Source organism: Amphiprion ocellaris, chromosome 5, assembly GCF_022539595.1.
Source record: "Amphiprion ocellaris isolate individual 3 ecotype Okinawa chromosome 5, ASM2253959v1, whole genome shotgun sequence".
Classification (NCBI taxonomy): Eukaryota; Metazoa; Chordata; class Actinopteri; family Pomacentridae; genus Amphiprion; species Amphiprion ocellaris.
The window spans coordinates 27686351-27826775 of NC_072770.1; the positions used below are offsets into that span (position 1 = coordinate 27686351).

General features: G+C 40.0%; 13 protein-coding genes and 1 long non-coding RNA gene across 19 annotated transcripts in view; 7 read left to right on the forward strand and 7 right to left on the reverse strand.

The window, feature by feature from the left end:
* The window catches only part of LOC111574380 (SUZ domain-containing protein 1-like), a 4623-nt gene extending 4306 nt beyond the window's left edge, over positions 1-317 (forward strand). The window contains exon 4 of the mRNA XM_023278932.3: positions 1-317. This exon is cut by the window's left edge and continues 2154 nt beyond it. The gene's annotated coding sequence lies outside the window, so the exon portion shown is untranslated.
* Positions 318-3232: 2915 nt separating this feature from the next.
* Positions 3233-8098, forward strand: necap2 (NECAP endocytosis associated 2). The gene is made up of 8 exons (XM_023278906.3): positions 3233-3401; positions 5078-5178; positions 5497-5601; positions 5928-6009; positions 6453-6561; positions 6655-6799; positions 6888-6972; positions 7116-8098. Exons 1-8 carry the CDS (start codon positions 3292-3294, stop codon positions 7159-7161), a joined length of 783 nt encoding a protein of 260 aa, XP_023134674.1. The 5' UTR covers positions 3233-3291; the 3' UTR covers positions 7162-8098.
* A 1687-nt stretch (positions 8099-9785) lies between these two features.
* LOC111574359 (rootletin) lies at positions 9786-38913 on the forward strand. Of its 5 annotated transcripts, XM_023278909.3 has the most exons (38): positions 9790-9941; positions 12220-12405; positions 14789-14918; positions 14999-15141; positions 17076-17267; positions 17349-17432; positions 17510-17601; positions 18757-18922; positions 19027-19133; positions 19231-19458; positions 20789-20879; positions 20963-21049; positions 21123-21317; positions 22757-22956; positions 23060-23242; positions 23911-24055; positions 25242-25388; positions 26129-26359; positions 26568-26761; positions 26840-26967; positions 27070-27239; positions 27355-27534; positions 27838-27972; positions 28058-28201; positions 28422-28660; positions 28767-28926; positions 29024-29191; positions 29283-29706; positions 30799-30962; positions 31081-31201; positions 31839-32002; positions 32472-32687; positions 32898-33122; positions 33203-33352; positions 33489-33689; positions 34487-34618; positions 36232-36405; positions 38034-38913. In XM_023278909.3, the coding sequence occupies exons 2-38, from the start codon at positions 12355-12357 to the stop codon at positions 38118-38120; spliced, it is 6048 nt and encodes a 2015-aa protein (XP_023134677.2). In that variant the 5' UTR covers positions 9790-9941; positions 12220-12354; the 3' UTR covers positions 38121-38913. The 5 variants fall into 5 exon arrangements, with proteins under 5 accessions (XP_023134678.2, XP_023134677.2, XP_054866706.1 ...); XM_023278910.3 differs by lacking the exon at positions 12220-12405 and having other exon boundaries at positions 9786-9941; XM_035952209.2 differs by lacking the exons at positions 9790-9941; positions 12220-12405 and adding an exon at positions 12453-14466 and having other exon boundaries at positions 20969-21049.
* Positions 38914-39013: 100 nt separating this feature from the next.
* mfap2 (microfibril associated protein 2) lies at positions 39014-47274 on the reverse strand. Its single transcript, XM_023278927.3, has 9 exons — positions 47147-47274; positions 45310-45370; positions 42305-42352; positions 41904-41930; positions 41721-41810; positions 41554-41595; positions 41382-41469; positions 39880-39953; positions 39014-39802 (listed from the first exon to the last, which is right to left on the reverse strand). The coding sequence occupies exons 2-9, from the start codon at positions 45338-45340 to the stop codon at positions 39699-39701; spliced, it is 504 nt and encodes a 167-aa protein (XP_023134695.2). The 5' UTR covers positions 45341-45370; positions 47147-47274; the 3' UTR covers positions 39014-39698.
* Positions 47275-48043: 769 nt separating this feature from the next.
* Positions 48044-50757, forward strand: LOC129348953 (uncharacterized). Its single transcript, XR_008601728.1, has 3 exons — positions 48044-48574; positions 49193-49351; positions 50264-50757. It is a non-coding gene; the product is annotated as an uncharacterized LOC129348953 (long non-coding RNA).
* An 8203-nt stretch (positions 50758-58960) lies between these two features.
* Positions 58961-63992, reverse strand: sdhb (succinate dehydrogenase complex, subunit B, iron sulfur (Ip)). Its single transcript, XM_023278913.2, has 8 exons — positions 63841-63992; positions 62594-62727; positions 61802-61887; positions 61435-61571; positions 60931-61047; positions 60725-60826; positions 60504-60626; positions 58961-59508 (listed from the first exon to the last, which is right to left on the reverse strand). Exons 1-8 carry the CDS (start codon positions 63910-63912, stop codon positions 59428-59430), a joined length of 852 nt encoding a protein of 283 aa, XP_023134681.1. The 5' UTR covers positions 63913-63992; the 3' UTR covers positions 58961-59427.
* Positions 63993-64222: 230 nt separating this feature from the next.
* Positions 64223-66854, forward strand: mrpl20 (mitochondrial ribosomal protein L20). The gene is made up of 4 exons (XM_023278914.3): positions 64223-64446; positions 64676-64786; positions 65545-65622; positions 65711-66854. Exons 1-4 carry the CDS (start codon positions 64360-64362, stop codon positions 65882-65884), a joined length of 450 nt encoding a protein of 149 aa, XP_023134682.1. The 5' UTR covers positions 64223-64359; the 3' UTR covers positions 65885-66854.
* A 494-nt stretch (positions 66855-67348) lies between these two features.
* Positions 67349-74219, forward strand: atad3 (ATPase family AAA domain containing 3). Its single transcript, XM_023278898.3, has 16 exons — positions 67349-67652; positions 68141-68217; positions 69151-69252; positions 69349-69408; positions 69496-69565; positions 69657-69822; positions 70043-70112; positions 71462-71617; positions 71710-71766; positions 71853-71978; positions 72067-72191; positions 72337-72388; positions 72491-72561; positions 72693-72860; positions 73203-73311; positions 73427-74219. Exons 1-16 carry the CDS (start codon positions 67460-67462, stop codon positions 73898-73900), a joined length of 2076 nt encoding a protein of 691 aa, XP_023134666.1. The 5' UTR covers positions 67349-67459; the 3' UTR covers positions 73901-74219.
* A 1245-nt stretch (positions 74220-75464) lies between these two features.
* LOC111574378 (transmembrane protein 240-like) lies at positions 75465-79136 on the reverse strand. The gene is made up of 4 exons (XM_023278930.2): positions 79034-79136; positions 78597-78703; positions 77399-77589; positions 75465-75626 (listed from the first exon to the last, which is right to left on the reverse strand). Exons 2-4 carry the CDS (start codon positions 78680-78682, stop codon positions 75487-75489), a joined length of 417 nt encoding a protein of 138 aa, XP_023134698.1. The 5' UTR covers positions 78683-78703; positions 79034-79136; the 3' UTR covers positions 75465-75486.
* A 1572-nt stretch (positions 79137-80708) lies between these two features.
* On the reverse strand, positions 80709-85948 carry ssu72 (SSU72 homolog, RNA polymerase II CTD phosphatase). Its single transcript, XM_023278889.3, has 5 exons — positions 85685-85948; positions 84617-84760; positions 82534-82673; positions 82209-82327; positions 80709-81908 (listed from the first exon to the last, which is right to left on the reverse strand). The coding sequence occupies exons 1-5, from the start codon at positions 85762-85764 to the stop codon at positions 81807-81809; spliced, it is 585 nt and encodes a 194-aa protein (XP_023134657.1). The 5' UTR covers positions 85765-85948; the 3' UTR covers positions 80709-81806.
* Positions 85949-90584: 4636 nt separating this feature from the next.
* fndc10 (fibronectin type III domain containing 10) lies at positions 90585-92510 on the reverse strand. The gene has a single exon (XM_055010871.1). The coding sequence runs from the start codon at positions 92145-92147 to the stop codon at positions 91149-91151; it is 999 nt and encodes a 332-aa protein (XP_054866846.1). The 5' UTR covers positions 92148-92510; the 3' UTR covers positions 90585-91148.
* A 165-nt stretch (positions 92511-92675) lies between these two features.
* On the forward strand, positions 92676-97908 carry LOC111574347 (olfactory receptor class A-like protein 4). Its single transcript, XM_023278890.3, has 2 exons — positions 92676-96151; positions 96230-97908. Exons 1-2 carry the CDS (start codon positions 96065-96067, stop codon positions 97241-97243), a joined length of 1101 nt encoding a protein of 366 aa, XP_023134658.1. The 5' UTR covers positions 92676-96064; the 3' UTR covers positions 97244-97908.
* On the reverse strand, positions 97900-101453 carry LOC111574345 (olfactory receptor class A-like protein 4). The gene is made up of 4 exons (XM_035952215.2): positions 99970-101453; positions 99449-99712; positions 98381-98626; positions 97900-98181 (listed from the first exon to the last, which is right to left on the reverse strand). The coding sequence occupies exons 1-4, from the start codon at positions 100243-100245 to the stop codon at positions 97969-97971; spliced, it is 999 nt and encodes a 332-aa protein (XP_035808108.1). The 5' UTR covers positions 100246-101453; the 3' UTR covers positions 97900-97968.
* Positions 101454-101593: 140 nt separating this feature from the next.
* On the reverse strand, positions 101594-113357 carry LOC111574342 (von Willebrand factor A domain-containing protein 1). Of its 2 annotated transcripts, none has more exons than XM_023278886.3 (6): positions 112851-113357; positions 105205-105744; positions 104759-105037; positions 103972-104247; positions 103432-103725; positions 101594-103307 (listed from the first exon to the last, which is right to left on the reverse strand). In XM_023278886.3, exons 1-6 carry the CDS (start codon positions 112930-112932, stop codon positions 103288-103290), a joined length of 1491 nt encoding a protein of 496 aa, XP_023134654.1. In that variant the 5' UTR covers positions 112933-113357; the 3' UTR covers positions 101594-103287. The 2 variants fall into 2 exon arrangements, with proteins under 2 accessions (XP_023134654.1, XP_023134653.1); XM_023278885.3 differs by having other exon boundaries at positions 103432-103728; positions 112851-113352.
* Between the last annotated feature and the right edge of the window lie 27068 nt (positions 113358-140425).

The window sequence follows — 140425 nt, forward strand, 5'->3', positions numbered from 1 at the left end:
TGCTGTTAGGAGTGACATGCAAATTTGTCAACTAGATTTGGACCTGCACTGCTAAGAATACATGCCCATAATGCACCGTTCCCAGGGATCTGGTTCACTTATCGAAACACAATAGATTTGTAATCAGTTATGATTGATAACTGATAAAGCAAATGCCCATCTTGTACCTGTGTGATATACCCATGATGCTTTGTTGCAGTCTTTCACAGCCGCCTGTCTAGTTTGAGGCTCATTTTAATGTCACTGTTGTTTTGAGACTTGAAAAACACAACTGAAATTTGAATACCCTTTAATAAATGCACTTAAAGAAGATACAAGTTGGTTCATGTTTGTTTTTTTATATTGCAAAGTGTCTATGCTGAAGTATAGATTTAGAATATAGATATTTTTAAACAGTTTGTAATAGGGGAAGCTTTATCCAATCTGGCCCCAAACTCACACCTCTTATTTTTTCCACTGATTTAAATGAAAAGGCCAGACTGTCTAATTACTGGGCTAGTTTCAATATATATATATATATATATACACACACACACACACACACACACACACACACACACACACACACACACACACACACACACACACACACACACACACACACACACACACACACACACACACACACACACACACACACACACATATATACAGACTGTAAGTCAGATTTGGATCTGACAGATACTTAAGATTTAATGACAAATTTAGGTCTCTTTCCATTGAGTTAAACTGGAAAGGTAACACAATTAAAAATGAAAAGGCTATAACAAATATCTGATTTGATTTTAAAAATACAACACAGTAGAAATATATGCAGCCATTCCTGTATTCAGGCAGAGAGAAGCAAACATATTTATTAAACTGAATAAGACATACAAGCCTCACTGCAGTACACAGCAGCCTCTGGTAATGTGATTTTACAAAGAACAGTCCCATTTCACACAACACGTTTTTACATTCACACACTGTAAACACACAGGTATTAATAATAAAGGTTTGTAAGGGATGAGGGACTGATACATAGATGCAAGGCTGATTTCAAACCAGACATTTTGCCACAGTAAAAAGCAACTTGGAAGATAAAACTGAACCCAGGTAAATATATTAACACTGAAAGGTTTATTGGAAAAGAGCTATGAGATGAAACAGCTTTTGTTTTCTACCTGTGTTTTTCCATTTGCCATACATCAGAATGTAGTCAGTGACAAAAGTCTGCGGATTTCAGATGGCAGCTTGACACACACAAAGAAAGGACTGCAGCAAATATTTCCCCTGTGGACAAAAAACATCTGCCCTGTTCCGTATAAAGCAGCTGCACACCACACAAGTGAACACACACTGTTGATTTTACTTTTTCTGGATGATTAGACATTTTTCTCTGTGAGCACAGTCGCACTGTCTGACACCTCGCTGACTCACTGAAGTCCTTAAAGGCAAAACTCTGCATCCGTCTCGGTAACTTCTGCTTCTTCTTGGTAACGTTTATGTTGTGCATTTGTAGAGATTTTTTCATTTTCAGTCAACCACTTGCATAGGATTTACATGCATATTGGCTTTCCTGACTTATAGTAATTGTTAAAATGTATAAACACTGTAATGCCACAAACAGAAAGTGATCACCCGAATGCCTGATCAAACTGTGAATGAAACACTTTTCAAATTCACTTTTTTTATTGACCACTAATTCTGTCACACTATTGTGTCCCAGTCCTCCTTTTTATGTCATTTCGAGCTTTCATGAATTCACACACAAGCATTGCAGCTGTGACATCAGTTAAGTCGCTGAGAGTTCAGTGCTTTGACCTCAGAGTGTAAACTGAGCCACTGTTATGACTTACTGGGACACTTTAATGGAACTGAACCCCCATTACTGACATTCATTTCATTCATATTTGTCCTGCTGTGGCTGCTAAGTTGGTGAACAGCAGTCTGGTGAGCTCATGTAATTCCAGTTTCAATCCCTCTTATTACACCATAATTGTCTGTAGTTCTATAAGTAATCACTACACATGGACAGAATTTTGAATATTAAATCAGAAACACTACACAGTATTTCTTCTCCTGGGCTATTTTAAAAGGTGGTCCCTTGAATAATTGAAAAGCAAACTGTGCTTGTATTCGTCCACACACATCCGCTCATTAGAAACGTTCACTGTAAAATAAGAAAATGTATTTATAGCTTCCTTAGGATTCACATCAGTGAGAACTTCACCTGGGTTCACCACTTCACACAGATCATCAGGAAAGCTCAGCAGAGTTTGTACTTCCTGAGGAGGCTGAGGACGTTTAAAATAGCTCAGTTGATCCTCTGCAGCTTTTAGCAATTCACTGCTGAGACCATTCTCACTAGTAGCATCATGGTGTGGTACAAGAACTCCAAACAAGCAAATTATAAATGCATGCAGAGTGATCAGACCAGCCCAACACATCAGAGGTACGACCCTCCCATCTCTACAGAACATCTACCAACAGAGAATCTTTACAGGAGCCAACAACATTACCAGGGACTGCATCAACCTACAGCACCACCTCTTCACACTCCTGCTGTCTGGCTTTCCTTTCAAAGGAAAAGAAAGTCTCCAAAAAGTGTATTTTTGTTTCTCTGCATTTCTGACTCCTGCAGCATCTGAAATACAGAAACCCAATGATTAAAGGCCAAAACTGATGAGCATGTACTCTGTCTTACATCACTGACTAAGACGTAACGCAATCTTTGCACAACTGTATAATTTTACAATTGTTGATCTTTACACCATAGACATTACAATTACACAATGACACACGGACCAAGTGATTAGATTTTGGCAGTGATACGGCTTATAGTCTGGATCCACGAATTTGATAAAGATTTCTGTATCACTGTAACTATGACAACAAGTGAACACTGCCTGCTGACAATTACATGCTTGGGATCCTACCACAAATCGACTGCTGTGGATTTATTGGGACTTATCCATTGGAAATCATACAAAGACTGAGCAGCCTTGGCGTACTGCTCTCTGAGTGCTTTTCTTTTTGCTGCAAGTAGCAATAAATAAATTTAACCCTTGAATCAGTGTTATTTCTAAACTACTGACATGGTTTTCAGCTAGTTTCTGACACCCCAAGAATTTCAGTGGTTCTATCTGTCCGCCCAGTGAAACATGTCTGGAGGTTCCATGTTCGTTAGAATATCAGTCCGAGTGTGATGAACATCCCGACCGGCCGCGGCGCTGTTTGACGGATCCACCGGTTTAACTGCAGCCGAGCAGCCGAGCTGTCCATTGGAAGTCGGAAGTTGAGTTTTGGTCAATGAAACTTGACAAAATGGCAGAAGACAACAGTTATGAGTCGATGCTCTGTGTGAAGCCCGAGGTCCATGTCTACCGGATCCCGCCGCGGGCCTCGAACCGGGGTTATCGGTGAGATGGACTCAGAAAGTGGGAACTTTCTAACCGATTTCTAACCGACGAATCGCAGCAAGAGTTGGCCAGCAGGCTAATGCATCCATTATCGGACAGCAAGTTGTCAGTGCAGCCTGTTACTCTTCTCTGGTCTTCTGCAAAATGTACTCGATGTTTACTGTCCAGACAGCTAGCTGGCGCTTTTAATGCTTTAAATATATGGAAATAGGTGAGACACTTGCTAGCTATGTAGCTAACAAAGCTAGCTGTTTCGAAACTCCAAGTACTCACCGCTATACCTGCCCACGGAAATAGCACGCCAACATCCACACTTTTTTTCAGTGTCATCCCAGCAACGCACACCTGTAGTCGCTGAAAAACTTGACAAACGATAACATTGCTGATAACGCTTTAAATGTTCGTCCGATAATGGATGCAGGAGTTTAGGGGCTAATGCTAGCTAGCTCTAGACCTGTTTAGGAAGAGTCAGCAAAATTAGTTTTCCTCGATAGCTTAGCAACCTGTTGAAGAAATTTTGAAAAACGACTTAAATGTTTCTAAGGCTTTGAGCTTTATTTGAGTTTTCCTCTGTTGTATTGGACAAAAACGTGAAATCTATCTATCTATCTATCTATCTATCTATCTATCTATCTATCTATCTATCTATCTATCAATTCTAAAATGTTTTCGTTCAACATGATAAAATCGTGATTTTATTTTGTCTGCTATTGACTGGGTATGCTCTGGGTATGTGAAATTTCATATATGTGTAATACACATTTGATTTTGGTTCATACCCAGTCTGTGAAACTGTTTCAGCTCAGAGATTTACCATCTCTGTAACCTGCGGGTCAGTTTGACTCGTTTTAAAGTTTGAAAATGTGGAAAGAAATATATTTTCACAGTGAAACTTCTGATGTCCACATTTTGAATATTTTTGGTGGAAAAAAAAAGAAATGTTAAAAAAAAGTTTCTCTCAGAACATTCACAAAAAAATGAACCAAAATCCAGTGAAATTTGCTGGATTTTGGTTGATTTTTTATGACTGTTTAAGAAAATATCAGAAGTTTTACTGATATATATGTAATCACTTTAGATATTTTTAGGATTTTTTGGGGGAGATTTTTTACTCATTTTTAAAAAATATTTACAAGAGTTTTCTTGCCAAATTTGGGGGCTTTTTTCAAAACTTTTAAGGGAAACTTTTAAGGAGTTATTGGAATTTTCTTCCTGAAGGCTTTGCAAATTTTCAGAATTTTGGGGAATTTTTTTGCTGAATTTTTGGATTTTTTTCAGACAAGGAAACAATATTTTTTTGTGCCCTTAAATAAAGACAACAGGAGGGTTAAAGGATCTCCAGGTGCCTTGTTGTGATTGTATGTTAAACTCATCCTTCCAACTGTAAACCCCAGTAAAATACATCAAAATGAGCAATTAGATCAGATGAGCACAACCAATCAGAGCCAATTTGGCTTATAAGATTATTTTTCTTCAGTTGATAGCTGAACAAGAGAACTCACTGTTTCCATGTGTGTCTCATTTTGGTCTTCACTGAAAGCTTTTAATTTCACTTCCTTATGCCAGGAACAGCTACAGCCGAATGCTCAAAAAACAATGATCGAGTCAGCTGTCTGCATGAATGAGGACTGCACAAACCACTTTCATCTGTAGATGTGTGTTTCCTGTTTTTCTAGTGCTGCCGACTGGAAGCTGGATGAACCTGCATGGAGTGGTCGGATGAAAATTACTGCTAAAGGCAAGATGGCCTTCATCAAGTTAGAGGACAAAAACACAGGTAAAAAGTGATCATGATACAGAGCAGTTCCTTAGAAGTGGGTCATCAGTTCCTTTGAATTTTAGAGTGGGTTTTCCAATAGAAATGCAAGATATATTACAAAACAAAACCATACTGCAGTTAAGTATCTTCCAGTTACCATGCATTCACCTAATAGTTTTAAGAAAATCTAAAAAGCATCACACAGCTGCCACAGTGTGGTCAGAGTTCCTGTCTAAAATTTGCTTTATTCTTTTTAACCAACCTTCTTACTTAAGTACTTAAGAGTAACAGGAAATAACGCTTAATTCTTTGTTTGGTGTAAATTTGTTTTTGCAGGAGAGCTGTTTGCACAAGCTCCAGTCGAACAGTATCCTGGTTGTGTAGTTGAAGCAGTCACAGACTCCAGCAGGTATTTTGTGATCCGGATAGAAGACGGCAGTGGTAAGGCTCTTTAATTAGAAATGCTTCAGTTCAAATCTGGGTTCACCCTGTTTTGTAAAGACGACCACAAATGATGGAACTTTTTTTTAGTTGTAAATGCTTTACATTAAGGATGATTCCGTGATTATAAAAAATAAGTTTTGACCTTCATCCATTACTAAGTCAGAATAGAACTTTTTTTGGTTTCTTCATTTAACTTAGGCCTAATGTTTATATTGTAGAACTATATAATTGTGATATCCATTGATATGTTTTCCAGAGAGGTGAGGTTGAAGTTATTAAGTGCTTTAGCATGTTTCTTTCCTTGCGCTTGATTTTCTGTTAAGGACGTCATGCTTTTATTGGCCTGGGTTTTGCTGATCGTGGAGACTCATTTGACTTCAACGTCGCCTTACAAGACCATTTTAAGTAAGTCACCATCGTTTATGTATCTTTTTGTTATTTAATCTATAATTTATTGTGTAATTTTAGCTACACAAATACAGAAGATGATCTGTGCATTAACACCTCTCACATTAGCTGTGTATATTTGTACCCACACATGTTGGTACATTTAGCTTTCCATACTAAATGTGACATGGAGAAACACATTCAAATTTGGCTTTGTGGGTTAACAGTGATGCTTGACTGTTAACTGCCCTCCAATTTGATGTTTTTGTGCATACAAATATCACTAAAAATATTCTGAGCCTGGACAGACATGGATGTAAACTGCAAGTTCACTGGTTGTTGGATGCAAACAATCTCAAGGCGCTAATTGTAGTCTTATCTGTTTTTATTGCCGTGATGACGAAGTGCGACTCAATCCAGAAATACCCGAGTCATAATTATTTTACTTTCCAACTCTAAAGATGGGTCAAGCAAGAAGGCGAGCTTGCAAAACTGGAAGCTTCTCAGAGCACAGCGCCTAAACTGGACCTGAGCTTCAAAGAAGGACAAACCATTAAGATAAGCATCGGGGTGAGGATGAAAGAAGATATCAAAAATGATCACGTATTGGGTGAGCACTGGAAGATTTCAAGGAATGACTGATTAAATGACTTTCTGTCACAGAACATTAAGAAGAAGGATGCAGGTGGTGCTAAATCCCGGCCCATGGGTGGAGGTCTGCTCCCTCCTCCACCTGGAGCAAAGGCTGGAGGCGTCCTGCCGCCTCCTGGAGGACAGCAGATGGTCTCAGCTGTGCAGACTAACACAGGTAACCCTCATGTCTTTCAGCTGCGTGGACATTCTTATATAAATGGATATTGATGCTTTGACAGTGAATCGCTTTTCTCCACGTCCAGCCCCTCTTCTAGACTTCGGCTCTCCCGTCCCTGCAGCCCAGCCCAGCTCTGACCTGTGGGGAGAGTTCACATCTGCGGGTTCCAAGTAAGTTTTTCAGGGGATTTCACCTACAACCTTCTGTGCCATATCATCACATCCATCCACCTTCATGTTTTTTCCTGTTCCTTTAGTTTTTTTGGTTTGTATCTCCGTCATCACTGTCCTCTTTTACCCCCTCTCCTCCGCAGCTCCAGTAAAGATGCTGTCAAATCAGGATGGGTGCAGTTTAGTTGAGTCCTAAGAAAGTGTGCACACACTCAGGTTCCATACATTCCATGGACAGGAAGATTGTGGCAAAAAGAAACTAGGAGAGAGGAACTGTTGGCAGATTTGACCGGCTCATTCGCTGCACTTACTGTGTTCATACAAAGTATAGCCCACAGACCAACACACTCTGGAGGAACAAACATTAAAATGTACATATTTTTTTTTACAATCATACTCTTGTTTCACACTCTGCTATGCAGTAGGATTGATTTTAGCAGTCAGTCTGCTCTCTTTGAAACAATTGAGCATGTCGGTGGTTGAAGGGATGGGTTGTCTCCTCGTCACACTAACCAGGTAAAATGTTGCCCCATTGCATTAAATCAAATGTTCCTTTTTATTCTAGTTTCTAGTCCTTTCCCCGTCTAGAATCAGATTTTATTGTGTCCTTGTTTTGACAACATCCTGCATATATTCCTAGAATTATCTCATTACACCAGCACCGCTCATCTCCAGGTTTTCTTTCTTTGCATTTGGGAAATTAGTTGAAGTGTCCCTGTTTAGCTCTATACCAATATATATGTTTTGTTTTTCTGTTTGTAACTATTTTTTTATCTTTTTATTTCTTCTTTCAGTAGATCTTTCACAGTGTTATTGATATTTGATTAGTTTTTACAATAAATGAATGCACCCGTAATCAGTGTCAGAAGAAAGTCATGCTTACCATTTTGTCTTTCATTCAAAGTACCAACATGATTTGTTGGTACGTTCATGTTTGTCTCTGTGTGCAGCCTTCATATGTCTTTGCCTTTGGTGTTTTCACTTTTTAAATTGTGCCTTTTACCCAATTGAACTCTCCTTTCCTCCTGCTGATAATCTGAGTATTTGATTGAGTGCCTTTCTGAAAAAGACCTAAAATGTATAACATGTAAACCTTTTTGTGTAAATAAACTATATATTTCATTGGTCTGATTGTTTTCTTATGGAGACATAGATCTGCATGTCATAGTTATCATGAGCTTCACAGCTGCAATGTGTTTTCAGGGTTGATGTTTGTACAGTTCATGAGACAATGAGGAGGTAACATCTGTGCTCTCAGTGAAGATTATAATCGATAAAATATAAAGGATTATTACCAATGACCTGTGTACAGCAAGTGCATTTATTTAGATTTTTAAAAATTGACTTACTGTGAGAGATCTGGCCACATATTCACCACATTTGTCTTTTATGATGTTTGAGTAATAAGCTTTAATGGCTGAGATGGGAGAGACTGTTCACCACCAGCCAAAGCTTTGTGGGAAAGGAGCAAAGAGAAAGCCACTGTTATAAAAAGCTCTCATTAAATCTCAACTGGAGTTCATTAGAAAGCTTCCTGGGAGAGGCTATAATCATTATAAAACACAACATCCCCACTATGAAGAATGGGGTGAATACTAACTTTTAACTCCTTCAGAGGAGTCATAGGTGTCTTGGTGGCCTCTCTCACTAGTCTTTCTTGCACGGTTGCTCAGTTTTTTAGGACAGCTCCTCTAGGTAGATTTACTTATTTGCCATATTCCCTCTATTTCTTAATGAAGGGATATTCAGTCACATGGACTCTATCTTGTATCCGCCCCCTGCTTTGTATCAAGCTTTTCATGGAGGTGCTTGGAGTGTTCTTTGTCTTCATAGTGTAGTTCTAGTCAGGAGAACAGATTCACCAGTGACTGGACCTTCCAGATTCAGGTGTCTTTATACTACAGTCACTTGAGACACATTCACTGTACTCAGATCATTTATTTCACTAACTGTGTGGCTTGTACCAACTGGCCGCACCTGTGTTGAATTGGGTGATTTACTTTAAAGTAGCGGAGTATTTATGCAGTCACTTATTACTCCGCCAAGGAACGCAGCATAGTTACGTGACAATTGGTGTACGTTTGTCTGTGATTCGGTATCTGTACATAACATACACATGCTTAACACACGCCTGTGGTCAGTGCAAGGTCATTTTGTTTGTGGGTACATCTACAATAAATGGCCACATTCTGTCCTCATTCTGTTGCCGTGCATCATCTATAACTAATTTTTAAAAATGCTGCGGTTCTGACAATGCCATATGGGGGAATGAACAGCCTTGGCGGAGTCCTGCGCTGTCTGAGTACTTTTATTGTTTTATTTTTTGTATTTTTAATTACTTTACGTTACCTTGTTGAAATCTGTGTTCACTTTGACATGAAAGAATCTTTTTTTGGTGAATTCTTGTCAAAACCTGCAAATTAAATTGACCATGATTTAAAGTTGAAAAGCAGTAAAATGGCTGAACTACCACACTACATTTTCCTGCATGTGAAGCCATGTGCACAGAGATGTGGTTAAATAAAAGTTCCAAAAAATAAAATAAACCTCTTCCACTATTTTAAACTGTTCCCTGAGCTTCCTGCTTTCACTAAAATGAAATAAAGCTTTATTTTACTAAAAATTTGTCCTAAAAGTGTTGAAGACATTTTATCATCGCAGACTTTTTTTTTTAAGGTTATCATTAATTGGGGATTTAAAAAAAAAAAACGTCAGTGTTTATTGCTGTGTTTGACTAAAGTCGTGGGAAGAAATGAGCTACGATCACATGATGACAGGAGACCATCATGAACTGCTGGAAGTCCCTCCCCGGAAACAGCATGGAGCAGATTTAGGAACAAGGCAACAGGGAGACCAAACAGCTGATGGTTCGCCTCTGACTGCTGTGGATGGATTTATTTCTGCTTTTACAGTCCAGACAGGGGAATGGAGGGACGACAGACTAACAATCAGCACACCGATGAGCCGAGGTGAGATTAGCAATCCGACAGGAAGTGGAGGTTTTTACTGCGAAGCTGCAGCACACAACACATCATGTCCTTATATCCCGCCTTTCTACATTCAGACTGCTGTCTCCACTGCAGCTTGTCTCTCAGAGTGTAAAACTGCAAACTGAAGTCTTAGTTCAGCACCAGAGTGATGTTTGTGGATGCTGCACGGTTTAATCTCCAACCCTCCTCCTCCTCCTCCAACTCCTCCTCGTCAAACTCCTCAGACTTTTTGAAAACTCGGGCGTGTCTTTCTGGACGTCTGCTCAGTGTTTTAGCACAAAGAGGATGTTGGTGATGAATCAAACACACAGTTGACCGGGTTCCCTATCATGCAAATTAGGTTTAAAAGAAGTGATGAGGAGGAAGCAGCTTATGTTGTTCTGGCTGGAGATCAAACTGCTGCATCAGTGGGTGTAAAAGTTTGAATGTTCAGGCTGGAAGGAGAAGTGACCAGTGCTCTGGTTTGCCTGGTTAAAGATGAAACCAGTTTCTGAAACCAGTGCCAGTCTTCTACTAACAGACCAGCTGGGGGAGCCAGAGGTATGAAGGAAGTAGAACTGGACTTAACACCAGCTGGTGACCATTTATGGGATTTATGTGGCCAACTGACACAAGTTTGAACACAAAATCTCACAAGGGCTTTAACTGTTATCTTGCCCTGGTCACTGTATGAATGTACTGTGTTCAGTCACAACATTAACGTTAGTATTTCATTGTTTATCTCTGACATATAAGCTAAAGCTACTTATCTGGGTAAGTACCTTTGCCATAGTGTTTTTTTCAGGCTGAGCAATTAATTGAAATATCAAATTTGGAATATGAACAAGTGCAATATCCAAATGATAGGAGCCCTAATATTTAAAAATAAATACAAAACGTTACACAACAAACCCTTAAAAATGAAGCACTACTGAAATGCTACATTCACGCTTGTTTGCTACAGACTGCAGCAAAAACCTCATTACCATTTTTTGAAAAATATGTTTATTGATTTGAGTGGAATAGAAATAGAAAAATGACCATGCTGACTAAAATTGCTAGGATTGCGAAAATCACAATGTTGTTCTTAATAATTGCAATGTGACTACTATTTTAATCATTTTTGAATTCTATGTTGCAATTTTACACCCCTGTTTATTGTTTATTTGTTTATTTATTTCTGAACATCTTTCTTAAATTTTGCTTCAAATGACTGTTTTAGGGTTGAAGTCCTCACAATTATAGGAGCACAGATGTGTGCGTTAAGGCAGGGCGGGGGTTTGTATCGACACAATGATCCTCTTGTCTGTAACTATGACAGTAAGACAACACAACGTGGTTCATGCTGGTGTCACGTCTCCAGACTCTGTTGTTCTGTGATGGAGACACTGTAAAAACAAACAATCTGGGAAAAAAAACAACATGAAGATAATCTGGCAGCAGAAATCCATTAAAAAAACTGGGAGACACTGCAACATTCAAAAATGGTAGAAGCTGTAAAAATCATAGCAAGTATTTGAAAAATAATATTTTCAGTGGATTTATGCAGAGAACCCTTCTTTATACAACTTATATATTGCCTAAAACTATTCACTGTACTTATCAAATGGAGTGTACTATAATGCTATTCTTACCTTAGTATTTTTTATTTTTTAAAGAGAAAAAACAATAATTAAATTGACTTTAAGTTTTATTTTATAATAATTGAAATGTAAAATAAATGCAGTAAATATTTACAGCAAAAGAAATAGCAATCTTTGGAACAAATCATTTTACAAATGTAGTGTTGATGACAACAATCGCAGGTTTTACTTACAAAGTAAAACGTTATGCGTCGTGTTTCATTAATCTGTCCAGCATTATATACCAATGTATGGCTTCACCTTTATCTGAAGTAAATGTAAGTATGTTGTGCTGTTCATTCTTTACTTTCATGTAAAAAAAAATGTATTGCAGGACTTTAGCTTTGACTAAATTTTCTCTATGCGATATTAATAGTTTTATTTATTTATTCATGAAATACTTCTTCTATCACATTCAGTCAGAGGAAGAGTGAAAACATAGCAAGGCAGAGTTTGCCTGCTGCCGCCAAATTACTAAATACCTGCTGCTGCTCGGTGCTCTCAAAGTGAAACTGAATGTCTGAGTGACCGTTCAGATGATGCCGGGAACATTTCAGATTGAACTTATGAACGAGGCCACAGATAAACAGTCAGCTGATGTTTACTTGAAAACAATCAGCTCTCAAACTCTCTGCTGTGTGGTGTCACATTGCCAGGCCACCCCTGGATTTTGCAGAAGATAGAAATGCTGGACACTCAAATCTGTTTGACACAAGAACCTGGTAAATATGGAAAGGTGACGCTGAAACATCTACAGATAACTTCAGACCCCTCCAGATCAACATCGTACTATGGGAGCTGCTACAGAACATCTAACGCAGCACCGACATCTACTGCTTCAGGTCAGTAGAGTTTTTTTTTTTGGTTTAACGGCAGAAATCCTATACAAGGTCTCCATGCAGAGCGACAACACGTCCATGATGTGTAGAGAAGTGACAATGTGTTGGAGCTCAGGGAGATCCTGAAACTCCTGAAGGAGAACCAGAGTCTCCGTCGCTCTCAGTAAAGCTGAAAACCTCCCAAATGATGAAGCCAGAATGAAGGAAAACCGCGTTCTGCAGGGGAACCAAGAACTACAGAAAGAGAAGAACAGCATTCAGGAAGAAAGGAAAGAATTGTAGCAGAACAAGGAAGTGCTGGAGGAGCAATGTAAAGAACTGCAGAAGATGAGGAGGAAATCATAGAGGTCTATCTGAAAGAAGTTTTAAAAACTAAGAAGCTTCTCGAAGGAAAAGATAAAGAAGAGCAGGCAGAGAGGACGACACCTCAGCAGAAGAAATATGGAGAAAAATAGGAAAGTTCTGGAGGACAAGAAAAAAGAAGTGCAGAATGAGAAGCAACAGATTGGAAAATAGGACGGTTCCTGAAGATAAGATCAAGGAATTAGAAACAGTGATGATAAAAACCAAAGAGCACCACCTTAAAGTGAAGAAGGAGAGGGAAGACCTCGTAAAGGACAACAAAGAAATCTTTCTTGCTCATTTCCCGCACAAACACGTATTAGTCAGTCAGTAATAAAAACAACTTTTCACCTGATCTTGAAGAAACATGTCCGTTACGTTGTGCACCTGTGCTGGATATGATGGTTTTTAAAATATTCTATAAACTTCTATGTTTAAATACTTAAATTAATTACATAAGTGAGTGTGAACATCAAAAAGTCAGTTTGTGTTCTCTGGGCACAAAGCAACTACTATTAATAAACGCATAGTTGTAGTGAAAAATGAGCTGCTCTGTGAGATGATGAGGTGAGTTTTAGTAACATACAGACAGAACTTCAGTTTGCTCAAAAACTATAAAGAGAAAACAACAATGTGTATAAGTGACAACGATATTAACATTTTCTAAAGAATTCTCTGAAACTCTACCAAAATTGATGCACCAGAAATGAAGCACAACATTTTGTCCAACAGTCTGTGGAAACAGCATGCGATTCATTTAACTCGGTTTATAATATTACATTTATTCTGATTTAGTGGGTTTTTGCACACAAAAAAATGTGACCCTGCTGTGAAGAAAGAGAATATTTTGGACCAATTGAAATGCGTCACTTTAATTGGTGACACACAGTTGAATTTATCCAACTTAATTGTATAAGTAATATTAATACCACTACTTTAAACTTGAAGAATTTAAATCATTTAATTCCTCCCAAATAAACTGTTTGCACTGCTGCCACTTGATTAAGGTCAAAGTGAGTTTGAAATTTTTTTTTTCAACTTAAGTATTTGCTTTACCCAAACACGAAGCACGATTTCAACATCAGACTTACTGTTTTTCTCTTTCACTGAAATCAGAATACCAGTATAAATGTACAAGGCGTCATTTGAAGTCAGCGCCAACACCAAAGCACAACGATAAGAGAGAATAATTCAAAACTGTTGATTTCAACCACAGCTCGGATCAGTTTTCACAGTGAGGCCTTCACACTTGGAATTTTATTTTTCTAATGAATTTTTTCTTCGAGCGCGGGTTTTTCTTTGAGCTCGTCTGTGTAGTGCAGTCCCAGTGCGGTAACAGTGGTGGAGCTGGAGGTGGAGCTGGAGCTGGAGCTGGAGGTGGAGGTGGAGGATGCGCATCTTAAAACCTGCTAATCCTGCTGCTGCCCTCAATCTGCGCCTGCCTGCACCGGAGGAGGCGTCAGGACGGACTCTCTCTGCTCCACTGCGGACAAACTTTACAGCACCGCACCGCAGCTGAAATAACCAGCTCCGCGTCTCAAACTTTTCCTCTGTTTTTACGCACCCGCTGGAAAACAGAAGCGCCTCGTTCGGCTAGTGAAGACTAGCCGAACGATTTCTCGGAGTTAATCCTAATTCCCCGGAGGATCTGGAATATCTGCCGCTATGAGCGCAGCGGAGACCTCAGACACCGACTCCAACAAGCTGGAGTCCGTGATCCAGGTGAGGCACGCCGGGCCTTCCTCCATCTCTGGTCGTTAGTTTTATTTTGTGATGTGATAAATAAAGCTGCTGGTGTACAGTGTGCAATGCATGCGCTTTGCTGCGTTTGTGGACGCTTTTACGCAGCAGTGGTGGACTGTTTTTGTGGCACCGTTTGGGCTTGTGGCACTTCACAAACATTATCCCCGTTTTTCACTTTAATGTTCATTGTCTTATTCTCTGTTCACTGAGTTGAACTTCACATTGTCTAGGGTGTAGTCATACCTGTCATGGTTCCCTCTCTGAAAACTAAAAAGTAGAATATCTGTGTTTTGTTCCTCAGAGGTTGGAGGAGAGTGTTTTGTCAGAGGAGGAGAAGAGGTTGACGGTGAGGGGCCCTTCACCAGACGCCCCCCCTACATGTCTACCAGCCAGAGTACGAGAAATTGTCACAAAGAACCTCAACGATAGCAGTGAGTTTCCTGTCTTACAGTCAAGTTCATGTTTTTGTGCCCTTTTCTGTGCCTGATCGTGTTGGTTTTCTTGTGAGCAGCCGGAGCCATGTCCTCGGTCATGTCCATCCAGGAGGAGAACCGGGTGCTGCAGGGAGAACTGGCCCGTCTGGAGGACCTGCTGGCCCACAGCAGAGCCGACCGAGACGAGCTCGCCATCAAGTACGGGGCCATTAGTGAGAGGGTAAGACAAGATAACAATAACAACAACAGCGGACACTGATGGAGAGATGGGAGCTAGGGAACAAAAAATTGAGGGTTTGATATAATAAAGTTCCCATCCGGGTTTGATTGATCAGTGTCCATCACAGTGCACTTTTTATATGAATTAATTTGTATCCAGAACTCCCCAGGTGCTCTGGCTGTACAGACATTTCTACCTAAAGGGAATGTGGCCCTCTCCCTTTTTCCCATTTTGGTGTTTTCTTGGTCTTTCTTTGTCTGAGATTTGCTTGTCTCCCAGGTGATGGGGGCTGGAATGAACTGAAGTGGAATGTTGCCATGGCGTCTGTCACCCTGGGTGACTGTAAACAGGGGCTTCAGTGGAGGGGAGAGATGTAGCGCAGTGGGTGGCCACCACCACTCGCTTTTTTGAGTTGAATATTACTAAAGGAGTTCTGCAGGCCTGCATCCAAAAGCAAAAGGCAGCTCTGCTCAAGTTGTATTTTCCTTCAGTGGAATTAGTTTCTTTTTATTGAAGTCTTTAAAGGATGATAAACTAATACTGAACCATCCTGCAGGTTGTTGACATGTCTGCTCCTCATGCATGTGATGTCTCACATTCAACAGCCTTCATAAGCTACTATTCTTCTACCGACTGAACTGATATGTAGTTGATCTCCACAATGGGTTAGAGCCACTCTGCTCCGATATTAATGTTATTTAGATGCCAGTCCAGTTACAGATGTAAAAAAGAAAAAAAAATACACCAGTTTTTACATCTGTAGACGTAGCTAAAGAGTTTAAATTGGCATTTAAAAAGTTTACAATTATGTATAATAAAGGTTTGAGTGTAGCTAGAAAGATTAATCTGAAAGCATTATTATCTGAAATCTCATCACCTATGATCTGTATGACCTACAATCATTTATTAAACCAGGGTACACACTACAATAAGCATGATCAGTCCATGTACAGTAAAGGCATGAGTTTGTGTTACCCTGTTAAACAGAAATATATGTATTTTCCATTTGATAAACATAAATGTCATTATAGTTGAGCAAACGGAAACCCAATTTTTAATTTTTAATTTTTTTTTTTTAAAGTTTTCTTTTTTCATCCTTCATGTTTGGCTGTTGTTTGTGCTAAGTTTCCGAGGTGCTGGCTTAAAGCTCTTTGGGTTGTGCCAAACATTCCTCTAGGTTGTTTTTTATTTTTATTTTGAGATTAGATAGAGAAGATTTAACAGGGAACAGTGGAGACCGATTTGGGATGACATTTAATCCAATTCAGTTTTTGGCTTTAAGCTCTTTGGTCATCAAGATGCCCTCTGAGTTAGTTTTAAAATGTTCAATTAGGTTTTGGTGCTAAGTTCAGTCGCTAATTTTCAAAACTTTTTCAGTTTAGAATAAAAGTGACAAAGCACAGTAGATTCTGGTACAAGTTCTTATTGCCTTGCTGCATATTTCATGTCCATAGAGATACCAAAAACTCCTGACAGTGAAACTTTGAATTAGGTTTCAAAAAAGAGATCCTTTTAGTACTGAAAAGACAAAGACATTTGACGTTTTTCAAGCATCTTTCATCAAAACAATGCTTTTTATGATCATATCTAAATATAAAAGTCATACTCATAAGAAGCACTGTTTTTTTATGATATTATAACAGTCGTATTAAGTGGAGCACTCCCTGCCTGCATTCATGTCTCTGAAAGAACACTTCTCAGTATGTACACTAAGAACAACAAGAGTATGAATCAAAAGCTCCACATCTGCTCCTAAATGTTGGAAAAGCTGCTTTTTCCAAGGTTTTAATCTCAAACACTAAGTATGTTGGGTTTACATTACATGTTTACAGGTATTCAGCTGCAGTCACAGCATGGTCCGTGACCACCTGTGAAATATATTTGTGTGAAATTAAACGTGACCTCCTGCCTCTTCCCTTTAATTAAACCCACAGCTGGAGCAGGCGCTGCGTTTTGAAACAGGAGATGGAGACCTTGATTCACCAGAGTCCCGCAGCTTGGCTCAGCAGAACGTGGATCTACGCAGGCGGCTGGACGAGGAGCAAGCGGCCTACAAGCGTAAACTCACCGCTTACCAGGAGGGGCAGCAGAGGCAGGCGCAGCTCGTGCAGAAGTTACAGGCCAAAGTACGGCCGTTTTAATGTGTCTTTAGCTGAGCTGTGGTTGGTGAGGCGTGATAGTCGGTAACAGCCTTCCTGCTTCAACAGGTGCTTCAGTACAAAAAGAGGTGTGGAGATCTGGAGCAGATGCTGCAGGAGAAATCCTCTGATTTGGAGAAACACAGGCAGGATGTAGGTGGCGTTTATTTGCTTTTAATATTTAACCACACCAAGATTTTCCCATTTTAATACCTGATCTTCTCCTTCAGGGCCACAGCGAAGCATCAAATGGGCGTCATCAAGACGAGGCCAGCAGCAACCTGGAGGACGCTTTAATCCGTCTGGAGGAAGAACAACAGAGGTGATCATCATTATCATCATTATACCAGACCTGTAGCCTGAGGTTTTGCCTTTAAATAGGGCTCCACTGATTTAGCACGGCACACAATCACACCCTCAGTGGACAAAGATATGAATGCAACAGAATCAGAGATCTTATCTTTTATCATGCCATGCATTCTTCTTCCACAATGCATTATGGCCACCATGAGTTTAGTTAGAGATTTGGGGTTGTAGCAGCTTTTGTAGCCTCAGGCAGATATGATGAGTTGCCTACAGCAGTCTGATAAGCTTTATTTCATAGTTTTTTAACCCCACACAAGCAGATTTTTCCATTTTCAAATTTGTAATCTTCCGTCCCGTATGACGTAGATTCAAATCATCACGAGGCAGTTTCTCAGTTTCTATGCTGCTTCCTCTGGAGCCACAAAAAGCCTTTGAAGAACTTGTTTATCACATTTGTAGTCATTCTTAAAAACCCTGTCAGAGGGAAATCAAGTTTTTAATCTTGTTAATGTGTTCATATGGTATTTTTTACATGCTGGAAAAAGCATAATGAGCAGAATAGGCAGTGAACAACAAGCCTGATCATTTAGTAGTTCTACAGTGTTTGAGCAGAGTCACAGGTGAGCTGGGGTGCTCGAGCTGCAGCGACTGGGGAGGGATGAATAGAGAACGGTGAAGATTTCATAGATCTCTACATTCTAGAGGAGGGAAGGCAGGGATGGATTATTTTCATTGAAAAGGCTTCTAAACATATAGCTGATAGACAGAAATGAGTTTCTGAGGTTCAATCAAATCAACTTTTTAACTATTTATCTGCAATATTATTGTTACTGATATTTTGAGACAGAAAATGTAGTTTATTTTAAACAGATATTCAAGAGCCATGTCTGGGATTTCACCCGAGTATAATATGGCAAAAGAAAAATTAACCTCCACTTCAAAAAATCACAACTTATTACAGTCACTTTTTTTTTTACCTGTAGCTTTCAACTCACAAAATACTGTATTATGTTCATTAAGTATATATCATAATAATTGGTCTTACATTTGCGTTTGGTTTCATATTAAAAGTTAGAGTCTCCTGTTAAACAACCCAGTTCTGCACAATATTCAAGGCGTGGCTGAACCGTGTAATTTATTTTTCCCCTGTGTGTCCTTGTTGTGTCTCCAGGAGCAGCAGTTTGTCTGCGGTGAATGCGATGCTGAGAGAGCAGTTGGAGCAGGCGGGTTTGGCCAATGAGGCACTCAGCCAGGACATCCGCCGGCTCACTGCTGATTGGACAAAAGCCAGAGAGGAGCTGGAACAGAAGGAGTCTGACTGGAGGAGAGAAGAAGAGGTGGGAGAGGGATGCTTTCCAAACAGTAAAGCACCTTTATTTGAAGGAAATTGTAAATTGAAGATAGTTTAACTGTGTTTTTTTTTTCTGGATGTCCTGTTCAGTCTTTTCACAGCTACTTCAGCAGTGAGCACGGTCGCCTGCTGATGCTGTGGCGACAAGTGGTCGGGTTCAGGAGACATGTCTGTGAAATGAAGAGCGCCACTGAAAGGTAGACAATGTCTATTGCGTGTTGTTTACATTTTATAAAGTGTGATCATTCACGTTTCATCTCTCTGATCGTGTTTTCCCTTCTATTTCAATCTCAGGGACTTGTCAGATATGCGTAATGAGCTGGCCCGGATGTCCCACTCTGCTCAGGTGTCCTGCACTGGTCTGTCCACTACACTGTACAACCGGGAGGGAGGAGCAGCTCTGGCTCTGGAGCGAGAGAAAGCTCTGAGGGTTCAGCTGGAGCAGCAGCTCAGAGATCGAGTGTCAGAGATGATGAACCTTCAGACCAGAACAGATGCAGAGAGAAGTGAGCTCAACGTCAGGTCAGTGGCTGCTGAGCTCTCAAGCAGGTTTACTGCTGGATAAATTCTTATTAATAGAGTTGCAAAGTAGGAGGAGCTCATGGGACTCTGGTTCCTGAAGTACAAGTTCCATTTAAAACCCACTTTTATAGACTAGCCTTCCTGTGAAGTTCTTTTTATCACTATGTTCTACATGTCAAAGCACTTTGCCAATGTTCTTCTGAAAGGTGCTATACAAATAAAGTTATTATTATTTAGATTCTTCATTAACATCGATAGGCAGCGATAGCATGAAACTCTTCCTCATGATTCATTAATACACAAGATCAACATGTGTATTAGTTAAGATGTGATAGAGAGCTGAAGGTACAAGCCTGTGCACATAAACATATTGGACAAAGTAACGCTAACTCTACTATGGATTCCATTAAGAAGCTAAGTGCTATAAAGTGTAGTTCCTTGAATGACCACTTGAAGCTGGCACCAAAAGTGAATCAGTCCCCATAAACCTCCGTGTTAAAATATCCAGCTTTGCAGCAACAATGAACTTGTTTACAACCTGGTCCATAAACACTTTTGGTCCTATAGATAATTTCTCCATTCATGACCACTGTACAGGAGATGAATTTCATTTGAACTTATCTGCTTGAGCTGAATTAAGGCTTAAAGTTATGCATAAGTAGGCCAAGGCCAGGACACATTAGCATGGCCCACTTCAGTTCCAATCAAGCTCCACCTCTTTTACTCATTTTTGGATTAGCCAGGAGTCAGAAGGTGTCGGGCACCACGCTGAGCTTTAAAACCGCCCTGCAGGAAACTGTGGGTGACGTCATGGAGAGTTCATCTGTCTTTACCGTCAACGATTTGGTGCTAATATATGGAAGGTGAATAAAATTTAGCCCACTTTGTTGAGGAAACAATTTGCAACGTAAATGAATTCACTTGGAGATTCTCAGTATGAGTTTCAGATTAGTTTAGAAAGTGTGGTGCTTTTTTTTTCACCACTACAAATATGAAGTATTTAAAAATCCCCACAGCATTGAGTTGTACCTCTAATTGGCTTTTCTCCATAGCAACAGTTGCCAAGCTAATGGGCATTATGGTCATCATAACTGATAATAGCTGCATTAATTCAGCCCAGTCCATCACACTGTTTCTGTTCAAAAGTGGTGATCAGAATGCAACAGTGTGTGTCGTCATTCAGGAGAGTTTTTTGTTTAATTTTGAGGAAAAATAAAAGGCTGAGAATACCACAAAATACAAATGAGGTGATGAAATGACTTCTGATCGTGCTGGATCTCACACTTTACAATCTTAACAAACAACCATGTTTTTCAAATTCCTATTTCAGGTTGTCAGATTCGGTGCGAGAGGGGGAGAAGCTGAAAGGCCAAATGGAGGAGAGAGACAGAGAAATTGTCACGCTGACGAGGAGGCTTGAGGTGAGCGGCTCAACATGAAGGCTGTGACGGTTTCTTGTTGGTCAGTTTCATTGATCTTCTTTCTAAAGATGCTCTTCATTCAGGAGCAGAGCGGCAGTGATGAGACTGACATGCAGATGATGAGAGTTCACACTGAGACGCTGCTGGACACACTGCGGGACATCGCTCAGGTAAACATCACATGCTTACATCAGTGGACGCTTCATTAGGACGGTTGAGTTTTATTCTACTTTCCTTTTACAGACCGTTTTATCAGACGGCGAGTCGTCATCCGAAGCGGATCAGGACAACTCTGGTGTTCCGCTGCTGGCGTTGATCCGTGACTCCTCCCCTCGGCGGCCGTCCTCGCCCACTCGACCCTCCTCGCTGTTTCCTCCTCCAGAGGCAGCTCTGTCGGCTCTCCGCTCCGCCGTCACCAACAAGACGCTCCAGCTGCAGGTGACATGTCAATTTATAAACCGCACACAGACACACAAAGCTCATGGAGGTCGCTGTTCTCATGTTACTCCTTTCATAAACATTTTGGGGATTGATTTTGCTAAATTATATTTCTTTGGTTTCAAATGTACAGTTTGTGTTTAATTTTGAGGGGAGAAATAATGTATGTCACAATAATGTGCTTTTGGTTCATTCTGATTTAGTTGTATTTGGAAATTTTTGATGGAAACTCAAAATGGATGGGACTTTGTTTTATTTAATTATAGGTAATATTTTAACTGGAAGGAACAGAGAGCATCATTAACACTTTTTTTTTTTTTTTTTTTTTTACCAGTATGGGATTTTGGGATGCTTTAGGGTTGCAGAAACAATGAAACTAAATATCATTCATGACAGCTAAACCTTCACTTTTAAGGATTTTGATAGGATTTGAATCCTTTATCACAAACGAATGGAAGAGAAAAGCAAAAAAATGTCCTTACTTTAATTGGGTGCGTTGCCATCTTGTTTTTATTTAGTCAAAAAGCTCCTTTTTGCACAGTGTTCCAGCCAAGATAGACTGATTGGACAAGAATCTGTCACCGTATCTGAGTTAAAAAATGCTGCAGTGGGTCATGACTACAAATTTCATGCATTTGTCTCAAATATAAAATCCTGAAATCAACTCAAAATTCCTTTAACCCTCGTGTCGTCCTGCGGGTCAAAACTGACCCACCTTAAAGTTTGAAAATATGGAAAAAATATATATTTTCACAGCTAAACTTCTGATGTCCATATTTTCAACATTTTTGGGAAATCTTTGAACATTTTTTGGTGGAAAAAAAGAAATGTTAAAAATGTTTCTTCAGAGCACTCACAAAAAAATCAACCAAAATCCAGTGAATTTCGCTGGATTTTGGTTGATTTTTTTGTGAATGTTCTAAAAGAAAATATTAGAAGTTACACATATATGCATGTAATCACTTTAGATAATTTTAGGATTTTTTTGGAAGATTTTTACTTATTTTTTGAAAATATTTGCGAGACTTTTATTGCCAAATTTGGGGGATTTTTTTTTTTTTTTTAAATAAAACTTTTAAGGGAAACTTTTAAGGAATTATTGGAATTTTCTTCCTGAAGGTTTTGCAAATTTTCAGAAATTTGGGGAATTTTTGGGGGATTTTTTTCAGACATAGAAACAATATTTTTTTGGGTGCCCATAAGTAAAGACAACAGGAGGGTTAAACAAACCAGTGACTGTCTAGGTAAAATATAGTTATTTAAATTAGTTAAACTGACCAAGCCCAATCTAAAACGGCACATTAAGTTCAATAAAACGCCTAAGCTTCGGTGACACCCCACAGCTCAAACCTTGTGGTGTTGTTGTTGCTTCTATACACATTGATATCTAAAGCAGCAGGACCGTCATCATCCCTTCTTTTCTCTTGACATATCTGCAGGATGTTCGAGGTCGTCTGCTCTCTGCCCAGTCCTCAGTACAGCAGTTACGAAAGCAGCTTTCGGAGTCTGATTCGGCCAAAAGAGACACAGAGCAGCGAAATCAAGCCCTGCAGCGAGAGAGAGACGCTGCTCACAGGGAAAGAGAGACTTCACAGAGAGAAAAGGAGCGTCTGAAGCAGGAGAGAGACTCACTGGCCAGGTTCACACAGACGGACATCACCTTTTACAATCTGCTTATAATGTTTGCACCCTGCAGCGTGTTTAACTCTACAGTCTGATCTCCTGCACTGTGAATGTTACAGTGAGAAGGTGAACTTGGAGAAGACGGTTCAGGCAGCGCAGAGCAGCAGCCACATCCTGCAGATGGACTGTGAGAAGCTTCGGCTGACTGTGGCGTCGGTGCAGCGAGAGCGAGATCACGAGAGGGAGGAGAAGGAGGCGGCCAATCAGGAGAGAGACCGGGCCAAGGCAGAGACTCAGAGGATGTAAGCAGCCTAATTGATGGTGATTAAGTGAATGTGATGTAGACGCTAATCCGCAAAGTCTAGAGCAGTCAGCGCACAGTGAGCATGTTTACGGGAATCCATTCAAAAGATCTGTGTCGGCTTCTAGTGTAAAACGAGATCTCCCTCATTTACAGACTCCTCCTGACTCTCTTCTGCATCAACCAGTGATGAGCAAATCTGATGTTTTTATTACCAGCAAGTCTCCCCTGACTCACCAGGTTCAATATGTGAAATTTCTCAACTTATGATCAAGAAGTTTCCATCAGCAGCCACACTAGGAAAGCAACTTTTTACTATAAATCTCTTTATAATGCAGTGCTTTACCTTGATAAATGTGAAAACTGCTGCAGCAAAGTGGTCATCATACTCACCTAAAACCATTTACTCACGATGTCTGAATGCTACAGAGACACTTTTAAATCTTATATACTGCTCACACTAAGAAAATCACTAAGTTGTCTCTCAGTAGACACACTTCTTGTGTGTCTTCTGCTGTGTAACAGGTGTGTGAACATTCATCTCATCTGTGCTGCTTTAATAATCCTGTTTACATTTCTCTGCCAGCACATGATGATAGGTTTTACACAGTAGCAAACACACATGCAAACAGTCTGGCCTGATATACTACACGTGTCGCTTCGATACAGAACCAAGCAGTGGGATCAGAGCGAGAGTCGAGCCTCTGCTCAGCGAGGAGAGTTGTCTGCAGTGAGGGAGACTCACCAGCAGGGGGAGGTGGAGAGGCAGCTGCTGGAGCGAGAGAAGGTCCAACTGACTGAAGCTCTGGCTCGGGTGAGAAAAAAGAAACTTGTTCACGTTTAACCTTCTGAACCCAAAGCAGGTTCTGGGCATGTCTTTGCTCCTTGTCACATTTTCTCATTTCCACTGCGATATGAAGTCCTTCTCTATTGAAACAGCACAGCCATGGCTAGAAGTAGAGAGAACTCCAAACTTTTGCAGTGTAGCAAAGTTATAATGAAATAAATTATAAAAAAACTGGAGAGTAAAATCTAAAATTTCTTTGATCATTAATTTTCCAAAAACATTTAAAAACCCTGGAGTCAACACATAAAGCATGCGATCACATGGGTTACCGGTATAAGAAGAAATGGTGGCACTAAATATTGTAGATGTTTAATTATTTACATTTAGAAATCTCTACACACTAGGAATTTTCACATTACTCATCTACACATCAAATTCTGAAAGATCATTCACTATGCTGAATGTATCAAATCAAATCAAACTTTATTTATAGAACACTTTTCATACAATTAAAAATGCAACGCAAAGTGCTTTACATTAAAAACATTAAAAACAAGAAAACCCATCCCTCCCTCCCTCCATATATACATATATGCACACAACTGCAGAAGCACACACACATACACTCGTCCACACACACACACACACACACACACAGACACACACTCCCACCACTGACAGTAGGGAGACATGTATTGTTCAATGCTTTGCTGACCACATACAGTTTTTGAGTCATTCTGCATTTATTTTGTTGCCTAAGTATATTTAATGTTCCTCAGTCTCTTTAATGTGTTTCCACACTTGTCTTCTCTTCGGTCAGTTGAGTAGTCGCTAAGTGTTTGTCTGTTGTTTGCACCTGAGTCATTCACTGCTTCTTGATTGCTTTCGTTTTTTACAGTGTCTGGTGCAAATGGTTTATTTTTGATATTTTTTTCAAAAAGACACTCATAGAATAAAGTGATTTTAATAAAATATCATGATTTTAAACTTTTATTTGGTTAATTATTCAGACTGAAACACATCACAGATGATGAGTTCAAGGACCTTCGTAATCTTTAAAATCCTACAAATATTTCTATTTTTGGAGTTTCTGACTCCGATAATAGTAATTTGAAGATAACATGCCTTTCAAACAGATTTCCTGGTTTTGGGCAGATTTAATGTCCTATGTTCTTGTCTTCTCTGTGATCTTTGACCCAATCTTTCCCTGCAGGCTGAGAGCAGCAACACTGAACTGTCTCTGCTGCTCAACAAGCTTCAGTCTGAGGACGCAGCTCTCCGAGACTCTTTGGCAAAGATGAGCAGCATGAATGAGGGTTTGGCCCAGGACAAAACTGACCTCAACACCTACATCCTCCAGGTAAGAAAAGTCCAGGACCTCTTGAAGAATGCAGCCTGCTTGAAATGCTCTAGATGGTCCAACCTGTCTGACCACATTCTGTTGGCTTTAGGTAAGTGTTTCTACCCGTTCTGAGCAGCTGCACTCTAAAACATACCAATGCAGCTTCCTCTGTCTTTATTCCACTGCATCCCTCATCTGTGTCCAGAATTGTGTGTTTTTCATGTCATGGTGGTCTTGAATTGTACAAATAACAGTGTTTACTTTCAGGAATTGAAGGAGCTGTACACACAAAAAGTGGAATTCAATTGAGTTTTGTTTATATTGAGCCAAATTCACAACATAAGTCATCTCAGGCACGTCAAGACCTTATTATAGAGAAAACCAGCAAATGCAATGATTCGCTTTAACCAGAAGAAACCTTCAGCAGAACCAGGCACAGCAGTGCTATCGGTCCAATTATAACAGAAAGAAAGCTAAAGAAAACACTGCCTTGTACACCTCTACACACCTGGTCGATTTGTTACAAAGTATGAAAAACAGCCAGGTGTTGAAGTCCTGAGCAACATAGTTTCGAATCCAAATCCATTTCTCTGTGGTATGAAATTTTCATGGCAAAATAACAGCAATCAAAGTTAAAAAAATCAAGAAAAAATAACCAAGTTTTTGTGGACGTGGTTTAATGCAATGCAAACAAAAACTAATCCACAACTGTCGTTAAATTCAGATTGAACTGTTTTACTCTTTCATCTCCCTCTAAGCTTGAGGAGGAGAAGGCCCTGCTGCAGGGTCAGAAACGTGAGGCGGAGCAGGAGAAGCTGACCGTCAGAGACGAGCTGGTCCGGTTGGAGCAGGACCGGCTGGAGCTGGAGTCGACTCGCATCACGCTGCAACAATCACTGCAGGACGCTGAGCTGAGCCGGGTGGGGATGGAGGCAGAGCTGCACAGTCTCAGGACTGACAGACTTAAGCTGCAGGAGAAAGTAACCCAGGTATATAACAGATTATATTACATCAAAGTGTTATCATTTAAATAAAAAATGCTTTGAGACATGTAATATGCATTCTTGAGTATGTTTTATTGTCAGTGAGGCCACAGGCACACTGTTTATACCCTCAGAGTCCAACGCACAAGTGTTTTTTAGTATAAGGGTGAGTGAATATTATGGGATTGTCTTTCTGTCTGGCCTTTGTTGGCAGCTCTGTGGCGAGGTGACCTCTCTGGGTTCAGAGTTGAGTCTCGCCAGAGGAGAGGGCCAGAGGAACGAGGTGGCTTTAGAGGAGGCCGGCCGCAGTCGGGCTGAACTGGCCCGAGACAAAGCAGCTCTTGTGGTCCAGCTGACGGCATCTGAGAGAGAAAACGCCATGCTGTCAGAGGAACTGGCTGCTTTCAGGTGTGTGTGCTGTGATACTGTTACATACTCACAGGTTTTCACTTGAGTGTGTGTTTAACTAGCGTTTGTAACCTGCAGGTCAGAGCGGGAGTCCCTGGAAACCAGCCTGTTCGATGTGCAGCAGCAGCTTGTTCAGGTGGAGTCTCGCAGAGAGCAGCTGGAAACAGAGAACCAAAACCTTCGAGTCCGCAGTGAGACGGCTGCAGGTGAGAGAGGAGGAGGTGGAATGAAAAACAAACATGTTCAGTAATATGACAGAATGAGAACCTAATGGTGGAGTTTTGTGTTTTCCTGGATGGGCTTTCCAGCTGAGCTGCGGCGTGTTCGCTCAGATGGGGAGAATGCTTTGGCTCAGGCTGAGAGGGAGAAACAGGCTCTGACTCAGACTCTAAATGCTGCACAGCTGGAGGCCCAGCAGGCTTTACGCAAGACCATCTCTGAGCATCAGGAAGAGGTGGAGAGGCTGGTCTCAGAAAAGGTCAGACGGTTCACTGAGGTTACTTTACGTACATATGTTTTACTTTTCGTCTAAAGCTGTCGATGCAGACGGAACTTTAATCGGTGTTTGTGCGCCGGGCTGCTGTGTTTTACAGGAAGTAGTACGACACAGCTTGCTGATGGAGCATGAGGTTGCTGTGAGGAAGCTCAGGCAGGAGACGGAGGATCAGCTCCACAGAGCGAAGAGAGAACGAGAGGAGCTGCAGGATGAACTGAGGACTCTGCAGCATGACAGAGATCAGTGTCTGCTGCAGGCCGAGGCCGAGAAACAACAGGTCTGATCTGTGTTTGAGGCTTTAAAGAAACTGTTCAGTGTGTTGTTGTTGCTTCTGAATCATATACTGATATCATAATAAACAATGTTGTTACATCATATATTGGAATTATTATATTATCCCACAACCCTTATTTTATTACAGTATTGATGGGAATCCTCGTCATAAATTAGCAAAACATGCTCTTGTACAACTGTGAATTTCACACCTGCGTTTGTTAGAAAGATCAGCACCACAGGAACTATTCCACCAGACATTTGTTGACCGGAGCTTTTCTTTCTTTCGTTCTTTCCTTCCTTCTAGGCCCTCTCTCTGAAGGAGGCAGAGAAGACGGTTCTGTCTGACAGAGTGTCCAGTCTGCAGGCCGAGCTGTCAGCTGCTGTGCTGGAGGCCGACCGGATGACCAGAGAAGCTGCTCATTACAAAGAGCAGGAGCAGGTGATGAATGTGCATTTTGTTGCTGCTTTTAAAGCACTAAAGAATGAGGAAGATAAACTAAACTGACTCCCTCTTGTTTCTTCAGATCAGAGTTGGAGCTCTGACCAGCGAGCTGCTGGAGCTTCGCTCTCAGCTGGAGGATGCCGCCTCCGCTCACGAGCGAGAACTAAACAGTCTACGAGAGACTTGTACTGATCTTCGGTCACGCACTGATGTTGCTCTCAAAGAGGTACCAGAGATGACATGAAAGTTTGGAGAGCATCTACCTGCTCAATCCTCTAAAATTCTGAAGTTTTAATCTGCATCTCTGGATTGGATGTGCAGACAGACATGGAGCATGTATCAGGGAATACATTCTCCGGAGCAACATTACCATTGAGAATGAGAGAATAATAGCAGTGTTTTGATCAGTTGTGATGTTAATCTTATTATGGACTTTTGCCCTCCAGCTGGAGCAGTGCAGAGCTTCTCTCTCAGCTGCTGAGGAGAGTCGAGACCAGTTGAGGCGGGAGATGCTGGAGACTGAACGTCGTCTGACCCACACTCAGGACTCAGCAGAGAGCTATAGAAGAGAGGGAACAGAGCTCCGTCGCAGCTTCTGTGACGCCACCAAAGAGAGAGACACTCTGAGCCAATCCAACACTCAGCTGAGGGAAACTCTGCGAAGTGCAGAAACGGAGAGAATCAGGTGAATATAACGGGAAACTATCCACTGACAGAAGTACAGTTGGACAAATGCACGTGTTCACAGTAAAATGTTGTCATCGTAACTGAGTGTGTGTTGGGTTTGTCAGTGTGAAACGACAGTGTGAGGAGAAGGAGCAGAGGCTGGCAGTGCTGGAGGAGAATTTTTCTTCCACTCAGAAGGAGGTGACGGAGCTGCGCAGCTGCCTGAGAGAAGTCGAAAGGTCTCGACTTGAGGCTCGGCGAGAACTGCAGGAACTCCGCAGGCAGGTCGGACATGAAGACAGCTGTGCAACCTGTTAAACATCGTCTGTACAACTGGATTTTCTTGGTAGACTGACTGTGCTCTTTGTGCTTTTGGCTCCAGCTGAAGGTTCTGGATGGAGAGAAGGAGCAGAAAGGGAGGGAGGTGGCAGAGCTGCAGACTCGCCTCTCGCTGGAGGAGCAAAGAGAGGAAGAGAGAGCGAAGGAGGTTTTCATCCTCAAGCAGAAGCTAACCGAAGCGGAAACAACAAGAGACTCCCTCAAGAAAGAGGTGAGGATGGAGCAACATGACGAGGTTTACAGCTCATACTTGCTGTTCAGCGTGTCACAGTTTTCTTTCTTTTATTTTTATTTCACTGCAGCTTTCTATGACTCAAAAGCGTCTGCTGGACTCTGAGTCCGGCTGGCGCAGCTGTGAGAGGGAACTGACCGCTCAGCTGCAGGAGGCTCGTGGCTGCGAGAAGAAGCTCCTGGATGAAGCCAAGAACCTGTCGCTGCGCACTCAGGCAGCCCAGGACGTTGCTGCTCAGTCCAGCCTGCAGCTGAGCGAGGCGCAGGGCCGACTGACCGCCACCGAGGCCGAGCTGGTCCGGGCCGAGGCGGGGAGGAGGGACCTGGAGTTTCGTCTGAGCAGCCTCCAGTCGGCGCTGACCCGAACTCTGGGCATCGGAGCGGGAGGGAGAGGAATCAGGGGGAGGAGCCCAGGAGGAAGCTCTACATCAGCCGGCAGCATGTCGCGCCACCACAGCATCTCCCCGCTGCGCTCCTCGCTGTCACCTCCTAAAGGCAAGAATGAAACCTTCAGCTTCTCTTATATGATGAATGGTTGTTGGTTTGTTGTTGCAATGTTTAACCCAATTAGCTGTTCCTGGTGGTCATATTGAAAAAATGCAGCATTATCACACTTACAAAGCATATGCCAAATAATATAGGATAAATCTTATTAATAACGTGCAGCAAAAGGAAGTAGAGGAACAGACACTCAATATACATACATGAAAAATGAGTATTATACATTCTATATTAGATACTGTATATTTTATACTGTATATATTATACATTTATATACATTATATTACATATACTTTATATCTATAGAACGTTTCGTACAAATAAAATGTCGCACCAAAAAGAAAAATATAAAAATATCTCCACCTCCTCTTAGATGATTATATCGTATCTAAATGACTGATAAATGCTCATATATACAATATGACAAAAATGGGGGATTTTCATTACATTTATATAGGATAAATAACATAGGAAATTTGGAAGGAACAGCAGCAGAGTGACATTCAGTAAAGGTCTAGCTGGTTGAATCTGAGAGAAAAAATTAAAATATGCATCCTTAATACATCGTACAGCAGTATGCCAACAAACAAACCAACAAAGTATGGAACTTTACAGTTGTGTTCCCAAATTTTGACCTAAAACAATATATAAATGGGGACTACAAGAGTGTACTGACGCAAATAAAGTGAGCATTAGGAGTCAGGATTGAAGGAAACTGCAGAAAATACCAAGACTAGATTAAAAAATGGCACCTGTATGGAAAGAAATACATGGTGGCTAAAGTGTTAAATTATCTTCACATTGCAGTCACTGTTAAAAATACATTGAACATATATAATAATCAAGGAAAGGAAAGAAAGACTGAAAGAACAAAATCAATATCATAATTCCATCATAAAATTACATTTAAAAACACATCCAGTACAATAATCAACCAGAAATTTGCTCTTTAATTTGTCTTTTACCTGACACTATGGACTCTGTTGTGTCACTCCTCCTCCCTTCCTTTACATGTTCCTACATAGAGAATATACTGCAGATGACACGCTACAAGATGATGGCAACTTTTTGCATTTAATTTGACAGAGTTCCGAGGAAGCACCCCTGAAAACACTCTGGGTTCGGGAGGTGTTTCTCCTGAGAGAGGCGACACACCGCTGCCTCTCTTTCAGCCGGAGCTCGACCCCGAGACCCTGAGAAGTGGCCTGAGGGATTTCCTCCAGGAGCTGCGGGAAGCACAGAGAGAAAGGGTAAATCCAGCTGCACGTTCCAAAAAATGCAGCACTTACTGTAACAACGTTCATAATAACTTGAGGGTATGCTTTTTGTTTGCGTGGCTCAAGTGTTTGTGTATTGCTTGTTTCGAAGGACGATGTGCGATGCCAGCTGGGGGCCGTGCAGAGAGAGCTGGAGGAGCTGAAGGGGGAACGAGACTCTGCTCACAGTCGACTAACTCAGCTGCAAAGCACCTTACAGGAGTACCAAGAAGGTCAGACAGTTTGATATTCAGACAGGTTAGACAGGAATACATTCAGGCTTCAAGGTTTAACTAAGGTGTCTATGGTATTCACTGAATTTATCAGCAACTATTTTAAAAATCAATTAATGAGTTTGACTCATTTTTTGCAAGAAAATCATTCAATATCCCCTGATTCCAGCTTCTTAAATTTGAATATTTTCTGGTTTGTTTACTCCTCTATAACAGTAAACTGAATGTTTTTAGGTTGTGGATAAAAGAAGACATTTGAGGAAATCTTCTTGGGTTTCTTGGGAAATGGAGATCAGAATTTTTCAACATTTTCTGAAATTTTCTTCACCAAACAACTAACTGATTATTCTTTAGTTTCAGCCCTAGTTTCCACATCACGCTCGTGCAATTTTACTATTAGGCCCGAACTGCCTTCAAAACTAGTTGTGATGTGACACATCCTGCGTAATTAACATTTTACATGAGCTCAGAGAAACATTTTACTTCCTGCAAGATAATTCTAAAAAGCTGTCTGCTAGTGTGATGATCTGATCCTCCCTGCATCCATACAAACACATTTTTGAGTGTACGTAGGAGGATTTCAACACAAAGCATAAGTAGCTGCAGGCTGAGTTGTTTTAAATGTGTGTGATGGCAGGGAGGCGTGGACTGGACGAGCGTCTGATCACCACTCAGATGCTGCTGCAGCAGCAGGAGGAGGCGGTGAGGAGAGGAGACAGAGAGAGGAGATCTCTGTCCGACAGGGTGAAGGATTTAGAGCGAGCGCTGCAGGCGTCTGAGACGGATAAGAAACACACACAGGTACATGCATGTTTGTGTGCATGCAAATAAACTTCGTGTATTTGTGTTGTCTGTCCTCAGCAGCGACCACTGATCTGCCTCCAGCAACATATGGCAGCGCTCAACGGTGGAGCGATATTTAGAAGTGTAGACTGTCAGGGACATAATAACAACAGATGCCTCACACACAGTGTTGCACCTCTTGTGGTGTCGAGTCTCAGCTCCCCATATGTCTGGTTTTAATGCCAGCAGATTTCAAAATGATTCACCTTCTGGACCACAGGAGGAGCAGAGACACATGAGAACGGCGGATTGTTTGTGGGAAAAAGCAGCATATAAAACGCATCGTTTATATCTGCATGTGCAGCATCAGTGTTTTTGACTGTTAGTTTGTAATGTGTAAACTCCCATCTCTGTTACATAAACAGATTATTCAGCGTTCTGTATGTACACATTTAGCGTGACCTCTGTCCTCCCTTCCTCTCTGCAGGATCTGTTAAATAAGCAGCGCGCTGCTGAGATGCGTCTGGAGGCGGAGAGGAGGCGTCTGCGGGAGGCGCTGGAGGCAGCCGAAGCTCGAGCCACCAGGGTGGAGCTGGGGAGGCGCAGCCTGGAGGGGGAGCTGCAGAGACTCAAACTGAGCCTGGGAGACCGAGAGGCTGAGAGTCAGGCCTCCCTGGAGCGCCACGACTCTCTCATCAAACAGGTAATGACACCCAGTAATTTATTGATGACTGCTTTCCATAAGGCAAGTGTGGCAAAAAAAATTAAATAGAAACAAAATTTTGCAGCTGCCATCTTTGTCCCAAAACTATGTTTGATAACAGTAGAAACAGCTCCAAAACCCCTGACTCATCACATCCTGTGATTACAGAAATCAATACTTTCATATTAACTGCATCTCTTCAAACTGCAGGTGGCGGAAGGAGAAGCCCGTGTGTCTCTGCTGCAGAGGGAGGTGGAGAGGCTGAGTCAGGCTCTGCTCAAAGCTCAGGAAGGTGAATCTGTACTCAAAGAAAAGACCACTTCTCTGAATCAGACTCTCCAGGAGGCAGCGGCTGCTCACAGCGGCTCCCAGAGTCGTCTGGCTGCTCTGCAAAAGACACTAAGTGTAGCTGAACAGGACAAAAGGCTTCTGCAGGTAGAGTCAGAATGACAAAAAACTTACATAATGCGAATGAAAAGTGACTAATGATGAGATGATTGTTGTGTACCATTAAGGAACGAATGGATGAAGCTCGGGCATCATCAGCTGAGGCTAAAAGAAACATGGCCGCCCTCACGGAGCGGGCGCAGAACCTGCAGATTGAACTGAACCAGAGCGAACTGCGGCGAGAAGAACTGGAGGCCGAGCTCAACAACACTCAGGAGGTTAAAAAGACACAGAGCTGCAAAACACTAAACCATCTGTAGAGCTGCTGATCTGAAGCTGTGGCCTCAGTTAGACTCTGTAGAAGCCTGTAGACTGGTGGTGTCCTTGTGTTTATCTTCTATCCTCCTCTGTCAGGCTCTGCGTCAGCGTTCAGCCGCTCTGTTGGAGTCTCAGCGCAGCGTCCAGGCAGCTCAGACGGAGCGGGCAGCTGTGGAGGAGAGACTGCGAGGGCTGCAGAGAGCCGTCGCCATGCTGGAGACGGAGAAGAAGGATGCTGAGAGGCAGGCGGTGAGGCTGGAGAAGGACAAGAACGCACTGAGGAACACACTGGACAAGGTCAGCTCTGGATCCTACAGCAACAGATGTGGAACTTGCTCCACCCTGTCATTTATTTACAACTAGCTTTTTGTGAATTTAACAAATTCAACATCAGGTAGATCCAACTAGGGCACAGTAAGTGATGATTCATGACAGAGCATCAACTCGTGACACAAATTTACACTTTCAAGTGTTGTAGTCAAATGATGGATACAGGAAAATATCAAAAAGTCAGTTTTGTAGACAAGAATAGTTGGATTCTGTGGTCCTCATCTGAACTCACCCTTAGTTTACACTTTGTAGGTCAGTGTGAAGCAAGTAGTCCAAATCTGAGAAACAGAAACAGCCTGTAAACACAGTCATATTTCAAAGATGACCGCAACATGAACAACATCACTTTGAGTTAAACATAAATGATACCATTTATGGTCAGTTTGGAGTCATTTTTTGCCAGATGAGCTTCAAATAAGCAACTGTTGCTTGTTTAATAGCAGAACATTTGTCTGTGTTCAGGTACAATTTAAAACTAACTTAAATACTCTTATACTGTTAGTACTTTCGCTGATAAATTAAACACTCAAAAATAACACAATATAATGAATAAATGATCCACAATAAATAGTTCCTATATCTAGTCGAAAACTATTATGTTTCCCACATTGAAAGATGCTAAATATAACTGGCCCCTAGATGAACATGAACTGAAAGTTTTCTATCTGACTGAAAAATGCCATTTGATGTTAGTAAACACAGGTTTTAACGTATTTTGTCACAGATGTTGTGTTTTATAATTCTACAAATGAATCTTTGCCTAGGTTGAGCGTCAGAAGCTGAAGTCTGAAGAAGGCAGCATGCGTCTGTCTGCAGAGAAAGGTCGGCTGGATCGTTCTCTAAACACAGCAGAGCAGGAGCTGCAGGAGGCGCAGCAGCAGATTCTGATGCTGCAGGTGAGGAGCTGCATCTGATCGCAAGTAAACTCACATTCAAATCATACCAGCCTCCATTATATGGTAATAATAGAAGGAAACTCCACTTTGAAGTTGCACCAAACTGTTGCTGAATTCTGGCGACACTGAATTTATTTATTATTTTTTTACTCTGTTGTTTCTCACCTCCTCTGCTGGACGTTATGTAGAGTGAAAAACTTTTTACAATGAGAACAATCAACCTTCAACATCAGAAACTAATTCCAGAGTTTGGGCTTTATGTGTGTTTGTGGTGTAACATTCATTTCCATTTCACTTTTTATAAAACCTCAAAAAAAGAGGGATTTTGTTTGGACACAAAAGTGTTTTCATGAGAAAAACTTGACATTTTCTGTAATGAGTGTGGAAAATGAGGAGATAAGTTTTAATGTTGCTGCGCAGTTTTAGTGCGTTAAGAGAAATTTGAGTTGAGTCAAACTACAAAACAACCTGCATGTCTTGTTAGGCATCAAAAAATAGCTGTCAACACTTGTTTTTCTGTTATTCTTCATCTCTGCATTGCTTTTGTATCACATCATAGATAACATCAAAATGTAAGTTTCAAACCAAAACTGTTAGTGATAGTTTTTCTTTTTTAATTTACCACAAACATGCTATAAACAAGCAAATAAATAAAGCAGTGGGTTTCTGTGGAATTCTGTTACAGTCATTAAAGTTGTTTATTTCAGGCCAGTTCTACATCTCAGACCAACGTTCATTTCTCCTTATTTAGTGAAAACTTCTCCCAGGCTGCAGAAGAGTTCTCTGGAAAGCCAAAAAGATTTGGCAAAAAAAAGTTGCAGAACTGTTCTGTAATTGTAAAGATTGTGTTTGTAATTATCTCGAAGTTTATGCTTCATCCCTTTTCATTACTGAAATATGTCATTACACCTCAAGGTAAGCAGTGAAAACAGTAAAGCTGGAGCTGCTGGACTTGTGCTGAAAGTGAGTAGAAAAGAGAAAGAACACTTTGTGTCATTTATCCTGAAACATGTTGACCAATGAAAGACCCGTAAAATCATTGGTGTAAATTTCACTGGTAAAACATCTCGTTTAAGATGTTTTCTCATCTGTAAATACTTCAACTGGATGCCTGGTTATTAAGTTAAAAGTTTTTTAAACTTTGATATTTATTGGGTTCGCATATCTGTAATTATATTTATTTAAGTTTATTAGACAGTTGTATGCATGTTATTTGTTTGGCATCTTGTTCCATGTGGATGATCCATTTTATCCAATTTCTGCCAACAACAAGTTCTAACTTTTTGGCTGCCAGCAAAATAAAGCTTCTAACTAAAGCTACATTGCAGCACATTTGTTTGGAATAGCTTGATGTCTTTTATTGCTGTAATTCCATGATCCCAGAAAGGTTGTAGTTCACTGCAGCTTCTCCAAGCAGCAGTTTTGCCTCCAGTGTAGTTGCTGGGTGGTCCGTGTTAGAGTCCGTAGAACTGAGTCGACTCTCTCCATCTCTATCTCATGAGCTGCCCTTGCTTTTGGTGTCCCGCCAAGCTTTCTGTCCTTTTCCTCTCGTTTACTTTTCATCTCTTCTACCTGTATGTGTGTGTGTGTGTGTGTGTGTGTGTGTGTTTCAGACTCAGCTGGCTGACATGGAGCAGTCTCACGGTGTGTGTGAGAGTTTGGTGCGGCAGCGTGACGAAGCCCAGCGGGAGGCCGAGAGGCTGAGGAGCAGCTTCAGGGACGTTGAGCGAACGCTGGGAACCCGAGAGCGAGCTCACCGCCACCGAGTTAAAGGCCTGGAGGAGCAGGTGCGCACTTTGTGTTGTAGTTTTACCGTCACTGAGAATGTTAGGTTTGTTTCTCAAAAATGAAATGAAATCCACATTACTTGTAATACTTTTATCCACATTACTTGTAATACTTTTACGTATTTATTTCCTGTAGAAAGTCATTTGGGACACTTCTCTTTCTGCTTTTGGGTTACTCTCCAACACCACCTGAGATGCATTGTCACATAATTTTCAGTTCACAATATAACCATAAACTTTACAGATACTCGCACATCAGCACAAATTTGTATCCTAACGAGGAGGACCTACACAAAGTCGTTTTTTCCCCCATCTGTACTAAAGTATGACTGCAGTGACAAAAGCAGATTTGGTGAAAAACACCCAAAGAGCACTTTACAGAAAAATGTGGCATGTGCAAAACTCACTGCCTCAATAATAATCGTAACTGGTTGGTAATGTAATGTGATTAGTGAATGCAGGAACAGTAATGTGTTACATCACTGCATTACAGACACTTGTTTGTTATGTGTTGCCTCCACCACTGGTCTTCTGAATAGAGACGTTCTTTATCTGCTTTCAGTGAGCCTCACATTTAACAACATGTTTTTCATATGTTTATACATATTAGAATCAAAGAATAAATCTCACCTATTTTGCTTTTTGGAAACCAGAATCTGCACACCTCAGACTTTAATACAGTCCACAGACCCAGTTACTTAACTGCTTACAAAACTGAATGTAAAAAGACTCAGTCATCTCTTCTCCTGAACATTATTACTAACTGTACAGTTGTTTACCACTGCACAAATTCATTTAGATTTCGCCTCTTCTTCTTAAAGTATATTTTGTGAACTGTCAATATTCACTAATGTTTATCAATTCTTCCTTAATATATCTGATATTGGTTGATTTGATGTTATTGATAATTATTAAGAACGACATGTTGTTCAGCCTCATGTACATTAACAGAGCATGTCTCTGCACTTACCAGCCACATTATCAACAGTATCTATGAAATCTAAAGCAGTTCAGTACAACACCTCTGCCACAAATTACAGATGATAATTTCACTTTATGTTTATTATTGAGGTCGTAGTTGGAGGATGTATAATGAAGGGAAAGTGTTCCTAATATTTTGCATCTCTGTCATGTATGTTGTTGAGAAAGTCAAATAAAAACGAACACTTTTAAATGTGATGCCATCCACCACCCACGAAGACCTCAACAGTAAACACAAAGCAGAATCTTACATATTTGACAACATCAACAAAAACTAAAAACGGAGAAGCATTGTAAAACTGTGTTGGATTGCACTGAATTTCCCACATGCACCCAATAAATTGTCAGGTGAGTGTATAAAAACCACCACCTACCAACTGCAGCATCTTGCAAACGAAGAAATTGTGATAAGTGTAACAGTATCTGAGTCTATGTAGCTGGCAAAAAAACCCAAAAAGTGATCCTGTCACTTATAATTTATTTTAACCAATTCATGCTGTTTACACCCTGAAAATGAAGTCACCGTGTGTCCTATCTGTGTTATCAGCAGCAGGACTACACAGTCTGGATCAAAGCTTTAAATCGTGTGATCTGAATTACAGATTAGTCATCTAAACTGAAGCTTTGTCCCCCTGTCATTACTGCAGGTGTCCACCCTGAAGGATCAGCTGCAGCAGGAGATGAAGCGTCGGCAGCCTTCTCTTCCATCCTCCTTACTGCCGTCAGGAAACTGAGACGCAGCTTTAAAACCAGAATCACCAGCAGACTGTGTTGTAATCCAGGGAAACTGCGCTCAAAATGAATGTCTCATAGCAACTCTAACCCACAGAAATGTGTTCATACTCTAACTGTACTGCTTAAATGATTGTTTGTATTATTTTGTGACACTGAAACGATCACTGCTGTCATTTTGAAGGTGTTTTATTGATATTGCGAGCAGTAAAAAACGCTTAACTGCAGCACAAAGACGGGCAAGGAGACGAAGCGCCTGCTGATTCCTGGCAGCTGTTTGTACTTGATCTGTGCTCAGCATCTTCCCAAACATCCTGCTCCTATTCAAGAAGAAACCCAAATCACGGCAGGATTCTCCTCCAGACAGTCTGGATGTAGCGCAGGGAGGGAAGATCTGCCAGTTTTGCAGCTTGGCTTTGATTCCTTCACATTCATATTAACAACTGAGGACGGAGAAAAAGGGAAGGAAGGTTTTCACTGTGTGCGAGTGGAAACAAACAAACAGAGCACAATAATGGATCTGCACTATGTATTCTCTCAGACAGATTTTGATGATTGTGTGAGATGTAGATGCTATTTTATAAATGAAAAACGGCATTGACAGTTGAGTGTTGCAGTGTGAGGGCAAACCTACAGTGTTTTTTATTAGCGTTAGTTTTACCAGATGTATATACTTTTTACTTACTGTATAAACACTGACAAGCTGATGATTAATAACAGCAGTATCTCTTGTATGGACAGAACACATGGAAGCCACATGTTTGGAGGAGAATAAAGTGACTCTGTGCACCACAAGTCTTGTCTGCTCATGAAAACCTCTCAGCACACTTGAGCTGCCGCCGCAGATTTCGTTGCAACGATGAATCGTGTTTGACGCAATCACACACCGAACAGCTGTAGTATAAAAAAAAGTTTATTTTGTTCTCAGTCTTTATAGTGACAGTTTTACAAAGCAGTAGTACAGAGGCCATTTGTGAGATGCCTTTTCAAAGCACTAGTTGCCACTGCTCAGTTGCTTAGCACACATCCAGGTGGCAGTAGTGCGAAAACTGAGGTCACTTCACCACCTGTTTCTTCACATATCTCATGATCTTCCACAGTGAGACAGTTGATGGCTGCATCTTGATTCGTTTCGTCTGATGCCAGTGCACAATGACAGTGCATTGATGAGTCACGACAATGACACAAGTACAGTAACATGTCAACAAACACAAAAGCATGAGATTAATACGGTACAATATGCAAAAACAAACATAGTAAAAGGTTGTTCCGCAGTTTTATGTGCACCTCTAAACGTTTTTATAGCACCAGTGATTTATACAATCATCAATGTTCTTTGGAGTATATTTATCTGCACACACAGGATCTAGTGGGCAGACACACGTGTGAGAAAATGAGGATAAACAGAACAAAAGAATATGCAACTGCAGAAGTGCTTTTCGCACAAGAGCACTAAACAGCACAGAAGAGGCGAGGAGGCAAAGTGAGGGGCGACGGGGTGGAAGAAGGAGGAGGGTGAAGTGTAGAGGACGAGGAGGTGGAGGAGTGGCAGTAATCCGGGCAGGTTGTGTCCCTGATCATCAGCAGCCACCACAGCTCTTCCCACAGCTTCCTCCTAGTGACGCACACTGACCGCTCAGGACCGCCACGCCACACCGAGAGAACTGGTCACGGCACAGATCCGCTAAACAGGCACACAGAGGTCAGGTAAAATAAGAACACACCTGCATGCATAAACACATGAACACAAAGTGAACCCACCTCTGAGCAGCTCCTCGTGCGCGCACACAGTCCTCACGCAGACCTCCTTGTTGATGACGTACACCCGTCGCAAACTGAATGAAAACACATGTAGAGCTCACCAATGAGGCGGAAACAAAGAGATAGAGCCAGTGACGTCAAACGGATAGTGCACTTAAAAGCAGTCAGAACTCTACTTACTTAAGGATTACTCTGTTGCTATTTTGTGGTTTAACTATTGTAACTATTGTCTGTGCAGCCAAAACATGACGTAACTTATTCTTTTGAGTTGTTCCCCAAAACGTATTAAAAAGCCACATACGGGTTGAAACATCATTGCCAGATTTTAAACCCTTTTCCAGGTTGTTTGTTTTTTGTTTTTGAAACCAATTCCCAATAAAAATGTCATCAAAAAATGCACTGCCCTCTCAGTTAATCACCACTGACAACAATACTTAGAGTGGGTGCAAAATACAAATTAACTTCATTGCCTTTGCATTGCTAATTGCTACAAGACCAATTAAAGTGGAAAGATAAAACACTGCACACCCACACTCAATGGATTCGAGATCTTATGCAGTTTTTTACAATTACAGAAAGTTAAATTCACTCTAATGGGATCTGCTGATAAATGCTATAAAGGCTGGCAGTCATTCATCAAGAACTACAAACTGGATATAACATGTTGAGGAAGATTTAGTCTGAAGTTGTGTCGCTGAAATATGAAGAAAGCGTGGCAGTGATATGTCTGTTACATGTGGCCATGGTATGAGGTCTGCAGAAGTTTTTTTTTAAATTTAAATTAGAATTATTTTTTTATTTAATAATTTTCACTAGTTTTTGTTATAAATTGAAAATGGAAAAAATGTTGATGAAAGGTTCTATTTCAAACAAACATAAGTGAAACATTAATAAACAAAGGTGTTGTTATTTTTTACTGCAAATGTATATTAGTTTAAAATATTAGTTATTGGTGTCCTTGATTGCTGAAAACTGATATCACCCCTGAAAAAAACATATCAGTCTGTGTATAGTTTCTTAATTACCACTGTAGTATATTTTCAGATATTAACATCTCTCAGTTTTTATCCTTTAAGTTCAGCTTCTTAGTGCCTTTTCTGCCTTTTCTGAGACATTCACATCTGCAGAGATATAAAACTTCAGTCTCACTGTAGCAGAAAGAGGTGCTTTGGATTCACTTTGGTTCCAGTATAATGTTTACTCCAGTATTTTCTCTATCTCATTGATATTTTTCAAAAACTTCATGAGGAAAACACGTCATAAAACGCCATGGAGTTTTGCACTCTCTGCTTGCACGCTTACATTTTTATTTTATGAAGCAAGCTGTTTGGAAAGATTTGAAGGACAGTTGCTGCTTTCTAGTGCAGTAATAGTACAGATTTGGGGATGAATTGGAGCCACAGTGTTTGTTTGTCCTACTAACTTCAGAGGGTTTTTGACTGGTGTAAAGGCAGAGATAAAGACTGTGTTTTCTTCTCCTTTAGAAGTGGCTTCATACATACCTGTAGAAGCAAAGGCTGTTGAGGCACTGCTTGCATGGCTTGTGGACTGAGTAGAGTCTGGTGCAGGGATACTGCTCCTCTCTGCAATCTGTGAATTAATCAAACAACGTTATAATTCCTCCACTCTACATTAACATTGGACTATGCATCTTTTGTTCTTCTTCTTGTTTACCGAGAGGGCCAGGCTCTGTGGGCTCCGTCTCCAAATCAGACCCTAATATCCAAATGGAAAACAGATTTATCAACGAGACAAACTATTTGTAACTCAGTTTTATGTAATTATGACAACATCGTCAATAAATCTATGACTGTGGTGGGAGGAGGGTTCAGTAGTTGTACTTGATTTTTCCGGACGGACCACTGGCTCCAGCTGAACCTGCTGCTGGTAGGTTCCAGGAAGAGATTCAGTATTTTCAGTCTCTGGACTCTCTACTCAAGAGGAGAGGAACATTTTGTCACAGAGGGACTTTTAAACATGAGCATGATATTACAAGAACATTAAGAAACCTGTAAATTCTTTACCTGGGAAATAATCCAGCCCATAGTCTTCTGCAAATCCATAAAACAAGCAGGAGAGAGATCATGAGATCAACATTAAGTCAAAGCCTGCACAGACAGCAGCATATAAAATGAAACACCTGCACATCGGGAAGCAGTAAACAAGCAGCTTGTGAGGCTGTAATCCATGACTTCACATGCAAGATGCTTACAAATAATAACATGCAGATAGTCAAAGTGCTATTTACACTGTGATACAGTTGCCATGCGGGAGGTAAACAACAATCGAAGGAGGAGTGAGAACTCCTCGAGGCGAGGTGACACATCAGAGGACAACGAGGAATCAGGAACAGATGTTTAGAGCTCTGATATAAACTGATGCTGAACTGGAACAATGCAGGCCAATATTCTCTTAATGAACTCACCCAGAAAAGGAAACGGTTCCTGGTACTGGCCCTGGGCGAGCAGCAGAACTGTTGATGTTTATGACAAATAATCACAAAGATGGGGTGATGAGAGAAACGCAGAGGTAGAAAGTCAGTACAAATACTCCTAGTGTACTATATGTCATGTACTTGTGACGTTTATTAAGTGTTTCCAAAGGAATTCATCAAATTTCAACTTTTATCATTGCACTCACCTCCATTTTTAGGTAAAACCTTTATAAATTCACACACAGAGTGATGATACAGTTTAGCTCTCACAACTAAAAAAAATCATTAAATAATAATAATAAACTGTATTTATATAGAACCTTTCAAAACTGGAATAGCAAAGTGCTTTACAAAGAAAGAGCAACAATACAGAATTATAAAAGAGGCCATAAAATATTGTACAGAGTCTATACAAGTGGCTTTTGAAAAGCCTGTTAATTCTTAAGAAGTGCACTTATTCAACTCTGCTATAGTCTGTCGACGCAGCAAATCCTCTGAGGGTGCTGTGTTTAGTAAAGATGTGTTTTTATTTACTAATTCAACGGTACTGTTCAGATTCTTTCTTCCATCAAAAGTTCCACAGTCTTGGTTTAAGGTAAAATATCTAAAAATCTCTCTCTCTCTCTCTCTCTCTCTCTCTCTCTCTCTCTCTCTCTCTCTCTATCTATCTATCTATCTATCTATCTATCTATCTATCTATCTATCTATCTATCTATCTATCTATCTATCTATCTATCTATCTATCTAGATAGAGTGATACCAAAAGCCGAAACCAAATTCCTTGTGTATGTGCTTGTCCATTAAAGCGGATTCTGATTCTGATTCTGAAATAGGTTGAACCTGTTAAAAAATAATGTATTTGTACTTATGCATATAGGTTTACCAGCTACACTTCGCATTGCATTACAGATATCTTATTGTTATTCAGAAAAAAATTCCAAAGACATATTTGCACATATTCTCATTTTCAGACCAGTAAATCTTACTTCTGTTTGAGGACTATTATGAGTGACAATTTTAGGTCAAAATTGGAAAGAGTTTTGAGAGTTCTTTATTTTTGACCTCCTGTTTTCTTACTGAAAGGAAGAGGACGGTTTGATACAGTTGGAAATGTTAGGCACTAACACTGACATTGCATAAAAGATGCATGTCTCCATGGTGACGTTACCCACTGGATTGCGTACTAACATTTTAAAGCCTCAAGTTTGGAATTTGGCCATCACCATCTCGCTCTTTTAGAACAGTCAGGACCTGACTGAGAACCTGAAGACACTCCGCATGTTCTTATTGTAGTGGCTTTACTATGTAGACACTCACTGAAGCAGACCCTGCTTTACCGTCTGTTTTACTCTAAATGGAACCATAACTTTAAAAATGAACATCATGCTGTATTGAAGGAGACATGAAGATAGTTGCTGGGACCTTAAACTCATTAGAAAAAAGTTTACTGAAGTAACAAATCAAGCGAGTAATAGGGTTATTTTCTTACAGATGTCTGTACAATCAGACTTCTTGCAACCAGAGGAGTCACCCCCTGCTGGCTGTTAGAGAGAATGCATGTTTCAGTCACACTGTATTGACTTTACTTTCAGACCTGGAGGCTATTTCCATCTTTTATATACAGTCTGTATGAGTTCGAACCAGGAGTGAGCTATATCTGATCAAAATGTGACAACTGTTGGCATGTTTCCTTTGTTGCCAAGTGAACAAGCAATATTTTGCATATTATGCTCATACTAAATAATACCCAAATATTTTGCTCCAGAACTTTAAAGGAAAAGTTTGGCATTTTGTTAAATACTTTACTGACTTTCTGACAGACAGTAAGGCTGACACCACACTCATGTATGGAGTTTAGCTTAACACAAACAACCAGTCTACTTCTCAGCTGGATACTCAACAACTTCACTGAAATGACAAGATTCTCTGAAAGATATTGTGCCCAGTCAAGATCCATTCATCTGTTTTTTTCCGCTCATCCAGAGTCAGGTCAGAATCTCATAACCATGGGTGAGGGTTGGAACGAAGACCATCTGAAGACAGTCTGGTGCTGAAGCTGCACCAGTCTGTCTGTCTAATGCTCCATTTTCACATCAGTTGTGAACAGGACTAGAGACACTACAATTCTTGTGATTCTCTTGACAGAGAATAATGGCCTTAGACTGGGAGGTGCTGACTCTCATCTTCACATCCATCTGCAAACTGCCCCAATGCCCCCTGAAGGTCACAGCCTGATAAAACCAAAATAACCACATCTTCTGCCAGACGAGACTATGAGGTCTCCAAACCACACACCCTCCTCACCCCAACTGTAACTTCAAATCCTGTCCATGAATATCACAAACAGGATCGGAGACAAGGGGCCGAGTCTAACACCCACTGGAGACAAGTCTGACTTCTTTGCAGAGAATATGAACTCAGCTCTCACTTCGGTTGTACAAGGGCGAAACAGCTCATTGCAGTGGTCCCGGTACTCAGTATTCTCGCATCACGCCTGAAAGGTTTTCCTGGGGTACATCGTGATAGGCCTTCTCCATGTCCATGAAACAAATGTGGACTGAATTGTTAAAGTCCCATGATCCCCCCCCCTAGTAACTCTGCAAGTTGTTGTCGGGGGTAGTTACCAAGACAAAGTTGGCACATAGCCCCCTGTAAAAACACAATGTGCCGTTTTTTTACACTTTGGTATTTATGCAAATTTGAAAAACCAGGTAAGAAAAAACATTTAAATTAGTGAGTTTTAGTGGTGCAAGCATTTTACCTTCAGTCTGATCTAGTTAAGCTAGGCTAACCAGCTGATGGTTGTAGCTTCATACAGACAATTTCGTATTTTTCTGCAAGGAAATGAGTAGAAGTATTTCCCAAAATGTAAAACTGCTCTTTCAGCTTGGATGTTGTAGCATGTTTCTCAAAGATCCTTTAATTATATAAAGAAATCAAGATATGAACCCTGTTTAGAGGGACTGTTGTAGGCCGTGGAGGAATGTGGTAGTTACCTGGCATGCAGATTAGCAGGAGGACTCTCATGGTCACTCTGGGAGGTAGACTAACTTTACACTGGAGACAGAAGAGAGAATTAATCAAAACAAAGCAACGTTGAAGGGAATAAAGAGCTTAGAGCTGGATGTTCCTTTGGCTTCATAAAATCTCCTCTCCTCTCCTTCCCCTTGCCCTCCGTCACCTTTCCAACCCCCCACTGCTCTCCCCTCTCTCTGCCCTCCCTCCCTCCCCCCTTCCCCCTGGCTTCCACTGGCCTCAAACAGCCACAGTAAGAAAAAGAGGGGGAGAAAGCTCTTGACAGCAAGAATGTGGCACGTCTGTCTTCCTAAGAACAATCTCTCTGTTTTCCCACTTTTCCTCGCTGTAGCCGACAGTCTCGAGGCTGCATTCCAGGAAAAGAAACAGAGGACCCCTCCACCCAACCCCTCTGCCCGAGCTTTCTTCATCCCTCCCTCCGTCTCCACATCCTTCATTTCCCTTCTGTCGCCCTCACTGGTCATTTCCTCACAACCCCCCTTCCTTTCCCCCCCATTTTTTTTCTTTCTTCTTCACCCCAACAAGCAAAAAGTGCCTCTTAGGTTCAGTGAAAATGACATGAGGACAAAAAAAAAACATGAACAATGACAACGTCTAGACATCACAAACTTGCTCCCCCCCCCTTCCCCCTTAAGTTGTCAATGAAATTCAACAAGTCACATGTTACATACAGTAAAAGCCATTACCTTAACTTCCTGACTACTTTGTGGAAAGTATGAGTGTTCCTCCTCCACTGCAGCACTGCAGGCCACTTCACAACTTTAAGCAGCGATTTTGTGCTTTTCACACACCCTGCACTGTGGATTACTTTTTATTTTCTTTACAAAAAAATCTCTATGTGACTGCATGCAGATTTTTGTTGAGGCCACACTGGACATGAAATACGTGACTGAAACACTGTTTGCACAAGTTCTGCATGTGTATCAATAAATCTGAGTGTGTGTTTGTGCACCAGCATAACAGACACACACACACACACTCACACACACTCACACACACACACACACACACACACACACACACACACACACACACACACACACACACACACACACACACACACACACACACACACACACACACACACACACACACACACTATTCCTCTCTTGTGCATCGGAAACCATATGTTTTCACAGCACACATCTGGGAGCGATTAGCCCCCCTCTCCCCATTGAGTCCTTCCCTTTCCCAGATACAGAGACCCCATCTCCCCCACCCCCCCACCCACAGACACACACAGACACACACAGACACACACAGACACACACATTAGTAAGAGTTTTTGAGGACAGCAACAGAAGATGCTCTGCTAGTCATGACAAATAAAAAAAGCAACATTTCTAAATCATCTTTCCATGTGCCCTCATCGACCTCTATTCTCTGGAAACAAGCGATTTTTTGGAGGGGAGGGAGGGGGTCTCCAGTGCCATCGCTGCAGGCTGAGCTGTGAAGTCCCTCCTCCTCCTTCTTCTCTCCAGTGAAAACACAGGACCACATGTCAACTCTCAACAGCCATTAACATACACTCTAAACATCCCCAACTATTAGTTGATCTACCTTACGCAGCCTAAGAAACACCTAGAATTCCTAAGAGTCCTTCAGACTTTGTCTGAGCTGCATGCATCTGTGCACAATCACCTCATGTCTCCTGATTTTTTTTCCTCCACAGTCTTCAACATGCATTGCAAGTCTAGTTAACTACTTGATTCTACTTCTGCGTAGAAAGACAAAGAAATAAATGCTCAAAGAACAGATGCAACCATTATATTTGTTTTTTTTTTTGTGAGATCTTACCTAACTTTGGTTCAATTAGCTCCGTCTTTCAGCAGCTCTCATGCGTCCTGTGAGTGCAGGAGGACCTCGCAGCGCCACATTGTACCACCCCGCATCTGGAGTCTCCTCCCTCCAGTCCAGTCCGGCCTCCAGCCTCCAGCCCCCGGTCCCAGCACTGACCTGCAAAGAGGTAACCGCAAACTGGTCACCTATCTGGTAGAGCAACATTAAAGCTCAGTTGTGGGAGACACACTGATGAGATCCTGTAGGTGGCATATGTAAATAATTACATGCCAACATCTGGATACCCTGACCAAGAGGCCTTATAGGATTTTTACCTTTTCAGATGGAATCTTTAAAGGTTCCTATTAAATTCTCCACATCCTCTGAGACAATCTAAGGAAATAGGTTTGGTTCTACAGTGCCTATAAAAAGTGTTCACCCCCCTTAAACATTCCCCTTTATTGGTTTTTAACATTGAATCATGGTCAGTTTAATTGGGCTTTCTGGACAAGAATTGACAAAAATAGACTCTTTCATGTCAAAGTGAAAACAGACTTCTGAGTTCAATGAGATGTCTGTTAATTAAAAATAACAATAAAATGTAAAATAAGTGACAGCAAAAATATTCACCCCCTTTAAAGTGAGTCACCTAATTCAACACTGATGCAGTCAGTTGGCGCTAAAAGTCACACAATTAGTGGAAAGGAGATCATTTGAATGCAGTTATTGTGTCTAAAACAAATGAACACTCCTAGAAACTGTGAAAAGGTTATTAAGATGCATAAGTCAGGGAATAAGTCAGGTCCCTGAATATTCCTCAAAGTAGTTATCGAATTAAGAAAAGGAAGGAATATGGCACATGTAAAGCTGCCCAGAGGAGGCCATCGTCAAAAACTGAGTGACTGTGCAAGAAAGAGACTAGTGAGGGAGACCACCAAGACACCTATGACCACTGTTCCCTCTAAGCTGCGTGCGTGCGCAATTGCGCACTGCTGACACGGTCTCCGCGCACAGAAAATCTGCGCTGCGCACAAAAAAAAATCCAACCTAAATTGTAAATAAAATAAACACGTAACAATTCATTCTGTGCTATTTTTCAGTGTGAGTCAGTGAGTGACCAGTGACTGACTGCTGCAGCCAATGATGCGATTCACATAAGTATTTACCATAGACTGTATATAATGGTATTTACGCAGCTAATCAACGTCAGGCGTCCTTATGTGCAGCCAGCGTTGTTCTCATAGATATGAATGAGTAGATAGGACACGCCCCTTTGAGCTGCGTGCTACAGCGAGGCTAAGCTAGTGGGGGCAAAGTTTCAGTGCATTCTGTTGATGTAGACGGCGTGAAAACGGAAACAAGAAGTATGCCGTCTCACTGTGCTGCATACAATTACACACTACGTCGTACGATTGAGACAAGGAAACTTGGAATGACTTTTCATAGGTAAGAATAGTTTTTGGCTCTTTTTTCATTATGAAATCTTGTTGAGAGCTTCCAGTCTACGAGAGCTAACTAGTTAGCCACTAGCAAAACACTAAGGCGAGCTAGCAGCTTGACAACCAAATACCAGACGATTAATAGTAGCTGTAGTATAGTTGTACAAGCAGTAGTAGTAATACTAAAAGTACAAGCAGCAGTAGTAGTATAAACAGCTGTTAGAGTCATAGAAGTAGTATCAGCATTTGTAATAGTATTACAAGTTGTAGTAGCAGTGCCAGTATCAGCAGCAGTAGTGAGTGTACTAGTAGTAGTCACATTACTATTACTACCACCAATACTACCAATAGTAGTTATAAAGCCTAACTCATGTATATCCAGATTACCATCTATGTTCTTCCTCCAAACCCATTTTATGATTGGGATTACAGGCAGTTCTTTAGGACTGCTCTCAAATAATAGAAATGTTACTAAACAAGGTTATACTTATCAAATTACATAGCTCTGGTCTCCAGTATATTGGCGAATTCGGTTCTTTGTACTTAATTTAGAAGCATGATTTCTTTTTAATATGTTGTGTACAGACTTAATTACTTCTCTGTCTACTTTTCTTACTCCATGTAGGTTTCCCAGAGACTATGGGTTGAGGAGGAATTGGAAGTTTGTCGGCTTAGACCTGGTGTCATTCCATCAGTGTTAAACTTCCCGGCTCATCTTGGAAGAGTCTGTGCCAGAAAGACCACGACCAAGCAGCCTTGAGATCTTAGCCAGCATCTCCCTGAGGTGGGTGTTGACAGTGTTCACAGTCAGGTCTGTGGTAATCCCGTCAAAAAACAAAACAGAAAAAAATCTAGATTATAAATCAACATGTAACCAAAGCACTCTGTGTATAACGCCATAGTATAGGATGTAGTTCAGAAAATGTCAAAGTATAGTATGCTTTACTCAAGAATAACATAGTATGGCCTGTAGTTCATGGTACAGCATGTTGGCAAGAAAAAAAAAACGTAGATTATTAAGCGCAAAATGATAGGATGTTGCCTAAAATTGTCATGTATGATATATGGTTCAAAAAATGTCATAGTGCAGTATATTGTCAAAATAGTATGTAATTCAAGAAAACATCAGAGTATAATATGTCATCTAAAAAATGCCATAGAATAATAATTTCATTGCACAAGTAAAAGTATAGTAACTTTTAAAACTGTTTGAATTCTTACATGTTGCTAAAAAAAACAAAAAAACAAACAAAAAAGACGTCAGTAATATGTCAATTAAAAAGCCTATAGTATAGCGTGTCACCCAACAAACATCATAGTATAGCATGTCGCTCTAAAAACGTCACAGTATAGCCTTTAGTCCACAGCTGTCAGTAGGTGAGGAGCAACACAAAAACAGTCCAAACGCTGGTTTCCAGAGGGTTACATGAGAATTTATTTGAAAGAGTAAGTTTACAACAACACAACATGTGAGGGGGTTAAAAACAAATGGGTGTTAGTAAAATAAAAATAAACAGAACTAAAAGTGAACTTCATGTTGACATTGATGGGCATTCCAACCAGGAACAAAGTAAAAGATAATCAATACGAAATAAAACTTCCTGTTCACCTCTTAAAACCCAAAAACACACCGCAGTAGCATCCTAAACTAAAACTACCAATGGGTTCCCTGTTTTCCTTTCTGAACAATTCAAAGGTCCCTCGCTATCTCCCCACACATCCACCAACCACTGGAACACATCTCCAAAGTTCTGCCGGGCCAGCTCAGCTTCCCCTCAGAAGAAGTGCCACCACCTGCCAGATGAAGGAGCCTTTTGAGAGGCAGCTGGCATCGTGATTGGACTGTACTTTGGTCTGTTCCAATCCAGCTTCAGCTCCAGAGACGGCAGGCGGGACGAGTCAACGGAGGCCGGGTGGACAAAGGCATGCAGCTTAGTACAATCCAGAAAACAACAGAGGAGGAGTGCAGTGACCCAGGGCCAGAACAAACAGTATGTCTCTTAGAAAACATCATAGTATAGCCTTTGGTATGAAAAAACACCATCATATGCATCGTATATTGTACAAAAAACAAGTCAAAGGAAAGAGACATACATTGTAGAATTGTAGTAATTGTGGGCTGACTGATTTACTGATTATCAGTATTTTATTTTTTACTGATTTACGGTAATAAATACATTTAAAAATGGCGCTACTTTGGCTCTGAACCTTAATCTACCTGTGGTCGCTCTGTCTTCTGGAGTGATTTGATTGGTTATACGTCACGAATAAAACTCCTTTAACTTAACATCTGTAAACAAAACAAAAAGGTATCAACAAAGTTTTCTGTTAGAGTTTGTGTTCTTCTAAGTTTAGCTCAAGATTTTAAATGCTTTCATTTACTGCAAATGAATATCCAAATGAATATACTCCAAATGTCTCACTAATAATCATTATCAGCCTTAAAAACCCACAAAACACCCCTCTATACTCAACCACACTTAGTACAGTCCGGTTCCCCCTTCTATAAATCTGCTTGGAATCTTCCACTTCCTGTTTGTCAAAGTGGCCTTCTACCTGGACAGGTTTTGTTGGAGCTCATGCAGCAAACATTTTGGGTAACTGCACTTCAATATGGATGGATGACACTGAATTAGAGTCTGTTTTAATGAGAGTGAGTTAAGATGTGTAGCTCTGTCATTAAATAGGAAATTATTTCTCAGAATTCACAAAGGAAAGTCTGAAATGTTTGCTAGGTTAGCGTCCCACATGTTCTTTGGCTCAGCTAAAGCTAACTCTCTCCAACTTCTGAATCTCTTGAGTTGCTTGTTATTAAAATATCTTGCTAGAGGTGCTGAAGCTCAGAAAATCTGAGATGTTTGTTCAGAATAAGCTCATTCTCAAGTCTTATCTGAACTGTCCTCTTTTGTTTGAACTTTCCCTAAACTTAGGAGTTAATGACAGAGCAGCACATCCAGACTCAGTCTCATTTATGTAGAGATTAAACGTCAGTGTCATTCATTGATGTTAAAGTGCAGTTTTTCAAATGTTTGTTGCACATGCTCCCGACCAAACCAGTCCAGGTGGAAGACGATGTGAAGAGAAAGCTCCAGAGGATGAATATCACACATTTACGTTGGAAATAAATGTCCTTTAATTTTACATTGTCATGCAAATGATGTTCAAATCTTTGTTGAGTGTTTTATTGATGCTGGTTTCTAAATGTTTTTTGACACTCGGCCCCAAAGATTAAAACCTTCTACGGCTCACAAGCTGCAACAATTCACACATTATCAACTATGTTTCTGACTAAACTAAGATAAAAAGTGAAAAACTGCCTGATTCCTGCATCATGAATGTAAATCTTTTTGGTTTTTATGACAGTAAAGTGAATATATTTGGGTTTGACATTTTATAAACCAAAACAAGAAATGAATTGCTGGAGAAAACGACAGATTAATGGACAAACAAAATGTGTTTTCCAACATATATGGCTGAATTACTCCAACATTACAAGATACATACAATTCCAATTCAATTTTATTTATATAACACCAATTACAGGTCAAATTGTCTCAAGATGCTTTATTTTTATATTTTTTTGTCATATTTAAAATATGACAAAGTAAGAAATTTAAAGCTCTTGACTAATCCAATTTATGATTTAGTTTTTAAGAGACTAATTGACAATAAAAACTTTCTCCACTAAAACTAATAAACATGAGGTCAAATAGAAGGAACAGTTTTAAATACTGCAGTCCCATGACGACAAGAATAAAGTTTGTCAACAAAAACTAAATCTGCTGGTGGATTCCATTAAAGTCCTAATAAAGGATAATAAAGTGTGATACTAAAGGTTTGTGGTGCTAAAAATGTCAAAGTAAAGATATCAAGTTGAACATCTGGATGGAGGTTGATAAAAGTTGACCTCCCTTCATTTCTCTGGAGCCGACTCCATGGATTTTATGGATGGTAGTTAAAGACCTGCTCTTCTAGTGATCTTCCTTCTAGTCGCTGTAAAAAGTCAGTCCATCCTGGCCGACTTCAACACCTCTTCATGACAACTTGTTCTGCCTCCGACCTCGTGGAAACTCCAGAAACTCGGGAAAACCTGTGGAGACTCGAAGAACTCGTGGAGACTCGAAGAACTCGTCGGGCGGGGGAAGGTGTGGTGGGTGGTGGGGGAGTAGAGGGGGGAGGCCACCACCCACCTCCCCGCCTACTCTCCGCCCTGACTCCACCCAGACTCCGCCTTGGCTCCACCCATGTGGTCACTGCAGGAACTACGATGACAAAGGGACGACGAAATTATTTCTTTTTATCTGATCTGTAGCTCAGTGAGTTAAGGATTTGCCTATGGAGCTGCAGGTCGCTGGTTCAAGACCAGACACTTCTTAAATTTTATCAAAATACTGACAAAGACAAACAAAGAAAAGGGCCAGTGGCGGGTCTTGAACCTGCGACCTTCCACTTGGTAGTCCTCTTCTTATCCTCCTGAGCTACTCGCTCAGATACTAATTCTTCATTTTTTTGCGCATTTATCATCTATTTTTTGTCATTTTCGAGTTTTTTTTTCAACTTTTCTCGTCTTGACCATTTTTCTCAGGAGGTTGGACTTCAGCCTTTGTGCTGGAGGGTTGAACCCTCAGTTCCAAGACTTTCCAAGCCTCCAGACCTCCCGAGTCCTCAGGACCTGAGCTTTCACACAGTCTGAGGGCTGAAACTTTCTAAGTCCCACAGTAGTTCTCTGTTAGATTTAACTTTCACACAGTCCAAGGACTGATATCTTCGAAGTTCCTGAGTAGTTCTCTGTTAGTTTGAACCTTCAGACAGTCTGAGGGCTGAAATTTTCTAAGTCCCGCAGTCGTTCTCTGTTAGATTTAACTTTCAGACATACCAAGGACTGATATCTTCTATGTTCCTGAGTACTTCTCTGTTTGGTTGAACCTTCAGACAGTCTGAGGACTGAAATTTTAAAAGTTTCTCAGTACTTCTCTGTTAGTTTGAACTTTCTAGTTAACAGAAGCCTTAAAACTTGTGACCATGAGTCTTGATTTCATATTTAGACCATCCATCTGAGTTCTTCTCAGACCTTCACCTGTGGGTTTTTCAGAAATCCTGAACAAACTTTGATTCTCTTCACCGAACAGTAAAGTTTGTGGAGATCAGAAGGTAACATTAGTTTGATAAATGCCTTCAACCTCTAGTAGACTTTATCTGGAAATCAGTTTTCTGAAATGAGTTCTTAGTAAATCTGTCCACAATCAAACCAAGAACATAGAAAGAGGAAATGTTTGAATCTGTTTTTGCTCTTTTTGATCATTTTATTGTCTCCTCTGTTTAATTTGATCTTCTAAAGTCTAACTGGTGCCCTTTCAAAGGCTTTATCTTTAGTTTGATTCTTCTTAAATCTTTAGTTTTGCTCTTTACGCACCTTTTATTCTGTTCTAATGTCTGATCTGATCGAAATGTTTTGTCTTTTTAATGTTTGTTGTTTTTTCAAATGTTTTATCGGCTAGTTTGAAAAATTTCCTTTTCTTCCCAGTGTTTAATTTTTTGATTAAATCTTTAAGGTTTTTCTTTTTAAATGTTTTACCACCTTTTAATGTTTAATTTTCTTTTTTAATGCTTAACTGTATTTTCTGTTTAATTCCTATTTAAAGTTTTATCTTTAAGATTTAATTTTCTAATTAAACATTAAATTTTTTAATTAAATGTTTTGACTTTTAAAGGTTTAATAATCTAATTAAATGTTTTGTATTTTTCTAAATGTGTAATATTCTTGTTTAATTTTATTTTTTAAATGTTTAATTATCTAAAATATTTCATCTTTAATGTTTAATATTTTTGTTTAAAATTTTTTGTTTAATTTCATAATTACATGCTTTGTATCTTCTGTTTAATTATCTAATTAAATAATTTGTCTAGTATAATTTAATTGTATTTAATGTTTAATTTTCTTTTTAAAAGTTTTATTAAATGTTTTTTCCTTTGATTTAATTGCTTTTTTTACTGTAGTTTATTTCTTTAATCTTTTTTTCTGTCAAGATTTAAACCCCAACCTTAAAAATGAAACAAACCCTTAAATCACAATGAAAATACTTCTGTTGTCACAATCATGAGTTAGTCAATTATTCAGTTTATCAATTCAACTTTTATTTGTTTAGCACCTTTCACACAGATTACAAAACTAAACAAGCAAAGAGAAAAAACTATGCTAATACTATGATTAAAACTCAAAAACAACAAAAAAAACGATTTAACATGGTAATAAAATATGTTGTGTCCAGGGGATGGAGGGAGTTTATTGAAGTCTTCTTGGGCTCACATGGTAAATCATTTAAAATATAAACTTGATATTCAGTCTAAGGAAACTGGAAACTGCAGAGCGACAGAAGAACCAACAATATCTCCTGTTTTCTCCTTTAATGAGTCGACTCTTCTCGTGCTTTCAGACCAAAGAACTACAGACTCTTCACAACCTGCTCAAACTCTTGGTACAGGACCTCACCACATGGGTCAAGAAGGTTTCCGTCTCATTTCTACTCTGAAGCTCACCTTCTCCTGCTCAAACTGCTGACAAATGTTTCTGCTGCTCTAAAGTCTGGTCTCCAGAACTTCCTAAAAACTCTCAAAGGCTCTTCTGCTGCAGGTTGCTTTGTAGAACTGTTGCAGAAAACCTCACTAAACCACATGGAGGGGCCTCAAGATAGTCGTCCAAATGAAACCGAACAAAAACCAAACTAGCACAACCCAAACGCTAAAGTCTCCTGCAGCCTAACAGAGAACCTCTGAGAACAGAGAATCAGGACAGGAACTCTTACCTTCTGGACAACCAACGTTGGTTCTCAAACAAGAATACAGAATGTGTCTGACCAAAAATCTCTAAAGACTCACTACAGCCAAGATAAAGACACAACTCAGCTGCACCAAATTCACTAATCACTGCACACATTAGCACCATGTGCTAACTGTGGCTAAAGAACCACATTTACCAAGACAACTATCCAGTACAAAGCCCTAAAACACACCAAGAAACACATTAAAGACGATTTTACTGCTGGAAGCTGCAAGTCAATGCCTAAAGAACAAACTGCAGGAACGGAGCCAGAGCAGTGGTGAAGAGAAGCAGAGGAAATGTTTGTCTGCAGCTAAATAAAGCAGGAAGACACTGAGCTGCTCAGGTGTTCCTGATAACACCAAGCAGCCACCTGGACAGCCAATAGGAACACAGCTTACTGGAAGTCCAGAGGGCTGGCTTAGTGAAGGAAATTTAGTTTAAAGTTGAAGCAGAAAGTTAATAAAGAAAGTTGAAAACCACCTTCTGATACCTGAAATCTCTGAGTTTTCACACAAAGAACACCTGAACATGTCAAACTGGTTTCATAGTAGAACCATCATTGTAAAAATGTCATAGTATGGTGTGTTGCTCAAAAAACATTACGACCCGGCTGTCAGGGTACAAACATGTAAGAAACATGAGAACAGATAGGGGCTTTCGACCGGGGTGGAGCCCGTTCGGAGTCGGAGCCAGTGCTCGACTTTGTGCCGGTTTTTTGTCTTTCCACCACCGGAGCTGCGGCTGCGGCTCCGGCCTCCAAAAACTGGGGCTTTTTCGGGCACCAACTCGTTGCTGGTCCAGACTTGGCCAGAGTTGAGAGCCGAGCATGTCACGGGCAGGGGGCGGGGTGACATCTAAAAACATCTAAAAAGATAAACATAGATATGATCATCAACTTATTGCGCGTGTTTAACCGCTAAGTAATCAATGCAAGCATAGTCGAAGCTAAGTAGCTAAGCTAACGCTAGCACGTTTACTGTTAAGTATCCAAACGTCTTTGATAATTACCTTTCTTCTCAAACGTGATCGCCGGGCATTGGAACGGCGACGCCGATGGGTAACCCCTAACAAGGTTTTGCTGTTCAGCGATGGCGAGACACACTAGCAAAGCCATGTACACCACTCCAATGAAGTCCTCCATGGCGCGAACGCTGTTGAACGGCTACGTACGCAGTGACGTACACACGTTTTGTGGTGGCACAATGATGCAGCTCCAACTTTGCTCCTTCTGAATGGAAACACAAACCCGTTCTGTGGCGGCACGAGATTTGAACCAAAAAAGCACTGGCTCTCAACTTTGAACCAACCTAGCACCTGGTGCTCTTTGGTCGAGAGAATCCAACCAGTAGGTCACAGTTTATCATCCCCCAGTCATCTCCTGAAGTCCATATGGTGAGAGACATCAGTATCTGGTTGTTAATTTACCAGAGGATCCTTATAATCATGCTGATGTGGTCTGTACTCTACAGTATTTTAGTGACTCAATAAATGCCTAAGTTGTTTTTTTAAATGCTTTTTAGTTTTTAATAAACATTTAATAGCCTATATGTAATCAATAAATGCCCTTTGCCTATCTTAAGAAAAATTCACTCAGAACTCTGATATGTTAACAGTACTAAATAAATCAATAAATACATGCATACACACATAAATAAGTTAATACATTAACTGTGTTAAGATAAGATTTAGATTTTAAAAAAAGTTGTTTACATTTTTGCAGAATCCAGTATTGCTCACTGGTTGGTCATTACATTTTGTTAGTTTAATTTCACTGTTTAAAATGATGCCACCTCTTTTCAGACAGAACCTGTGATAATAAAACAATACTAAAAACATTTTTAGTTCCGTGTTAATAAAGCACTTAAAGCTTTAAGTATGGCTAAATGCTTTTTTCAAAATTAAATCTATCACTCCTTAGGTGGTAGTGGCCCCAAGTTCAGTAAAGTTGGAAAGATATTCACAGATTTGGACTTCCAGCATCAATAACTCATTAGATATAGGTTGTCAAACATAAATGGTGCCTCTTTCCCATTGTTGCAAGGCAGACAATGTGCTACAAGCCCAGTTTTATCAAAAGTAGCTGTCTTTCAAGCTACAGGAATAACATTGGTGTCTATGGAGTGAACAGGGTCCGTCTGCAATTTGCAAAACCACTGCAACAGTAAAGAGAGACAAATATTCAATAACTTCACTCTTACATTGTAGTGTCACTAAAATCACTGCAGCCTTCAACTGGCTCCTGTTGACAAAGTGTTTTAACAGAAATGTAAATGCTGTAATTTGATTCTTTTAATGAACCATGTAACTTGAATGGATGTGATGCTGGTGTGACCACAGTGCACACGTCTGATGTTGCTCACAGTGGTCCAAGGGACGCTCAGGGAGTTTGTGTGTTTGCTCACACTCATGAAAAATTAGAGGGAACACTGCCTATGACTCCTCTGAAGGAGTTCCAAGATGGGAGATATTGTTCATTCAGTTGATGCTTGTTTTTCACCGGTCAAAACTTTATTAGAGAGTGACAAAAAGAAATCCACTGTTGAAAAAAGCTTGAATTAAATCTCAACTACTTTACCAGAAGGCACGTTAGAGACTCTGAAGGCGACTGGAAGAAGATTCTTTAATCTGATGAGACCAAAATAGAGCTTTTTGGCCATCACTTTGTCAGACACCAAACACTGCACACCACCCCACTGTGAAGCATGGTGGTGGCAGCATCATGATAGGATGTGTCTCAGCAGCAGGCCCAGGAAAGTTTGCAAAGGTAGAGGATAAAATGAGTGCAGCACAGTACAGGGAAATCCTGGAGGACAACCTGATGCAGTCTGCATGAGAACTACCTGGTAGAAAACTTGTTTTCCAGAAAGACAGTAACTCAAAAGTATGCAGCCAAAGCTACAGAAATATTTTAAAGACAGTGAGGTGAATGTTGTAGAGCAACGAAGTCAGAACCCAAAATTCAAACAAATGAAGAATCGGTGGTTGGACTTAAAGTTGACTCACAACCCCCATGTAACCTGACAGATCTTTAGTAGTGGTTTTTTTTTCAGAGGAATTTACAAAATTTGCAGTGTCCAGGTGTGCAAACGAAATTGAATTGGCCAGGATTCAGTTCTGAAAAGCAGTAAAAGGTGAAAATTTGCAAGGAATTCAAGACTTTTTCTAGGCACTTTATAAGAAATGTATAGTTTCTAGGCTCGCTGATTATCAGAGATTTTATATTAGACTGTACAGGTGTTGCCTTCACCCTGTAAGCTTTGGCCTTACGCTGTTCTTTCAGGTCATGTCAGATGTACTGCACGCAAACGACACCCAACACCTACTGCAGATTTGTTTTTAGATGAACGCTAAATTTTGTAACAGTGCAGATGAACATTGTCTCTCTCACATGAATTCCAGCACTGTTACTGCCTGTATGAGGTTGAAGTGAACCCAATGAAGCGGCCGATGGATAAAGTCTATTACATTTCTGGTTTTGCACAACAGTGACATCTAGAGGACAATACTTTAAGGTGATAGGAGGTTGTCAGAAGTGACTTCAAAAGCAAATAATAACCAGGGATAACCACTGCAGGCATTTCAACTATTTATTTTTCCATCAAAACAAAGAGTGCTGTTGGTATGCTGGAAGATCTGAGGGAACATATACACGGTATGGATGGAAGCGACCTGCTACCTTGAAAAGCAACAAGCTAAAAAAATGTTTACACACAAGAAAACGCCTTGTTTTTACTGTAATATGTAGCATTATGTCTCCAAAGTACACAATCATACACACACAGTAGAGTTGGAGATAAATATTTCCGTTATGGAACATGTAAGACTCAGACACACACTCTCTCCTGCATTCATAATGTACATGTGCGTTTGTGTAACACCAAGTCCTCCAACCACACACACATTTCTATTGGCGGTCTGCCCAGTGTGGTGGAAGAGGAGATAACTGGTGCACTGGCCCATCAGACCTCAAGAAGCATTTTTAAAATCAATATATAATTTAATCGTGGAGGGGCAAGTTGTACAAGAGTACAACAGAGGTTTTAGACAGCGGCTGCCTTCTTCTCCTTGTATGTAGCCATCATCTTCTTGATCTCAGCAATGGCCTTTCCTGGGTTCAGCCCCTGAGAAGAAGAGCAGAGACAATCATTTTAAATAGTGGATGAGAAGACAACATGAAGGGAACAAACAGAACATCTAGTCTGTGTCTGAAGGGTATAAGATATAGGGCGTGTCCTAATTTACTTACTTAACTACTTCTCACTCCCCATGAGATCCAGAAATTGATCTGGTTCACGTCATGAAGACACTACAAAAAATTTTTATCACACCGACTTTCGCATTTATTAAAAATCTGTTACCAACACAGCTGCAACCCTGAAACATCTCCACAACGCAGTCCTTATTGAAGCTGACGGACAACTAGCAGAACTCACTCAGATGTTGTATTACTCCTAATTTTCAGACATCATTTGTTTTACCTGATTTCTTTGTAATTTCCTGTTGAAGTGCATCATGGATTAAAGTTATTTTTAAGCAATTTGATGGTATTTTTACACAGAGTTAAGTACATTCTAATTGTATCTGCATATATCATAGTCACACATGAGGCTGTGTATCAGGTAGGAACTATATTTTGATGTGATGAATTATTTAATAATTTCTTACAATATTTAAGCCAGCTACTTCTTGTAGAGATCATAAGGCAATCTCAACACAGAAAGAATTACTAAATAATGACTATTACAAACGGATATTAGTAAACACAGGTGCAAAGTAAAACAGTTAAGCCCAAGTATTGCTGCCAGTAAAATGACTCATTCACATGCAGTGTTTGTGAAAAGAAATATATTTATAAAGTGTGGTTCAAGAAGTCTGTGCAAATTGTTAACACAGAGTTAGGTCTTTTTGTACACTTGCAGATGATTTTCATGACCCCCGAGAAGAAAAGACATCTACTTTCACTACAAACCTGTGTTATTAACGCATCTTTGCAGACATATTCTGCTTTAATCTCAATCAAAAGACAAAACTAAGGCAGATGGACATGCTATCAAGTAACTGAGCTGTACCTGTAGTCTGAGCTGTGATATGCATGTGGTTATTTACTGCATTTTACCTTGGGGCAGGTCTTGGTGCAGTTCATGATGGTGTGGCAGCGGTAGAGGGAGAAAGGATCCTGCAGCTTGGACAGGCGCTCTTCTGTGAACTCATCTCGTGAGTCAATCATCCAACGATATGCCTGCAAGAAAGCAAGTCATGTTATTCACAAGAATGTCTATTTCCTGGGCTTATAATAAAATAAAACAGTTGTCCATGTTCATGTGCACAAACACTCACCTGCATGAGCACAGCAGGTCCGAGGTATTTGTCTCCGTTCCACCAGTAACTTGGGCAGCTCGTACTGCAACAGGCGCACAGAATACATTCATACAGGCCGTCCTGCACATGAGAAAAGAAAGGAAGGATATTTAGTTTCATACAGTTCTAGGTGCCGGGAAACTTGTCGGTCAGTGTTTTACACTGAGCTAAAAACAGCGGTGTACCAGCTTCTGTCTGTCCTCCACGGTCTGCAGGTACTGCTCCTTCCCTTCCTGTGACTCATCCTTCTTCTTCAAGTAGGGTTCAATGGATTTGTACTGGGCGTAGAAGTTACTCATGTCCTGCAAACACAATCCTACAGTCAAGGATCATGACACTTACAAATGTTGAAGTAAAAAGTTCATAAATAAACCCTCTGAAAATGCTTTGGGAAACATAATTCCAGAAAACTGTATTTTGTCAACTGTACTAAAAATATATTCACTGACTGTCTGATTAAGTTTGTATATAATGGCCACAGATATGTTGGATATAGATCCCTAACAGAGGGCTAAACAGTTGTGTTACCTTCTACTTGTTACATATAAAGGCATTTAAGGTTCAGTTTACATTTTACTAAGAAGTTTTTAGCCTCATGGAGTAATGAAATGATTTTGTTAAAACAAGCACACAACTGAGAGGTAAACGTATTGTTCCACTGGACTCATGATTCTGGAGTTTTTACTCACAGGTACCAGATCCTTGACCACATACATATGTGGCAGAGGGTAAATCTTAGTTGGCTTGCTAATGTTGGTGTCAATCTTGTTGAGACAGGCCAGTGTGTTTCCTCCATTTATGTTCATTGCACAGGATCCACAAATACCTGATTCAAACAAAGCAATAATGGCTTTTAGTCAAACTTTTGAAGCAATCTGAAGACCAAAACACATTTCTACCACAACACTGCACGAGTAGTTTGTGCAGTGTTTGAGCAATAACAGAAACTTGTTTGAATACGATTTAAAGTTCATTAACAAATATTCAACTCTAAGGACGTGCATAAAGAACAAACTAGTGCTGGTATCATATTTTTTTAGCTTGCATGTTATTGACCTTCTCTGCAGGAGCGACGAAATGTCAGAGTGGGGTCCATTTCATTTTTAATCTTGATGAGGGCATCAAGAACCATTGGGCCACAACTAGATGAAGAAGAAGAAAAAAATCAGTCACTGAGGGCGTAATCTGGTGTCAGTCAGTAACATCAAACCACGATATGTTTACTTGACCAGAAAAAACCCTGACAGCTGTTGTAGCTGAAAGGCATTGTTATGTGTTGGATTGTTCTGGCTGAAGTGTCATGATGACAGAAGAGAAGTGAGAGTCTCTCCAAGCTGATTAGAGAACAGATGAAGGAAGAGGACTGGAAATATGCCAGGCTGTCACAGCCAACCGAGTTAAATCCACCTGATGGATTCAATTAGTTCATCAATAATGCCCTCTGTGTATACCTGGACACCAACAAAGGGCTTTCAATTATGCCTTCAGCATGGATTTTCCTGAACCAGAAAATCACTGCTTCTATTAAAAATGCTGTAGTCGGCAGCATCCACAATGAAAGACAAGCTGAGATTTAAGGATTATCAATGCTTAACCTGACAAAGTTGTCATCATTGCATTTTTTTCTAACATATTTAGAAAATCACCTGCAATACTAATAGAAAATAAATGTTTTTGAGCAGTTGTTCAAAAACACTGAGTGCATCTCATCTATGATTTTTGGGCATCAGAACACCATACACTGAATTCTCAGTTGCATATTTACGCAGCTAATGAATGTACGCGCACAAGTCTACACATTGCAGCACTTCCTGGACTTTACTTTGGAGGAAACATAATGACACTCACGTGTTGAGGTCAATGTCGAAGGTCTGCATGCGAGGTTTGTCTCCTGGAGTGTCTGGATCCCATCTGTAGATCTGGAACTTCTTTATTCTGGGTTGTGCTGCTGGAGCTGCAGCTGTTTGGGCATAACGCACCGCCTGACCACATAGACAAGGGAGAAAAACATGACTGCTATGGCTTTTAGCTATTTACATTTGATTTCTAATCTAAACAGCACATGGGTAAAGTTATTAAAATAAAAGACAGACGTATTTGCTGTTTTGGCCATTCAGTTTTATCTGGAAACCACTAGCAGCAGGAGGCACCTACACTTATTTATGTAACTGTCAGTAGGTTTGTCATTTTAATAACTTAAACACAGCTTAAACCTGCAACGAGTAATAAATTAGTTGTAAACTATTAAATTAATCAGCAATTATTTTAATAGGTATTAAATAAGTTTCAGCAATTTATAAAGGAAAAAAAATCCCTGATTCCAGCCTCTTACACCTGAATATTTTCCAGTGTCTTTCGTTTATGACAGTAAACTGAGTATCTTTGGGTTATGGACAAAACAAGACATCTGAGAACACCATCCTGGGGTACATAAATGGACATCTTTAACTATATTCTGAAATATTATAGATCAATTAATTGTTCAAAAAAATCGCCGGACTTAATCATGGACGAAAACACACTTTAATTTCAGTCCTACTAAACATAATATTTAAGCTAAGGCAACATCAGAAATAGAAACAGCATCTGAGAAGACACATGAACTTCCTAATCACAAGAAATGTGTAATTTATTAATAACAGCAACCAGCCACGTTATAAACAGTGCAGAAGGTATACATAGAGAGACTCTAAAATGTTTTAGATAGGTTGTTTTGCCTGGACTTCGTTGATAAAGTTGCCGGACTGTCATATTATGGTATTAGCTGAACAATGTTTACAAGTTTCATCAACTCGTTTCCTGCCACGTTGGGTGTTGAAGTGGATTTTAACAGTCTGCACTTAAAGAACACAAGTCAACCGATAAAAAATACACTAAAATATTTCAGGAGTTATTACAGAATAAGCGCTATTAAAGTTAAGCGTAGAGCTAGCTAGTAGCCAAACTTCACTACGTAACCTGGACTTCAGAACATAGACGGAGCCTTCACAGTCACGAGCCAGTGTTGTAACGTTTTTTAACGGCAGAAACGTTACAACCAACAGACACTGCCGCTAACTGAACCAGCTTATTTCTTCTAAAGCCGGTCGACCTACCACCAGTCCTGCCGGGGAGCGGAATGCCAAAACACCACAGCGGCTCAAGGACGTGAGACCAGCAGCCGACATTTTGGAGTTTCTCTTCTCTGACCTACACCGCCTGCTGTCCCAGAATGCACCGCGCGCAGTTCCTTCACGCGACTGGGAGCGCATGTTTTGTTCGCCAACGTGTCCCGCATATAAAAACCGCGCACGCTAGAGCAGCATGTAGCTTATTGTTTTTCATGTGCATTTTCTTTTTTCTTTTTCTTTTTATTAATTTATTTTGTAAACAACAACCCTCTGTGGTAATAATGAATCAGTCTGTTTAAATCACTCCGCATGCTCCTTCTTGACTTTTACCGGAATTTAAAACGAGCGTACCCAGAGCGCCGCCGTCAGTCGTAGCACAGCGTGTTGAACACTACTCGCTTAACAGTACATCTGCTGGTGGAGCCGGGAAAAGGTCATTTCATTCATTGTTTTAACTCCGCTAACAAGAAGAACTTGGTGAAGTGAACTGGCTGGAGGGCAGAGATGGTGTTTCTGACCTTGCCTTGTTGGATTAGAAGCCGTGGACCCGATAGATACTGGAAAGTTCAGGAACTTCTCAAACATGCACGGGTAAGGCTGGGACTATTTGCTGGAGCAATGATGTGTTCCATAATATCCTCGTGTTGTTGTATTTGTGTTGGCTACCTGGAGTGTTGCTTGAGCTCCTGGTTCAGTGAGTCATTATGCTACCTTTTAGCTGTAATGAGGTTTTGTCATGATGAGATTCCGATGTGTCATCACGCCGATCTAATATCAGCAGCATAATGATGGTACATTTGTTGTGGTCATCTTCTAACAGCACTTCAGAGGCAGGAAGAACCGCTGCTACAGTCTGGCTGTGCGGGCTGTCAGGAGAGCTTTTGTATACGCTACTAAAGCTCGGAAGCTCAAGAAACGGAACATGAGGACGGTAAGGCCCACATATCACTGAATGCAGACTCTTTAGCTGTCACACAGAGCAAAGGCAGGGATGTGTCATTTAGATTTTTGGTCCAAGGAATTGCTTCTAACTGCAGAATTGAGGCTTGATCTCTTTGGTTTTTGGAAACCACATTCAAAAAAAGTAGTGAATGTGCAGAAATGTTGCCTCTCTCTTAAAGTCAAAGCAATTCAGTTTAGTTTATTTCACCAGGATGAATACAAAGCGATTTAACTGATTTGATGATTTCAAAACAAACTATTAAAACAAGTACAGACTGTAGACAGCTTGATTACCGTCTAGTCCAGGGGTTTCTAATATAAGCGTTATGACCTCCAAAAGGAGCCCAAGATAAATCAGATGGGTCACAAGTTGATTAAAGGGATACTGAAGGAAACCATAGGCTTAATAGGTTTATTTTTCACTATTATTGTTTGTTTTCATCAAATAATGGATATTTTCTCCTTGTCTGGGCCCTAAAAATTCTTCATATACATAAAAAAGAAAACAAAAGGATCAGTCTTTGGTTGACTCACAAGTAGACACTGTTATATGTTGCAAGTAGGTTGAGAAACACTTCTTTAAAGGTCTTGTCTTGGATTATCCTCCTATTGTCCTAAAAGGGTTTGTATGTGACAGAATAACAAGACTTCTTGCACAAACAGTTCTGTACAAATAATAAATGTGAAACTAATTCTGTGTTGGGATCAGTACAATTAATCCTGTGTGTGATGCTCTTATTTCTTCAGCTCTGGATCTCTCGTATCGCTGCAGCAACACGAGAGCACGGCATGAAGTATCCTGCTCTGATGGACAACCTAACAAAGGTTGGTTGTGTTGGATATGTCAGCACTGCACTATTCATCACGTTCTTTACACTGCTGGTTTACTCTACTCGTTTTTTCCTTCATACAGAGCAGCGTTCAGCTCAACCGTCGTGTTATCAGTGATCTGGCCATCACAGAACCTCGGTCATTCCTCTCGCTTGCGAAACTGGCTCGCGCTCGGCAACAAGAAGGCTTCCGTGCAGCGTTGGGTGACGGCAGCGAGCCTCCTGGTGTCTTCTCCCGTGTTGTCATGCTGCAGTGAAAGACTTGACTCCAGCATGGAATTCCAGTTGCTGTGTGGTTTAAACAACGGCATTCTTGGATTGTTGAGATGTTCATTAAACAGTAAACCCGGCACACACTCACCTACTTTATCGCTGTTATTTCACCAAAGTGTTTTTCACCTAAGATTTACCTTGAGACCAGTGGTTGGACAGCATGTTTGATCAAAAAACCGTTGGCTTGTTGTGAGGAATTTTACTTTCTGATGACAAATTAGCCCATTTTATGACATGTTTCTGAAACTTGTCTTATGAAGGTTAGCTGCTCCCTGGTCTTTCATATAAAGATACATTTTCCTTGTTAGTGAAGTTTTAAACAGTTACCACACAGCAACTACATCCCTGCAGTAACTAGGGATACAATATGTTGCTCAAGGACACTCCAGTAGGACAGATGATTACTGTTGCAGTGCCTTGATCCCTGGCCTTTTGAGGGCAGCTTCTCTGTTCTCTATGCTACCGTGTACCAATACCATTACTGTGTTATCTACAGGCAACGAGATCTGACAGGTTTATATGATCTTCCCTATTATTAAGGCCCTTGGCATTTGTCATTGCCCTCCTGACTGCAAACAGTACTGTTATTGTGAATTCCTCCTATGTTATTTCAGAAAATTCTTGAAATTGGACATCATCTTAATCCACAATGGCAGCAGATGTTATACAGCATAGCAAAGGTTTATTCTTCAATCCTTCAGACGTGTGGTGCTGCAGTGTTACCTGAAAAATGCTCCTCAGCAGCCCTCCTGATTACCTCCAGTGTCATGATTGAGGATTATCAGTTTCCGTAACCCTGTGCACATGATATGCACCCTTAAGTTATGATTTGATGCTGCTGAATTGTGTTTTCTGGAGATGGGAGATTTTTGTCTCTATGTAAATATAATTTTATCATCTCTTGTGATAAAGTTGTTGTCTAAATGTTTAGTTCATTAAACATTTTGATATTTAGTCTGTTGTCCTGTCTTTGTTGGATCTATTTTTGAAGAAAAAAAAGTGTTTAATGGATTTTAAGGATTATTTTACTCAACACGGGTTGTCTGTAGCCCTAAATTGTTCCTTTTTTCTTACAACACCAAAATCTTGGGAAACAGTTAGAAATTTTAGACGGTTTGAAGTTTTAGAAATTTCTGAAGATCTGATCAAATTCATTGAATGCTTCTTCCAACGAAACTGTACCACAAAGGTCATTACATCAATGTCAATGACTTACAACAGTAGCAGCAGCCTGATGCAACCAAAAGGAATCGCGTCCTTCCTCTGTGAGTTGTACCTGATATGACCCTCTGCGGCTACCGTAGGAGCAGTGGGCGGGGCTACGTGAATGACCTTTACTGAACGCTAGAGCCAGAACAGCCAATCAGAGCAAGCAGTACTCGTCATGACCCAATCGTTGTTGCTGTTGCTCAGCTTACGCTACATCTGTTGCTGCACCTGCGCAGAAGGCGGCGGCGTGACACGCGTGTGGAGGAAGTGCTTGACAGATCTGTAGTAGCTGCTCCCAGACCTGCCGCACGCCGAACCGGCCAAACTGTGATTTATTAGTTCCCAGTAACATGTCGTGGCTGTTCGGCCTGAACAAGGGGCAACCGGAGCCGCCTCCCGGTTTACCGGTTCAGCCTCCACCACCTCCGCCGCCAGCCGGAGGCTCCAGCAGCGGTGGAGATAAACCCAAGGACAAATGGAGCAACTTCGATCCCACCGGGCTGGAGCGGGCTGCTCAGGCGGCCAAGGAGCTCGACAAGTCCCGTAAGTGTTCAGTGGTGCAGCGTGGCTCACCGGAGTGGAGGCGAAGCTGGATTATTATAGCGGTACTACACTTGGAAAGTGGGTGAACAGGCACCGGGCTCCCATCTGCTTCTCCCTGGTACATGGTAGACATAGAACAGATTAGATAATGAGGCCCACACCACAGTCAGAATCCTGTACACATGATTTTATGTGAAGGAATTGACTCTCTCTGAGGACAGAGCCATGCTGCAGCCAGCTTCATTCAAACAGACAGAGTGCAGAGGTCACAACCTTGCAGTCTGACTTGAAGCAACCAAATTCCAGCCTCTGCCACACACTGCAATCCGTCTTATCTAGTTCATGATTATATTATTCACCTTTTAAATAAGTGGAGACCAGAAATGTGTAAAAATAAAAAGCCACATACAACACAGCCACCGAAAGGTCTGAAAAATTCCTCTCATCTTTAAACTCTGTCTTGTGTGTTTCCTCTCATCATTATCCAGGACATGCCAAAGAAGCTCTGGATTTGGCTCGGATGCAGGAGCAGACCACTCAGATGGAGCACCAGAGTAAAATGAAGGTATCGCCAGCAAACACCTTGACATAACGCATTCAAAAGTCAAGTAAAATTAATTTAAAGTGCAGTTCTACACAAGAGCAGAAGTGGCAAACGATGCAATATGTCTGACAGATGTGTAACAATATGTCTTTCTAAATAGTCAATCAGCTAGATAGTCAGTTAGGAATAATGTTTTACTTGAGAGAAAGTTTTCATCCTCGATATTCTGCATATTTAATCTGTGATGTACAGTAACCAAAGCCATTATAGTGACACAGATGGTGGCAAATGAGAGAGAACACTTTTCAACCTATTTTTAAAGAGCTTAAAAGAGTTTTTCAACTGTGATTGATGTTGTGAAAGTGAACTGTTGGATACAGTGGAGAGTGAATACAGTCTGGTGCAAATATAACATCAGTTACAGGGCCTGAAGGCTTTAACTTAGCGATGTATTTAGTTTAAGATTGCTATTATGGAATTGTTGTTGTCAAGGTTTTGAATTAATTTTAAGTATACAGGGTTTTCCTGACTCAGAACTGGTCTCTGCTCTGTGACACAACATGATCATGATCGGGCTACGTACAGAAAAGATGATACGTGAGAGGAATGTGTTAGTAATTTGTCAAATCTATGCATTTTCCTGTCAATTTCATAAAGAAAATGTCTAATTTGCTCAACTAAATGAAATCCTAGTTAACAAAGCTGGTTAAACAAATCCACTATGTAGGGAAAAAATGTACTTATATAGTTGAGTAGGTTTGAAAGTATTTAAAGTGTCAAAATTTCATTGTACATATGCCCAATGACAATAAAGGCATTTGATTTGATTTGATTTAGCACCATGTGTTCATACTTCTGAATCTTTTTGAGGACTCTCATGGCATCAAGTCAGTCACGAGTTTGCTTTGGTGATTCTCTGGTGTGTTGATTTTCCTTTGTGTGTCATTTTGACAGGAATATGAAGCAGCAGTCGAGCAGCTCAAAGGCGAACAGATTCGCATCCAGGGTGAGGAAAGAAGGAAAACCGTGAATGAAGAGACCAAGCAGCATCAAGCGGTGAGGACTTGAAAACACACAGTTGTTCCTTTTCTTTTAGTATTTTGTAGCCGTGAAATGTTTAAGTTTTGTGGTTGTTTTTTTGACTCGTTACAGAGAGCTCAGTATCAAGATAAGCTGGCCAGACAGCGATATGAGGACCAACTAAGGCAACAGGTGAGGTCATCTTCCCTGAGCTTTAGGATACAATGCTTTGAAATGAGACAAGCGTCAAACTAATGACTGTTTTTAATTTGCCAACAGCAAGCTCTGAATGAGGAGAACCTTCGCAAACAGGAGGAGTCTGTACAAAAACAGGAGGCCATGAGGAAAGGTACAGACCTCACAGGGAACGACAAGTTCTTTTAAGACGTTTGACCTGATGTGCAGAGGTTGATGTTTTTGTTCCGTTGTGGTTATTGTAGCAACGATAGAGCATGAGATGGAGCTGAGACACAAGAATGAGCTTCTGCGCATAGAGGCCGAATCTAAAGCTCGAGCTCGTGTGGAGAGAGAAAATGCAGATATAATCCGAGAGCAGATCCGTCTGAAGGCTGCAGAACACAGACAAACTGTGCTGGAGTCCATAAAGTAAGTAATCCCTAGTTTTTCTAATGGTAGTTAATAGACGTGGAGTATAGACAGTTCTTGCATAATGCTGAAACTGGCGATGTTTTTAAAGCAGTCACCATCACACATCCATGTAATACAGAAATGGACAGTTTTGCACGTTAAGGAACTGGTTAATCTGCAGTTGCACCATATCAGTCCCTTAAGGGCGTGCTGACAGTTTACTTGTATTTGCTTTCAGGACTGCAGGTGCTGTGTTTGGAGAAGGATTCAGGGCCTTTGTGTCAGACTGGGACAAAGTTACAGCCACGGTGAGTTTCCAAGAACAATCAGATTTGTGAATGAATACACTAAAAACAAATATATATTCATCACACTCTCTCTGAAGACAGGTGGCAAATCTCTTTAGTTAGTTTAGTGAAAAAAAAAAACAACAACAAATGCATGTATTTACAGATATACTAACACCTCTAGTTCACACTGACTGATGCTTGTTTACTCATAAAGATTTTTTTGAGTATTAACAAATTCCTCCCTTAATGAAAATTAGATTTAAAACAAGAACGACAAGAAAAGCACTCACAGTACTCCGCTGTTCATTCCTCAGTTTGTGTATTCAGAAATCATGGCAACATAGAATCTGGCCATTTAATATAGATCGATCGACAAACTAACTAAATAAATTTAAAAATTACCTTGCATGAGCACAGGCATGTGTTGTGCATGTGTACGTTATGTATAGATACTGAATTGCGTGACCGAAATATGTAGCGGGTCGAGTGAATTGATGCAGGTAACTGACACCGCGTTCACTTGTTGTCATGGTTATAGTGACGCCGTGCCGGCCGCTATATCTCGCGATGGGAAATCCCTAACAAATTTGTAGATCCAGACTATAAGCTGCATCACTGCCAAAATATAATCACTTGGTCCTTGTGTCATTTCTGACCTTCCCTGAAAATTTCAACCAAATTCGTTAATCCGTTTTAGAGTAATGTTGCAGACGGACAGACAGATTCACAGACAAACGTACACCGATCGTCACATAACTTTGCTGCGTTCCTTGGTGGAGTAATTAAAGTAAAAAGCTTTTTTTCATACTGTTGGTAAATACAATTACCACCTTTAAAATTCTTTCATTATATAGATAATAGGCTTTGCTTCTTTTACTGGCTTTTACTTCCAAAGTCCTCATTGATGAGTCTCCCAGTTGTTGGTAATACCTCTGGGGGGTTATTTTGTGCAAACACTGCCAGGCACTGACCTAAATAAATGGTTAACAGAAACATAACTGCAATTTAACTGGTCACTGGGAAATAAAAACTGCACATATAGAATTACCAGTCACATAATGTTGACTTTTAAAGCTTAGAAAGCATTTTTTGCACTGGTTATACTTTTACACACAAACTACACTCATTGCACCACACTTGCGTCTGTGCAGCAACCCAACTGGCTGCATGGTTCCTGGTTCTGCTGTTACAAAGCAGACGACTGACTCTTTAAGTGTAGAGTTTCTGCCTTTTTATGTCTCTGCTTGTATTTTGCAATTAAGGACATCAAACACGCAAGAGTAACCATAAATTCTTTAAATGCTCAGACTCTCAGTGTGGGGAAACCCCCGTTTGATAGCGATGTTACTGTTCTCTCATACCACCAGGTGGCAGGACTGACCCTGCTAGCTGTTGGAGTGTATTCAGCCCGAAATGCAACAGCGGTGGCAGGACGTTACATTGAGGCCAGGCTTGGCAAACCGTCACTAGTGCGGGAAACGTCCCGATTCACCGTGGGAGAGGCAATCAAGCATCCCATCAAGGTAGTTAATAATGTATTGATCCTTTTGCATTTTGTGAGGTGGACAGTATATTGTGATAATCACAGTTTTTCCTGTCCATCCTAACTATTTAGACGACCAAACGGCTGAAGAGTAAACCTCAGGATGCCCTTGAAGGAGTTGTGCTCAGTGTAAGTGAATGTCCAAGTCCAAAAATAAATGTAATTGCTTGGGACAGTTATTTTTTTGTAATGACATGCATTTTTCCATTTCTCAGCCTTCCCTGGAAGAGCGAGTGCGTGACATTGCCATCGCAACAAGAAACACGAGGCAGAACAACGGCCTCTACAGGAACATCCTCATGTACGGTCCTCCAGGGACAGGAAAAACTCTGTTTGCCAAGGTACGTGTCAGGGATGAATGCCAATGTAAAGATTTAGATGAATGGTAAACAATGCTGTGTCTGGAGAATTTCTGTTTGTGTTGAGTAGAAGCTGGCAATGCATTCTGGGATGGACTATGCCATTATGACTGGTGGAGATGTAGCACCCATGGGTCGTGACGGTGTGACTGCCATGCACAAAGTTTTTGACTGGGCCAACACAAGCCGACGCGGGTACGCTACTGAAAATGTCATTTGTTGTCATTAAACGGGGAACTAAGATAATGTGCAACATACATGCAATAAGCAACACTGTCAGCTCCAAACATATAGACAGATATTGCAAAGTGCATCACCTCTCTCCTGTTTCCTGTTACAGCCTGCTGCTATTCGTTGATGAAGCTGATGCTTTCCTCCGCAAGAGATCCACTGTAAGTCTGCATGTCTTTCTTACACGAAAACCTTAAAAGATTCCTTCTTTCACTCAGTCTAACATCAAAAAGTGACCATTTCTTCACTCCTGTTTTTTATAGGAGAAGATCAGTGAAGACCTCAGAGCCACTTTGAATGCATTCTTGTATCGCACTGGAGAACAGAGCAACAAGTAAGCATATATTTACGTAACATTACATATTCACAGCGCATACCTCAGCGGTTTCACACACTAAAACCTGTACCTATTTATTTCCAGAACACTGGAGCTGCTTGATGTTTTTGTTTTATTTAATTCTGCAGGTTTATGATGGTGTTGGCCAGTAACCAACCAGAGCAGTTTGACTGGGCCATAAACGACCGTATAGACGAAATAGTGAATTTCGCTCTGCCGGGTCCTGAGGAGAGGGAGAGGCTGGTGCGGTTGTACTTTGACAAATACGTGCTGGAGCCGGCCACTGGAGGGAGGCAGTGAGTACTGTTGCAACACAGCTGTTAAAACAGGGCATGACCCCAAACCACTGCACACCAGGGAACCCATACTGAAACAAGTAATGCAGTACAGTTCGCCAGGTCTACCCAATCACATGTAGTGTTTATTTCTTTCCTTTGGAAATGTATAATATTTATTCATTTATTAGAGTGATTCTTCACTGGAAGGGTTATATTTAAGCTATTTGAAGCATTGGCTGCAATGCTCAGCAAGATGGAAGCAATTTAGGACAATGAAATTAGCAAGAAACTACATTCAGACTAGCACAATGGATAATTTACTTTGTCCCTCTCTCATGTTTCTGTTTTGTGTGTGTGAAGGAGGATGAAGCTGGCACAGTTTGACTATGGTAAGAAGTGTTCTGAGATAGCAAAGCGGACAGACGGCATGTCGGGAAGAGAGATCTCCAAGCTGGGTGTGGCCTGGCAGGTACGTTTCTTGTAGAGTTAATCTTAACTTTACAGCTCTTTTTTTTCTTGAAAATGCTACAAGACTTTTATTTTTGTGAAGTTAATGTATGTGTCTAAAACGTGTTTTCTTCTAGGCGGCAGCATATTCCTCTGAAGACGGCGTCCTGACAGAGGCCATGATTGACGCTCGAGTTGACGACGCTGTCAAGCAGCACCTTCAGAAGATGGACTGGCTGCATGGAGATGAGGAGGCTCAGGCAAAGAGCCTCACACCTCCACCAACTGGGGTGACAGGCAGCGGAGGAAAAATGGGCTTTACTCTTCCCCTCAGCGAGGCACCTCAGGCTGAGGATGTGATCGCTCCAGTTCTTGAGGTAGATACAAAAGCAGAAGGTGAAACTATGCCACCTTCATCAGACATCCACCAGTCAGCGGAGGGCAAAAGTGCCGTCCCAGCTGAACAGGACTGTGAAGATGCTGCCAGAGCAGAAGCTACGATAACAACTGAAAGTTTAGACCAACCTGCTGCCTCCACTGACACCAAGGGCAAGATGGGAAAAGAAGACAAGACTGGACCCTCTCCACCAAAGGATGGAACTCCAGTTTGAGCTGTAGCTTTGCCCAGTATGTCTGGATTAAGAATGAGTGTCCTGTCATTTTATCTAGTCTGTCAGTGTATGTCTAATAGCCTGTTTGACTGTCTTCATGACAGACAATTTCACAGAGCTGGGGGGAGATAACAAGTTTAACAATTCAAAACACAAATGACATCTGGGACTGTTTGATATTAATATATAATGTATACATTGTAAAAGTGTGCTTCACACAGAACCAGACGCTGAGTATGTAATGACACTATATAAATGTTGTGAAAAGTGGAATGTCTGCTGAAATAATTAAATGGCGCCATGTTTTCATAAAAGTAAAGATTCTGAGGTTTTTTACAGATGGTAATTTTGTGGCACGGTTCTTATATGACAATATTCCCAAGTTTTAATGATGAAATTTCTCTTCGACAACCTTTGAAATGAACAGTGGCATGGAATCTATTGGTCTCACCCTAGAACATACTAATAAAACACTGATTTATTTAGAGAGCTCAGGCCTCACAATGACATTGTCAAGCGTAATATATGGTTTTGAAGGCAGAGGGGGTTGAGCAGCACAATACATAACAGCAGGGGTGCAAGCTGAGAGAAGGGTAAAGACTGGGTGAGGCAGCCATCCTGATCTATAGACACTCACTTGGGGATTTCAATATTTCACAGTAATGGCAGAGTCCTGGAGGAAGCTTCTGATAAAAGGCAAAGTCAAGGACATGAAACTGTCCTTGGTTTGGAATAGACCACATGATAAACCCTCATCACACCATATGGAGTGATGTACGGGTTAGCATAATAACCCATCAATCGAGTAGCCCTGATTACGAAAGTGGAGGATTTTTTTCATGGTAATGGAGATGTTTAACTCTGCCTGATTAAAAAAGTAATTAATTGTGAGACATGAAAAATGTAAAGGTGATACAGACTTAAGGTCCTGTCTAAGTCTGTTTAGAGATCTTGGGGGAATACTACTACAAATGTGATGTTAAAAGTATAAAGACCAAAGGGAGCAGCATGAATCACTTGAATCTGGGAGTTAAAACTGTCACTAAGTACTTGCTCAAAGGGAATAGCTGAATTCATTAAGTTTCTCTGTATAATATAAAAATGTTATGACAGGATAAGTGCCCTAAGGTGTTAAAGTTGTTAATCTGCATTATATAAACACAATTAAAGTGAACTGAATTGAAAAATACAACTTTAAAAATGATGGGGAAAAAAGCAGTGGCATGAAGTTCATAAGATTGAGGCTACAGTAAGTGTCTGGACTCGAGTTACAATATGGGTAATTAAAGCCTCGTGTTTGGGCAAAAAAGGAAGACTGCATGGAAAGACGTATCCAGATAAACACATTACAACTCTGCAGCCTCAAAAACACCTGCCTGAGTGCATTATAGATGCAGTGTGGGCATCTATAATGTACTTTTACTTTTGGGCCTTTTAATGTATTTTGTAATTTTGGTTCCCTGTTGCTATATCTTCATCATTACTATTATTTTACTTTCAACCAGAACTGCAAGAATTGATGATAAGCCAGAAAACAGCGCACTCACACGACAACTGATGAATTTCATGCAAATTTTTATTATTTGTCAACAGGTTTCACTATCTGTATATACTGGCTGTTCTGCAGTATGTTCTTGCTCGAGGTCCTTGGTGTCTTTTGGATGTAGCTGTGTTAACACATTCACTATGGTACGTAATGTGGGTATCCTTGACCAGAGATAAACATCTAGGGGGAAAAAGGACAGGGAAGTCTTCTCTTTATACTCCATACTCCTTCCTATACAGCAAACACCCAAATATACAGTTGTGCTCATAAGTTTACATACCCTGGCAGAATTTATGATTTCTTGGCCATTTTTCAGAGAATATGAATGATAACACAACAACCTTTCTTTCACTCATGGTTAGTGTTGTGCTATAGTTTTTTTTATTATCAAACAACTGTGTTTATTCTTTTTAAATTATAATGACAATAGAAAGTACCCAAATGGCCCTGATCAAAAGTTTACATACCCTGGAGGTTTGGCCTGATAACAGGCACACAAGTTGACACAAACGGGTTTGAATGGCTACTAAAGGTAACCATCCTCACCTGTGATCTATTTGCTTGTAATCAGTGTGTGTGTATAAAAGGCCAGTGAGTTTCTGGGCTCTTGACAGGCCCTTCATCTTTCATCCAGTGCTGCACTGACGTTTCTGGCTTCTAAATCATGGGGAAAGCAAAGGAATTGTCAAAGGATCTGCGGGAAAAGGTAATTGAACTGTATAAAACAGGAAAGGGATATAAAAAGATATCCAAGGATCTGAAAATGCCTATCAGCAGTGTTCAGACATTAATTAAGAAGTGGAAACTGAGGGGTTCTGTTGAAACCAAACCACGGTCAGGTAGACCAACAAAAATTTCAGCCACAGCTGCCAGAAAAATTGCTCGGGATGCAAAGAAAAACCCACAAATAACTTCAGCTGAAGTACAGGAGTCTCTGAAAAAAACTGGTGTGGCTGTTTCAAGATGCACAATAAGGAGGCACTTGAACAAAAATGGGCTCCATGGTCGAGTCGCCAGAAGAAAGCCGTTACTACGCAAATGCCACAAAGCATCCCGCTTACAATATGCCAAACAGCACAGAGACAAGCCTCAAAACTTCTGGAACAAAGTCATTTGGAGTGATGAGACCAAAATTGAACTTTTTGGCCACAACCATAAACGCTACATTTGGAGAGGAGTAAACAAGGCCTATAATGAGAAGTACACAATCCCTACTGTGAAACACAGAGGTGGATCACTGATGTTTTGGGGATGTGTGAGCTACAGAGGCACAGGAAACAAAATGAATGCAGCATGTTATCAGAAAATACTGGAGGAAAACTTCCACTCATCAGCCTGGAAGCTGCGCATGGGACATACCTGGACGTTCCAACATGACAATGATCCAAAGCACAAGGCCAAGTCTACCTGTCAGTGGCTACAACAGAATAAAGTAAAGGTTCTGGAGTGGCCATCTCAGTCTCCTGACCTCAATATCATTGAGCCACTCTGGGGAGATCTCAAACGTGCAGTTCATGCAAGGCAGCCCAAGAATTTACAGGAGCTGGAGGCTTTTTGCCAAGAAGAATGGGCAGCTTTACCATCTGACAAAATAAAGACCCTCATTTACAACTACCACAAAAGACTTCAAGCTGTCATTGATGTTAAAGGGGGGAATACACGGTATTAAGAACTGGGGTATGTAAACTTTTGATCAGGGTCATTTGAGTAGTTTCTGTTGTCAATATGATTTAAAAAGAGTAAATACAGTTGTTTGATAATAAATGGCTTCACCCAACCACTTACCATGCATGAAAGAAAAGTTTTTGTGTTATCATTCATATTCTCTGAAAAATGACCAAGAAATCATAAATTCTGCCAGGGTATGTAAAGTTATGAGCACAACTGTATATATATATATATATATATATATATATATAAAAACCTGAAGTTTCAGATGGCTTGTTACTCACTGTTAAGTTGGCTTGCCGACTTCCAAACGCGATTGAGCCACATCAACAACCAGGTGATGAGGATCCCCGAGCACAGTCCAACTATCACATCCATGTTCTGCTGGGTCATGATGTCACTCCCAAAGAAGTTTTCTCTGGAATCTACCGTTGACATGGCTCCCTCATACGGAACAACACGATAGGCTTGTTGGCTACAGTGACCAGTGGTGCAAAGGTCAAGAAACAGCAGAAATGTGAAGCAATAATAGATTCATTATATATGAGAAGAAATTCAGTTTGTGAGGATGGTCATGTCTCAGTAAGAACTGACAAAGAGGACTATGTGTGATGTATGATCAATATCTGCAACTAATGGTGACAAAAACACTTTTGTCACTCTCTGGTAGAATGACTTTGGATGTCTGGTGAAAAAAACACGCCTTCAAAACATCCTTTGTTCATGAATTATAAGAAAAATACCCTGTAATAATGTATATTTAAATTGTGAATTTAAGAGGTAGGGAAAAAAAAACTTAATTTGTTGATAATTTAACAGCTGCATCACCAGTAATTGACAATCCCTTAAAAAGTCTCCAGAATTTTGCAAATATTTGCAAAACAACCCCCCTTACCAACGATGTCTATTTTCTTTTTAAAATATTCTTATATTAAATATCATAAAATGTAGACAAGAAATATGTTAAGATATTTTTTACATTTGTTATGTTTTAGTGGGTCAAAAGTCCTACCTTTACATTTTCACATATTACAAAAATATAAGTTATTTTTCATTGGCTAGCCCTCCGCATGACTCTGATATAAACAGTAAGAAACAGGCTGATTTATTGTCAGAATATTGCAACTGCACACCCTTAAAACCCACTTATTTTGATTTTCTCTGACCGGTAAAATGGTTTTAATGCTATTTAAATATTAGTATGGCCGCTGTCATTCAACTTACTCTTACTCTGGTTGACCATAACATTGCAATGGCACTGATTTGAGATTTTAGAGCACTAGCTGAGGCAGTTGCTGATTTGCTGACATACAAAGTTGGTTTAACAGGTACATAACACCTGCAGTGACACACAGCAAAGAGGACAGGTGTGTGGAGTAAGGATCTGGGCTTTTTCAAACCCTTAAAAGAACACTGATCAAAGCAAGTTTATGAATATAAGCGCTAAATTTGTTCTACAAACTAAGCTGCTTTGTGTCTTACCTCCCACAGAAGCACTTGCAGACCCGGTCCTCCCCCTGCCACAGCGGGAAGAAGAAGTTATGGAAGCGGAGAAGGAGTGCGTTCATGTCGGACGGAAGAATCACAGTCTGAAACAAAACAGTAACTGGGGTAAGTACAAATAAACACCTTCAGGAAAAAAATAAGTTATCCACTCGTTAGTTAACCGTCAGTCTACGCGTAAATTACCAGGTTTTAGCTAGTTGTTACCGTTACTGCAGGCGACACAATTAGAGAAACACCGAGCTGCCTTCATATTCGGACTTAGAGGTCTCACATATTATACACATTATTGCGCTAAGAGACGAGAGGACCGAGTTTACCGGTAGCTGTTCACACATACACTCGGTGCTGCTACTCCCAGAGGTCTATAACACAGCTGAGGAAGGTGGCTGACAGACAGGACGCTTCACTTTTACCTGTTTAAGGTGAGTAGTTGAGATACAGGAGGGCTTCTGCTCAGACGACTTAAATGAGTGCCATGGTAACCGTTAGCTTTAGCTTACCTGACCGTCATTTACATTCAAACTCATGTTATTGGCTGAAAAAACAAACGGTTGCCTGGTAAGTTGTTAATTTTTTTTAAAAAGTGTAAGCTAAGTAGAGGACTTTGTTTATATTAACTCAATTTATTTACTTGTTTTAAACTACATATATATAGAACTTGATATTGTGAATATTTTTGCTATTTATGCTAACTGGAGTGTTGCGTTCACGGCCATAACTATAGTTTGAATATTTGGAGGGACAGAGGATGCCTCCCACTGGAAATATATTTATTTATTACTTATTTTTTATACTGTATTGGTCCTGAAGGACTGCAACAATTTATGGTGGAAATGTCTTCATTTATGTAAACGAAAGCAGAAACCTCAGGCACAATTTGACAATTAAAAATATCCTGAACAAAAATACAAATGCAGCTTCTAATATTATATAAATTTCTATCTATTCTTTCTAACATAGGGGGATAAGTATGTGTTGTTCTAACACACAGTATCTCTGCATCAAATTGAACATCATAAAGCAACCAAGTACGGTCTATATTGAAGATTAGATTGGGTGGGTGGAGAGTGGTTTCACAAACTAGAAATCATAAATTAGTGAAGAGTCACACATCAGCTGCACATAGAGTTAATGACATTCTTGATGCTTCTTGACAAATTTTGTCCCGCTCGTCCTGATGGGCTTTGAGAGGTTGGTGGACATTTTGGAACACGTCAGACACGCCCATCCAGAGCATCATGTGGCAGATTGTCTCTGGTACCATACTGTCTGAAATAATTTCTTAGATGACAAATGGTGGAGTTGTGGACATTCAAGTGTCTGACTGCGACCTTGACTGACGTGCAAGCTTCCTACATGTCAACAGCCTGTTTACGTCTTTGGCCAGACTATCTGATCATTCATCAATGATGGAGAATTCATCACCAGTTGAAGAGTTCCAAAATTTATTCTACACACCTGACCAAAATTAAACAATTTTCTAACTTGAACAAATGAAATTACATTTTTTAACTTTTTCTCTAAGTCCAAAAAGAAGACCACTTGCATGCTGCCTTTACATTTTTGTTCACTGCATAAAAGAATGCAATGCAATTGGACTGTTAGGCATTCTGTAATCCTTTAAGATATTAATTCTCCTATCAACCTACTGTTCTCCGTTAATATTATTCCTGATGAGTCAACAGACATACAGGCATGATTTACACTTCTGGCTTCTTTGGTGACTTTATTTTGGAGAAGTTGCCTCATTAAAAGTGCATGTGGCACCTATTTACATCAATGATAAATTCTTTAATTTTACTGAATTGTTCAATAACCCCTGGGCTTTTATCATTTGTATGCATTTCAGCAAGATTTCTGGTAATATTAAAAATGTTCTGGACATACTGCACCCATCTGTATTTGACTGCTGTGCCTCTTTCATGTTGTAATTTGAAATTCACGTTACAAATATTGAGGAGGATGTTTTCCCTGATAGATAGATGGATAGATAGATAGATAGATAGATAGATAGATAGATAGATAGATAGATAGATAGATAGAGACAGACAGATAGGGAACGACTCAACCAAATGCATATACATACTCTCCTTTTGCATGATCAATTTTTATTGAGCCCACGTCTATCATGTACAGATGACTTGTTGAGAAACCACAAAATGAACAAGGGCAGTGCTTACTGTTCAAGCAAAGCGAAACTGAGGTCATGGTTTGTGTATTTTTTTGTCGAACTCTCCTGTTATATCTGAAGTGTTCGAACTGTTACCTGTTCTTGTCCACAGAGGGTTGCAACAGGCCTACACTATTCTGACAGCCATTAGTAGTTTAATTGATGTAAATGAATGCTAATATTTTGTCCAACTCTACACATTTTCAATTTAAAATAATGTTTTTTCATCAAACCATCATGAACTAAATATCACACAACCAATAAAGAGTCAAGAAATGTTTCTTAGAGATGTGTCTTTCTTTAGTAATTCATATGTACATACAGAAAAGTCAGGCACTCAGTTTGAAAATAATTACAATGTTTCAATTATTAAACATTTATAAAAGAAAAAAAAAACTATGCCCTGAAAGACAGCATTACCAGAACTCATTTAACTTAATCCTAACTAATCTACAACACAAAGTTGCACAAAAACACGCATACATTTCAATCAATTGTCCTCCTGTGTGTAAACACATTTACACTGTCCCAGGTCAGCAATTAAAATCTGACATATATGCTTGAATGAAATACAATTATATATCATCTGAAGAAAAAAAATCTGCATAAATATGCTATATTGAACAAAAATGAGAGGGACTTATAGAGTCATTGAACCTGGGGTGTGGGTGTTATGGTTCTCCCTGAGGAGACATGGTTGAGTGATTTCACTGGACTGAGATGGGGGAAGGACCTTGGCCTGACCTTGACCTGGAGGAATAAAGGCAGAGTGAGAGCAGCGAGTCCATCCTCCGTATAGAGGAAAAACCCATAATAACCAGTATCTCCAACAGCAGCCATCTGTTAGGTCCTGAACCAAAGCTTTGTATGTGTATGCATCCGTTTGTGTATGTAGGCACACAATATGTATGCTCTGTGTTGTAGATGACTGAGGAGTATGAAGCGTGCATGTCCATATGCTATTGTTCGATTGCTTGTGATCTCGGTCTGTGTTTATTGCAAATTTCTATTATGTATCAGTAAAAGCAGACAGTGTGAAGAAAAGGCCTGTTGCTCTTCTCCTCGAACTCTTGTAGGAGCTCATCGATTTCATTCTCCATGTCGTCAGTGTGCTGGATCTGCAAGGGCGGAGAGGGAAGAACGTTACACCCAACCTGTGCTTGAACAAAACTTATTTCCACCAGTGATGTAAAATCAACCAACCCTTCATAGCACTGACAGCATATTTATTAGGCGACCACTGAATTTCTCATTTTAGAAACCTATTGCATTACAGATAACATGCCTTTAAAGGTTATCATTAAGACCTTGATCAAATGCATAATTTCATTGTTAATAAGCTAAATGCTCTAAATGACTTAGCATTTTCCCATTGTGTCGTACAATAGCATTTGAAAACTGTAGTTGGAAACACTCACACATTGACACAGCTCACAGATAAGGAAGGCGCCCAGCGTGGCTTCCTCGTGGTTATCCTGAATGTCTACATTGATTACATGTACAGGCTGCAGAGTCTCCTGCTCTCTTGAATTCAGATCTGGGGAGCAGCAACAGATCAGAGACAGGGTGACGCAATTAGAAGTGTTTAAGTAAACTTGGTTTGCATGCATAGAGTTAGGGAGTCTGTAAACATGATTTGTGTGTCCTTGAAAAAAAAATATATTACGCAAAAGTGTCTGCACAAGGCTTTAAGTATCCCTTTAGTACGAACTGAATTCAGTGATTTTTTTATGAGATCCTCACCCTCCAGCACTTGGTCATAGACTCTCTCTTCACAGGTGATGACCAGGTCAAACTTCTCCTTGCAGTTCTGAAAGCGCTCTGGCTTTGATTTGATGCGTTTGTTGCGGTCCAGCATGTGCAGGATGCCGTTCTGTGTGTATCTGAAGAGGGAGGAGGTCAAGGAAAACGGCAGGAGAAAGAGAGGCCAAGGTAATACAACAACCTAATCACACAATCAGGGACAGGATTTCAGTAAACAACTGGTTGGTTAGAAATTCACTTCTCTCAACAAGATTGTGCATTTTGTTTACATTCATTCAACTGCATCTCAGTCGAATCCCATGGGCAGGTAAATAAACACTTGAGGAGTGTCAGTGTGAAGACCAGAACTGCAGCACCCTCTAGTGGTGCAAACTATTCATTAGTAATTGGTCAGTTTGAAAAAAAAAAGATGGCTGGAAGAATGGATTTTCAGGGCACAAACTTAACTTTAGACAGCAATTCATCCACTCAAAAAGTTTTAATATTATCAACAAGTCACTCTGACAATGTCAGGTTGATACAGTTCTTTTAACAACAGAACTTTTGAAAGCTCGGTCACTGCATTGGTCATCTTACTGGCCATTGCCAGGCTGAGATGGAAAAGAATGGACCCTCTACTATATTGTACTGTCTGTAACAGAGCACTGCACGAATACCAAACTCATACAAAGTAACAAGAAATACTACAAGTAGTTTTTTTTGTTGTATGTGTCAGTTGTATTCATAATACATGGGATTTACAGCACAGCTTTGTCACACCTTTGATATGTAGGAAAAAACCCCAACCTCAACTTACTGTCAGCTGGGAAAAACAAACCCTGCAATACAGTGATATCAGCAACAGCAAGTAAAAACTTGGTGAAGTACTTCTGTCCTACTTTGAAGGCTAGATTTTCACTTGAGGCCTTAATAACCAGAAGGATTCAAGACAGCTCCTTTAGACGTGCTTAAGGAGCAGGCCTATATTTTGCCTGCTATTAAAAAAAAGTGTCTCGAAACCCAAGGAACACTTTCTGAAGGAAAATGAAAGCTATTCCAGGAATGAAAGGACAGTTTTAACATTAGATGGCTTACTGATGCTAGAGACATGATTTGAACTTCTTCAGTAAAGATGAAAAAATACAGAAGTACAATTACAGTGATCTATTTGATGAAAATCAAAGTTTTTGTAACATATGCAGTGGAAGTGCAGCAATCATGCACTACTGCATTGTTTTTTCTCTCTGGCTCACAGGTTTTTTGTAATGCAGTCCAAGGGCTTAAGTGCCCCCAGTTTGGCAGCACCTGCATACACCCTACACCTATTAATGAAGAGTAACAGAGTTGTTACTTAGCTTTAACTTACCAAACACATGTGTGAAGAAGTCAAGTCTTTAAACAAGATTAACCAATCTATTCTTGGTTTACTGTATATGCCTTTTGGGGAAAAAATGTCCACATTGTCTTTTCCCCCTTCTTATTTTAGTCAGTGTTACAGTGCTTAGTTAGGGTGAGGACTGTGCTTTTTGCTAATAGTTTTAAAGTTTTAACTGTTTGATATTTTCCCCCTAACCAAGTTTTGCAATATTCACAATTTAGGCATGAGCAACTCAGTAGTCAGTAACTATATCACATGACAAGTAAGCCAGATTAAGCTGAATACCAGAAAGAAAAAAATACCGTAAAAAATAGCAAAAACATTGAAAAACACAAGGAAGCTGCATTAGCAAGGAATATAGGTAATAAAATACAAACATAAGCTATGGTTTTACTGGTGACTACAGACTTCAATCTTCACCAAATTGCACTTACTGTTGTACAGCTGCTGTACTGCAAGGAGTTTCTCCAACCCATATATTTCAGGTTTAATAACAAAGAATGTATCTGTAACACACTTTTAAATCTCAGCATGTGATTTACCTATCGGTCCACTCCCATCTATGGTGCTGTTCCAGCGACACCACTTGCGTGAACCCACAGAGTCAAACCAACATACGTGTACATGGGCCATGTTTACTTATCCTCCTTTTAGTATATGAGTGTGTGTAAGTGGGTGAGGAATAGGTGAGTGAGAAGGGGATACAGTTCCTTGTCCTTGCGGACCAAGTCGTTGTACATCTGTTCATATGTCGTTTTGAAGTCATACACATTTGGCTTATCCGGGGCAGGACCGGGTAGCTTCACATGAGACCCTGTCCCAAATGAACGCACTTCAAATCCACGTTTGCTGAAAAAGGAAAGGAAAAGAGAGTAAATTATGCAACTACTACATAATAAAGTTTCTGACATACAAGTACAATGCAATAATTACTTTTTCATGTCTTTAAGGCAACACATACAATCCAGACTTTTCAGTTGCCTCAGATAACAATTAAGTGGGTTAGTGTCCCTGCATACTTCAGAATGTAGGACCATTTGTCCAGTGATGTCAGTCTGTCTGAATTTTTACTAACATAAGAAATCAACTAATTAATTTATTTTAAAAAAAAAAATCCAATGGAAGTAATTTTTTTTAATATTTCAAGTGACCACACATGACTATTTGTCACCTTGGTTAAGATTATGTCACCCCTATAAGACACTATATATAACTGTGACCCCTGTTTTAATCCCTCCAACCAGTCCAGCTTAATAGCCGTTTAGAAATGAGAATATAAACTACACAGTACAGATCTTTGGTTGAAGAACTCGTAAATCTGGGCACAAAGCTGCTAACTGTGTGGTGACTGTAAGTGGTCAAAGCTGATAAGCCGCCCAGTGTTGCATAGCTGCAGTCTCTCTCTTCCGGTATAGTTCCTACAGGGGGGGCGCTCTTGTCAACATGTGGGGGAGGAAATAAAAAAAAAAAACAACTACCCAACTATTTGGGCCTTGGTTTAAAATCCCCGAATCGGTTTTAAAAAATCTACTGTAGATCATCACTGTAGGCAGCTATAAACCTGTCAGCTAACCAGAAAGCTGCGTTTAAAGTGCGCCTCCGCCGCGGAGTGACACTGAGCAGTGAGTCCATTGTTAAAATGCGCTGAGGCCCGACGGGCTGCCTGTCACCGCGTCGACTGGCCGGCTCAAAAAACCGCTCGATACCGCACAGATTTGTTTCACTTTGTGTGGTTGCTTTGCTTCTGTCCTCTTCCCGGCGGCTCGTCTTTACCTGAGGATATTGTGCGCTTCCATACTGCGGTTCTGGTTGCTCGAGCACACAACCGCTACACGCAGCGGGTGGCTCGGCATTGCGACTCTCCGGCTGAAACTACCCGATACAAGCTGTCAGAAACTAGTAAGTGGCGGTTACGTTGTTCCCTGTAAGAAAAATAAACAAGGCAAACCCCTATAATAAGTTAAACGTTAAAGCGCTTTCGAGTACAAACACTGTGCAACGGCTCGTCTTCTTTGGAAGCAGGAAGTTAAAATGGCGGAGCCCCGTGCGCCGAATACGGCTTTATCAAGTGATGTCAGTTGGGGGCGGAGTTTCAGACTTGACACGTCAAAAATGTGGCAACGTAAAGTGACGTAAGTAAACAACAACAAACACGCCGTGAAAAATACGTTTTTCCTTTTAATTACGGGAAAAGTGGCTAGAAGAGCACCTGAGGCATTTATTAACAATAAAGACAACGGTGTCATCAAAGTCTAGTGACCCAATACTGATTCTGCCCAAAGTAAAAACACTAAATATAGTTAGTATTGGGTAATATATGACGCTTTCTGAAGATGTTCTATTTTTGAGAAATTTGTGGAACAATTCCAGTGCCTCAACTCCCAACTTGATACACTATTGTATACATTTTACAGAAGAAAATATGTTCAATTAAAAAAATAAAAATAGATAACTTGACGATTCCGTCTCAAATACAGTATGTCCTGAGAACACATTTTACCATGCATCACTGGCAAAGTGGGACACTGCATTTTGATATAAAAATGCAATGCCAACATTTTAATGTCTTCAAATAACAATACAATGAAAATACAACAACACAGCAGAAATGGGAAATTTTTTTTTTGCCCCTCAGGATTTGCTTGTTTTATTTAGATTTGTTTAGTTTCTAACAAACACTGAGTTCAATATGATTTTGACCTTGGTAACCAGACAAGCTGGACATATTGACTACTGATGTAAATTATTGTATACATGTTATAAGAAGAGGTAAAATAGCTACAAATAGCTACCTAGAGCTTTTATTGTTGTGATAATTGTTTCTAGGGAATTTAAAGCATGCCAATGTTAGCTTCTTTTTTTTTTTTACTTAGTTCCAGCAAGCTATCTGATAACATAATTAAGAGAAGTTCCACTGATATATTGATCCAATTTAGAAATTTGATTTCTTTTAAGACAAGCTAAATGTTGTGATCCTCCAAATCATTTTTATAAATCAAAATGAGTAACTTTTGATAGTATTAGTGCATTCCATTTTACTACGCACAATTAGAAAAATGGAACATGAACAAAATGTAAATTTTTCAAAAAGCCAAAAGGAGTACAGAAACAGGGCCACTCCACCGAGACTGCACTCCTATTGGTAACAGAATCCCTGCATTCTGCTAGAGCTGCTGGACAGTCTTCAGCTATATTACTGTTAGATCTGTCAGCTGCTTTTGACATGGTTAACCACCAAATCCTCCTCTCCACACTCACAGAGTTTGGCATCTCAGGATCAGCCCTCCACTTGTTCACATCCTATCTCTCAAGAAGATACTTCAGAGTATCTTGGAGGGGAGAAATGTCTGAACTGCACAGCCTATCCACAGGGGTTCCTCAGGGGTCAGTGTTCGGTCTCCTCCTACTCGCAATATACGCAACCTCACTTGGTGCAATAATCCACTCCCATGGTTTCTCATACCACTGCTATGCTGGCGATACCCAGCTCTTCCTGTCGTTCCCTCCGGGCGACCACACAGTCTCTGCCCGGATCTTGTCATGCCTTGTAGATGTCGTGGCATGGGTGAAAAAAGCGTCACCTCTCCAAGACTGAGCTCCTTGTCATCCCTGTCAGTCCCTCTATACCACAAGAAATCAACATCCAGCTTGAATCAACCCAACTCAAACTCACAAAGTCTGCCAGAAACTTGGGTGTCGTGATTGATGACCACCTAACCTTCAAGGCTCATGTGGCCTCTGTTGCTTGGTCATGCCGATTTGCCCAATACAACATCAGGAAGGTCAGACCCTTCCTGTCTGAACATGCAGCACAACTCCTGGTACAGGCTCTCGTAATATCAGGCATTGACTACTGTAACTACTTACTGTCAGGCCTCTGTTCATGCACAGTCAAACCTCTTCAGATGATCCAGAATGCAGCAGCACGTCTGGTTTTCAACCAGCCAAAAACAGCACATCGCCCCACTGTTCAGATCGCTTCACTGGTTTTCAGTTGCTGCCCACATAAAATTAAAAACTCTGACACTTGTATACAAAACTACAATGAAAACATCTTCCTCCCACCTGAACTCCCATTCAGGTCGACGCTCCCTCACACTCACTATGCTCGGCCAACAAAAGGTGCCTCATTCAACCTCCACAACAGGGCTGGTCCGTAGCTAGATCTTCTCTTCTGTGGTTCCCTGGTGATAGAATGAATTACCAAACGCTGTTCAATCTGCAAAGTTCCTCTCAGTCTTTAAGAAAAGACCAAAAACCCAGCTGTTCACTGAACACTTTTGCACTTGACAGACTGCAAAAAAATTACATTTTTCTTATGTCTGCACTGCCTGTAAGCACCACGGTCCTGTTATCACACTGGAACTTGTTTTATGAGACTTATCCAGGCTGTTTTCTCCTGAGTAGTTCATTCCTAGTAATTTTGATACATAATTAAATCCCATTACAAAATAAACTTGAATCAAGCAGTGAATATTTGTTTTTAGATTTTTACTGTGTAAGCTTAACAATTTAAATCTCAGAACAAAATTACATTTCAATTACCACTGTGATTGTGGGATCAAATGTCACTATAAGTGAACTTTTTCCACTTCAACAAGATTCTTTTCAACAATGCACGAGTATTGGTTTTAGGCTATTTTATGTAATCCTTGAAAAGATACTCACTGCAAAGCTGAACTGTCCCAATTCGCCAGCTGTCCTTCAACTTTAAACTCTTAGTAAGCAGACACAGTTCATAGAGTGGAGAAAAGACAGCGGACTTCATTGTCTCTTTATTAGTGCTGTAGCCCTGTGTGCCACACTAAGTGTTCATCTGGTGTCTCCACCCAGAGGGGTGGTTAGAATCTTTACAAACTGGGGGCATTTTAACTTTCTAATTGCACACTTTTCAAGTTATTTCAGAGTGAAATGAATACAAAATGTAGAACACTGCGCTCTAGGCAAAATGAGGTTGCCCCACTTTCTTGCTCTGCTGAGCCCATGTCCCATATTAATATCTCTGTGAGTGCAGGGTAGCCAGGACCATAGTTCACAAACTGTGTGCTTTGAAATTAGTCTAATTTATGATGATTTGCACAGCTATAACCTTGTATCTTGGAAATACATGTTTTCATAAATGCTGTGCTTTGCACAAACACTTTGGTCAGTGTTGCCAACTTTTATCTACCAGCTGGAGTGAGACTGGTATGTCTTCTAGGATCTTAATATTATGTAATATTTCAGAGTAATTGTATTTATTAGTAATTTGGATGACCAGGATTTTAAACAGTCCAGGAGAGAAATGCAAGTGTGGATGAGGGGAAAAGCACCAATAACACAATACCGCTAATAAAAAAACTATGATAATAAGACTGAATCTGCTGTGAGGTGATAGATAAAACTTAGTGTTGCACTGAGTAATGTTTTGCTTTCAAAAATTCAGTTCACCAAAGCTATATTAAAATATGACTTGTGTTCCTTCCTTAAAAGGAGGTAAGGAGGCAATTGGTTTTCCTAACAGATTCTCCCAGATATCAGTATCATCTTATTGTAGTTTTCTGTCTTGTCTTAACTTCCTTCTTTTTTACCTGTTAGTGTTATTGTTGTTTTTAACTTACAATGGGCTTATTTTCTGCTTCACCCATTAGTAGTGTTAATAAATACATCAACATTTTTTATCTTGGTTTTTATTTGTATTTATGCAGTAATATAAAAGAAGGCTACTGCTTTCAGAGTTTCTGAATTCCTGCACTTAGCAGTTATGAGAGATGACCATTTTTTATGGCAATAAATAAATAACTTAAACATATGTAAATGTATTTCATTGTAGTTTTGAGTTGGAGTGAACCACTATTTAAATCAACATTTATTTTTCAGAAAGCTGCAACACAACACATTTTGACAAAGACAATAGAATTGTATTTGTTTACACACAAAATTGTGTAGTCTAATATATGTTGATTAAGTTGATAATTGACTAAATTGCTTTGAACAAGTTTTTATTTTTCATCTCTACTAGCAGTTTAGAATGACCTTATATCCCAGATAGTCTTCGATTCATTGTGTTTGTTGTTTTCCTTAGTGTTTATGTATTATTGAGATTTACTGTGAGTATGGAAGATACAGATGATGTGTACTTTTTTGTCACTACAGTATTCTAAGACCACCGGAACAGTAGCTCCTTTTACGATAGTCAGTAATGGGAATTTAAACAAACACTCAGTTCATTGAAAGTGACCACATGGCAGTTTGGATTTTTTTTCTTTTGCTTTATGATGTTGTGATTCGTTCATATCCCCCTCATAGGACATAATGTTTTTCTCTGATATAAAATCAATTTAATCATTGATTACTCACCACTGATTTTGTCGTTTGTACAGTGGCAGCTCTCTGCTGCAAATCAGGTTTTATTGGATTTTTAAAGGTTTTTGCATCAGTGATAAACTTGATACATTTTCCCATGAAATATTCTGTGCCACCTAGACATATTGTTATACCATCCAAAAAAACATTTCTCATATAAAAACAAGCACGAGAGAATCAAACTTTGTTTTTGTCTGTTGCGACAGACATACATCCCACAGCTTGTGAGGACTTGTGTTTATACAGATATTTGTGATTCCTGTCTTTCCTTGGATGTTACAGCTAGCACACACACTCACACACACAAGGAGAAGAATGAGGACAGCTGTAAAGTATTAAAAATGACTTCATGGTACTTTATTCACTGACAGCAGGACATAAAGGCATTCTAAGTCAAGATGTTTGGCACAGTATTTGGAGATTGTACACCAGATTGTATTGCCCTTCACAAAATGGTACAGACACACTGTATGCAGACTTTAAAAGCAAAACTAGAGGTGGGATGATTTAATAAAGTGGAAAAAATGTAATTCAGTAAACTATTATTTTCCTGGTTGCAAGTTTAGCAAAACTGTGTTTGTTCTGATGTACCCAAAGCCATTTCATTATTTGTATTGCTGTAGGAAACGCTGCCTGGTTACAGATTGACAGATTCAATCACAGACAACCTCGAACAAAAGAAATAACACAGTAAACTACTGCATTTATGAAATCAGTAAGTTTGGTTCAGTGCACCCTCGCAGGGGTTTACAAGGCATGTTATTTGCAGAGCCACAGTAGATTGTGCTTCAGTTTAACAGGATGGGTTTATCTTACTGAAAAACAACACAAACTGCCTGATGAGTGTGGGATTAGATATGGCCGTGGTGTGTTAAATGTGTTGAGCAGTGCATCAGTGGCGGGAGTGAGTGCGGTAGGAGTAAGCGTGCTGCGTCGTGGGGCTCATGATGTTCTCAGTGATATACGCCACCAGCAAACAAATGATGACCAGCATCACGCAGATGGCTCCCCCCACCGTTGTCATGGCGATCACGATGTCCTGCATCCCGGACGGCGGCAGCGTGAACTCCACACACTCCCGCTGCTGCTGCTCCGCTCTCTTTGCCGGCTCGGAGCGGCCCAGGGAGCGCAGGCAGATGCGGTAGGGGATGTTCTCATGCAGCTCGGCCAGCAGAAAGTCCCTGCAGCCCGACCCAAGATGGACACCGGCGCATTCAAACTGAGTGTAGCTGCCGTTCCACCAGCAGCTCAGCTCGTAGCCTCCTCGTCTGTGGCGCCGGCCGCCGAAAACGGTGTTCGATCGGAGAGTTTCCTCGTTAGTGGAATTCGTCCGAGTAGCTTTAGTCTTTCCATCTTCCGCCGCCGTGGATTCTCCCTCGTGGGTCCACTGTAAAAGTACGCTGCCGTTGATGAGAATATTCGCCACCAGACTCCCCAAAGACACCGCTGTCCTGCAGTCCGCCTTGTGACACTTGTACCCAAACAGCGTGTGTCGAAAGCACAGCTGCCCCCCGATTCCTCCCTCGATCACCCGGTAGGCGCACACCGGGGACGGCCCTTCCTCCGGGCTCCAGCTCGGTGCCCTGCCGGTCCTCTCAGACATCACAGTAGTGTTATTGCCTCTGCTGGTGTTGAAGCTGCTCGCATGGCCCGTTCCCTCTTTAAGCTTTGGCCTACTTTCATGGCTGTGGTTGCCATAGCTGGAGCTGATGTTGTTCTGTCTGAGCCAGTTTGGGGCCACATTATCCCTGCGTGCCTCCTCTGATGATGATGATGATGATGGGGAGGAGGAGGATGAGCTGCTGCTGCGATGAGACCCAGCTGTGTGGTGTAATGTGCAGAGCAGGAGTGCCGAGAAGGCGAGCAGCGATGGTCGTTGTTGGGTTCTCATCTCACTTCTCTCTCGTCGTTATTCTCTCGCACAGTGGATCAGATGGGCGATGGTACGGGGAGGGCTGATGTCTGCCATAAGATCAGCTCTGCTTCACTGCACACGACCAGGTCCGTGTGAGGCAGGAGAGCAGCGGGCAGCCGTGCATCTGCGACAGAAACAACATGGACTCATGCAGCTGTCCCCTCTGTAGGAGATCCGACTGTGACCTTGCAGGATAAACACGCAGGATGGAGTTAAGAAAGGCCGCACGGTGATAAAAGTAGCCTCAGAGCGGCTCCCAGCTCCCAGTGCGCACAGGAAAATAACTTACTGGTTTCGGTGGGACCAGAGGAGCCGGCTGTCGTGCCATCAGACTGGCTTTCTTCTTCCTGTCTGGCCTGACGTAAAGGCTTTGATGCCCGCTGAGAGAGAGAGAGAAAGAGAGAGAGAGAGAGTGCATGTGGAGGGGCGCGCGCCTCGGAGCGCTGGGGCGCGTGGGTGCGTGCACAAAATAGGTATTTGTAGTCATGAGCAGTCAGTTTGTGAGTCATCGTCCCACACAGTGCTTCAGGTGTCTGTCAGTGACGGAAAAGCAACCAGCAGAGTCTTCAGATCACCGCTGGCTGCATGGAGGCTTTTTAACCCACCTGCAGCCCACCTGTGCTGCTCACCTGCACCCCTTAGCAGCCACATCACACGTGCTATTTGTGTAAATGACTCGCAAAGTAACACTCAAAGCACGGCTGTTGTAAGCTCTGCCTTTTTCACGTCCTTGCTTTATTTTAGCTTGAGAGATCCAGGGTGCCATGCTTGTTTGAAAAGATGTTTACAAGGTTCAAACATTCATCACTGTAAAAAAAAAAAAAAACTATTTAGCTGTAGTACTTTTTAAAAGCGATTTATGATTATCTTACAGTTCAACCTGTTTTGTTATATTACATAAAATAACATTCAACTCCATTATATTCAACTTTAACCATGAAAAAACTGTAAATAAGATGGATTTTTATGGTAATTTGCTCTTTTAAAACATTCAACCACAAAATTGCACCTCTTCTACTGTGTTTAAGTCAGCCAAATATCCCCTATTTGGGTAATTTACAGACACAAGCAAACAATCAAGGTATTATTTACATATTAACCCTAAAAAAATGACCAAAACTGCAAATAATGTCCAACTCAAAAATCAGTATTTTTTTAAATTGAGGGTAATTTGTTGTTTTAAAACTTTTGACCATGAATTCACACCGTTTTTTCTGTTTAATCAGAAAAAATAGCATTATTTTACAGATATTTGAATGAGAAATTATGTATATTAAGGACTGAAAAATTCTAAGTGATTTTATTGTACAGATTTTCTCTGTTCTGTTAATTTACAGATAATAATTAGTAAAATCACAGAAAACAAATATACATTCTACTATGGTATGAGGTTTACTGGTCAACACTAATCAACACTAGCCGTAATTGTAATTATCTGTATATTCCAATATTTTCTTCTTTTAAAATTTATAAATATTATTGTTAATTCCAGACACATGTTCAACATTTAAAAATGCATTTACCACTAAAAAAAACCTAAAGCAATTTGGGGTAAAGGATAAGGCTAGTTACATTTTTATGGATTGGTAACATTTATTTATTTAAAGGCATAAAGGTATGACAAACTGTAGTCTTATGAAAGCATTTTAGAAACCAAGAAAAAATAACTTAATGTAAAAAAAAAAAAGGAAAAATGGCCTATCTTAAGGCATCAGTGTAACATTATCAACAATATTCTTTGCTGCCTAAATCCACTTGTTAGTCTACAGTGCTTTGTGAACTATTCACACCATCGGTTTTTACAGTAACCTGCTGTTAATGATTATTCTTGTCTTTGGCTCCAAAAAGCATCAGATTTTTACAATGCTTCATTGTATTGCGGAAAAACAGTGCATTACTGATAGAATTTGGCTGTATTTTTTATAGTCATTTATTAAAGGGTACCTATACATGTGTGTGTTGAAAATATTTTCTTTACAAACATGCAAGAACAGAGAGACTCAGCTTGGAATAATTTTGCATAAGGACATGAGAGCAGAACATCGTTAACGAGCAAAAATATTGTTAATCAGGTAAAATAGTTAAATAATTAAAGGTTCAAAACTCCTCTTTACATTAAATTGTCTGTTTCCCCTAAGGATATTCTTACTCTAATGCCAAATAAAAATTTCACCTTGTGAATCAATTTATTTTACTTGTGTATTAGAGCACACCAGCTGGGACCATATTGCAGACTGCATGAACCAAAGTGTCCACTTGCAGTACCTTTCTGTATGATTTCCTGTTGATTACAGTTTTGGTTGCATATTATTAAGTGATGCCTTGCAAGAAGAGACACACAATGCAGCGTCAGCACTAAGAAAGCTAGATTTAAATTTTGTGTTGATAAAAAGAATCTGTGTAATTTGCTGAAATGCATCTTTCAGCACACACAGTAGGAGGAGTAGAAGCAGTCAGGGAAACAAAGGAATACTCTCAAAGCCTTTATTCTGCAGTCATTCAACACAATAGAGACATTAGATGTTACTACAAAATGGAAGGTTGTTGCTAATGATCATACCCGATTTAAATTTATTTTAGTAAAATGTTGTTGTTTGTGTAATACAAAGTGTTGATTAATGCAAGTTTGAATTAATTCAATGTAAAAGTCCAATGCAGGGGAACTGGTTTCCACAGTTATACCTTAGTGATTCTCGTAATGTTCACATTCTTTTGACTGGGTGGGGATTTTGATGGCCAACTTTATGGTAAATTTTGAGACAGTAGGTTGCATTGTTCTTCTGTATTAAGATTTACTGTAAGATACTGATATCAGAAACAGCAAAGACGTGATGTCGTAGTGCAGTTGCTGCTTTCATTTTGGTCGTCCTCTGTTCATACAGCATCAGCTGGGGTTTTAAAGCAACCTGACTCCTGTGCAGATGTACTTAAACAACTGTTAAACAAGGTCACAGATATAGGTTCTCTATTTGATATCATCATGAATAAGTCATAGTTATACAAAATGAATATTTAAAAAAAAAAAAAAAAAAAACTTAAAATGTTTCATTATATGATGGTCTTTTAAATAAAGAAAACTCTTCTGATGATAAATAATCTCATGAACAATACAAATAATCTATTAGCAATCTGTCTATTGATGCACAATCAAGATGCTTCATTGTTCTCTACTTCAGTACATTTAATTAAGCAGTGCTTAGTCGAGATTATTTTAAGCAACAATAGTCTTGTCCCAAGAGACAAACTTGGCAAGCCAATAGATAATTAGTACCAAGGGAGAGTATGATTGGCTGACTAAAAAGATAAAAAATGCTGAATCAGTTGGGCAGTCTGTTTCAGCTCTCACTTGTCTCACCTGAAATGTTCCATAGGATCATTGTTTAATTCTGGGTGATCAGTAATTTATGGTACGTCTGATCAGCTGATTCTGTCTATTCCCATTTGGCCAAGATCGTCATGGGACATTAACTAGAAAAACTGAAAATAATTAAACAAGCCAACAATAGAAACACCCAGGACAGATTACTGGTCCATTTCAACATACATATCCATATCAGTGATTGACTGTATAAACAGTGACCCACACCTGTTGATGTGACTGTTTTTTGAGACATCATTGCATTTGCAGCTGGTTCGTGACGCAGGACCAAAACGTGGAAAATGCCTGCCTTTGTACTCTCAAAGCATCAACAGATTAGATTAAATTGACCCTGAGCCCAGTCAGCAATTATTTGTTCATGTGTGATAAATCGCTTTGTTTGTCTGTGTGCACATATAAAACACCGTGAGGGCCATCAGCAGCAGTTGTACTGCGTGCGAAGCCCCGATGTATCACTCTCACATGCTTGTCACAAAGAAAAAGCAGACTATGTCACCATGCAGAGGATGATGCCATGTCAGAGGATCTCACTATAGAAGCTGTTTTGTTTGGGCTCTTGGTCTTTTCTGGCATACTGGGAAACATGTTGGTCATCCATGTGGTAAGAAAACACAACATTTTGATTGTTAAATGTGTTTGGTGTAGGATTGTTCTCAGTGTGTCTTGTTTTTACTGTCAGGTGCTTCAGTCAGCCATCCAGAGTCCATCTCGGAGACTTCCTCCCTCCGACACTATTTTGGTGCATCTGTCACTAGCCAATCTGCTGACCTCACTTTTCCGCACTGTGCCTATTTTCGTGTCGGACCTGGGTTTGAATGTGTCTCTGGCTCCGGGATGGTGCAGAGTCTTCATGCTGCTGTGGGTGTGGTGGCGAGCTGTGGGTTGTTGGGTGACTCTAGCACTTAGTGTCTTTCACTGCACCACCCTGAGGCGACAACATGTGGCCTTTGGACCTCTCGCAATGCAGAGGGAGAGGCGGAGGGTCTGGATTGTTCTGGGGCTGGTGTGGGGGGCAAACCTGGCCTTCTCTATCCCGGCGCTGGTGTATAGCACACATGTTCATGGCAACGCCACTGTGGAGCTCATGGTGATCAGCTGCACCACCAGACCTCTGCTCGGCTGCATCTGGGAGTTTCCCACCATCGAGCAAGGCTCTGCCTTCGCCTCCACTTCACTGGCATTAAATGAGGTTCTGCCGCTGGTGCTGATGGTTTGCACCAACTTCGCCACATTGCACGCTCTGGCCAAGCACATTCGAGCTGTTACCTCAGGGGGGGAGTCAGGAGGGACCCATGGGGAGCTGGACAAACATGTATCCACTGAACGTAAGGCAGCTCATGTAATCATGTCACTGGTGTCGCTCTTTGTGGTCTGCTGGGCGCTGCAGGTTGCTGCGGTAACATACTACAACCACGACGGGGGGCATCACGCTGAAGGGCTGCTGACTGTAGCCCATTTCTCTGCTTCCCTGTTTGTAGGATTCAGTCCCATGGTGGTGGCACTGGGACATGGTAAGCTCAGGAGGAAGATCTCCAGTATGATACTGGGGTGGACTAAAGTTCTTAAATGTCACAGAGGTGACACTGAAGAGGGCAGTAAATCCCTAAAGACTAAAGAAAAGGGAAAAGAAACGGTTTTTGTTATTCAAAAAGAGATGAAAGTCATAAAAGTGGAAGGAGGAGCAAACAAATGATGGAAGGACTGCATTGATCCTTCTATAAACGCTGAAGAAATTAAGCCCATCATCAATTAGAATTGTGAAACTGTTGTCAAGTATTATTTTAGCTTAATTTTGAGGCATTTATTGAAAGTCAAACTGAGACAAAGTATGTTAGAAAATCTTGTAAGAATCTACAAACACCAGACATGCCACATTATGGGTCAGAGACCACTGTCCTACAATATTTATACTTATATAATATTTCAGTATGGCATTATACTACAGGGGGAGAATATGAAATGCTTTATCAGAAACCAGTAGCTAATATTATCATACTGAATCAATAGCAAAATGTTGTTTGTTGACAACTAATGAAAACTTGTTGTAAGATAATCTAAATAAATCAGTGTTGACAGTTTTGGTAGATTTTTATCTCTTTTGACATTTTGTTTATTATAAATAACAAAGGCATCACACTAACTACATAAAGAAAAAAATTCATTGGGTCATGCAACACACATCGTTTTGTGATGGCTTTATCATTCTTTGCCTTTCCGTTGAGTCCATCTCCAGCCACTCAAGCACATACAGAGGTTTACAGAACAAGAACATTTATGACCATGAACTTTTGAAACTGATGAATTTGAAATTTTTGAAATTTGAAGGAAGATGATACTAATAAAGGTTTATGATTAGAAGTACTGTGTTGGCTGCACCTCCAGTGCTGCAGTAGAGTTTTCTGTCATCCAGCAGCTCTTTCAGTGAACAAGTGTAGCCTTGATACAAGAACGCAGTCGCCGGTGACCGACTGCTAGAACAGCAGGTGACATGGCAATGAAGATAATGTTTGCAAAACGAGCAATGACCAGAAGAAACTCAGCCGAGGAGCCACGGTTGTAGTTGAAATAGTTGACAGAGATAATGCTGGTTCCCCAGGATGCGATGAAGAGCATTATGAGACCGAGAATCACCTGGAAAAACACAAAGCAAAGTGAAATTCATATACTGAGTGTCCATAACATGTTGCTGAAACATTTTAGATATTGACGACGTTTGTCTGTTACGTTAATAAAGTCTGTTGTATAATCAACATTTTAATTCTACTCATTTACATTCGCTTCAGCGAGTTCTTCACAGCCACAGAGCTCAGGCTGCCCTTTTCTTTCTCACCTTTGCTGCTCGTCGCTCTGCTGGCACTCGCTTTATAACAGGCGCATCTTGCACTGAGCTCCGCACCCTACCGTGGGTGTAAAGCGTATACAGGGAGCTCAGGTTGGTGAGTGCCATCAAGATGATGGGAATTGTTTCATGTATCACCATGGATGTTGTGGCATAGGCCAGGCCACTGTAGCTGGTAGGAAAGTTCCAGATGCAGCCCAGTAAGGGGCGTGTTGTGCTGCTCACCAGCATCAGGGTCTGAGAAATAAAGACAGGACTCAGAAGATGGAGTAAAAAGGTTGGAACAGACATTTACTATTCAGGGAAGGGAAGCTACTTCTGACAGATATTGTACTGATAATCTGTTTGAGCTGAGTCATGTGTTAAAGGCAAGATGTTACATTGTGGTACTGCAAGTTTTACATCCAGCCCAGTACCTTCTGTGCCACTGGCCAAAGGACAACGACAAAGGTGAAATTTATTGTGATAAAAAGGAAGCTATGTAGAAATCAAACCCTTTTTGAGGCTTCAATCAGTTGAATGATTTAATTAGTTGCCAAGCACATAATTCATAATTCTTGGAGAACAGCACATGCATGTACAGTAGTTTAATGTTTTAAAGCTATGTTAGTTCAAAGTTACCCGTGCTTTAACGTGTAATTAAATTCATAAATAACTGTAAATTACCATGAAGACTATCAATTATGCTCAATGTTTTTGCTGACTGGTTTTAATTCCACATTATCAATTTGATGGCTTTCACAACGGGTTAAATCAAAATGCATGTTGTAAGTTTTGCAATATTGTGTGGCAATGCAGCTTATGCCTGCACTGGAATGCCTCATAAAGACTGTTCCTTCCTGCAAGGACTGCAGATTTAATTTTTACTTTAGCAGGCACGTTTGTGTGCAAAGTGCTTTTTAAACCACAGTGAAATGCAAAGCAAATGCAAATTTCTAAAAGAAAGCCATTTACAAAATGACTAGCTGTGATTGAATTGTACATGATTGGTGATCAAACATGCAAAACCATTACTATGGTCCTTACATTTCAGCCAATGCAACCCCTTGTTGCTCTCACCTCTGTACTGTTCACGTCCCCGTTAGTGGAAAAAATATGAGCAGGGATGGAGTAAATAAGGTTGAGAAGCCAGATAAGGCTCAGACCCAGCAGTACAGTCTTGGGAGTGCCTCGGGCCCCATGAATGCTCACAACAGTAGGAGTCACACGTCTCAGCGTCTGGAGGTGAAACGCACTGAGGAAGAGTGTTGACCACACATTGACTGACCGCAGCCACACCCAGATCCCCATGAGGAACTGACACCACTCTTTGGAGGAGTAGAGCTGTAAAAGATTGTTGTGCAGGTATATTCACAAAGAGTTCTAATTCTCTAATTTCAAGAACTACTAACATTCCAGCTAATCTGGGTTTGCTGTTGAAAACAGAAAGTCCTCAGACAAAACCTTCCTGTCAAAAATCTTTGCCATATACAACTGACTTAGTGAGTAGCGCAAAGAAATCCAATCAACATACTGTTTGCAGTAAGTAAAGGGTGCCTTATTGGCAGTCATAACAACTATTGATCTTTAGGGCTACTTACCTCAAGTCCTATGTCTGAAATAACAAGCAGTGTGTTCCTCAGCACAGACACAAGCAGGTTCGACAGGGCCATGTTAATAATGATGATGTCTGAGTTACGTCCACCTCCACGGTCCGTGAATACAGTCCTACCAATAACCCCAACCACGGTGGCATTACCAAGAATGCCCATCATCACCAGGATAATGTAAAAGGCAGTTTGTGCAGGGGATACAGAGACACGAAGTCCCATCCCCACAAGTTCAGTGGCTTCATCCTGACCCATATTGTTCTCCATTATGTTAAAAAACTGAATCTGCAAAACAGTTTTAGCAGCTGATGAAAAGTCATAAAAGATAAAAAGAGAGCTCCATCTTCATTTTGGATGTGCATGAGGTGAATATAAATCAGTGTTTACCATCCAACATGCTGCCAACATGTTGGGCACCAGTTAATTGCCCAAATGGATTAGTATTTTGTTCCTATTGATCTTTGCCGATGCAATCAGTCAGTCCTTCATTGGGCCAGTGGTAGAAGATGCTCTTGTCCGTGTAATCAACAACCAAAAACTGTCTTGTGTTTGCTGCTGTTCTGGTAACACAATCAATGCTGAGGCCACTGAAAGCAACAAAGCACCATAATGTTTGAAGCCTCAGGGAGCTTGAGGTGCATGTTAATGAAACACATGAGATTAATCAGCTTCCCTAAAATGTGCTTCCTTTGCAGCTTTAATCCTTATCTACCATTATCCTCAGGGGATGTGGACGTCGTCGTGTTTATGTGCATATACTGTAGATGCTTGGATGTGGAAACTTACTTCCTAAAAAAGAAACTGGTTTACTTTAAAAGAGATTTTGTAGTATTAAAATAATGTTGTGGGATCTTATTATTAAGCATTCTCAAAGGACACATTTGGTCACAAATCCAATTAGCCACATAACATAACCAGGCGCAAACTTCCATATATCACACAATGTAGTCAGCACCAATACTGTTTGGACAAATTTCCAATTAGGAGGTGGCAGTATGGTTCTCAATTAGGTTGTAGTTGATATTCACGACAAGCTCCCATTCATCACAAACAATTTCAAGGATAAGGAGGGAGCTCACCTAATATATCTAATAAATGTTATGTATGTAAATTAGAATATGTAAACTAGTGTTTAAAGCAAAGGAAAGGGAGACAATGTAGGCAAATATATATTATAACCAATGAGCAGTATGTATTTTTTTGGCATTTAAGAATACCCTTTCAGGTATCCTATTAACATTAAACTCACCAACCTATTTACAGATTATAGATGAGGGTGAATCAAAGTAACGTCATACATACTTTGAATGGCCAAGTGCTTTTCAATCCCATCCTTTGTATTGTAACGGAGCAGGTTAAGCATCCCTTTAATATTCCAGTTAACCTCTTTGCCCTCTTTCTGACAGCAAGACCGTTTTATTAATGGACGTGTGGGCCTTTCAAATATTCAAATATAATGAAATATGACCTCTAATCCTGCTGTTGAAAAGTGATTTATGTCATATGACAAGATGGCATGAAGTTTTCCATTCACACAGTTTGCATGCAATATCTGATTCCAGCCAACAGCCACTAGATGTCCCTTGAAACAACTAAACAACCAGAACACTAAAGATGACAAAACATGCCATTTGCTGTATTTATTTCCATTTTTTAATCAAATGCTTGTTAACTCTGTGCAAGCATTGTTTATAGAAACCTTATTTATGCTGTCATTTGCTCGGTACTTCCTACAAGACAAAAATGTAAATAAATTCAGTAGCATTACACACAAGATATGTAAATTTTAGATAAAAATATTCACAGTACATATTTGCATCTGGGTATTAAATACTTATGAACACCACACAGATGTACATAGTTCCAGATATTGCCACATCCTATTTTCTCTGATGTGAGGAACTGATAACACAGCCATCATGCAGCCATCACATCCGCGTCCTCTTTGTTCTTTTAAAAAAACAATCAGACAGAAAAGCAAAAACACACCTGACTGTGACTGTGATGTGTGCTGACAGTGGGAGATATGATCTAGTGACTAAATGTTCATCACCGAGTGAAACCAAGAGAATAATAAAAGAAACTTATCTGCTCAGGCAAATTACACTTCTTCTGGCTCAATCATGATCAGAATATCTGGAGCTGTTTTGATTGAATAAACCATCCAATGAATCATTTGAGATACAACAACAGATACAAAACGAGCTGAATTATTTTCATAAATGATAATAAAACAAAATATTTACCAGCCTACACTGATGTGTTTTATGGCCAGTTAGTCCCATTGTGGTTTTATGGATGCAACCCCACAATAGACTTGAAATGATTTTGCACTGATGATGCTGTGTGTGACACAACTTAGTTCTATTTCTACATTTGGATAAAGTTCACAAATGACCTCTGGGTTTATAAGGTTCAAAAGATGAATACAATCAGTGCTAATTAGAAAGACTACAGCTGAGGTCTAATCAATTCAATAACATTCACATGAAAACAAGAGATGTCTTTAAATTGAGAGTGTTATAAAAAGGTTTTTGTATTTGGACTTCGTGACAGGTTCACTGTAGCTAAAGCCATGTTCCTCTAAGCTGATGCTTACATCTCAGAAAATTTTAGGAAGTTGAATGATAATGAGAAAACAAGATGCAATTCAGCCTGATTATTAGGCTACTGTTGTTCAGCTTGCTCAGATTACAATAAGGTACAATTCACAGTGAGGACATTTCGTGGTTTATGGTACCTCTGAGACTTCTAATGTGAACATTTTTCCAGTTGATCTTAACCACAGATCATGCCAGGCGATGTAACCACACCTTAATTCAAACTACAGTAAGTTGAGAGATGCCTTGGGTCAGAAAACTACCCATTTATATGTTGAAAGATTTGAAACTATTGATAATTGGTTCCATTTTTTGATTTAAATCTAAAACCATTACAACCAAGCAGGGAAACACAGGACATGAAGAAATACAATTTTAAATACATTTACACTACACTAAGTGCAGTAACGTAGCTCCTTGAACTGACTGTGTATGTTACTTTTCTGCATATTCCTGACTAAGTCTGACAGCTTTACCTCAAAGCTGATGATAATTACAAGAGAAAAAGACTTAATTATGCAGGTATTTGCTTGGCCATTGTTGGGTGGTGTTATGTGATAAAATCTTTTCACTCACTATAGTTCATTTCAAGATCACTTAAAAAGTAATATTCAGTCCTGCACCAGTTATCTAACAAGTCCAGCACTGAAAATGCTCCATTTCACCCAATTTTTTGCTCCAGCTGCCTGATCGTTGTAGAGTCTGGTTGTTAATCCCACTGGCTGGAATCTGTCAAACAGACGGGACAGAGAAACGGGAAATTACACTTCATGTAATGTACCAAACCCACTATGTCTGAACACAATTGCAGGAATTAGGGGAAAAGTACATGAAAATGTTTAGCTCAACCGACCTGTGTGAGTTTTTGCAGTGCAGCATATCCCATCTCCTCGGCCCGAGCTGTAGATCGGGGACACACACACTCGACTGTTTGGTGCAGGGTGGGTGAGTCGCGTTGAACGGGAGGTAGGAGGCAGGTAGATGGTGGAAATTGGGGGCTTTGAGGATGAGCTGTGGAAGTTTTCTGTTTCCCAGGTGACCCAGTAGCCTTTCAACCCTTCCTGATAGGCTTTCCACGCTACGTACAGCTCCTCCACCTCCTGTCGCTCCCCTGGGGCCAGCTGAAGGTCGGCCAGGGCAGGCAGAGCTGCTGCAGTAAAAACATTGTGGGAAATGAGGCAAAGACTTGTGAAGTGAAGTTGATCCAGTGTCAATAAGTAGGAATGAATTACAAAAGAAAACCCCTAAAGTGGCAGCTTCTAAATGTCAACTTTAAATAAAAACAGATAAACTGAACAAATGCAGTGTTTTTAACTAAAGATAACAAAATTACTTGGATGCTAAAAGACACAAACTCATGCACACATCCATTAAAATATCAGTGTCACAGCACCTTCCTGAGTGCACGCCCTCACAGACATGGCTCTTTCTTTTCCATCCACATGCAGAGCGCTAACTGTGACCAGGTACTGAGTGTTTGGCTCCAGTCCGGTCAGTAGAGTAGAGTTTTTCTGGCTGTGCAAAGTCACAGTGTGGACACGTCCGCTTGGAATAGTTCCGTACTCCACCGTGTATCTTTGTACCCGAGTCGGCTGCAGGGGACCCCAGCTGACACGGATCTGACGGGGGCCAGAATCTGACAAGGAGATCACTGCCGGGCTTAAAACATCTGTGGGAAGAAATGACACGAGTGAAACGATGACTGCCAGGATCAACTTTTGACTGACTATAATGGTGCGACCACACCACCTGTTTGCAACTAATCTAAAATGAAAAACACCCCTGTGTGCTGTAGCTGGCTGAGCAGCTGTGTAAGTCAGGGGTTGTGTTATTACAAACGGTAAATCAGCACACAGGCATCCTCATGTTGCAATTAAAAGCTCCCAAATGGCTTGAAAACTGTGCTGAAGAAAATCTACAACCCTCTTGGCAAGTGCTCAGCCTGTCAAATGAATGGGCTGTCAGTTTTAGAACACTGGGAATCTGAATATTGTCTATTCCATAAGTAAGATGGTGTGAAACAATGAAAAGCTGCTTGGCTGAATGGAACCTTCTGGTGAGCTGATTATGTCATCTACTTCTACCTAGTTCTTCGCCTATTTTTCTTTCTTTTAGAGCATTACAGGATTATAAAAACCCATCCCCTTTATCCCCTTTAAATCCTCTTTGAATCGTCTTACCAGGAAGCGTGGTGAAGTTTACAGAGAGTGTGTTAAACAGCCCGAGGTTGGTCTCTGGGTGAAGAGAAGCTGTGTAGGTAGTTTCAGGCTGCAAGTTGGTCAGCTCTACGTTGCTGGAGTCGCCTGATAAAGTGCGTCTGATCTCTGGGTTGGCTTTCCTAATGGAGCTATACCAGAGTTCATAATAACCGCTGTCTGCACTCAGAACAGGACGCCACTGCAGCACAGCACTGTGGGAAGTCAAGTGAACCACGCGCAGCCGTTCTGCACGAATAATTTCTACAGATAACACAAAATGAGGAGAGAGAGGGGAGATCATTTATAAAAAATGAAGGGAACAATTCTGTAATTGAAAATTGCTTTTAACGTCTAAAGATAATAGTTTAATATTTTCTATGGGGATTCTAAAATTCTAAACCTCATATTCCAAACACACACACACATACTGATGATGGCCTCCCTCAGGTCCTCTGTGATGATGTCGATGTTGTCTATGTCCACAGAGTACAGATGAGACTCCAGAGGAGGCGTCACGACACGCTGTAAGACCTGGAAGTTGCCATGTACCGTGGACACCACTAACACCGAAACCCCCAGCGCCTTCAGCTCTGACATCGGCTCGTCCACGTCTCCAGGCTGCACTCCATCAGTCAGCCACAGCAGTATCTTTGGCACATTGTCCTCTGTCTTTGTCAGGAGCCGCCGGGTCACTCTGAGAGCCGCCTCGGTGTTGGTGTCTCCCTGCAGCTGGGCGACGCTCCGCAGGGCTTTCTGCAGACTTTCCTGACTGCTGTGGACGTCCAGGCTGAACTCCAGGTGAGGCTCGGTGCCCACCTGCAGCAGCGCCACTCTTACATGCCCACGTCCCAGTGAAAAGGGGCCAAGCAGCTCAGCGACGAACAGCAACAGGCGTGAGAACTCATAGTTTGCTACACTTCCTGAAGAGTCCAGCAAGACGAGAATGTCCCCTTCACAGCAGTTCAACACTGCACAAAAGGAGGAAAAACAAAAAGGTACGATTAATATGAGCATCAAGGCATTGTTGTTTATCTGCCATTATACAGCTTTCAAACCTGGAATGAATTTTTTTAAGAAGCAGTAGAAAAAAGCATAATATGTAAGATTTAGTTACCAAATATTTACATTTAATAATTTAGTGGATGTCTTTAACCAGAGCTGGACGTATAAAATAAGCATATGTTTGTACGAATCATCAGTTTTTTTAATTACACATCCAACAAAAAAGAGTGACATTATCTTTCAGTTGGAGAAGAATTTCTCTCTATCTGATAAATTTCAGCGCAAGTTTTGTTCTCCTTTAACTCTACTTTTGTGTTGCCCTATTTCCTGAAGAAAATATCTATTTTTTTTGGCTGCTAAATGCTCCGTTATGTTTAGCAGCTACTTGCTAACTGCGTCCGTTTACTGCATCTTGAAACATCACCTGTGACAGCAGTGAGAGAAGCCAAATTAGTAAAGCTGTATATTGTAAAAACAAAACTATGAACTGAAAGACACTGAAATCACCATACAAATGAGTCGGACAGTTTTTATAGAGGTGACTGATTTCTCGTAATGTTTATTGATTGTTTAAATTGCTAAAAGCCAAATAGTAATTGTTTATCATTCTTATCAGGCAACACCATGCAAGAATATTGACTCATATACAGTATAAAAAGCTTTTCTTTGTAACCCTCAACTGATTGAAATCTGGAACAGACTCAGGACACTCACCTAGTTGAGACATCCAGCCTTTAGTTTCTTTCTTTTGGCTGCAGGAGTCAATTTTGCAATGTTCAGCTGTTTATACTGCTTGTTTTCAGAGATCTTTAAAGTAGATTTCATCCCTACAGTCTTTAAGAGTCTTTATAAGAACTTCAACTAAATCTACAGCTGAACCTAAACCAGACACTCTTTAAGAAAAGCATGGACAAAGAGATTGTCAGGTGCTTTTTATATGGTTTCAACACTTTTCAGTGACCCATTTTTTAATTGAATAAAATCAGAATAAACATTTTGTGGTTGGCCAGAAATGCTTGGTTGAATAAGGGGGTGGTTTCCCTGTTAAAATACTTCTGTATGGTAGAGAGATGGTCCTGAAAAAAAAAAACAATCTACCAGAAGAAATAGTCGTTACTGGATGTAACTCCAGTTCTATGAGTATGTTTGTAGCCCTCTAATGGGCTTTTCCATTGATTGTGAGGTGGTTGCAGCCACCCCTGCAGACATGCATGACAATAGTTCCTAAAATAAGCAACACATTTTGCCTTTAAATGCATTATTATACTGACAGTGGGTAATATAACAGGCCATTCTAGTGGCTCTGCACAGCAGTGTTTTCGACTTAGTGTTAATGGAATGAATATGATACTTTTACCATCAGTTGTTTATTAGCTTAAAACAGGCAGTGCAGATTAAACTGATGGAGATTTGTTCATGCAGTAAAGTTGTGGACACATTTAAAGTTTGACTTGATGGTGGCACCAAACTTATTACAATTCATCCTAAGGGACACGAATGCACCAAATTTAAATTCAGTCCATCCCATAGTTATTAAGTTATTTCAGTCTTGATGAAAGTGGTCCAGAACCACTCTGTCAGTGTGTTTATTGACTATGGCAGCTTCAAAGTAATTTCAGCATCCTTCCGTCAAGACATCAAATTAAGGCAATTTTTTAATAAAAGGTTAATATGGAATTTTCATAAAACATGGTAACTTATTAGGTGCCCCTTCTACATCCTCGAAGACTTTTGACAGTGATGGATCATGTCATCGTTACCATATTAATATCTCAGTCATATAAAAAAGCGACACTGATTTAAAGTATGTCAGGCAAGGTTGATCTTATTATTGTCACTGGCGCTGTTACCGTCCTTGGGGAAGTAGAAGATAAAGAACAACAGGCAATAACAGGTATAGGAGGTGTCTTGTTTCATGCATAACTGAGAACAATCTGCTGTGCTGCTCCAACTGTATCAACACGTCAGGAAATATTGCTTTGAGAATGCTTTAAATGGAGCTAAGGGAGAGGATTTATGATAGCGAGCAACCAGGAGAATTGGTCACAGAAGTCGATTTATCACACGAAACCGGCAGGGGTTTACACTGTAGATAAATCAGTGGGGAAAAGAGCAGAGCAGTGCAGGGAGAAAATGAAATGAGAGCGCACATCCTATTTCTTTGGGATCTCTCTGCTTGGATGAACTTATACTGGTTTCTCCTTCTCGCCCGTCATCATTTCTGAGAAGCAATTCTGCTCCATTTTGTCATCAGAAAGTCGTCTTACTGGAATAATTTTCAATGAAACAAATCAATCCTGCTTTCAAGCACCATCAAAAAAAATGTTACCTGTAGATACCTGTAATTGGAAACCTGCAGTTTCAGGAGAAACAGTTAATGAAATATTGGTTTTACACTATTACCTATTGCAAATAACTGATAGATTGATTAGTCTATCAGGACAAATTATTCCAAGGACTGTTGGAATAATTTGTAGAGAAGAAGAGAATAAATGTACATCTCTCACAAGAAGGCATTCAACACAAAACATTCCTAATTGGACCCTACACAAAGCACACAACTGCGTAATTATCTTCTTCCATCTCATTCACACTTCTCTCTCTTGCTCTACTGCAGAACACACAGCCATTAATGTACTGGAGTAATGGGGCGTAATCATTAAACTTTTATAGGGAGACAGAAAATAAAACAGGAAAATAAACAGGCGTATAGGAGATGAGGAAGAACAGCACAATCAGGCAAAGAGGCGTCAGACAGCACCCTAATGAAACACTGATAACGTCGAGAAAACAAGAAGAGATGCTTCAGCAAAGTGAAACATCTGTAGGAATTTATACATACACATGGCGGCAGAGAGGGAAAGATGAGGGGAGTTGGTTGGACTGAAGTTGTTGATGGAGACTGTTCTACCTTTGCATTCCTCAGAAGAAAAGTGCATGTGAATGAGTGAAGTGTATGTGAGCGAGATTTGTGCATGTCATCTGTCACTTAATTGGCTTCAAGCTGTGCCAAGGCCATATGCCACGCTGCAGCACAGGTCAGATGAATAAAAAAAAATATGTTAATGCTTCCTGTGAAGATTACAGACAGTGCCATCAACATGCGCTGACATCAAACACACAGATGGTCGACGATCTAATCCAAGTTAAATCAGAATGAATGAAGGCGGCTTCTTAACTCTTGATAATCTAAAACATTTTACACATTTCTTTGTAGCTCCTGTAACACTTTTCCTCACTGTGGACTCATTTTTCACAGCAACATAAAGTCATAAAGAGAGAACTCAAAAATGCTTCTTGTCCTGTATAACACAGTTAAAGTGACATAAATCATAAAGAAACAAAAGTTGGATTTTTTTTCATTATTTATTAAAAAACAAAACAAAACAACTGGAGTCAACATATACAGCATTTTCCCAACTATCCAAAGGTGCTACTAACGCTGCTACTATATGCTAAAGATATTTTACTAATTACATTTTGAATTTGTCTCCATCTGTTCTCTGTAAACACAGCCTGCAGTTCATCCAAAAACTTTTTAGATCTTTGTCATGTGACTTTTGGTTACAGTTGAGTCACTAATGGCTTCTCGGTTATGCAAAACTGTGCAGACTTTTGTGTTTTTAACAAATTTGGATTCATGCAAATGGTTTAATTTTGGAAGAATCTTAAATGACACATCGAATACAGGGATTTTATTGAAACATCATAATTTTTAGCTCAGATGGGACATCATGTCCCATATGATATGAATTTCAAACTCACTGACGGGTTTTTGGATTCAACAAGTTAAGAACGAAGCTTCTGCTGGTCTTTGCATCGAGAGCAAATGTAAATGAACAGCATCAGTTTAACTGCATTACTTAGGGAAATGCTAAATATATTCAATTTTAATTTTTTAAAGACAGCTCGTTTTTATCTCTCCCTTTTCTACTTTCAGACCTCTCAGATTGGCTCACTGATCTTCTGTCCACACCCTCATATCTGTAAATGTGAAGCTAGAGCCAGCAATCTGTTCGTTTAGCTTGGTGTAAAAACTGGAAACAGGGAGGAAACACTGACAGACCTGACTCTGTCCAAACAAAATCTGCCTACCTCTAGAGCTCATTGATTTACATGCTGTAAATCCTTTGTGCAACAAATTTGCTGTAAAAATGAGTTTGTGGCTTTTACAAGTTTAACAGGAACTGTGTGCAGGATGTGAATAATTATTTTGCAGAGTGGACTGTTAAAGGTCACTATTATTCATTTGACATGTGTTACCTGATATAGGCAGGCATGAGGAGTGACATTGGTTTGATTAAAACAAAAATATACAGATTCAGCTGAGTCATGCTTTCACCACCCTTCAAAAATAAAACTAGCAAAGCAGAAAGTTTCTGAATTCTCCACTTGTTGCACAGCAACTGCTCAAGTTTTGGGTTGTAAACCAGCACATATTATTAAACAACAAATGAATGCTTTTTTTCACTTTGTTTTTTTTTTAGTAATTACACAAATGAGATATATAGTAACATGCCAATTGGTGAGTTTTGAGGTGATAATAGGTTGATTTTGTTGCACTTAAATGAAGGGGGCCTAGCTGTTTCAATGCATGTCTACTCTTTATGCTAAGCTAGGCTAACAACCTGCTGCCTAAAGTTTTACATTTAATGGTCTGAAGCCTTTTGCATCAGATTCTCAAAAAAGTGAATAAGCACATTTTTAAAAAATGGAATTCTTGCTTCAAGACCTCTTGGTTTTGTTTCTTTCTTTAAACAATACTGGGCGAAAATCAAGGTTTGTATTTTTTTTTTTTAATTGTTAATATATACAGATTTTGTTTTTCATATGCTGGAAGAAACATCGTGAGTGAAATATGAAGTCAGTGGTTGAACAATTCCACTTTGAAACTGAAGCGTACCAATAATCGTCTTAAAAACACAGATTCACTTTGTGGGGTTTCATATCTAACAAACTGAAGGAACCAATCCTGTCATCTTGCAGAATGGCACTGTCTGTATCTTTAGAATTAGTCAATGGATAGCATATTTACCAACATTGACAATTAGTCCAATATTACAGCTTTCCACTGTGTATTATGGAATAGTTTCACAGTTTTGAGTCACAGGTGAGCTGCTGTGGCCCATAGATCTGCATATTCTAGAAGAAGCAACATTTTACAGTTACATCTCTGCCATTTTATGGATGGCAGAGATTCTTTTCATGACAGAAATCTTTTAAATATGTAACTCTGATGCACAGATTAGTCTTTAGGTGTTAAATCATTTACCAGAGAGGGACTTTAAACCCATCATGACTACATGACTAAGTTGCAATGTGCATATTGTGTACTTGCACCATTATCTTTAGTTTCATATTTGTCACCTAATTATTAATTTTCTGTTTTTGATCAACCTGTTGGATGCCTTCCCTGGTCTAAATTCAGACTTGTTTGGTAGAGGTCACTGGCAGCAGACAGCCTCGATCTAGAAGCTTCTAAAGCACAGCAGAAAGGAAACACACCTGCTGGCTCGAAACCATGTCGAAACACAACAAGTTGTTCTGTGTTTAAAGGGGGAACTTCATCCTTTTCATAATTAAAGGTCAGATACTTGATGCCTTTCAAGTCTCTGCAGGAGCATCTTTGAATATGAGAAAACAGCCTAGAGACTGTAACAGATTACTAACTGAGGGAGCTTGGTAGAACAGGTTGTGCAGCAGGCACTGGGATGCTGTCAGTTGTGTTATATAAAATGTAGATCCTGATCCAGAGCTTTTACAACTTAAGAGTTGGAATATGTCAACCTCTGCTGCAACAGTTTTGACATTTTCTTCTGTCCCCCAGCTGCCATGGCCTCAAAGGCAATAATAAAATGCTGGACATTACAGCTGCACTTAAATGCAGCTGAGATGTTTTAGAGCAAACCAGAGCTGTGGGACACACTGTTTACTTTCATATTTTTCTTAAAACTGGCCAAGGCCCAATTTGGCAGTAATATCGAGTGGTGTCATAATATGGAAAGTATGACATTTTCCATAGCTTGTCACATTTAATACACTTTAACAATTTGCTCCATAGGAAGTAACAATAACAACTTCAGTCCAGTTACAGCTGCCTGGACAGTTTTTTCCAAATTAAACATCTGAAAAAAAAAAACTGAGATCAGCTGCACCTGTGAAAGAAGCATTCAGATTCTTTAAGTTTAAAAATACTTCATTACAAGTAACTATTCTGCTGTTGAACTCTTCTTTGTGTAAAAAGTGGTATCAGCAGCTATACTTTAACTATGGCACTATGGCGTTTATCTGCACTAACTATGCAGAAAATCAACTGTTATAATACATAGAAATGTAAGATTGCATTATATGTAGGTGACATTTAATCTTGCAGTTTTGATTACTTTGTTTTTAGTTGAGTACTTTGATATATTACACTGCGTCATACTCTCTCTTAAATGTGGTGAAGTGGAAACATGAAATTTCATCTAGAAGCTCTGCTGAGATACAGTTTTTCAGTAAATGTGCTGTAGATGTGTCATCCAGTGAGGAGGAATAAAAGCATCTGTTTCTTCACAGTGACATTTCCAGCTGCAGCCTGGATCACTGACTATTTGCAGACATTATGATTATTGCAGATAATAGCATCATCAGCATAAAAAGACACACCCTTTACGACCTCCTGAATTAAAAGCAATGAAGCACTCTTACGCAATAAACCCCCACACATCAGCTTCCTGGGAGAACAGCTTGCTCACCACAGGCTGCATGTTGAAACGACCCCTGGCCTGTTACTACTTCAATGATTGTGAACCAGCTAATAAACCCCTCATCAACAGCAGCGTTCTTTGAATATGTGCTCTTTGTAAGGAAGAAAAATCTCCTTGTTCCTTTTTTTTTGTTCCTGACGTTTTATCTTTTAGTCCAGACTCCATTCAAAAAAACTCACAATTTTCTAATCTGAATACTGCAGAACGAGATTGCAACGTTTTCACTTGTGTATTATATCCGTGTGCTCTTTATGTCTCGTTCGGCTCCCTATCTTCTCGCCTTCTGTTTCTTATCTGTACTGTAGCACAAGTTATCAACTCACCTGTGGCAGGTACAGAAATTTGCATGCAACTCCGCTGCAACGTCGCCCAGAGAAGAACGCAGCGAAGGAAAAAGCTCTTCATCCTTCCCAGGCAGCATTAAAAACCACCAGTTTGATTAGAAACGGCCCGGGCTGGTGAAATAAACTACACCGGATCGTGGTACACAGGTTCCCATCGCTCAGCTCACAAATTGTGCAGTTTTTACTGGGCTGAGCTTCACTCGACTAGTAACTTTACTTCAGCCAACACCTGCGTCATGCGTCCTCCTCATCCAGTACGGTGCTATTTACGCGGTGCTCTCATTTCCTTTAAGGAATCCTAGCTTCTCACCTACTTTTCTAAACGGTTTCACGACTGCACAGTTCACTTTCTAGTCTGGATTACTCCTCCTCCAGCTGCAGAGCCAGGAAATAAAGCCATGGTCACGTATTTTTTTAACTGAACTTTGATTTATCCTTAAGGACAGATGTTCTCTGATGCCTACGTGCCTCCACTCGCACTGTAATTCCCCCAGTCGATAGGTCATCACATTTATTTCTATAAGCACATATGACCATACAGCAGTAATGTGAAAGTCAGTGTGTGTCCCATCGAGCCCAGAAACTCTCATCATGTCTGTGCCTGCAAGAAAGAATGATCTCATTTGTTTTCCCTGCACATTTCATGTGCTGGAGGATTTGATCTCCATTTTCTGTGGGAACACCCTTGAACTTGAACATCCCTCCCCAAACTGACCCCAAAACTAAAACCCCACTTTGGGAGACATAAATACGGTAACACACCCACCTGGATCAAGAAGCAGCAAAGAAAACCATTCAGCCAGTCCATTAGGCAGGATTACAGTAAATACCACAGCTGACACTTAGCAGAAAGATAACTTGGATCAAGTACGGGCCATTCAGACTTATTATTACTGCACAATAGGACCCACGTTTCTCTCTCTCTCTGTCTATCTCGCTTTCTGTCTGTCTGTCTGTCTCTCTCTTTGTGTGTGTGTGGGTGAGTGAGACCAGATAAAGATAAAAGGCTTAATAAATGGACGCCACTGACTGAATGCGGCCTCTTGAGATGAGAGTGCCCTGCATGTGCCCGCTGCCAAGATGGAGCTTTGGTTACTGCAGTTTAAATAATGGGGATAATCAGAGTTTGTGAATTCATTTTGTGCCAACAGGCTGTAATTCAGGGTTGGATGGTGACAGATGGGAGAGAGATTGTGTTTTAAAGAGGGCATAGTTTGATTCTGCCTTTTGTGATACAAAATGCTTTTTCTTACATACCAAGCTGGTATCTCTTAACAGTGGGCAGAGAAATTTAGGCCAGTTCACATATATAAAAAGAATGCCTGCAGGCTAATGGATCCTGCAGTCTTCTGTTTGTTACCTAATGATGTTGGGAGCATTGTGTAACTTGTATATTGAAAGAATTGCTTGACATTTTTGGAAATACCTGCATTTACTTTCTTGCTGAGAGTTTGATGGGATGGGATGGATCTGACTAAGAACTAAGAAAGGACACCTGGCGCACCAATCACAAGGTAGCTGTTTGTTAGCTGTTATTGTCTATTTTACTCTAAATGGAACCATAATGTGCAGATTGAATGACATTTTGTATTGAAGTAGATGTGAAACTAGTGGTTGAGACCATAAATGAATTTGGAAAAGGTTCACTGAAGTAATAAATCGAGGGAAATGTAGGGTCGTTTTCTCATAGATTTCTGTACAATTTTTGCAACCATAGAAGTCACCCACTGTTGGCTGTTAGACATAATGCAAGTTTAAGGGTTAGGGTTAGTTAGGCTTAGGGTTAACCTAACAACATGTTGGCTTTGCTTTTCAGACCCAAGATCTACATCTGTCTTTAATATATAGTCTAAATTTACACAGCGCTGGCTCGGTAAGTAAAACAAAGTGTGTATTGTTGTGCACGTTCACACCTGTGGGACAGAGAACAATGAGAGTGATAAGTGTGATAAATCTGGCACATGTTAACTATTTTAATATGCTAACTATCTAAACATCAACATTCTTTCACTAGAGTGCACCTTTAATTAGTGACCAAAAAATGTCTAATTACTCTAATTATGTTCTGTTGAGGTTTTGTAATAAGTTACTGTTTTCTAAAATATCTTTGGTTCTCCTCCTCACACATTTCACATTTAACATCTGTGCAAAGCCACGATGTATGAAGCTCTAAATCCAGCTTTACTCAATGTCCCTGAAGCCACCAGACACTCTCTAATTAAACTGAAAAATTATACATCCACACACACACACAATCATGCACAGGCTTGCAGTGTCTTAATTTGAAAATAATGTCTAATATGCCATTAGACACGAATCTGACATTTTGGTGTCCTTAAGAATTTTCTAATATCTTTTAACTATTTTTCACTCTGGTGTCATAGATTTTTCAAATTAAAACCTGAGCTTTTTGTTTAGTGGAAGCAAACTTCAAACTAGATTTGTCCAGATCTAAAGTTGTTTTTTGTTTTCTACATATGTTTAATGTTTCAGATAAAGCAAATATTATCAAGATACAGCATTCTGTTCCTCATGTTTGCTGCATGACTCTCACTAGTCAGCTAGCAGGTCCATCTCTCTGGTCCACATTCAAATATCTATCTTGTTACTGCACTAGTTGCATTGTAAATTTTGATAATTTGGGCACAATACTGTATTTTATCCATAAGTAACAAGAATATTATGATATATGTCTAATATATGTGTCTCCCTACAGCGAACATGCACGGCACCAAAATGAAATGCATTGTTAAGTGATATTATTACTTGTTATTGATTTCTCTACGTTTGAGCATTGTTTAAAGAATTTGCAATATTACTTAAATTTCAAAGGATTTAAAATTGCATGACCTCTTGAAACATTTCTAAGGTGATAAATATTCCGTCTAATAGACAATTCAAAATAAATACTTTAGAAAGACCATATTGCAAACACAGGTCCAAAGTTGAAACTTAGTGCAACAAAAGTGGGTACACCTGTGATCTGTGACACTCAAGTTAGAAAACTCGTGATCACAGAAGCAACACTGAGCACACTTGTGAGTTCCAATTAGTCCAACTGCATCATGACTCGATGGAGAAAAAAAAATGCAAACCAACAAAAATTCAGTTTAAACACAGTTTAGCAGTAATCAGGAGGTATCATTAGTTACGCTAATCATTGCCATAGCGGTTGTCTTGCTAAAATGACACAAACTACTTGTACAATCAAGCTCTGAAAAACAAGCAGACAAGCGCTTCCAGCTGGCACAGTGGTTATTACTGGAAATCAGAGTTTCTTTTACAGCTCAGACAGACAGGTGTAAAAGACAGTGTCAGCATCAGCCTCTGGTATTCATCAAAAACACCTTTGTTTGCAAGATGACACTTTGCTAAGGAATATTTAAAAAAAGAAGATGAATACTGGGACGTTTTTTGGCCTGATGAGACCAGAGTAAATTTGTTCAACCCACTTACTAGCAAGTTTGGTATCAGTCTGGCCAGGCTGAATGCATAGTCCAGACAGTGAAGCACAGAGGTGGGAGTCTAACGATATGGGGCTGCATGAATGTAAAATGTGTTGATGAGAATGTATGCACAGATGGCACCATGAATGCATGTTGACATACTAAAATACTGACTGACAAGATGACTCCCAGTCTGCAGATTCTTGGCAGAAGACTATATTCCAGCATGATAATGATCCAAAGCACACTGCCAAAGTCATGCAAGAATGAAGAAGAAAAAAAGTGAAAACCATGATCTGGCCAAGTATGTTGCCTGAGCTGAATCCATTAGAAGACCTTTGGAGCATTTTATAGAGAAAGGAAGAGCAAAACGAGCCCTCCAGCTAATAGCTGCTGAAAAATAATCACTGAAGAATGACAGAACATCTCTCTAGAAATATGTGTAACACCAGCATCCTTCATCCAAAATAAAGGTAAACATGCAAAGTACTGAAAATAATAAAAGATATGGATCTCAGTGATGACTTCTGTTGCACTGAGCTACTACTGTGGGGTCTGTTTGGTAATATAGTACATTTAAACTGCCATTATTTAGTTTTACATAAGAGCAAACACGATACCGATCAACTAAGAAGTAATACAGTTATTGAATCATTTGACATTTAAGTGATCTTGCACGATGTACTGTTGTTCTGTAATGTCTTCAAGTAAAGGTCTGAGTTCCATCTTTGGTGTTTTCAGAGCAAAGTAGCAAATGTTAGGCAGCTATTGCAGTAAGATGGTAAACATGGTGAACATACCTGCAAAATATTAGCATGCTGCACAGTCAGCTGCATAGCATAGATTCATATGTGTTATTAACTCTTTGCAGTTTTTCCAGTTCCACATTAAATTAGAATGTCTAACAATAATTCTGCTTTACATATGTTTAAAAGGATGCATGACTTTTCATCAGCTTTTTTGCTAGTACAACCCACACTGTAGTACTGTACAATATTTTTTGCTTTAATTTGAAATTAAGTTTTGTTTTTATAATTATGAACATAATTTGTGAGAAATTACTTCCTGCTGTAGCACTCCAGCTCAAGTGTGCCTGTGTATTTGTTTATGCACCTAATTCAATTAATTTATAAGAAAGCTGTGTAAGCAGTATCATAAATTCCATCTACGCATGCACCATTAAGACATATTTGATTAACAAACTACCAGCACTTTATTCTCAGCGTAAAAGCGTCAGAGGCTTGCTGTGAACAAGGCAGGAAGATGTGCTACTAAACAGTCTTTTCATTAACACCGTGTTGAAGAGTCCTGCTGATTAACTTCAGATTCATGTGCCGTCAACTCGCTGCCTCTGCTGCACAATTAACAGGATTTCTTTATCACAGAGACACAGTGATCCAATAATATTGACCACATAGGATGGGCATTATGCAGTAACCAATTCCCCTTTAAGTCTGAAGGTTTTCATTAAGAATGCGCTGTTTAAAAAGTGCAGTGAACATTGGAGGTGCTTCGGTGATTTTTAAACTCATCGTTGGTGGTAGAAAAAGCCCTCAAGGAACCTTTGAACCAGAAAGTCTCCCTTGTAAAAATGTCATACTGCAGTGAACACTCACAGGTATTGATTAGAAGGCATTGAGTTAGAGGACAGATTAACAAGAACGGAGTCTTCCTTCCTCCTGTCTCATTACTGATCTAATGTCTGCTGCATGTTCAGGCCTGTAACATCCTCCAACACTCCCTGTGAGACAGAAACTTGGAATTTCCCATGAAGAAGAGTTTTCAACTCTCTCTCTATATTTGCATGGACAAACATGTACACGAGCACATGTGTGTGTGTTTGTGAGTCTGGGTTATGTGTGACTGTTTTGACTGAATAGCCGAGGGGTGCAGTTCTGTGAGGTTTTTATGGATTTTCCAAGTTGAGAATATTTTCCAAGCATCCATTCTGCATTGCTAATTATTACAGACAGACCTGTCACTCATCTACTTCTCCAGAGTCATGATTCATGGGAACATATGAAAGCATGCACCAGTATTGCTTATTAATAATGCACTAAAAGGAACAACATGCAAGCTTTGAAAAATTGTACTTGTCATTTCAACTTAAAGCACCACCAGATCTTATTTTGATTAAACAGTGGATGCTGTTCAAACTCTTTTTCTTTATTTGAACTTGTGAGTTTATTGAGAACTTTAGTTGTTTGAGCTGTATTTCAGCTTATTATCATTGTCTGTTTACTTTGTTAATGTAATACGGTTAGTAAATCAAAGTCCTTTGGTGATTCATTCCACTTGAAAAGTGTGGTCATTTATTAAATGAAAGTAAACAAAAGTTTTATATTTAGAAGCTTTTCCATGAAAATAATCCCCTCCTCCCTTAAAATAGTTTAGATGTAACTCTACTCTTTTGCTGCCATTGGAATATGTGGATCTGTGAAGTCTCTACCTCCACGTAACCATCCATCACTCTGTAGCTCAAGTGCAACAGCTCACCTCTGACTCTCTTCAAACACTGTATAATGACTCGACACTATACAATGTTTGAACCAAAAACTGATTCTGTAGAAGAATAATGCCACAGAAAGCCCTGCAAGCCGTTATGGAGGAAACACCCAGAAGTCTGAATCTGTGTTTGTGAGACTGAGTGATTGATACTGTGCTGCTTCAAGACGAAAATGTGCAATCATGGCGTTGATTGCTTATTTCACTCATGATGTGTCTCCCAGCATATAAAAACCACCATATGGACATGCTGACAAGGTAAAAAAACACCAACACCATAAGTGGTGTCATCATCATGGTTAGCATTGCTTTCACTGTATGCACATAAATCACCGTGAGTTAATTCAACATGTGTCCATGAGGCACAGAAAGTCTCCATCATGTGAGTTTTACTTATATGATAAACAACAATTACCACTTTGCAGTTAAATGCCTCAGTCATGCCTTAAAGTTTACATCCATTTCTGCCCAGACTTGATCTTTGAACTTTTAAATAATGAATAAAAAAAAAAAATAGTGAATGTCATCAGTCCATCATTTTATCCTTCGAAACATTTGAGTGAAGTTTAATGAATTCTTGAATTAAGGCCAAAAATGTGTTTTGAGAGTCATACTGGTTTTTGACCATCAAAAATTCAAGTTCATCCTCAGCTGCTGTCGGTGTAAAAGTTAAACAGTGCAGGCTGGAAAGTCTTCTAATTAGGTTTTGATTGATTTTGTTGTTAAAAACCATAATTTAATAAGTTGACAACTAATTCATTCAGCTGATTATTTCACAACAAAACAATTTATGTTTGTAATTTGGATAATTAAAGATGATTTAAAAAATTAATATGTTCACATTAGGCTAACAAAATTTTTTTAAAAAGATTTCACAGAATTTCTGTATTATTTCTAACCCAAGCTACATGCTGATCATCCCAGTGTGCTATTTTAGTGTTTAATACACAAAAACATCAACATACTTCACAATTTTGTACTACCAAGAAATATTTAATCTTTTTCACATAGATTCTTAGTTCTTTTTTCTTTTCTTTTTATATATTTTGAATTTTAACATATATTTAGATCGATTAAATTAAATTGTGAGTGCATGTGTGTCAGAAAGCTGTGACAGAATACACTCCCCAGTTTCAGTTTTAGCGCCATTAGGCGAGGAAGAAGTGACACTCTTCAGTTCAGAGAGCACTGACCTTCAGCTGCCTCATCAAACACAGAGAAGAACGTCATGTATGTAGTTTTGGCTGCATGTGAAGACTGAGGGCAATTTGCCAATTAGTTACTCTGTAAACGTCCTCTGGTCGACTGGACTGAAAGAGATGATGGCAGGGTTCTGATTCAAGCACCATTTAGCTAATGGAGCAGCTGAAGTCATGTAATTAACTTTAACGTCTGCCAGTCACATTTGTAATCAGATAATAGTATTGAAATGGTCATTATGAAGAAAGATGCAGGACTTTTGGGAGAGGATACAGGAAACAGGAGTCGGGGAGTGAAAGCTGTACTGTAAGAGAGACAACTGGGGGAGAAAACAGAGAACCAGAGGTTGAAGCTGAAGCGAGGCCAACGCTAAGCAGCTCTCATCTGACGCAAGACCTGGAAAATAATCCTGGGAAACGCAGCAGATGAGAGCAAACGCTGCAGAGAAAATATTTCTGAATGCAGGAAAATGTCATGTTGCTTCACAACATTTGATAAGAAGTTTGCTGACAGTGAATATGATTATACTGATGTAGTGGTAAATGTATTCACAGATGCATTCATTTTCTGGTTTAGTAATATGATTAGGAACAAGTAAGTGACACGTACTGAATATCAACTTTGTTGAAGTTGCAGAAAATGTGCAGTGTTGTTTGGACCCAGAGGAGTCATGTAACTGTTATGAAACACTGAGGCACACATTCTTTAATAGTGGGAGAAGTTCTACAATCTAAGCCAGGTTTCCAGCAAAACTTAGGTCCAATTTAAATGACACTTGCTCACAGTGTATTTGTTGTTGTTGTTGTTGTTGTTATTTTGGTCAGCAACAAATTTAAACCTCCCTAATCTATCTAAGATTATTTAGACTTTTAAAGGAGCAGACCAGTGTTTTAACATAACTTCTATAACTTCTATAAATATATTAAAAGTATTGTTCACAATACAGCTGACTATTGTTCCCCAGAAACCTCCTAAGAGGTCATAGGATAAAACAAATGGATAACAAGACAATTAAAGTTGGATTTCAGTCCTGGTTGATTTAGGGTGTGATTTATTACTGCAGTTAAACCTGCTTGAACAGAGGAGCAACTGGTGTATCTGATTACAGTGTAACAAAACAGCTTTTGTTGCACTTTATACAAGTAGTTTTAATAAAGACATCCATCTGCAATCAGCATTTTCCATCATGTCATGCACAAACATGATTGGACTTTATGCTGAATTCATGCTGCTCACAGTACAAGTAGTTTTCCACTGAACAGCTGGTCACCCTGTTTATTTAACACTTTACTGCGGCTCCTTCTTCTTCCATTACATCCTGCAGTATTTAAAACACCTGCTGTACAAACAGAAATGCTCAAGGTGATATTTTTCTTGTTTTCTACTTTTATACATCCATGCATCAGCTTAATGTGGAACCATTTGTCAGTTGGATGCTTGTGATGCACAGCAGCAGTAGTACAAAATGTTCTGGTTGCTTAAGCTCTGATACAGGTAAATGGAGCAAACAGTAAACAGCGAAGCTGAAAACAGTGAGATAAAATTGAGCTGGATTACTTGTATGACTCATTTCCTGTGAATTTAGGTCCAGAGCAGGAATGTAGACTGCACCTGTGTCAGTGAATACTACTGTAATTAGTGAATGTAAAGGCATTAAATGGCTTTTGCAGAAAAAGCTTATCTATAAATGATTTAAAAACTCTGGCTTAGTTTCTAAAAATCTTAGGGGTCATGGAGAATAGTATAAAAAACATTTCAGTTGCAAGCAGACATGGAAATTTCCTCAGGATTTGCTCTAATCTTTCTTTTGTTACTCATAAATGATATGATAGTTTTACTTTTTCAGATTACTCTTTGGTTGATGTGGGTACATACAAGTGATGACAAAACAGACATTGGCTTATTTTAAATGGACCCTACCTGAAAAGGTGGAGAGCCACTGTTTTTGAGAATAAATACATTATTTTTACTTCTGAGTCAGCTGGCTTCTAGTAATTTCCTGGTTTTATATGAAACTTTTAACACGGCCTAGAAGCTGTAATAAGACAAATAATCTTCACTATGACCATCATGCTGGCTTCTAGTCTTGTTGTAGTAGTGAAATTACCATCTGTGTTATATAGTGAAACTTTAACTCTGACCAGAGTTAAAGCTGATGATATTCTCTGGGATGGATGAACTGCCTAAATCAAGTTTTCAGGTCCAGTCACAAAAAAAAAAAAAAAAAAAAAAAAGACTAATGCTTTTCTGGAAGGTGGAAAAACTCATTAAGCCCGTTATTAAAACAGTGCATGATGTTTTTGAATATGAAAAGTTGTAATTTGACTTAGAAAGGTTGAAAGGGAGGTAAACACTAGAATACACAGTTGATTAGCAGTGCAGAAGCATAAACTAGACACTGTGGTGTTGCCATCACACTGAATACTGCCACATTTTTCTTCCAGACATCATAAGGCTTTATGTGCTGCTCTGAATTTCTTATCAGCTCTTCTGCTGAATGAAGCCCAGGGCTTCAAAAACAAAGCAGATTAATGGCATTTCAAGTCCATAAAGTGCTCAAAATGATGGACTGTCTCATTGCTGCGCTTTAGAATCAACGGCACTTCATTACACTCCCGGAGAGACAGAACAGAAAGGGAACCGATTAGCTACCTGCCGATGTAGCCGCTCAGATACTTCTGTTGCAGTAAGCGTTATATAAAGCAACAGCTCATATCACACGGCTAGTACATGTTTGAGCTTAGCACACATAAAGCACACCTCCTCATTGATTGCTGGCAGGCTGCAGAGAATAACCACTGATAGGTGCAGGGAAACATCTGTGAGATCCATGTTATGGTCACACTCATCGACTGTCATCAACTGTGCTGAAGCTCCAGCAGCACAAATGCACTGATTCCTCTTTGTTTGGAACATTAAGCAGGAATTGACAGTGAAGAAAAAAAAATGATGTTAAAGAATGTGTGACCTGCTGTGACCTGAGACCAGTCAATTAATCAGGGCTTTTGAGATCAGTCGATCCTGTGATTGTGCGTTGAACATGCTAATCAGTGTTCAGTGCTGAGAGGTTGCAATGGGTTTGAATGATTGTCACCCTGAGGCTTTAAATGTGTTTCACCTTTAGACTGTGTGTAAAAGATGGATGCAGCCTTTGGGGCTGAAAGAAGCAGCCAATGCAGCAGTGCCTTTAAACTTTTTTCCTTCAACCAGCAGGGGGCGACTCCTCTGGTTGCAAAAAGATGTCAGATTGAGTAGAAATCTATGAGAAAATTATTCTACTAGTTCCTTGTTTTATTACTTCTGTGAACACTTTCCTAATGAATTTATGGTCTTAACTGCTAGTTTCACATCTCTTTCAGTAAAGCATAGCGATAGTTTTCTAAATTATGCTACAATTTACAGTAAGATAAAGCACATATGTTTTATGGCATGGCTATGTTGTGATTCACAGTGGGTGTGGTGTGTACTCAAGTTCTCATCATGACAAGTTAAAAAAAAAATAACAAGTTGTTATGACCCCATTTCAAACTGGGGCTTTTAAAATAGCAGTCCACAAACCAATTGGTGACATAATGATTGCTGCCTCCATCTTTCATAGTCTGTGGTTATAGCTCAGCTAAAGAGGTTAATTCACTTGACAAAATATCTCAAAAATCTGTTGACAGACTTAAATTCATTGGAAAATTTGATCACTTGCAAGCATGAATTGATTATGTTTTGTTGAGTTTTGTTTAAGAGAAATGTTACTAATATTTGTCTTTTTCTCAAAAACCTCTTGGAAAAACAGTTGGCACATGTACACCATAATGTCAATCACTGTGAGTATTTTAATGCACATTTAGATCCAGATACTGAAAAGGATCAGTTTAGATCCAATTTAGCCTGGAATGTTTCACTTTTTTTGTGCAAAAAATACAGAGACCAACTACATTTCAGCTAGCAGCTCAAAGAAAAACAAGATAATGGCAAAAACACCAAAACTCATCAAAACCATAGAAAGTTTATCTAGTAAGTAATCTTGGAAAAAATGGCCTGAAATACTGAATAGAAATCCTTTAAAGAGAATTCACACTGTGCTGCTCTGATGTTATCTTCACCGACTTTCTGTCCTCACTGACATTTTGTTAGACACATAATATTCTTATGCGTATTGTTTGAATGATGGGTTTTCAAACTGTGAAATAATGAAATGTCTCCACATCCCGTGAAGCAGTCTGTCTGCTGTGCAGCTGCTTTCTTTCCAAGATGAGGAGATTGATATCTGCCTATGGGTGGCTTAGATTAGCACAAAGACTGGAAACATGAGAAAATAGCTAACCTGACTCTAAAAAGGTGTCTAAAAACACCTTACTACACTTTGAAAGCACCTCTAAAACCCCAAAACTGAATTTTAGAGGTGTAGTGTGTTCATATCTTTTTTCTTCATCTGATCAGAATCTGGTTTGTTGGTTTCTTCTGCTGCTAGTCTGGATGTTAAAATATACATGTGTATTTCTCATAGTTAATTTATTTCTTTAAAGACGGAATGGTTCAAAGCATTAGAAAAAACACTTCAGATATTGTAATCTGTTGCAGGTTGAGAGGGTTGTGTGATATTTCAAAAATAATTCTGTTGAGCAGCTTCATTTGCTGCTGTTTCTGCCTTTACAGAAGTTCCCCTTTGGGATCAATAAAGTATTTATGTTCTATTCTGTATTCTATTTATTACTCCCATTTAGTTACATCATGTCAGAAATATGAACTACCCCTAAAATATAACCTGAACTCTGGTTAAAAAAAAAGTGCTGAATGAATCTTTTTGATGTCCTGACACGTTAATTTCCACAATAAATAACGTAAAAATGATTATCTATATTGGAGTTTTTCCTATTTGTTTAGTTTTTTGCAATACATGTTGGTTGAAAGAGAAACTATATAAAGCAATTCAAAGAAAAAACAATCCCATTTCTCCTTTCTTCATTTAACTTCTTCCCACCCAGAACATTTTTCAACAAAGCATCTTCTTATACATATTTCCATCTCTGCTACTCAAACATCTAAAAATCAATGCAACAAAGCAGACAAGCATGAAGAAGCACAATAAGGACAACTTTAAAAAAAAAAAAAGATTGATAGCCTCAGTGACACTTCATGATCCTTTCAGGGTTTATCACTAAACTCCCACACAGAGAAAATAATGAGAGCTGCAGAGAAAAACTAATCACAGAACTGCAACGACAAATGCTCTGTCCTTAAGTAGCAAAAAGAGGAGCGCTGCTGGTGTTTGGAAAGTATGTTTTAACTGAAAGGTTTATAAGCTGTTAAAATAAGGATGCAACGGTAACAATATTATATTTAATTTAAAAAACATAATGAACACCAAAAATGACAATTAGTAAATACATTTTCCAGAAAAGTTTTAAAGAAATAATCCCAATATGGGCTACAGGTTCAACGTGGAAATTTGAAAATAAACAATACGTGATTTAAAAATTCCTTCCTCATAGATCGAGCTGTAAAATGCCAAATCTGAAAGATGCTGTAAATTATGGATCATTAAGTTCAGAAGAAGTCAACACTTGTACCTAAATCAGACAAATTAATACTTTTAAATTAACAATGGATAAAATGTGACAAATAATTACTGACTCTAGATTTCTCCTGAGCTTTACAAAGTGTTTTAGCACCTTTCAGCTCGTTGTTTTGGTTTTACAGCCAGCAACTTGGGGGTTTTGGTTCACTCTTGCTGCTGTCATTCTGCCTTCAGCTGCAGCAGGTAAGTTTTAGTGTAAAAGCTTTGATTTTACACCACCTGCCCAGCACTAAACAGCAAACAGACAGTTAGTTATCAGCTGGTGATTATACTGAGGGCTTTTAGCAGCTCTACAGTCTGATATTTTCCTCTGGAGTTGATCGGGATCAAAAAAAGAGCCAAAATAGGAATATGATTCGTTGGGCGACTCCAAATGAATGGGAATGTGGCTCTTTAACTGCTGTATGTATGAATAGGCATCTGTTCGCTAACAGCTGCACCATATTTCAGTGTTATGTTCACAGCATTTTGCCAAAAAAGTTTTTAAAAAAGGAAAAAAAAATTAATTAATTAATTGTATTAATGCACATTGGTAGATCCTTTAGCATGTTCCTTCAGCTACCAGCATTCTGGATCCTCATTCAGTGTATGTACAGTATTAAAATGTGTAACAATGGCAGCAGTTGCACGTTGTTGTCAGTGGTGGTCTGTGTTTCTGTCTGCTGGTCAGTGAGGAGTCATGAAGGTCAGGATTCAGTGTCTCAGATCGTATCCAGGTTTACAACGCAGCTCAGCCATGTTTAAAGAAATCATGCTGCACTTCAGTCTCAAACATTTGCTTCCTTTGAAGTTTCAATCAAGCCTCCACGGCCCCTCAGGCGTTCTTCTCATTCACTGTCCTCATCCTTATAGTCTGGGGGTTTTGCTGCAGAGAGGATTATAATCACTGTTGTTCAAACAGTTTCTTGTACTATTTTAAAGTAGAGTATGTCCCAAATATTACGTCAGTAATGACCTTAAAAGCTGAAAAATGAAGTGACTGAGATGGAACAGACTTAAATGCTTCCAGTGATGTCGCTGCATTGATTTGTTGTTGAGTCTGTTTGTTTTGACTGACTCTTATTTTGCTTGAGGAACCACATTAAAAGCCTGTTGCTCTACACCAGCAATCATAAAAACATAGAGTAGTCCAGATTATATTCAACAAAGGCAGCAGATTAATCAAAAATATATGTAATTAATTGGTCTGCTGTCTGGGTCTGCATTGAAGGAATAAAATGTTACATAGTAAATAACTTAGGGACATTTGCTCTTTTTGCTTTTCACCAGTGATTAAATGAGAACATCATGTTATTATTGAGCTGCAGCTGAGAATCCATTTGCATTAAGACTGGAATCAGTGAGAAACTTGATGCACAGACACGCGTTTGGTATTGACTGTAGTATATTTTATAAAATGTCAATAATGAAACAATATCACAGCAAAACCCTAAAATACAGGGGGAGAACACTGTAATAACAGATAATGCACGTTTTATCACACACTCTTTAGTCACACACCTTGTAGTTGACTCTAATTCCAGAGGACGTCTTTTAACCCATTCCTGCACAGCTTTATTGACTACAGTATTGACTCTGGCATGCAGGCGAATAATTCTGGCTTGAGATTTATCATCATTACCATTAGATCGCAGTATGTAGATATTCCAATAAAAATCTGCCGTTTCCAGCTAGAATAGCCATTTACCACATTAACAATGTCTAGACTGTATTTCTGATTAATTTAACATTATCTTCATTGAAAACAATGCTTTTCTTTCAAAAAATAAGGACATTCTAAGTGACCCCAAACTTTTGAATGGTAGCGTATATGCGTGTTTGTTTTGGACAATCAGCTACTCAATTAATAATTGGATTACATAAATGATAGGTAATAATCTGATGATTTCTATACATTATATATATCTTTGATAATTTATTTCATTTTTTGCATCTTTTTTGTTACCAAACAGAATTTATTAGACTCAATCCACCTTCATGGCAGAGGTTTTGTAGTAATGGTGGATAAAAGCATACATGCCATGTTCACAATGTACCAGAACTGACTGAGTTTAAATTCTAACTCTCATTGTAGCTGGTGTTGTCGATCTACATGCTTTTAGAAGTTTGCATATCGAGATGTTTTTAAGTTAACTAAAAACTAAAAAAGTTGAACAGTTATCATTGCTCTGTCAGCTAATTAAACTCAGATGATTAAAAAAGTTTGATTGTTACAAAATGAATCACTCTCTATTTAATATTCTAACCTGCTGCTCTGTGAATCTTTTGTACACGCCTGCATGTCTGTTAGAGACATGCCACACTCACTTGACTCCCTCAGTCAGTCTCTGTAACATCTCTTCCAGACTGACTTTGTGCTCCATGTGGGATTTTGCCTGCTTTTGCAAGCATCTGCCATATCCACATGCTGTGGACAGTCGGCATCGGTATTTGGATTTGCAGCCATGTCTTGGGGCTATTTCCTTTCTTTCTTCTTTTTACTTCCCCCTGGCAGCTTTCAGTTGCCAGACAGAATAAAAAAAACAGCTGGCACGTCCACTGTGCCGGCTGGGAGTGGAAGCGACACTCACACTGCCCTGCTGTCACACTTAATAAATGTTAATCATCAGAAATGCTTCTCTCACCAAACACCGCTAATCAATTAGAGTGTCCGTACTGATAAAACAGGGTTTCATATTGTTTTTAACAGAAAGGTATTGCAATACTTTTCTAGTATCTCTGTACCATGCAGCACTATGTCAAAAACATCTTCAGTCTTTCTTCTCACAGGTTTTCATGAGGTTTTCAGGTCACCTTTTCCTCAGCCCTTTGAAACAACCATGAACACTACTGATGTTTAATGTAGTCAGATGCATCTTCAGAAGGAGTTTAGATATAAAGTTCATTCACACCATGTGACAGGTGACAACCTGAGAGTCAGTCGTGATCACAAAGGAAGGATGTGAGGAGAACATTTTTAGCATCTGTTTTCCCTCTTCTTTTCCTTTCAAATCATTTGGCTTCCCTTTAAAGGATGGGTACAAACAAATGCCTTTTCAAATGTCCTGTTTTTAAAGAAAACTGTATTAAAGACCCTCCTTTATTTTAATGCTCATTTTGTTTAGTCCTCCTGTTGCTGTGGATATGACATTGTTGTGTCTTCATGGTCTTTCTTTATTCATTGTATTATAAAGCGTCCATGTCAGCAGTGATAGACTCCATCCCCACTGTGACCCTCAACGGGATTAGGCAGGTATAGCAAACAGATGGATGGATGGTTTATAATGCAACAGTTCTTCTGCTTATTTATCAGTGAACTCTTCTGCATTTTAACATCTGTTGCTTTTCAGTAAATTAATTATATCTGTCCTGAGGCAGGCATAATTTTACTCACCCAATCCTCTAAAACATTAACCTTATGTGGTCTCTTTCACCTTCAGCTGCTGTCTGGCTCAAATCCAAATTATCCAGTTTCTTCACAAATAATCGGCAGTTTTTGTCTCCGTATCTACAGAAGAATTATGACATCTGAACAAAATGAGTAACTGTCAAGTAATTTCTGTCTGGTTCCTGTTTCATTTAAACTGGCCTCTGAAATCACCTCCCCTCTGATAGTGTTTGTTTTCTGTGTGTATGTTAAATGTGTGAATCTGTGAACGCACTTTTAGCTTCCTGTCCTGCAGCCTCATACATTCACCTGTCTAATCCCATAAACACACACACACACACGGAAGCAGTCGGTGCTCGGATGCTGACTGAAGCAATAATGAGACAGGTAGAGGACCGAGGGAGGACGCTCGGCTGTATTTCTGCCTCGTATTCCTGCCTGAGGCGAAAACACACGGGGGGGAGTAGTGTTGGTTTGGGAGGATTACGGTTCAGATCTCTGCCTCCAGACAGAAATTCTGGTTCCAATATAAGCAGCACTTCAGTGTTGTTTGTTACAGATGATTGATAGATAAAAATTACACCAATGGAAAAAAAAAACTCAGAATAGCTTTTTTTTTTTTTTTTTAAACAAACATTTACAATATTTATTAGAAATTCAAACAAGGCAGTTTGTTTCATGTCTTGAGTTTGTGTAGCTGTGTCAGTGTAACACATCTCCAAACAGGGCTGATTAATGTCAGATATAAACCAGAATCTCAGCACCGGATGGAGCTGCTGTGTTATACAAGTGTACCAGTTTTCAGCTGGATATGCTACAGTTTACAGTATACTACAGTTTTTATGTGGGTGTGATGCAGCCGTACCAATGTTCTTCAAATTTCAGAGACTTGTAGCTTATAGGTTCTCAACAACTTTGAGACCCACATATATCAATCGTTCAAACTTTATTTATATAGCACTTTTCATACAATTAAAATGCAACACAAAGCGCTTTACAACATTTAAAAACATTAAAAACAAGATATAGACAATAAAGCTGAGGTAGACAAGATTTTTTTGTTGGCATCACAGGGATAAATTCCACACTAACCTTTCACCATTTCGTAAGTTAATTGGTCTGAGCAGAAACTAAACCTGTGCACCTCCTCTCGGCTCTGTTTTCAGGCTTTAGAAAGTCTATCCCATGAGAGAGTTTAGCTAACTACAGATTTAAACATAAGGAGTTCAGAGTGGGAGCAGACTATGGTGGTGCAGTAGGTTAGGATGGAGGAAGAGAGTGGGGTTCAAATCTGATGTGAAGCCACAAGTGAGTGCTGATGTTTAATTTGACTGTTTTTGTGTGTTTGAGGTGAACTCTCGTGTGTTTTCCCCTTTTTTTGATTCATGCCTACTGCAGCTTTAATGGGCTTAAGTTGTTAACTAAGGTTCAGGAGCAACACCTTAACCACACCTCTAATTAACTGGCAGACCTACTAATACCATGTTAATCCATCCAGCACTGTTGGTCTCAGTTTCTCAACTCCACGTACACTTTACCTCCTCTGCTTCTGTCCTCTTTTAGGTCGTCGTCTGAATCCATTGAAGGTTTGAATGAAAATCGCCACCTGAGAGACCCCAATCCTGATGGTACGTATCCACAGGATCCATCATTTTAAAGCTTTCCATTCATTATCTGAGTGAAACTTGCCGTATTGCATTGGAGCATTTTAGGGTGTTGCGTTGCCAGCTTCTTGCCCGCTCTTCATTTGTATGAAGTGCATTGAGGTCTCGGCTACTTTATGCAGACGAGGCTTGTTGAGTGGAGGTCTGACGCCTCATGAAACTTGCAGAAAACCTCAAAACTAGCTGTTGTTAAACTAAAATGAGCACAGATTCAGCAGCGGCATTCCTTATTTGGTGCTTAAAATGTTGTCAGAAATGCTTTGCGCGGGACTGTTTTCATAATCGGTCCCATGAGCAAACCACCACGTTGGTCTGACGCCTCTACAGGGCTGGTCGTTGGTGAAGGTAAAGCACCTGTTGTCACACCATCTAGTGGCCTGCTAGTGATACGCCCATCAAATATGAAATGTTGAAAAACAACGCGTTTCCTCGCATTTAAAGATGCCGCTGTGGACACCTTGAGTCTCCTTCTCCCAGCGTCCCAGTTCCGCCAATTAGGTGACCTCCACATCCACCCCAGCATCCTACATTTATCCACATCATCCTTCCTGTATTAAATCTCTGAGCTTTTTTCACATTTCACACGTTGTAACTGTCAACATTCTCACATCAGGGGGCGCTGCAGAAAGACATTCACCAGATTTCCATGAGCTTCATTCCGAGGGACAATCAATCGAAAAATATCCTCAGGTGTCGATGAACCTGTTTAAAAATGCGAGTGTACAAACTACTGCATGATAAAGAGTGTTAAAGATGTTCCCCTTTCATGTAACGTGATTTGGTGGGTCCAGAGAAAGCTAATATGTGCTGCGTAATGTTCTCCTCTACATGTCAGTGATGAACAAAGCAGCATGACGTCTTCATCTGAGCTTCTGTTCTGCACAAGCCTGAAAACATGATATAACACATAATGTTCTGTATGCTGTTTTTAATAACATTAATCTTCTCTTGATTAGTGTTTTAGCTGCGCGTGCCTGTATGTGCTTTCATGTTGTTAGCGGCCTCGCCTGTGTCTTTGCCTGCCTTCTCTGTTCCTGTATTTCAGGATGTGCATGACACCTCGCTGCATTCTTGTTCACATGTCATTAACAGCTACAGAACCTTCATGTCAACAGATTTGTCTCCATGACAGCTGAGCAAAATCCATCCATTTTGTTAATCAATTAATTGCTATATTCATTTCTTTTAAAAAAAAAAAAAAGGCAAAAAAAAATCACATTGTAATGTGGATGTTTGGTGTTTTTGTATAGTTCATATCAAATATCGTTGGTTTTGGACTGTTGGTCAAACTAAACGACATTCAAAGACATCACCCTGGGTTTTTTGAATCTTTTATGGGTATTTTTCACCATTTTCTAGAGAGCAATGAAATGAAATGCAGCAAATTACCAAGCCAGCCAGGAACCAGACCAGAGACTCGCTGCTCTGGGAATTTGCACCCATCTGTTAAGCACCCGAATTACTCAGCTATCAGGTCGCCTCCTTTTTTTTCAAATTCCTGATCACTCATACACCAAACAATTAGTAATTCACTAAAATCTGCAATGAAATACAAATTTTAAACAGTCATTAGTTGCAGTTTTGATAGTTTTGTCTTTTGTGCTTCCAGAGTGTGAGCAGGATGAGAAGAGGCACCACAAATTCAGTGAAAACACTTTTCTATAAACATAATGTGTCTGTTTGGTGTCTTAGCTTCACAACTTCATGTTTTAATTTGCCTGTTTTATGTTTTTTGGGTGAAACTCTGAGCCTCTGCTTACTAACTGCAAACCACATCAAACCCTTGTGTTGTTTATCTGCATGTTTCATGGCAGCACACTACAATGACTTCCAGAAACAATTTGAAGTAAAGACTGCTGAGCCTCAAAATACAAAAACAAAAATAAGAATTTCGACGTTTGAAACATTTCCTTTCATCTCGGTCTCAGATAATGTGTGCTCAGACCCGTATGGCAGATTATTGTTTTCTCCAGATGTTTCCGGGCTCAGAGGAGAGAGTACCAAACAGATTACAGGAAGATAACAGCCTCCTGCCGTATTTGCTTGTTACTGTACTGGATTTCACTTTTTTCCTTTCATCTGACCTTTCCTTCTGCCTGACCTTTCCTCTCATCTAACCTTTCACTCTTCTCAACTTGGTTCCCAATTTCCACCTTCACCTCGCTGTCTCTGGCGTCCGTCATCTGCTTCTCTTCATCAGTATTTCTCTTTCATCTGCCCCTGGGGGCAAACTGAGAGGCCTGTCTCTGCTCTCAGCTCGGCACATCGGGAGGGAAGCGGCGGCGAGCGAGGCGGTTCATTTGTGGGTGCTCTCTGTTTGCCTCATGTGCTACATTACAGGAGATTTCTCTAAGGCTTCTATGTGTCTGTGTGTGTGTGTGTGTGTGTGTGTGTGTGTGTGTGTGTGTGTGTGTGTGTGTGTGTGTGTGTGTGTGTGTGTGTGTGTGTGTGTGTGTGTGTGTGTGTGTGTGTGTGTGTGTGTGTGTGTGTGTGTGTGTGTGTGGTGATGGCTGCTGGAGGAAAATGTGTCAGAACACCATTACTGCTGAGAATGTGTGCACAGCAGCAGAAGGCCCCTCTGCATGGGAGCCGAGTGGAAACTCTGTGGACGAGAACAAGAATAGATTCAGAGTGTGACTCCAGTGTGAAGAGTTAGTTTTCAGAGGTTTACCGTCAAATCAGTGTGAAATCATATCTTCAGAAAGCTCTGCTCTTTGCTGATGACATGAGCTGTGTAAATGGATGTTTCATTACCATTTCTAAACATAGAATCTTGTACAGTGTCAAATGTTTATTAAAAATGTCTATCTAATTAGCATAAATTATGCTGTGACCTAATTAACTGGTGAATGTGTGGTGCAGAGTTCTATTTATTATGTGCATGCTAATTTTAAGTGATTTATATATTAATTTGATCAAATCTCTCAGTTTATTTTGTATTGAGAGTGTCTTTTTAACATTAGGCCAGTAGAAAAGATATGAAAACTCGCTCCAGGACTAATTCTGGCCGATCTATAGAAATTCCATCCATCCATTATCTATACATTGCTTAATCCTCATTAGGGTTGCAGGGGGCTGGAGTCTATCCCAGCTGACTTGGAGCGAAGGCAGGGGACACCCTGGGCAGGTCATCAATCTGTCAATTAACCTCAGTATATTTTTAGACTGTGGGAGGAAGCCCAGAGCACCCAGAGAAAACCCACACATGCACAGGGAGAACATGCAAACTCCATGCAGAAAGATCCTGGGAAAGCCAGACATGAACCAGAGATCTTCTAGCTGCAAGGCAAAAGTGCTAACCACTACACCACTGTGCAACCCATCTATAGAAGTTTTTATTTTAATTTTTTTACAGCTCAATCAATGAAAAAAAAAAACAAAAAAAAACCATAAAATCAATACAATTTTCTGACGCTGTGACAGTGAAATCTGGTGACAAATCAGATGCGACATTTCTTTCTCTCTTTCCTATGCATCATCTGTAAACATCTAACCCATTAAATTATATGTAACTGTTTTGATGGCTTTTCCATAAATTGCATTTGTGTCAGCCATGGTTTATTCAGTGTGAGGATGGCGTACTTTACGTTTTATTATCACAGACAAAAAAACTAACTATGTGAAATATATCACATTGAAACTGTGAAAACATTATTATAGTCTGATTATATATTTCATAATCTAATCAACATTATTTATATCAGCAGTGGGTCAAATGTTCTGTGTTGATTAAAGTGACAAATCCACAGAGGATTTTCACCAGATTTGCACTCAGTCTCACCAATATCATAAAGTTTTCAGTAAATGAAGCTCTAAAATCTTACCTTATATGTCCCCGCTCAGCACCAAGCAGCAGACAGCTAACACCAAGTAGTGTGTTTTTCACTCAGGGGGGTTTGCTTACGAAGCAACATGAACAGCCTCAATCAGTCAAGCCATGCCGGGCCGTTGTGTTTTCCCACTGAAAGGTAAAGTGAGTTCACCTGAAGGCCTAATGAGACCCTTCACAGTGAAGCCACCCTGCTGTGGTTTGCCAGTGGAAAGCCTTTAGAGTGAAGCAGAAAACGGAGAAAAGGTTTAGTTTAGCATTAACGGTGATATGGCTGAGAATTAAAAATAAAATAAGATTAATATCCTGAAGTACAAGCAGTGACATGGGAGGGAAACTTAATTCTAAATCAATACTGAGAGGTAAAACTTTACAAACCAATTTCTCTCCGGAGTCTGTGAGGCTGCAGTGGAAACGTATGTGATTGTGGTGTGAGGCAGCAAAACTGGGCCAACTTTAGTCATTTAATAGTTAAAGAGAGAGACAGTTCCCTTTAGAGTTGGGGGTGACCAGAACAGACCTAAAAAGGAAGCGACTAAAATATAATCTTGGCTTACTGAAACTGACTTCAAACAGTTGATTGGTTGCAAGGAGAACACAAATCTGTGCCTTTCCCCCCTCTATCTGCTGCCTTTTTAGCCTGAAATAATTATGATTAAACATAAAAAGTCTCAAATCAATGTACACTTGCTCATATGATTCGTATGATTTGGGAAAATATCAGTCTATGATTCCAGTACAACAACTATTGAGGAGGAATATGATGCAACTTAGCTGTGACATGCAAACTGTCTTCTACACTCGACTTTTTGACCATCTGTTTTAACAAAATGCAGCCACACAGACGATTAGTTTCACTTAGTTTGGAGCCAACTCCAAGTAAACATTTGGTAAATGTAGTCAAAATGTTAAATATATTAGAAGAAAAAGCTTTTATTTGTCACAAATGCATTACACTTTTTGCATATCCCAGTTGTGCTCAGAGTGCAGGGCCGGTCATGATAAGGAGCAGGTAACGTTAAGGGCCTTGCTCAAATAAACAGTGGCGGGAGTTTGAACCTAGAACCTTTTGATGAGTAGCCCAGAAACTCAACTGTTGAGTCACCACTGCCCCCCTAGTTGGACCTGGCAGTCTCCATTAGAGTTCAGATTTGTAAAAACAAAGTCGTGTTCACAGGTAGTCTGGTCTTCAGAGTAGCGAAACAATAACTCTGGAGCTCTTTTTCCTTATTAAAGTAACACAGAAGATTGTGAGATTGGATCATATTGACCAACCAGTCAACGAGGTGACTGCAGACCTAATCTTTACAGCTTAATAATAGCAACAACTGAAAGTGCAGAAGGTAAAACGTCCTTATTTTTAGTTCTGTATCTGCAAAGCTTAAAAACAACTGATTTTTAGCTTCCCATACATCTTCTACCTGGAGTTTATCATGCAGGGTTTCTGTTGGACAGCACAAAATGACACATTACAGCTGTTATCACAAGTTGTTCCACATGAGCAGCATAAACAATCAACTCCTTCTTACATTTATTCTTTTAAGAAAAGCAATCAGACACAATCATGATCTGTGACCACCCCACACACAGAGTTGTGGCCCACAGCTTAAGCAGCTCTGCATTATTGTACAGTCTTTCTCTCTCCCTCCTGAGCGCCGCTGCTTTCAATCTTTCACGTGTTGAGTCAGAATCATTGTTCATCATTGTTATTCTGCTTTGCTGCAACTTTGTCCATGAGGAGACCCTGAGTACCTGCAGCACTCATCATCCTGCAGCTCACTTCATGCTTCACCCTGAGCTTGTCACGCCGTTAGACCTCCACAGGCCTCACATCGGTGAGTTTCTTCAGCGGCTACTCTTGAAAACAGTTTTCTTCCATTAGCTAGAAAACTCTTTCCTGCCTCCAATGACTGGATTTTCCAACAAGACAATGCCCCTTGTCACATGGCAAGGTCAGTTAAAGCCTGGATGGAGAACCAGAACATTGGAACCATGCCTTGGCCTGCTCAATCACCAGATCTAAATCCAGCTGAAAACCTGTGGAAATTTGGCAATACAATGCAATGGCTGTTGATGTAAGAACTTCAGTGATTTTGGTTTTTATCAAGAAAACCATACAAAATGGTTAGATATCAACTCATAAATTAAACTCTTATGAGCTATTTTTTTAACTAAAGGGAAAATATACCTTTAGTACCTAAAGGTACTAAAGGTACATTTACTTGTACCAGGAATTAAAATGAACAAGAAATTGAAGAAAACAAGGGTGATCTAATAATTTTTTTCCATGACTGTAGATTGTGAATCCATGGCGAAGGACGCATGACACTGGGACCGGTGAGCTTTTCCATTGATTTTACTGTCCTCTTGATTTATAGAATACTTTGGTGACAAAAAATATTGTGGATGTAGTCCTTTTAGTCCTCTTCACTCGAATATTCATGAACTGTAATTTCAGCAGTTTGTGATTATGTCTTTTGGAATCACACTGATATTGTAATGGCATCAAGCTACAGTCCACTCCTATTATTCATTTGTCGAAAACTAATCTGTAATCCATGAGTAAATGATTTGTTAACATGAATGCATGTTAATAAATAGGGAAAAAAATGAAAATCCTTTGTAAAGGGTGGCTTATGTGTTGAGGTCTGCTCCATGTGTAGAATACATTCTAGTCGTGTTTTACTATCAGATACAGACCAGCATTGCTGCAGTAGATTGAAACCTGAGTGTGTTTACTTTGTTGATCTCCTCATCTCTCTTCTTTTATCTCACCCCCTCATTGTTTATGTGTGTGTGTTCGTGTTGATTTATGGGTGGCTGTGCATGCAATGATAGGGCCATATTTTCCAAACTCATCCCTTCTTGGACACACACACACACACACACACACACACACACACACACACACACACACACACACACACACACACACACGCACACACACACACACTCAGAAGTCACGGCTGGGCTGCCGAAGACCAACACAAAAGATTCACTCGCTTGGACTCAGCCTGAAGAGGTGAAAACACGAGGAAAGTGAAGGTGGCTCCTCTTGTAGTTTTAGCAAAGTCTTTTTTTTTAGCGTCTACTTGTAGGAACCGACGTCAAATATGTTTGTGATCAGAACACGTTTCTGCACGTACATGTGTTGCTGGAGTCGGTGATAAATCATGGGCACCACTAAGAAACCATAATTACTCCTGTGACTTTTAAAAAATGTACCGCTGCACCACCACAGTTTTCTTACCTTCCAGCTGCAATAACCCAGATAAGGAAGATCTGAGTTGATGTGAGTCAGTGGTCGTGTTGGGTGCCTTCACTTGCTACCATGTTCACAGCAAGAAACTTTTCAATTTAATTATGTGTCTCAGCAGGTCTGTATTGCCAGTGAAGTGCTCATGTTTGGAGCTGACAGGAAAAAGTCAGGACAAGTTCCCTGTACATTTAAAGGGGACCTGTTTTTTGTAAAAGGTCTGCACTTGCATGGAGCTTTTTTTAAACTTAGTTTGGTTCTACAAAGCATTTTTATAATGTGTTTGTCATTTACTCACACACCAATGTGTCATTTTCCATCAGGAGCAACCGAGAGGTCAGTGTGTTTTTTGTCGTATTTTACAGGTCAGTGTTTTGCCCCCTTTTGATTGGGGGAAAACCTGCTCTATGACCTGAACCACAGCTGTCCTCTGCTATTAAAAACCACAGAAGAAGAAGTAATGTTTACATTCAATGTTGGGTGATTTTTAAATTCTTATTTCCATGACGAGGAAGGAGCAGATTCAATTCTCAAGCCGATCTACGTTCAAACCCTCACCTGTGGTCATGAGCTGTGACAGAAGAATGAGGTCGCACACACAAAAGTGGCCGAAATGAGTTTCCTCCGTAGGGTGTCTGCTCTTAGCCTTAGGGATAGGAAGAGGGACCTCAGAATAGAGTTGCTTTGCATCAAAAGGAGCCAGCTGAGATGGTTTGAGCAGCTGATTAGGATTCCTCCTGGATGCCTTCCTTTGGAGGTTTTCTGGACAACTGAGAGGAGATAGCAGGGCAGACCCAGAACTCCCTGGAGGAATTATTTATGTCATCTGTCCTGGGAACACCTCGGAAACCCCTAGAAGGAGCTGGAAAGCGATGCTGCTCATCTGGAATTACGTGCTTAACGTTCTCTCACTGCGACCTCGGCTATGCACAAGAAAATGGAAGGATGATTAAAGAAGCATGGATGGATGGATGCTGGGTCTTCCTTTTTTGTTAGTGCCTTACAGCCTGTTTTAGCATGGTACTGCCATTTATTGATGGAAAAATGGTATCAAAGTGGTAGGACTCTGTGTCATGTGCATGTGTGTTCTCATCCTCGTGGAAAAACAGCTCCATAGCCCTATTACAGGTCCAAGCCTTCACAGGGATCCTTTGATTTTTGAGGTCACAGAAAGATCAGTAATATCAGTCTTTGTTGACAGAGTCGAGTTCATAAACCCAATGAGTGGCCAGACTTTGATGATAGAACCAGATGAAAAGCAGGGCTGTAGTGGAGACTAAACACACCTCTCAAATGATAAAAAAGGCATTCATGCTGCCACTCCTCAATATTCAGGCACACTTCACATGACGCTCCCCCTGCTAGTGTGTTTAAATGGAGCTCTCTCTCTTAATTTCTTTCGCAAATTCATTGTTTTCCATTGGGACATTGTACTAAAGTCAACATTTGCACAGAGCAGCATCAATTCACCCCCCACACATGCAATGCAGGAGTTACGGCAAAACAACACAGCTGCAAATATTTATGACTGAGTTAGAGATGGTGCTATGATTGTTGTTGTTGTCTTTGCTGTTTATTTATATGCTTTTAACCACATATGGTTAATCACAGCTGAGATTACAAGTATGCTCTCAGTGATTGGTGAGCACCTCTATATAAAATCTAGTGGTGCCTCTAATGGAACTATACATTCACATCCCTACACAGATTAGTTCTTGCTGTTCTTCCACCTGTCCAAAAATACATTTGAAAGCTATTTTCCTCATCAGCTATGGCCAGTGAGAGCCGGTTAGGCAAGTATAAGTGGGTTGTAAGCAGCTGGAAACTAAAATTGGGACTAAATGTATGCATGTTCAACAGACTGGAAGTTGAGACACACCACAGCTAGAAATACACCATCTACTGGTGAAGTGCCAGGTAAAGAGTTAGTGAATGTAACATACACTTTAGAAGAGCTGATTCAAACAAAGTGTGTCCTAAAAAAGAGTTGTTTTTCCCATCAGCACTAAAAACTGTTGGTTCAGTCAGTGGCAGTGGTGATTCAGTTCACTTGGAAAACTACATCAAGATTTGTTGTTACCTGTACTGAGCACATCTATGAACACGAAGCAAGCATCAGGCCTGAACTGAACCCAAAGTTCAATCAGGACCATTCAAGAGAAAATTGATTTCTATCTGCAGTAAGTTATATTTGGCAATATGACTCTGTTCTGGGCCCTCCTCGCCCTGTTTTAAGCCCACATGGAAACCCCCCCTGGGTACAAAAGAGAGCAGACGTCAATGGCGACAGACAAGACATTGATTAATTCAGACACAGCATCAAAAGGAGGAGTTGGGGTCAAGGAAGCAGCGAGGATAAGCAGCCTAACCTCACTTAGTGTGCTGTCACTGTGACCCAACAATGAATAAGCAAAAGGAAAATGGATGGATGATGAAAGGTGCAAATGTTTCAAGATTTAAAGCAAATATGAAGCAAAAAATAAATTGATTTTCAGAGACAACCCAGGAGTCTGCTGATAGAGAGACATGTAAGCTGAAAACTGTGAGAGGCAGAGAACTAACTTTACTTTTATTAGTAAATTTCCATCCCTCGTAAACTGTAGCTGCTATTATGTGAAGGATCCCAGCAGGCTGAAGTCTGTCCTGTACTGGACTCCAGTCCGTCACAGGATTAACACCAAGAGAGACAGACAACCATGCATGCTCACACTTACA

What these genes read in the sequence shown, in the direction of transcription:
- necap2 (XM_023278906.3), top strand. Translation starts at nt 3,292, where the DNA reads ATGAAACTTGACAAAATGGCAGAAGACAACAGTTATGAGTCGATGCTC. An exon ending in CCGGATAGAAGACGGCAGTG is followed by an intron (nt 5,602 to 5,927) that starts GTAAGGCTCTTT and finishes TTTTCTGTTAAG; the next exon opens with GACGTCATGCTTTTATTGGC. An exon ending in GCCTTACAAGACCATTTTAA is followed by an intron (nt 6,010 to 6,452) that starts GTAAGTCACCAT and finishes CCAACTCTAAAG; the next exon opens with ATGGGTCAAGCAAGAAGGCG.
- LOC111574359 (XM_055010730.1), top strand. Translation starts at nt 14,410, where the DNA reads ATGAGCGCAGCGGAGACCTCAGACACCGACTCCAACAAGCTGGAGTCC. An exon ending in AAGGCAGAGACTCAGAGGAT is followed by an intron (nt 23,243 to 23,910) that starts GTAAGCAGCCTA and finishes GCTTCGATACAG; the next exon opens with AACCAAGCAGTGGGATCAGA. An exon ending in TGACTGAAGCTCTGGCTCGG is followed by an intron (nt 24,056 to 25,241) that starts GTGAGAAAAAAG and finishes CTTTCCCTGCAG; the next exon opens with GCTGAGAGCAGCAACACTGA.
- mfap2 (XM_023278927.3), bottom strand. Translation starts at nt 45,340, where the DNA reads ATGAGAGTCCTCCTGCTAATCTGCATGCCAG. An exon ending in CACAGAGCCTGGCCCTCTCG is followed by an intron (nt 41,470 to 41,553) that starts GTAAACAAGAAG and finishes ATTAATTCACAG; the next exon opens with ATTGCAGAGAGGAGCAGTAT. An exon ending in GCACGAGGAGCTGCTCAGAG is followed by an intron (nt 39,803 to 39,879) that starts GTGGGTTCACTT and finishes GTGCCTGTTTAG; the next exon opens with CGGATCTGTGCCGTGACCAG.
- sdhb (XM_023278913.2), bottom strand. Translation starts at nt 63,912, where the DNA reads ATGTCGGCTGCTGGTCTCACGTCCTTGAGCCGCTGTGGTGTTTTGGCA. An exon ending in TCGTCGCTCCTGCAGAGAAG is followed by an intron (nt 61,572 to 61,801) that starts GTCAATAACATG and finishes TGTTTGAATCAG; the next exon opens with GTATTTGTGGATCCTGTGCA. An exon ending in TGGTCAAGGATCTGGTACCT is followed by an intron (nt 61,048 to 61,434) that starts GTGAGTAAAAAC and finishes TTGTGTTTGCAG; the next exon opens with GACATGAGTAACTTCTACGC.
- mrpl20 (XM_023278914.3), top strand. Translation starts at nt 64,360, where the DNA reads ATGGTGTTTCTGACCTTGCCTTGTTGGATTAGAAGCCGTGGACCCGAT. An exon ending in AGAAACGGAACATGAGGACG is followed by an intron (nt 64,787 to 65,544) that starts GTAAGGCCCACA and finishes TTATTTCTTCAG; the next exon opens with CTCTGGATCTCTCGTATCGC. An exon ending in TGATGGACAACCTAACAAAG is followed by an intron (nt 65,623 to 65,710) that starts GTTGGTTGTGTT and finishes TCCTTCATACAG; the next exon opens with AGCAGCGTTCAGCTCAACCG.
- atad3 (XM_023278898.3), top strand. Translation starts at nt 67,460, where the DNA reads ATGTCGTGGCTGTTCGGCCTGAACAAGGGGCAACCGGAGCCGCCTCCC. An exon ending in AGACCAAGCAGCATCAAGCG is followed by an intron (nt 69,253 to 69,348) that starts GTGAGGACTTGA and finishes GACTCGTTACAG; the next exon opens with AGAGCTCAGTATCAAGATAA. An exon ending in ACAGGAGGCCATGAGGAAAG is followed by an intron (nt 69,566 to 69,656) that starts GTACAGACCTCA and finishes TGGTTATTGTAG; the next exon opens with CAACGATAGAGCATGAGATG.
- LOC111574378 (XM_023278930.2), bottom strand. Translation starts at nt 78,682, where the DNA reads ATGAACGCACTCCTTCTCCGCTTCCATAACTTCTTCTTCCCGCTGTGG. An exon ending in TGCAAGTGCTTCTGTGGGAG is followed by an intron (nt 77,590 to 78,596) that starts GTAAGACACAAA and finishes TGGTCACTGTAG; the next exon opens with CCAACAAGCCTATCGTGTTG. An exon ending in GTCGGCAAGCCAACTTAACA is followed by an intron (nt 75,627 to 77,398) that starts GTGAGTAACAAG and finishes TTTTCCCCCTAG; the next exon opens with ATGTTTATCTCTGGTCAAGG.
- ssu72 (XM_023278889.3), bottom strand. Translation starts at nt 85,764, where the DNA reads ATGCCGAGCCACCCGCTGCGTGTAGCGGTTGTGTGCTCGAGCAACCAG. An exon ending in GAAGCGCACAATATCCTCAG is followed by an intron (nt 84,761 to 85,684) that starts GTAAAGACGAGC and finishes TTCCTTTTTCAG; the next exon opens with CAAACGTGGATTTGAAGTGC. An exon ending in GTCCGCAAGGACAAGGAACT is followed by an intron (nt 82,674 to 84,616) that starts GTATCCCCTTCT and finishes CTCCCTCTTCAG; the next exon opens with ATACACACAGAACGGCATCC.
- fndc10 (XM_055010871.1), bottom strand. Translation starts at nt 92,147, where the DNA reads ATGAGAACCCAACAACGACCATCGCTGCTCGCCTTCTCGGCACTCCTG.
- LOC111574347 (XM_023278890.3), top strand. Translation starts at nt 96,065, where the DNA reads ATGTCAGAGGATCTCACTATAGAAGCTGTTTTGTTTGGGCTCTTGGTC. An exon ending in ACATGTTGGTCATCCATGTG is followed by an intron (nt 96,152 to 96,229) that starts GTAAGAAAACAC and finishes TTTTACTGTCAG; the next exon opens with GTGCTTCAGTCAGCCATCCA.
- LOC111574345 (XM_035952215.2), bottom strand. Translation starts at nt 100,245, where the DNA reads ATGGAGAACAATATGGGTCAGGATGAAGCCACTGAACTTGTGGGGATG. An exon ending in GGGACGTGAACAGTACAGAG is followed by an intron (nt 98,627 to 99,448) that starts GTGAGAGCAACA and finishes TTTATTTCTCAG; the next exon opens with ACCCTGATGCTGGTGAGCAG. An exon ending in CAGAGCGACGAGCAGCAAAG is followed by an intron (nt 98,182 to 98,380) that starts GTGAGAAAGAAA and finishes GTGTTTTTCCAG; the next exon opens with GTGATTCTCGGTCTCATAAT.
- LOC111574342 (XM_023278885.3), bottom strand. Translation starts at nt 112,932, where the DNA reads ATGAAGAGCTTTTTCCTTCGCTGCGTTCTTCTCTGGGCGACGTTGCAG. An exon ending in AAACTTCACCACGCTTCCTG is followed by an intron (nt 104,248 to 104,758) that starts GTAAGACGATTC and finishes TTCTTCCCACAG; the next exon opens with ATGTTTTAAGCCCGGCAGTG. An exon ending in CACTGCAAAAACTCACACAG is followed by an intron (nt 103,308 to 103,431) that starts GTCGGTTGAGCT and finishes TCTGTTTGACAG; the next exon opens with ATTCCAGCCAGTGGGATTAA.